The sequence below is a fragment of the Cavia porcellus genome, unplaced genomic scaffold, assembly GCF_034190915.1.
Source record: "Cavia porcellus strain 051 isolate PalLab524CR breed Dunkin Hartley unplaced genomic scaffold, mCavPor4.1 scaffold_26, whole genome shotgun sequence".
Lineage (NCBI taxonomy): Eukaryota > Metazoa > Chordata > Mammalia > Rodentia > Caviidae > Cavia > Cavia porcellus.
In genome coordinates this window covers 22175128-22307012 of record NW_026947509.1, presented here as the reverse complement: position 1 = coordinate 22307012, position 131885 = coordinate 22175128, and the positions used below count along the sequence as shown (strand labels likewise).

At 46.9% G+C, this 131885-nt stretch overlaps 8 protein-coding genes and 1 non-coding gene across 13 annotated transcripts; 2 read left to right on the top strand and 7 right to left on the bottom strand.

The window, feature by feature from the left end:
• Positions 1-4583: 4583 nt before the first annotated feature.
• Ajuba (ajuba LIM protein) lies at positions 4584-15502 on the bottom strand. 2 transcript variants are annotated; one of them, XM_003474498.5, is made up of 8 exons: positions 13402-15502; positions 10421-10522; positions 8945-9012; positions 8778-8840; positions 7480-7610; positions 7346-7397; positions 6700-6768; positions 4584-6019 (listed from the first exon to the last, which is right to left on the bottom strand). In XM_003474498.5, exons 1-8 carry the CDS (start codon positions 14432-14434, stop codon positions 5894-5896), a joined length of 1644 nt encoding a protein of 547 aa, XP_003474546.2. In that variant the 5' UTR covers positions 14435-15502; the 3' UTR covers positions 4584-5893. The 2 variants fall into 2 exon arrangements, with proteins under 2 accessions (XP_003474546.2, XP_063092963.1); XM_063236893.1 differs by lacking the exons at positions 10421-10522; positions 13402-15502 and adding an exon at positions 9483-10070.
• A 3505-nt stretch (positions 15503-19007) lies between these two features.
• CUNH14orf93 (chromosome unknown C14orf93 homolog) lies at positions 19008-41689 on the bottom strand. 4 transcript variants are annotated; one of them, XM_003474497.5, is made up of 7 exons: positions 41631-41689; positions 28650-29661; positions 26380-26700; positions 21723-21784; positions 21405-21508; positions 20353-20465; positions 19008-19994 (listed from the first exon to the last, which is right to left on the bottom strand). In XM_003474497.5, the coding sequence occupies exons 2-7, from the start codon at positions 29241-29243 to the stop codon at positions 19578-19580; spliced, it is 1611 nt and encodes a 536-aa protein (XP_003474545.1). In that variant the 5' UTR covers positions 29244-29661; positions 41631-41689; the 3' UTR covers positions 19008-19577. The 4 variants fall into 4 exon arrangements, with proteins under 4 accessions (XP_003474545.1, XP_063092966.1, XP_063092964.1 ...); XM_063236896.1 differs by having other exon boundaries at positions 41545-41676; XM_063236894.1 differs by having other exon boundaries at positions 38469-41669.
• Positions 41690-53014: 11325 nt separating this feature from the next.
• Psmb5 (proteasome 20S subunit beta 5) lies at positions 53015-60067 on the bottom strand. The gene is made up of 3 exons (XM_003474496.5): positions 59837-60067; positions 58881-59187; positions 53015-53507 (listed from the first exon to the last, which is right to left on the bottom strand). The coding sequence occupies exons 1-3, from the start codon at positions 60032-60034 to the stop codon at positions 53221-53223; spliced, it is 792 nt and encodes a 263-aa protein (XP_003474544.1). The 5' UTR covers positions 60035-60067; the 3' UTR covers positions 53015-53220.
• Positions 60068-63606: 3539 nt separating this feature from the next.
• On the top strand, positions 63607-64500 carry Psmb11 (proteasome subunit beta 11). Its single transcript, XM_003474305.1, has one exon. The coding sequence runs from the start codon at positions 63607-63609 to the stop codon at positions 64498-64500; it is 894 nt and encodes a 297-aa protein (XP_003474353.1).
• Positions 64501-67352: 2852 nt separating this feature from the next.
• Cdh24 (cadherin 24) lies at positions 67353-77097 on the bottom strand. The gene is made up of 15 exons (XM_003474304.5): positions 76825-77097; positions 75794-75877; positions 75414-75530; positions 74992-75316; positions 74512-74806; positions 74205-74324; positions 73963-74130; positions 73590-73777; positions 72998-73251; positions 72022-72158; positions 69777-69898; positions 69587-69698; positions 69148-69396; positions 67728-68675; positions 67353-67650 (listed from the first exon to the last, which is right to left on the bottom strand). Exons 4-14 carry the CDS (start codon positions 75190-75192, stop codon positions 68176-68178), a joined length of 2346 nt encoding a protein of 781 aa, XP_003474352.1. The 5' UTR covers positions 75193-75316; positions 75414-75530; positions 75794-75877; positions 76825-77097; the 3' UTR covers positions 67353-67650; positions 67728-68175.
• Positions 77098-77907: 810 nt separating this feature from the next.
• Acin1 (apoptotic chromatin condensation inducer 1) lies at positions 77908-114888 on the bottom strand. Its single transcript, XM_003474495.5, is given in 20 exon segments — positions 77908-78803; positions 79521-79621; positions 79853-80177; positions 80397-80504; positions 80641-80748; positions 81010-81155; positions 81503-81644; positions 82326-82478; positions 82576-82709; positions 83560-83602; positions 86948-87089; positions 96297-96412; positions 97340-97558; positions 98029-99270; positions 100648-100736; positions 108923-109042; positions 109455-109566; positions 113163-113228; positions 114563-114834; positions 114837-114888. Coding segments are annotated over 20 exon segments (4002 nt in total). The 5' UTR covers positions 114874-114888; the 3' UTR covers positions 77908-78476.
• Positions 90934-91040, bottom strand: LOC111758185 (U6 spliceosomal RNA). The gene has a single exon (XR_002792409.1). It is a non-coding gene; the product is annotated as a U6 spliceosomal RNA (small nuclear RNA).
• CUNH14orf119 (chromosome unknown C14orf119 homolog) lies at positions 114565-118137 on the top strand. Its single transcript, XM_023566886.2, has 3 exons — positions 114565-114747; positions 114935-115207; positions 117158-118137. Exon 3 carries the CDS (start codon positions 117159-117161, stop codon positions 117585-117587), a length of 429 nt encoding a protein of 142 aa, XP_023422654.1. The 5' UTR covers positions 114565-114747; positions 114935-115207; position 117158; the 3' UTR covers positions 117588-118137.
• Positions 118138-118397: 260 nt separating this feature from the next.
• Cirop (ciliated left-right organizer metallopeptidase) lies at positions 118398-123745 on the bottom strand. Its single transcript, XM_063236892.1, has 14 exons — positions 123457-123745; positions 123245-123338; positions 123122-123173; positions 122668-122811; positions 122267-122392; positions 122009-122093; positions 121724-121869; positions 121472-121643; positions 120611-120680; positions 120445-120541; positions 120086-120358; positions 119514-119743; positions 119203-119382; positions 118398-118705 (listed from the first exon to the last, which is right to left on the bottom strand). The coding sequence occupies exons 1-14, from the start codon at positions 123743-123745 to the stop codon at positions 118504-118506; spliced, it is 2160 nt and encodes a 719-aa protein (XP_063092962.1). The 3' UTR covers positions 118398-118503.
• Positions 123746-131885: the final 8140 nt, after the last annotated feature.

Genomic DNA, 131885 nt, shown 5'->3' with positions numbered 1-131885 from the left:
CAAAATAAACGAGTTTTAGTCCTCCATCTTGGGTTCTCTGTCCTGGAATTTAGCACACAGTTGGATGGAGGGCACTTCAACACCTCCGGATGCCATGACATCTCTGTCTCATAACTATGTTTCCCTAGTTCTGCTCACAGTGGACTGGAGGAGAAATCGCCTTCTACGCTGTCCTCATGCCAGTTCTCCTCCAGACATGTGCCTCTCCCTTTTCCTCCGAATCAGCACCACTTCTAGAACCTTCCACTGCTTTTTCTCTGACACCTCGCACCTCCAAATCAATCACACTGCAGGAAGGAACTCTCCTCTCAAGGGCTGCACTGCCACCGCTGCCACCACTGGTGCTCCCAGCCCTTTTATTTTTATTTAGCTGCTCACCAAGTTGCTTAATGGCCCAGGCCGAGCTTGAACTTGCGATCCTCCTAGCTCAGCCTACCAGAGCACTGGGATTATCAGTGTGCACCACCATGCCCAGCTGGCTCCCTTTTAATTTTTTGATGGAGACAGGCTCTGGCTAAACTGTTCCTGACTTTGGGCTTCCCATCCTCTCACCGTGGTCTCTGGAGTAGCTGGATTATAGGCACACACTGCCCGTGTCAACACCTGTTCAACACAAATTAAATCTATGCCAGAATTGATCATTTTATTAGAATTCACAAATGCTGTTTTTCCAATTCTATCATTTCTTTGGCATTTATTAGCTGGCATTTTCTTTCTCAACTAGGGTTCTCATTAACATTATAAAAAAGTCAGGCCCAGGCTGTAGCTGGGTTGTGGGGTGTGTGCTTAGCATGCACAAGGCCCTGGGTTCGACCTCCAGCACCAGGAACAACAACAATAATAATAAAGCTCAGCATATTTGGGGCAGGATTTAGCATGCTGGCTGCCTCCTTGTGATCTACGATCTAAGCCAGCCTCATCCCTCAGCACTGCACCCTACAGCATTACGTCTTTTATTTCTGACAATCAATTACTTTGCACTTGTTGACATGTGGTTGTAATCTTCTCAAGTCATTTTATGCGTGTATTCCTCTCCCTGGCTAGACTGTGACCTCCTGAAGGACAGGGATGGTCTTGCAATACATTTCCTCCTCGGCTTCTCCTAATGTTTCTAAAGGTACTTTGGTTACAGTTACAACTAATACATAAAAAAGCACTGGTAGGGCTGGGGATTTAGCTCAGCGGCATAAGAGCCTGCCTTGCAAGCAGGCAGTCATGAGTTCGATCCCCGGTACTGAGAAAGAAAAAAAAAAAAAAAACTAGTAAGAACCAAGAGTTATCATTATTGTTGGTCCTGTTCCTTGGCTTTCTCTTCATTTTCCAGTGTAATGAAGTGCTTATCTCACTGACAGTCAGCCTTTACAGGTTACTACTGTGATGAGATGGAAAGAACGAGAAGAAATAACCTTTATTCATCTTCAAAAGTTGTAAAATCATTATCCCACCATGTGACCTTGGGTGAGTAATCATCACTCAGAGTTTCTATTTCTTCAGTCATTAGAACGAGGTGACTGAAGTCGCTAAAACTATACCTCAGCCAGGAATGGTGGTGCCTGCCTGCAATTCTAGAACTCAGGAGGCTGATGCAGGAGGGTTGCTGAGTTCAAGGATGGGTTGGGGTACATAGTGAACTCAAGGCCAGCCTGAACCATACAGTGTGAGACCTTGTCAATAAATAAATAAGACTTCATTTGCTCTAATGCTTCAAACTTAACTAGCACTTTTTTTGATAGTTTTTTTGGTTGTTGTTGTTTTGTTTAGCTTTCTTTTGTTTTGAGACAGGGTCTTGCTCTGTAGTTCAGGATGACACTGAACTCATTCCGAACCCAGGCTGGCCTTCAACTCATGGCAATTCTCCTGCCTCAGCCTCCCTAGAGCCTTAGCACGTGCCACCACACTGGGCTTGTAACTGGTACTTTCAGTAGGTATTTTTCCTGACCTGACCTTCTCTGTACACACAGCATCTTGTCTCCTTCATGGCGTCAGCACTAACCTTCCCAAGTAAGACTGCAAGTGAGCAGGAGACAGAACAAGCCCCAGTGCTTGTCCTACCATGGCAGGTAGACAGGTCTAGTCCATGTGTCTCAGGAATAACTTGCTCTTATTTCTGAAGGTCAGGCCATTGCTTGTTAGTGGCACTGGGCACTGGACTCCAGGGCACCATGCATGCCAGGCAGGTGCTCGACCCCTGAGCTCTGCCCTCAGCCTAAGCCTGAGTCCCTCATGCTCAGGGCCGTGTGTGGATGTTCCAGGGCCTTTGTTTGACTAGCACAACAGAGGCCCAGTCTCTCTGCAAGGCGGAGATGATGTAGGGGACAGAGGACTGGGAGTCCAAGCCAGGCCAAAAGTACGAGTGATTATGAAATATGAACTAAATACAAATGGTTTTGCTCACCTGTGTTCTCCAATCTTTTCATTCTGTCCTATTGTTCTTTTTTTATTATATAGAGGTAGTCTGAAGAACCTCATCTAATTGGCTTTATGTGCCTGGAAATAGCTCTTTCTCCACCTCTACCTGAATGAAGGACAGTTGCCTGCCTGATTATAAACAGAGCCTTACCGTTTCACCCAGCCCTGAGATCTCCCAGCAGTGAAGGTGGAGACAGCCATATCTCAAAAGGGTGAGGCAGGAGAACCATCTTAGCCTCATTCTTCATAACCCACATTTGATTCTGTGGCAACCTGGGCTATCCAGAGTGAAGAGCTGAAATGTGCTGTCAAAGTCTGACCCTGAGACAGGAAGGTCTTCTAGGAGGTCAAAGTGAGCCTCGGAAACACAATGAGACCTGTCTCCAAAAACAAACAAAACCAAAAAAACAAACAAAAACCCCCAAACAAGTCCATGATTCTGTCTAGGGACCCAGAAGGGTTCCTAATTTTTCCATTTCCTTCCTTTTTCTATCTCAGATGACAATTTGATACCTGGGTGGCAGGTTGGCCAAACAACATCTCATTTTTTTGTGCCACTGGCACCATCTCATGATGACTCTCTCACCAGCAACTGCAAATTTTAAAGACACAGGAGGAGCAGTGTCCTAGCACGCAGGAAGACAGTGGAAGCTCCAAGTGCAGGGTCCACGTGGCAGCCTGCTGCAGGTGAAGTAGGGCACTAGATTGCTCTTGGCCACAGCCTGCCCTTTTTAAAGCATTACCACTCATTCTTCCTCTGGAAGAAGTCTAAGTAGCCCCCTGGCAAGGGCAGCATCTTGGGGAGCCCCAGGTGGTACAGATCAGCACAGACCTAGCAAGGAATCAGTGGGGTTAGGAACAGAAGGAAGCCAGAGCCAGGGTGAGAAGCAGTCAGGCAGGTGGCAGTGTGGACAGCCCGTGGGAAGAGCTCAGGGGACGGAAGCTAAAAGCACTCCTCTGCTTCCTCAAGGCTTGGAGCAGCCTGCAAGAACAATCCAGGTACAGGGTCTCTGCATTATGCTACTTCTAACAGCTCAGAAGCAGCAATCTCAGCTTGCAAACAAGCAATCTAGTCTCAGAACAGATTTCTCTCTCCAAAAACGTGCATTTCCTACGTCTGGCACCAGGTGATATGAACCTGAACTGTCCTCCTCACTCAGGCCCCTTCTGTGTAACTCCCGCGACACCTAGCATGGTCATCTTAGAATAGCCTCATCCCTACACCCTCAGGAGTCATCACTGCCTTAGGAAAACCATTAAATAATGCAGAAGTATCAGGATCAGAGATTACTAGATTAAATTGCCTGAAACTCATTTAGTCAACTGGCCTAAGGTAAATATTTATGAAATCTGTAGCAATTTGGGGTGGTGGTAGTGAAGGTCACTTTTTTTTTTTTTTTTTTTTGTCTTTTTCCTTTTTATCAGTACCGGGGATCGAACTCACGTCTGCCTGCTTGCAAGCCAGGCACTTATGGAAGGGCACTTATGTAGTTCAGGCTGCCTTAAACCCACTATGGAATCTAGCCTAGCCTTGAACTCATGACGATGCTGCTGCCTCAGCTGCCTGCGCTGGGATTACAGGGGTGCACCATACCCAGCTGTGTCATTTAAAAAAGACTTTAGCATTTTCACCTTTTTACCTATTATCTATTTAAACTTTGTTATCAACTGAATATATGCCTCATGCCTATTTGTGTTTTTTTGTGAAGAGGACTGAATATGCCTTTGCACCGAGCTACATATATCCCCAACCCACATTTCTAAAACATTTTGTTCTATTTTGAGACAGTGTCTTGCGAAATTGCTCAGGCTAGATTTAAACTTGTGATTCTCCTGCTTCAGCCTCCCAGAATGCATAGACTGTAGACATGTACCATGGCTGATATGTTGGCATCATAACACCAACACATTAAGTTAGGCCAGAGCATCAAAGTAAGTCATCTTGAGTTCCATTTTTCAAGACATCGGATTTTTTTTTTTTTTTTTTTTTTTTTTGAGACAGGATCTGGCTATGTAGTTCAGGTCGGCCTTCAACTCACTATATAGCTAGTCTTGAACTCATGGCAATCCTCCTGCCTCAGCCTTCTGAGTGCCTGGGTGACAGGCATGTGGCACCACACCCAGTCCAAAGCACCTAATTTGTAAAGAGATACTGGAATAAGAAACACAAAACATTATGTGCAAAGTGTCTGTACCAATTGTATTTATTGCTAGAATCTTTAAACTTTTTAAAAAGTGTTTGAAAAGTAGGTAACAGAAAAAAAGACATACACAAAGGTAGGAAGCAATGTTACATTTACAAAGTGCTGCAAATTTGAGAAATTTGTGTTACTGGTAACTCCTGAATGAATAGATATAAATCCTTGAAATACTCGGAGTGTGACAGAGAGGAACAGAACACCTAAATGGATATAAATAAAAGTACCCCAAGAGGGAATTTAGCTTTTGTCAAATTGCTCATGATGTGAACTGAACTTTAGGCAAGCAAGTTTTAGTGAACTGCTTTTAAGAAAGGTACACTCAGGTGAATTCAAGTTTCAGTCAAACCAACTGGAAGCAAAGGAACTTACTCCTCCTAGTGCCCCTAAACCTGAGTTTGGGGGTTACAGTGGTTATAATCTGGAACTCCACTGAAAGGTAGCTGGTCTGGAGTGGAAAACTACTACTAGGGAACCGAGTGTGAGTGACCTGAGACGAAGGGGGTGACACCGTGTGTGGGTGTGCGCAGCCACACACACCTGTACACCACACGAGCACACCCACGGAGACTGCACTGGGCACAGGGCTCCATGTACCTAAACACGCAAGTGAGCTGGCCTGAAGCTTCCTGGTCACACCACCCAGCGAGCCCACAACCACACAGGCCACTTGTCATCTTCCCAGCTAAGAAGAGCAACCAAGGACAGGGCCCCCATTCAGTGTACCTGGGCCTATGCGAGTCCCTGAGAAACAGGCAGTTTGGGTTGAGGCCCACGTAGAGCTGGCCCTCTTCCCCAGCAAAGGGATAAGGGGCTTTCCTGTCTTTAGAGAGGACAAGAAATTACTCCTGAAAAAAGCCTAGGGTTTCCACTTCCTCATCTAGGTACAGAGAGGACACTGGGGAATACCGGCTGGCCCTAGGCCTGCTGCACATACGGGTACAAGGGGATGAAGTACTCATGGCAACCGCTCCTCTTGTCATCAGGGACAGAACCTCACGGATACACACACACCCTAGAAACAGGCCAGCAACTGCTGTTCACAGAGTACTGGACCCTGCCCACTGCCCACACGCCAGGACCGGTCATCCGACTTGGACACCGCTCCCTCCTCCACAGTCCATTTGGAATGTTAGGGTCTTTGGGTCTCTGGCCTTTGGGGCTCTCCCCAGAGGGCTCTTTGGCCAGCACTGCAGAGCAAACTGCTTGCCTCAGGTACCCTTGGAAGGGCCCACTGGCCATGGGAGTTTGTCAACCTTGAGGACGGCAGCAGCAGTGACTCCAGCTCAGATATATTTGGCAGGAGGCTGTCGGGCACTGAGTCGCTGCATGTGACAGCCATGGCAGAGCAGGTGCCCGTCCAGAGGGAAACAGCAGCAGCCTTCCTCATCGCTCAGCTGCATTCGGCAGTCCTGGGGAAGAAGACACCTAGGTCAGCTCAGCCCAAGCTCCATGGACATCGAGGACCGCTTGGGAGTCAGCCTTGCTCCACTCCACCTGACTAGAAGAAAGGATAGCTAGCTAGGGCAGGTGGTCTTTCCTGGTAGAAAGGCTAGATGAGGGGGCTGGGGATTTAGCTCAGCGGCATAAGCGCCTGCCTTGCAAGCAGGCAGTCGTGAGTTCGATCCCTGGTACCGATAAAAACAACAAAAAAAAAAAAAGACAAAAAAAAAAAAAAAAAAAAAAAAAAAAAAAAGAAAGGCTAGATGAGAAAATACTTCATATGAACACCAGGTGTCGCTGCTGCAACAGAAATAATGAGCAAACCCCCATTTCCAGCAGGTAGGCAGCAGTCCCTAGTTTTAGAGTGTTTGCACTAAACTAGGACCACAGAGAATGGCTAGAGGACAGCACAGAGCATGGGTCTCACTATGTAACTCAGGCTGGCCTTGAACTCGCTGTGATCCTCCTGCCTCAGCCCCAAGTGCTGCGATTACAATTTACAAGTTTGCACCACCATGTCAGTAGCTTGCTGATTTTCTGTGCCCTAAACTTCCCATAGATGAAGGGGACTTGTAGGACTTGACTCTGCCCCTCCCTCCTCCCTTGCCATTCCAAATTACAGCCAACAGCCCTGGAGCCTGACACTCACCTCACAGTGGTAGCACTCAAAGTGGTAATCACGGTCCATGGAAATCACCCTCACAATGTCCTCACAGCCCTGAAACACGCAGACCCCCACGGGGATGAGAGAAGCATGATGTCCCAACTCCTCCTCCCTGCCAGGGACACCTCCTGACCCAGTAGAAAAATCACATAAAGGCTTCCAGACCCTCTAAGATCCAGTAAACCATCCACTGCTTTAACGTGCCTTTGCAGATCCTACTGTGGCTTATCCCCCACCTTCCTGGTGCTCCCAAGGCGTGGGGAAGCAGAGGGAGGGAAAGGGACAGGGAGTAAGAAGCGAGGCCAGGTTGGTCCAGTGGGATCCAGTTCCTCTCTACCTGCGCTCGCCCTCTACACGCTGACCTATCTGCCAGCCTTGAGCATTCTTCCTCCTTTTCCAGCCCTTGCTGGGACAGCAGATATGGAGCCTGGGCCCAGTGAGGCTATCACACACGTCCAGGCCCGGATGTGGGGGTCAGGGTGGTGGCCCCAAGAGCACGGTCACACGGGAATCTTCCAAGAGTACATTCCTGAGCACCACCACTTCCCCAGGGACACCAGGCCACAAGTCTCCACCCCTCCCCAGAGGCAGCAGCACTGGCTGCCCCACAGAAGAACCCCGACACACTGACCTCTGAGGGCAAGATGGGCTGGCCACAGGCCGCACACTTGGGGGCGTAGTTTCTGAGAGAGAGAAGGTAGCAATGAGATGAGGGTGGTGAATCCCAGGTCCCAGGCTCACACTGTGCCCCAGGGCCAGACTCACTTGTGGTAGTCAGTGACACAGTACACCTGGTTGGAGAAGTCCACGGTGAAGGGGACGCCGTCCAGGCACTTGTTGCAGACAATGCATCGGAAGCAGCCCGGGTGATAGGACTTCCCCATCGCCTGCAGGATCTGGCTCGCAAGGCGGGGAAGAGATTTCGTCTCCCTCAATCCCAGCTCCCCAGCTACACATTGTATCTCCTGCGTCTTCTACTAACCACATCCAACACCCTGCTGTCCTAGAAAATGTCATTTGAGGGGACCGTGTGTCTAAAAATAAAGGGAGAAACACTCAAAAACATATTAGAGATCATCGAGGCCAGTGGATTTTAATTCTGCCTCCAAAATTTAGAATCACCAGGAAGCTTTTTAAAAAACATTGGTGCAACCAGGCATGGTGATGCATGCTTATAACCCTAGCTACACAGAAAACTGAGGCAGGAGAATTGAAAATTCAAGACCAATCTAGACAGCTTAGCAAGACATTGCCTCAAAATAAACACAAAAAGGCTGGGACATAGCTCAGAGGGAGAGAGCTTCCCTTTATGCAAAGGGCCTGGGTTCAATCCCAATACATGGGGGGAGAAAATCAACACCTGGGTCCCACTGCAGACCTTTAATCTAAATATGACCTGCTAGTTTGCCAGCCAAATCTAATTCTTTTTTTAAAAACTTTTTCCTTTCAGTACTGGGAACTGAACCCAGGGTCTTTACACTAAGTTATACCAGCAGCCCTTTTTCACTCTTTATCCTGACATAAGGTCTTACTAAGTCACTAAGTTAAGCTTACAATGGATTTAAACCTTGGATCCTCCTGCCTCAGTTTCCCAGAGTTCTGGGTTCATAAGTGTGCCATCATGCCCAACTTTTTTTTTTTTTTTTAAAGTGTCTCATTATGTATCCCAGACCACCTTCAACTTGAGATCCTCCTGCCTCAGTCTCCCAAGTATAGGATTATAGGTCTGGGCTACTATGGCTGGTTTCAGTAATTCCTTTAAATGGAAAAGAAAACCGTTTCAACTGATGCCTAGCAGTAGTGGAAAAGGGATGACGACCTGGGACCCCACATTCCTTGCTCAGGCTGAGGGACTGGCTATGCCTGTGAAGTCCCAGAAGCCTGCGATGGACTCCTCTCCGGGCAGAGGGAAGCACTGTAAACAGCTGCTCTGGGGAAGAATGGCAAAAATGTGACTCATGTGGTGATAGGTTTCCTCCCTGACCTCTCTCAATATCCAGTTAGTCCCGGATTCTACCCTGCAGGCCTGAAGCTTCAGTCTCAGCTGATGGCACTTTTCTTACCTTCTCCAAAATCAGGTGACCACAGACGCAGCATTTCTCAGCTGCCTCCTGAAACCCTGAAAACTAGAGAGGAGACAGGAGGAGGAGGTTACCAGGCCAGGACTGCTAGATGGAGCTCCAGGGGTTCCAGCGTGGAAACTAGCTCTAGGTCCGGGGCCCTCACTCACCAGATAATCTTCCTCGCAATACACAGCGCCGTTGACACTGTAGAAGGCCTTGCAGCGCAAAGTCCGCCCTGGAAGCAGCGGAGAGGGGGCTGAAACCTGTCTGGGAGCCCAGATCCAGGATTTCTCCCCATCTGGTGCCACTGCTCCCCTAGGTGCACAGCACGTTTAAACCTGGGCTCAGTGGCTCCTCCTAAGGGTCGTGTCTCCTCCCTCCTCCAACAAGGTTTTGGCTGATGCAACTCCAATCTGCCCTGGAATCATTGCAGTCCACTCCTCTGCTTCTGTGACCTGAGCTCTTGTGTCCCCCAGACCAGTACCCACTAGGGAGCACCTGTCAGAGAGGCTGGCAAGGAGCTCAGCCCCAGGTGCTGTGCAAGACTGTCCCAGACCTGGCCCTCTGGGACATTTTAACCTGATAGTCTCTGCCTCAGCACAGCTACGCTGCTCCTTCCAGGGACAGACTCTATGGAGGCCAGGACCCTGGAGTAGCTGCTGGGCCCAAAATGCTTTGGCAAAGCCACCCCCTTTCCTGCTATACCAGGCTGCTGTTCAAGCTTGGAGGGAGGGCTCCAGAGTATCCACGGTCTGAGGTAGCCCAGGGTTTTTCACATGCAGGATGGCAGGACCATTTTCCACCTGACCCACACCCAGGGACTGCTCATCAGGGATGATGGAGAAGGGAGAACGGGTGATTTCCCCAGCTTCTACCTTCTTCCCAACCAAATCTCCACTTCTACCTCTGCACACTGACTGAGAAAAGCTAACTTAAGAGCTCCTGATACAGAGGAGGAAAGAGGCCCTGTAAAAAGGACAGACAGACAAAGGAACCTAAAGAAAACCAGGGAGAAGCTGGGAGAGTGAAAGAAAAGCTGAGTGCTGGAGTCAGACAGGCAGAGATAGGAGATTAAAGGTTTAGCAGGAGAATCAGAATGGGTAAGCAGCGGGAAGGGGTAATGAGAGAGGTGAGGGAGGGCAGGGTGGGGGAGTTAAGGCTGCCCGGCACACCCCCCCAGGACCTCCGAGCTAACAGCAGCAGTGGGCATTCCTGGAGCGTGATGTCATCAGCTTGGCACAGCCTGGTGGCCTGCACTCCAGTGAGGTGGCTGAACTCTGACCAGCCAAGAGAAAAACCCCCCTCTTGGCCCCCCATGGCTCCCTATTCCCCCAGCCCACACCCCGCCCTTCCCACATTCCAGCCTTTCATTGTCACCCCAGGCAACTCAGCTGCCCAAGACCAAACCCCACCAAGGAGAGGCCGAGGGCCAGGCAGGAGTCCAGGCTGGGCAAGCAGGGAAGCAGAAGAAAGAGGGAAGAAGGCAGGAAGGCAGGAGACGAGCAACAAGGGCTGGGGGAGCCAGGTAGAGAGGGGAAGCAAGGGAAGAGTTGGGGAATTGGGGGCTCCCACATGCTTAGTGGGGACACGGAGCGCCGAGCTGTCCTCCAGGCCCCTGGGTGTGGAGGGGCTGCCGCACTCACCGCAGGAGCAGCAGACAAAGCACTGGGTGTGGTAGAGGCTGTCGAGGGCCTGGCAGGCATTGCTCTGCCCATAGATGCCTTTGTTGCACTTGATACAGGTACCTGAAGAGAACAAGAGGTGGTCAGCTCACTCCCCACTCCCCAGCTAGGCTCCAGGATCCCAGGATTCACTGACTGCACTTTGGTGATGTGCCCAATGACACAGTCTCTCCCTCCAGAGAGGAGAGGGCAACGGAAAATGGGATACAGCAGGCTCTTGGCTGGGCAGATCCATTCCTGTTCACTCAATTACCCCGCAATTGTGCACACCACAGTCCAAGATACGGCTCTTGGTCTCTAGGTGCTTGGCGTCTGTTGAGAAAACATTCAACAGGCAGGCATGGGATGAATGGTCAGAGACGACAGTCACAGGGGCTCAGCAGCAGATTCAAAACAAGAACAACAAATAACTAACTTCCTACAGAAAGCAAGCCAAGCCCAGGAAGCACTGGGGGCTTTAGTTTCCCTGTCTGTAAAATGAGCTCTGTCCAGATACAGCAAGGTTTCTCTCCTCTGTGGCTTGCAAGAGGTGTCTCAGCAGTCCCAGGCTCGTGCACTAGCGCCTCTGGCTTAAGGCTCTGGCTCAGCAGAGGGCCCCAGGCAAGGAGTGAATGTGCTCAAGGAAAGGAGCAGGGTTGCACAGGAAGTGGAGAAAAGTGGCAGACTCCTAATGACCACGTGCCAGCCATCGCAGAGAGATGGCTGAGTTGCTCTTCAACATCTCTCTAGCTGGGTGTGATGATACATGCCCGTATTCCTAGTGCTCTGAGAAGCCGAGGCAGGGAGATCAAAAGTTTCAGCTCAGCCCAGGTAACTGAATGACTTCACAAAGTCTCAAAATAAAAACTACAGAAGGGCTGGGGAATGTAGCTCAGTGTCTAGGCCCAGTACCACACACACACACACACACACACACACACACACACATCCCCCACTAAGATATGCACCTGGGTCTAGCACCCGCCTTTCCTGGGTGTGTTCTCCCTCCCCTCCACTCCCCAATTCCAGGACCATGAGTGAGGGTTAAGGCCTGTCTCTGGGGAGCAGATCCCAATGGGCCGGCCCCACCTCTCTCCCGGCACACTGCCACACTCCCTGCCTGTCTGGGCCCATCCCAGGCTCTGCCCAGGGGCTTGGGAGCCTGTGCAGCAGCTGCAGCCACTGATGGGCCCAGGCCTGCCCTGCTCCCACCCTCTGGCAGCTGGGCAAGGCTGAAGCCAAGGAACAGGGCCCCTCCTGGGGTGGAGAGGACAGTGGAGCCGGCCTGGGGCACAGGGTTCTACAGCGGTTCCGTGACCCCTAAGGAGAGGAGGCCTCCACTTCTGAATTCACAATGTAGCCTCCTCATGGAAGAGGACACTTGCCCAAGAGTGCCTGCCAGAGAGTCGCATCAGAGTCGTTCCTGGAGAAGCCTGGGACATTACGGGCAGACTGCAGGGGAAACTGCTGGGGCGTGTTTGCCTCACCTCCTCTCACCCAGCTTGCCCACACCTAGGTTCTTCCTGCCATGTTACTGCACTTTCTCTGTGTTCCTTTCTTCTTTTTTGGCTCAGATGGTTTGGCTAAAGAGACTTCTTTCCCAGCTACCTCTCCAGGGCCTCCAAAGGAAACTGCTAAATGGGCCCTGTCACTTAGTCTCCCTTGATCAAAGTGATTTAGCATCATCTCATCCAGGCTTTCCTCTCTGGAGTGGGAGAAAAGAATGGGCAGGAGGTGGGGGGTAAATTAGGCAGCCCCTTCCCACCAGCTACCTCATAACTTCCTCCCCAGTCAGTCCTAGTCAGGCTGCCATCCTCTCCTTGTTCACATCTCTAGCCGGACTCCAATAACCCTGGGTCCCAGGCAGGGATAATGGCTTGGAAAGGTGGGGAGGAGGGAGGAAAGGTCTGGAAAACTGAAACCCTCACGTCCTGGCAGGGGTGGGCAGGCTGGAGCGCTCCTCTTTACACCCAGATTTGCACTGCTTTACCTAGGAAGTAGTGCCTGCGAATTTCGACTAAAGGATTGTTCCAATCCCCGATGGCCTCCTTAGTTGAGGCATATAATCGATGTATCCTTGAACACAGCGAGGAAGGGAAGCTGCATCCAGGTTTCCTTAACAGCAGCAGAAAGGAAGGAGCTACTGCTGGCCTGAATTTTGAGTATGTGATGGCCAGAATTCGAGACCAAATTATGTCTGGTGGTCAGGGAGGGTCGAGTTCCATCTAGGGATGGTGTCTGACTTGCAGAGGACTGGCAAAACAGAGGCTGGTACCACAGGGTCTCTGCTTAAATGCCCACGGTGAACCTCGCCAGAGGGACTGGGGCTGGGTAATACTTGAGTTCCTGGTTTCCGTTCCCGGGCGCTCCATCCTTCCTCCTAAGGTCCACTTCCCCGACAGCCAACATTGTTCCGCGCGCGCTAGGAAGCGCCCCATTCCGGGCGCGCGCACCCCACCCTTCGGCGGGCCCCGCCCGCGGGCACCTGGAGCGCCGGGGCAGGAGTCGGCACGCACGCGGCCCGCCCGCCCCGCGCATTCCCCGAATTCCTGCGGGCGGAGCCTGGCCCGGGTGGGGGCGCCGCGCGCCAGAGCCTGTAGGGGCACATTGGTGACGGGGGAGGGGGGCTAGGGGTTCGGGGAGCAAGGGAAGGGGGTGCTCTCCCTACCCGGGTCCCCTCCCCACAAGGCCTCCTATTGCTAAAACTGAGGCTCTCTAATATTTGAAACTGGGACTCATGAGATAATCGACGGGGTCAAATTTATCAAGGATGAGAAGTCCTGGTCCATTTGAAACCCGGTAGGGAAAGAAAAGCGCTCTGGGATCTGCCCATCTATCTCTCTAGCCTCTTCTCTAACCCACCGTCTCCATCACCAACCCCCGGACACCAGCAATTCGGGCCGTCGGGCACTGGGGAGTCCAAGGTGCCTCCCTCCCCCGCATCCTAGCCACCTCTGTCTCACCGAAGTAGTCCTCTCGGGCTTCCGGCTCCCGCATCCGGGCTCGGGCCGCCTCTGGAACGAATGTACTTGGTAGCTCCTCAAGACCCGAAGGCTCAATCCCCGAAGGTTCCCGGCGGGTGCCAACCTCTCGGCCCCCGGCGCCCGCCGTCAGGCGCAGCAAAGAGGAGAGCTCATCCTGGTATCGGGCGCCGGCCGCGCAGTCCCCATAGCCAGTCACCGAGTGTCGTCCGGGTTGCGCTCCACGCCTCTCCAAGGGCCCCGCTGCTGCCCCTCCGGCCCCGACTAGAGCCCCGGGGCTGCCCAGGGCCGGGGGATACGAGTGGCGGCTTTCCTGGCAGCCGAACCCGGCTGGCCGGTGAGCGCACAGTCGGTCCAGGGCGGCGTGGAGCTCCGGGTAGGCGGACGGAACCCCTCCAGGGGAATAGCCCCCCGGGGCTCCGGCCAGGGGTGGCCCAAACAGGCATGGTCCCGCGGGCAAGGGGCTCCCGTGGCGCTGGTCGTAGCCCATGCTGATGCCGCTGGTGCGGTTGCTGCAGGGCCGGCTTCCTCCGGCTCCGGCCCCCGCGCCGTCCAGCAGCAGGCTGCCCCGTGGGCTGGACGGCTTGCTCGCGTCGCTGGCTGAGCTACTGGCGAAGCTGGAGCGGGGGCTTAGGGCTGGGGCTGTGGTCTCCAGCCGGAAATCAGGGGGTAGTGACTGAGGTAGAGGCAAGGCCCGGGTGGGCGGCTGTCCCCCCGGAAAGGTGCCTTCGTAGCGCTGCGCCTCAAAGGAGCCGCGCGGATTCCGCTCCGCGTCCAGGGGCCCTTGCTCTCGGGCAGGCTCCAATGGCTCATCCCCTGAACCCCCGGTTGCTCCTCGGGGCCCTGATTTCCTGGGTCCCCCCAACCCACTCAGGCGCCCCTTGCCCGGCCCGGGGGTCCCGTCAGATCCAGACCGGGTAGCTTCACCCTTTCTGCGGCCGAACTTGGCGCTGCCGGAGTCCGAGAGTCTTAACTTCTCCAACAGGCGACTGGCTTTCTCCCCTAACCGCTCCATGCCTTTGGTCCTGGGGCCTCCAGCCACCTCCCGCCCGGCACCCTGCAGCGCCTCGGCTGCGGGACTCAGCTTCCCTCAGGGCACAAGGCAGGCACTCGGGCTTAGCGGGCGGCCCAGGTGCCTGGCGCCGGGAATCCTGCAGCATCCCCCGGCGGGAGGGGCCGCGTCCCCCAGGGCATCTGGGGCTAAGCGGGCCTGGAAGGGCTGTCCCGGCCGCAGGTCTATCTGTTCACGCGTCGACTCTCCGAGCAGCCCGACCGTTCTGGGCCCCCGCCCCCTCTTCTCACACTCGGCTCAAAAGGAACTTCTCTCCCAAACTTTTGTCTGCCTGGCCGGATCTACTTTCCTGGAAGGGCGGAGCGCAGTGCGTCCTGCAGCTCTGGGGGTGTCTGCGCACGGATCCACGGTGCGTCGCGGGGGGCGCTGGACCTGTGGTGCGTGGTGGGTGGAGATCTGCAGATTGGAGCCCAGAGGAAGGCAAAGGCCAGTTTGGGAGCGGCGACCCCAATATTCAGGAACTGGAATGAGAGAATGTAGGGGAGGGAGAAGGAGGACTCTTTGTTTGCAGTTGGAATGCGCGGAGGGGCACGGTGGAATGTCGCGAACCCAGACGGGACGACTAGAGAGGCTGGTTCTGTGCAAACACCGTGACTTTGTTTCTAGTGTCGGAACTGTGGGAGATGGAAAGAAGCTGGAGCAGGAGCGGCAAGACAGGGAGAGAAGCATAGAGAGGAAGACAGGGTAAAAGGAGAAAGGCAGATACGTAAAGAAGCTCAGTGACCTGGAGGGAAAGGTAGCCCCGAAGAGTGAAGAATCCCACATGGGGAGGAGGAAGACGGCGAAGGAGAAAGCTGGGGAAAAGGGGATTGTGGGAGGACAAAGGAAAGAACAAGTTAATCTGGAGCACTTGAGAAACACGGAGAACCTGCAATAAAAAGACAATACTTTCTGAACCCACAGTTCTGTGATGGTGAATCAGGGAGGTGAAAGATATACGTGTTTGCAGAAGCAGTGAAAAGGAGGGAGGAAAAGGTTTGGGACTGAAGCATACCTGGGGAGGACAGGTGTGGATAGATAAAAACATCTAAGAAGAGTCTTGGGACTCATCGCTACCTTTAGGGTAGGAAAGACAGAGGGCTAGACAGACACCCCCTGGTGTTGAGAAATGAGATTTTTAGCAAATATTTCAGGTGACTAGAGGGGTAGGTCTAGTTTTAGAGCTGGTGAACACCTCCCCTCTCCCCTTTGTATTTAGATAGTAAATGAATATGAAAATCACATCCAAACTATGCATACTATTTTCATCTCATACTGGACACCTTTTATATGAGTGTATGCTTAGAAAACAGGAAAATAAATACCTTTGGAGGAATTAATTTGGTGCAAGTTATTTGGCTCCTTCAGCCAAGATACATTGTTACTAGGACCTCATCTTCCCTGAGAATCACTGTTTCCCAGGCCAAGCTGACAGCTCTTCCCAGTTCCCGGGAAGTTTCCTATCAGGTGGAAGGGAGAGGACCAAAAGCACCCGTCACAGAGAGGGGCTATCAGGTTACAACTAGAACCCATTGCGAGCCACATCCTCAGAATTAACGTTGAGGGTCTCCCTCCTTTCCTGACTCCAGACAGGAAAGAACAGAGATTTTTCATCCATTTATTTACATTTGATCCTTTGAGATCCTTTCCTAGATTTTTCTAGGAAAAATTTGAGAGATCTACCCCGGAGTTGGTGGTGGCTACACTGGACACGGCTGGGATAAACAGCTTGCCTTTTCAGGGAACGATAGAAAGCTGAGATGAAGAAGTGGGGTACCCTGATATGGCATCCTCCATAGTGTGCATCACCTTGTGGTAGCCACTCCACAGTTGAAGCTGTCATTGGGAGCTCTTTAGGCCCTCTTCATCCCCAAGCCTTTAATTATTATTATTTATTTATTTATTTTGGTACTGAGAATCAAACTCAGGATCTTGCGCTTACCAGGCAGGTACTGTGCCGCTGAGCTATTTTTTGGGATTTTTTGTCTTTTTTAAAAAATTTGATACCAGGGATGGAATTCACAACCTTGCACTTGCAAAGCAGGCACTTATGCTGCTAAGCTAAATCCCTCGTGTGCTGCTGAGTTATATCCCTGCCCCCAACCTTTAATTATGATGTACATATTCAACTGACAGTCATATCTCTAGCCCAGACTTTCTTAGACTAAAAAACTCAAAGGAGCCGGGCGTGGTGGCTCATGCCTGTAATCCCAGCACTCGGGAGGCTGAGGCAGGAGGATCGTTGTGAGTTCGAGACCAGCCAAAGTTCAACCTGAACTGCATAGTGAGACCCTGTCTCAAAAAGACCAAAAAAAGAAAAAGAAAAAGAAAAAAACACCTCAAAGGACTAGTCAGGAGGCTGAGGTAGGGGGAGCACATCCTGGGTGGGCAACTTAGTGAAATCCTCTCTCAAAAAGTAAAATGCAGGGGGCTAGGGATTTAGCTCAGTGGCATAAGCTCCTGCCTTGCAAGCAGGCGGTCCTGAGTTCGATCCCCCTGGTACTGACAAAAAACCCGAAAAAGCAAAAAAAAAAAAAAAAAAAAAAAAAAAAAAAGTAAAATGGAGAGTTCCCAGTTTTCCCTATCTTGGACCTATCTCACCTCAAGGTTTTACCCTACAAAAGTCCCTAGAAAAGATCGAGTCTTTGGCAACCCACTCAGGATCCCTTTTGTCTCTCTCAATAAATATATTCTACTCTTAAAAATAAATAGGGGCTGGAGATTTAGCTCAGTGGCATAAGCGCCTGCCTTGGAAGCAGGCAGTTGTGAGTTCGATTACCGGTACCGATAAAAAGGAAAAAGACAAATAAATAAATAAATAAATAAATAAATAGGCCAAGGCTGTAGCCCAGCGGTACAGCACCTGTTTGGCAAATGCAAGGTGCTAAGTTTGATTCTTGGTACCAAAAACTAAACAAAAAGGGAAAATAAATAAATGGGAAAAAAAAAAAAAAAACAGAAATGGTGGCATACACCTGTGGTGCCAGCACTCTCAGAGTTGTATTCCAACTTCAAGCTCAGCCTGGGCAACTTACAGAGACCCTGACCGCAAAAACAAACAAAAAACAGGGTGGGGAAGATTTAAGTCAGTATGAAGGTTCTGGGTTCAATCACCGGTGTTACAAAAAGTAAAAAACAAAAGGGCCAGGCATGTAGCTCAGTAGTAGACTGCCCTGAAATCAGTCCCCGTTGTCACACACACACATCCCAAAACTTGTCCAATGACTACTAGCACTTTCACCTTCTGCAACTGGCTTCTCCAGCATTCCTGGAACAAATGGAACCGTAACCACTTAGCAACTTAAGTCAGAGACCTGAGTGTCAACCCTATGTTCTCGTCCCTTAACCTTTTTTTGTCTAAGACCGGATCTCACTCGCAGTTCAGTTCAGGTTGCAGGTTGGCCTTGAACTCACTTTGTAGCACAGGCTGGTCTCAAATTTGCAGTGGTCCTCCTGCCACTGCCTCCCACGTGCTGGGATTATAGGCCCGTCCCACCATGCCTACTAGCTTATCTTAACCTCATATCCTATAAATCACCAAGTCCTATGAATCAATTCTGCTTCCTAAATATCTTTCAGATCCATTCTGTCTCATTGGCACTATACGCTGTCAGGCTACCATCTTGTCTCCTGAACCACTATTGCAACTTCCACTGGTCTTGGTTACACTGAGTACAAGTGATTCTCCTCATGTATAAAACTGGTGATAAAAAAGAAAAAGACAAAAAAAACAAACAAACTGGTACCTCATGTTTTCTGTTTAAAATTTTAAATGATTTTCGCTGCCCTGACCTAATAGCTGTATTTTTTTTTTTTTCCTGAAACTGGGGTAACTTCTAAACAGCTGTATTCTTTAAGGTGGTTGGGGTTTTTTTTGTTGTTGTTTTTGTTTTTGTTTTGTTTTGTTTTTGCGACAGTTTTGCGAGGCAGCCCAGGCTGGCCCAAACTCATGGGAATCCTCCTGCTTCAGCTTTTCAAGGGCTGTGATTACAAGTGTGGATTAGCACACCCAGCCTCTTTAAAGTGTTTTTTAAAGGTCTCCTCTCTACTTCTCAGCCTCTTCTGTCAGCATTTTGTCCTCTCGGAACAAGTGTGCAACAAATTAAATCTTCTCTTGTACTCCCTCTCACTTTTAGACCTTTGCATCTGCTGTACCTGCTAAAAACCCTTTCTTGGCTTCCACCCTTCTCTTGGTTAAGTCCTCCTCACTTTTCAGGCATTAGGTTAAACAGCACTGCCTGTGACTTTAGGAGTAGACCAGCTGCCATCGCATGCCCCCCACCCCAACCCCACCCCTGTGACAGTTCACTTCATTGCTTACTCAAGTGTCTGGCTTCCTGACTACACAGTCAGATCTGATCCTATAACCTCATAGTACGTCACTCCTAGTAAGCAATTAGTATCTGTTGCATGATTGACTGAGTATAAAGCCATTTTACTTCTCCACCTGTATGTGTATGCATAAACCTTCCCCAAAACACAGCTTGGCTGAAAGGATTGAAAAACAGCCACAAAGCAGGAGAAAAGCTGCCAGGGAAACATGGGAATTCATTATTCTTTAATTTCCTCATCTGTAAGATGGGAATGATAAAATCTTCCTTGTATGACTCAATAAACAACAGCTATTGTATCTACAGCTCAGAATCACGTCCAGGGATGAAACTGCCCACCAGGGGGCAGTATGATGCTGGGCTGCCTGTCTTTCCACTGCAGGCAGAAAAGGCCAGCAAGTCTGGGGGAAACAAGAGCTTCAGCCAAGGCTGCTTCCCCATGAGCTTTGTGTGAGGGATGGGGGCACAGGGGACCAACTCAGTGACCTGGACTTGTGTCAGGAAGGCCTCATGCGTCTTAGACAGCCCATTTTCCCTTCCTCATCCCGGGCTCCTCCACCCAAGGCCCTGTATGCTCATGAATAGGCATTTTCTGGCTGTGCGTTTCCCCACTTTCAGAGAAGTTCTCTTATTCCATCAAAGCCTATATTAAGAACAGAGGCAAATCTGCTTTGTCAGACTGCAGAGGGCATCTTATTATTTTGAGAAGCCTTGTGGCCATCCATTTCTGGGACACAGAAGTGGTGGAAACCAGAGTTTATTCTTGGTTATAGATTTCACTCATCCTTTTCCACCTTGATTTCAATGAATGAGTTCAAGTCAGGACAGCAGGTTTTGTGGGACTGGTCAAAAGATGGGGAGACAGGTCCATTCTCATTGCCTCCTTCTTCTTCTTCTTGGAAATTAGGATTGTAAAGCTCTGGTGGCAGAAGCTGGACTTCAGCAGAAGGCAGTCTGTCTGAGGGAGGCCCGTACACACGGTTGGCTTTGGTGCCATGTTTCGAGTTAGCATCCAGGTGGTAGCAGAGCTCTGTGAGGCGCTGGGCCCGAAAACGGGGAGGACGGGCCACCCAGACCCCTGGCTCATTCAGACTATCCTCTTCATCCGACATCAGCTCTTCAGTCACGTCTTTCCACAAGCGTTGGTCCTCAGGTCCGAAATGCCTCATGATACTGGATCGGTTGGCAAAAAGCTAAGAAGGAACCCAGGATAAACAGCAGGAAGAAAAACAAACTGGGTTACAATTGGAGAAAGGATTTAGGTGGGGAAGAAGAAGGCTGAGTAAAACCTGTGCCTAGGGAAACCCAGGCCTCGGTCATGTGTTAGAATCGGCTCACCCTCCTTCTCCGTCTGCCCATGTTCCTGGTGGTCAGTCCTATTCTCAGATGCCCTTTCCACTGGGCTTGTTAAAATTTAGAGTTAAGGCTGAGGATGTTGCTAGTGATAAAGCACTTGTCTAACATGCATGAGGCCTTGGCTAGATTGCCAACACCACCACCAAAAAAAAAAAAAAAAAAAAAGCATCTTCAGAGAAAGGCCTAGAGACCTACCCGGTATCGACGACTTCGAAGTTTCTTTTCTTCTTTTTCTTTCAGACCTTTAAAGGGATTTAGAGAGTTTCGGTACTCACGCCTCTTGGTAAGGAAGTAAGCCACGCAGGCTCCTGGAGGATGGGAGAGGAGAGAAAAGGAGTAGGGTCCTCCAGAGTGGCCCTTTTTTCTGCCTTCACACTGCTGAATGGGAGGTTGGCATCACTAGACAGGGGGCCTTTTTGGCATAACCACTGGCATCTCACTAGTCCTTTTTGGGGTAGCACCCTGTGTCCACCTCTAGCACTAATTCCCTTGAGCATCTCCACCTGCTCTAGCTGGGTGGTCACAGCAGTACAGGTCTGGAATCCCCAGCTGCTTGGGAGGCTGAGGTAGCAGGAATATAAGTCTGGGCCCAGACTGGACAATTTAAAGAATTTTTTTTCAAACTGGCCTTGAACCCGTGATCCTCCTGTCTCAGGCTCCTGAACGCTGGAATTATAAGCATGTGCCACCACACTGGCTAAACTAAACCTTTGAAAGGACTGAGGAGGTAGATCAGTGTAAGAGTGTCACTGAGTTCAATCTTTATACTGGGGAAGAAAGAAAAGAAAACAGCAAAACCTCATTGCTTCTGCATCCCTTCCCACATTAAATTGATCTCTACTGCCACTCTCCCAACAGCTGTTTCCAGGACTCTTTAGCACAATTTTCATAATACTTCATGGTTAGGAACAAAAGCAAAAGTGAGCAAAAAAAGAAACCCAGGGCCTAATATTTAGGGACAAAAAGGTAAGCCTGGCCTCTGACCTCAGATTCAGGCCCCACATAAACATAATACATGGTGTATTAGCCCTTTTCCCATTTTCATTTCAGACTGAGCAGAGGAATAAAAGGGCAATTGGAGGTAACCCTATAAATGTATCGCAGTTGAGAAGCACAGCCAAAAAACCTGCAGTGTTTTTAAAATGCACCGTTTTCCATCTTGCCCGTTATGCCCCTTCTCTGACTGAGAACCAAGGAACAGGAGCCGAGCAGAGAAGGATGGACGGGGGTGAGAGCCGCTGTCTCACCTTTCAGTTCCTTGTCAGTGTAATTGTGGGGACTGGTCACCAGCTCCTGCTTGAGCTTTTCCAGAAGGAACTTTACAACTGAAATATTCCAAGAGGACTTGATGCTACACAGAGGACAGAATGGAGAAGGCAGTCAGCTCTTTAGGAGCCAGACAGAATCCCCAGCACCAGGCAGCTTTGTGGCAAAACCTCCTCCATCTAAGAGCCCATAGCCCCGGCACCAGTGAGAGCCGGGCGTTGGCCTGGTTGCACTGGCGCGTCTTCCCCACATCCTTTTCCTCAGCAAATACTCAGGGCTCTTTTTACAAGGAACCGTACCTTTCAGACCCATTGAATCTCTTCTCATTGGTGATGTGGTTATGCACATTGTGGACCAATTTCTAGAGGGGAGAAATAAAATCAAAATCAAGCCAGGAGTGGAGATAGTGAAGCTCTCTTCTGATCCCGAGATGGAAAGGCATTATCCCAGCCAGGTGTGCTGGCTCACGCCTGTAATCCCAGCACTCTTGGAGGCTGAGGCAGGAGGTTGATAAGCTGCAGCACAGCCTGGACAATCTAACAGTTTAGCAAAACCCTGTCTCAAAATAAACAATAAACAGGGCTGGGATATAGTTCAGTGTGAAGGTCCTGGGTTCAATCTCCAGCCCTCTCTGCCTCAAAAAGCTTTGTTCCTGTGGGGTTCTTTGCCTGAGTCCTTTCCACAGCCTAGATCCCATCTTTGCATCTTTTTCTTAGCCAGAGTTTAGCCAATGGGGCATTTTGTTTTCCTCCTTTCCCTTGACCCTTTTTTTTTTCTTTTTTTGTCTTTTTCCTTTTTATTGGTACCAGGGATCGAACTCATGACTGCCTGTTTGCAAGGCAGGCGCTTATGCTGCTGAGCTAAATCTCCAGCCCCCTCCTCCTTTCCCTTGAACCTTTAATTTGGGTCAAGACTCCAGAATCAAACTTGGTCTACTTCTGCTTCTGAGTAATGTATGTAATCACTACAACAGTGGGCCTCAAATATTTCCATAAAACCCCCTTAGTGGCAGGAACCAAGCAAATATATACCAGGGCTACTGCACCCCCACCCCTCTACCCCTACCTCTGCCCAGTACTCAAGAGCTGTAGCACTGAGCTACAACCCAGCCTCAGCCTCTCAGAGTGCAAGGACTACAGATGTGCACACCTGCATTGAGTGAGCATTTCTTAAAACTCTGTACTCTTGAAAATTTTAAAATCTTTTCCAGGCTATATCTGTATTTCTTTGAATATAAAAATGTCTTCTGAAATCTTCTAGTAAAATTAATGACCCAGGAAAATGCCCAGCTTTGGCCATGGCTTTATATATCCTTTGGCACATAATCACTAGTCCCTGAGGCACACACATCATAGTCTGAAAACAAAAATCTAAAATAGCAGGAATGTGAATTGGGAAGCATACTGAGGACTCTGTCACCAACTACATTTCAGGTCATTAAGCAGGCTGTTTTGTCTTTCAGTTTTGCTCATACATATCTAACAAACACTTCTCCTTTTTGAGTCAGGTTATTCTATTGAACATTTTGAGGGTGTTTTGTTTTGTTTTGGTTTTGAGAGAGGTCTAATTATGTAGCCCATGCGGGCTTCACACTTGCAATCATCCTGCCTCAGCCTCCCAAACATTGAGACTACAGATGTGTACCGCCATGCCCAGCTTACTGTTAGAAAGTTTTGCCTTACATGCTCCGAAGTCTGACTCCCATTTTGCTCATAAAATCATCAGAAATAGGAGACTCTCTGCTTTGCCTATATCTCTCTTGTAAACTGGCACCTGCAGCTGAATCTAACTTATTAGCTGAGGTCTGGCAGGGGGAGTGTTACTGCCAGGAATAGAACTCTATACTTCTATGAATAAAATCCAAGATAATGCAATTTCTCTCCTCCTTCTTGTTAAATGCAATACTTGAGATTGAACCCAGGTCTTCTGAAATCTTTTAGCTAGCCCTTTTTATATCTTATATTGAGACAAGGTTTCACTAAGTTGTTGAGTTACCCTAGTTGTATTCAAACTCAGGATACTCCTGCCTCAGCTTCCCAGTGTGTTGAGATTATAGGCACACATGCACCAGTATGCCCAAGAGGTGCTACAATTTTTAGCAACCCCATGGCCACTTATAGTATTACAGAGTTCATACTGCAACTTGTACTTTGAACATTAACGCAGAATTTTATATTTCCTCCAATTAGATTTAATTTTGTTGTTTCTGATTATATTTTCTTTCTTTTCCTCTTCTTTCCTTCCTTCCTTCCTTCCTTCCTTCCTTCCTTCCTTCCTTCCTTCCTTGCACTTGCCAGGCAAGTGTTTATGCCACCGAACTATCTCCCCAGCCCTCCGATTATATTTTCATCCCAAGATCTTCAGTTGGTAGAAGTTGCCCAGTCACAGACTGACAGATTCATATCCTCACCTAAGAGTTTGGCTCTATATCAAGAAATCCCCAATTTCTCCTCCTGCCTCCTTGGCTGGGTGACCATATCACTGTGGAAAGTACTATTATCTCTTCATAGCTAGAGTCTCCACTCTATAAGAAGGACTGTAATAATACTGACTTTCTATTTGATATAGTTAGCTTACTCTGTTACAAGTCCAAGCATAAAGACTGGCAAAAAAAAAAAAAAAAAAAGCAAGAATTTGAGAGCATTTCCCAACAACATAAAAAAAGGAAGTTATACAGCTTCTAAGCAAGTGGTTCAGAAGAGAAGAAGTGATAAAAATCAAACTAGGCTTGAAGTGGAAAGGGAAAATACTCCAGACAATAAGTGTTAAGACTGCAAAGGCTGCTGGCTCATCCACCTTCTGAGTGAGCTAAAAATACATACATTTCCTTAAGGGGTGGATGGGATCTGCAGCATTCCAAGGAATTAAGGGTTCTGGCTTGGTCTTTCTGGTTCACAGGATCCTAGCAGAAATCCACAGGAGCCCCAGGAGATGAGAGATGCCTCTCTGATTCCTTCCCAGAGCTAAAGATTCAAATAGTAAAGACTGCAACTAACCCTCCCTCTGCAAATCCACAGTCTAGCACAAGAACATTTTTTTTACAAGAATATTTTAAATCTTGCTCTGTGGTAGGCAGAAAATTCCAACTGGCCTTCTCGATACTTTTCCAGCGTGATAACAGGGAGCATGATGAGCAAGCAGCTGTCCTGCCACAAGGTCCCTCGAGCTACTGAACTCCCCAGAGGGAAGGAAGAAGCCAAGTCTCAGCACTGGGGAGTGTGGCTCAGTGGTGCAGCACCTGCTTAGCATGCCCAAGGCCTTGAGTTCGATCCCCAGTAACAGGAAACAAACAAACAAAAAAAAGCCAATTCTGATACTATACCTGGCTCTGGAGACAGATAGGAGTGGAGTGAAAAGGATGAAAGTCCTGATTTTATACAAATTATTATTACCACATATTTATTTATTATTTAAATACAATGAAGTTTCAGGAAATTCCTTGAAATACATTTCTAGGCTCATTCTTTAATTTATTTTACTGGCAACAGGAATAGTCTTCTTGGGTAACAGATCTGTGATAGAAGCTAAACTGTCCTCTGTTCTTGATAAGATGACCCTGAACATAATCAAAACTCAAAATGAAGATCAAAAACAAGTTGATGCTGATAATGAATGGTGTCTTCATCAGCGGGTATCCTCAGAGACAGGGCCAGAAAATGGAGCTGAGCTCCCACCACCTTGCACTGAGGACATGCTCATTGCTGCTGCGGTACTGGACAAGAATCTCTGATGCAAAAACAAATTGTAAGAAAGGAAGAACAAGAATAAGATCTCTCAGCCGGCCATGTAGTACATGCCTGTAACCCCAGAACTCAGGAGGCTGAAGCAGGAGGATCACTATGAGTTTGAGGCCTGCCTAGGCTACACAGTGTAAGGCCAGTGTAAAACACTCTGTCTCAAAAAAACCAAACCAAAAAAAGAGCCATCAGGAAAACAGAAAGACAAAAGCTGTACAAATAAAGAATATATAAATGATGAGACTTTCAATCTTACTCAAAACAAGTGGGCTACATAGTAGGACAGAAGTTAGGTTGGCTATGAGTGATGACATCTACTCCCAACCAGGACTCTCCAGATACTTCAAACCAGTCATTAGGTAGAGACTGGAAACACGACAGTCAACAGACATATGGCTAAAGAACATCTCTATGGTTATTAGAAAATTTGGGGTGTAGAATTAATCCAAAAGACCATGGACACCCTTGAAGAAGATTTTCCAACTGTGCACTGTGCACTACTGACACATCAGCTGGTACCTATGGGTGCTGGAAGGCCTTGTAGGATGCTCAGCAGAATACCTGGCCTCTTCCCACTAGATGTCAGTAGTATTCTGTCCTCCCCCTATCAGCCCACACATGGAAATATCTCCAGTGGTTCCAGGTGTTCCCTGGGGACAAAAGTGCCACATGTCCCTACTTCCCTGGGAGATGACTAGGAGCTCCCGATGCAGCGGAATGTTCCCAGCCACTCCAGAAGTTTCAAGCAGACCTAATTCAAGCCAATCCCTTCCCTGCCAAGAGCTCTTGGAATGACTGCATTCTCCGAATCTCTGTAATTGAGCAGGTGTATAGAGGCCTCCTGCAGCTTTGTGGTATGGGGCTACCATAGCACAGCCTGACTTTTCCACCTAAGGGACCCCTTGCCACTTACCCAACACACTGGTGATTATATGCTCAGTCCCTGAAAGATTTTCCCATCATGACTATGGGAGACATGACATAGTTCCCATGTCATGAAAGGGAAGATATCACTTTGTCTAGAAAAGCCTAAAGGTTTGATGGTACAAAATGTACTACCTGTCCAAGATCTCAAGAAGGTTCCCTCCGTGTTCCTTCCACTCCAATAGGATCTGGGACACCATTCGTTCTACATGGGAGGATTAAAATCCACCCACCGTTCACTCTTCACTTCTCACTCCAGACTATAGGGGAAAAACTGTAGAAACAGCTCACTCACAGAGAGAACCAGATCCCTCTTGCGCCTGGAGTTCTTCTGCCCGCTCACTCGGGTCCTGCAGGGGGAAGCAGTGAGCCCGAGAGAGTGTCTCAGGTCTCCGGTGCTCCCAGGGCCAGACTCTTCCAAGGCACCATCCAAAGCAGCAGCAGCACTGAGCGTGTCCTCAGGGCGCGGTGGTGGGAGCTTGGCTCCATTTTCTGGCCCTGCGTCTGAGGACGCCCGCTGGAGAGCCAGTTGTGTGGCTGGTGAAAGCTGTTTGGCATAAGCAGGGACTAGCACTCGCTGCACTGCACCCTCAGAGGCCACATAATCATCCACCAGCTAAGAATAGAAAAACAAATGGACTATTAGCCAGCTACGCACAGGGGAACCTGGTCAGTCACCATTCCTTGGCCAAGACTATAGCAGAAAGTGGAAAAGCGGGGAACAGAGCAGTGTTTGATGCTCGATGGCTTACTGCTCTGGATTCCTATGGGGTCTGCGGGCAAACAGTCTTTGTGTTTACTGTACAGGGTCTCTCCTGTCATGTTGTTAGCACAGGGCTGCTTCCAAGGACACAGCAGGTTTCTGATGCTCTGGGAGCGGTATTTATGGTTTGCTCTTGAATAGAAGAAATGTAACAAGGTAAATGTTTTGTCTAAAAGGGATTAGGGAAGGAAGTGATGACAAAAAGGGAAACCAAGCAAGAAAGGAGCAAGAAAATTAAACAGCAACAATAAAGAGGGGAAATAAAAGGAAAATGAGAGGAAAGCAGGGAGACACGAAGTCAGGAATTCCTAGTGAGGCTGGCACAGGTGCACTCCCCTCACTTACCCTTCCTTCCCTTTATGGGGCAATCTGTATCCCTGCTTTGATCCTGGCTGGCCTGGCCACCTCAGGCTGTCACGGCCCTGACATCCAGCTGATTGCCTGTACCCTCATTCAAGGACACACAGGGCGAGGAAGGAAGGAGGGAGTGAGGCAGGGAGGGAGAACAAGAGGAGGGGGGATTTCTGCAGCCAAAAAAACAAAACTGAAAGTAGGGGGGAACCACACACAGAAAGCGGGGGAGGAAGCTGAGATTTATAGACCTGTGAGCTGCTTTCTGCGCAGTGAAATCTAATTCCATCCTGCCGGCTTGGAAGCCTTCCCTGCCTGAGCAAACCCACAGCTCAGAGCACTGCCTGGCCTGGTACCTCCTGACTCCTGCCTTCCAGCCCAGACCACTGAGCGTGCTGACCAGGCACCCACCATGGGGACGAGCAGTAGTGGCAACTGCCACCCAGCTGTGGCGTTGGGAGAGCAATGACCAGTGGCCGCTTGGGCTGGAGGGGAGGGGAGATCCTCCATTCCCTGCTCAGCCTCAGCAGGTGGAATGGACATCCTCTCTCATCTGCCTCGTGTGTTCTGCTCTGTACTCCTTCCTGAGTGGAAGCCTTGTCCGAGGGAGAGGAGGTGAAGGGCAGCAGAGGATGAGGTGGCGAGCTGACAGACCTCCCACCTGCTCCCCAGTGGGGACACATCTGTCATTTTCATCTCTATGATCTCTATAGTTGCTCCATTTCTTTTTCATGCTTTCATGTGTGATATCTGCAGTTCTTACTCTGCTCAGCCAGGATTTTCCTGCTCACATGGCCCTTGAGCAGTAAAGAAACCGAAACAGCACCATGTCTTTCCTGCTCAGTGGATATGTTTGCCCACTCCTTCCTTTCGCCGTATCCCCTCCAGGCCATCCTCTTATTATTTATCCACTTTCAGGGGATCGTTTCTTTTGCTATCCCCCCCCCACCTTACTGTCTGTCTCTCATGTAAATTCTCCTCTTTCCACACAGACTCACTTTTCTTCTTTGCTTTTTATCTTTTTTCCTCAGACCCCGCATTTCTGCTCTCTTCCCCTCACCCCTGACTTCCCTTCTCTCTGCCCCTACCCCTCTCCAGCCCCATCTCACCATACCCAACTCTTCTTGGCAGGCAGAGGGCCCGTGATAAAATATGAATGAGCCGTCTGTGCACGGCAGGCATTCCCGCCAGGAGAGGCCAGCCTTGCTGCAGCTGTAAGGAGAAGGTGCCACGCTGAGCGACTGCGAGGGAGGCCTGCCAGAGCCACGCCCTCCCCAGCCACCTGGTGGTCAGGAAGCACCTGGGAGTGCCGAGGTCCCCGAAGGCAGACGAAATTTGCTGTTGTGCTGTTTTATCGCAAATAAAAGAAAGGCTTCCATATGGGATGAAAGTAGGCTAAGGAGAGAAAAGAGCGAGACAGGCAGGAGCAGCTGCACTGCGGTGGTACTCACGGGATGCAGCAGTGGGGGGCCCTCGCCAGCGGCCAGAGGGCACCCGGGGAGCCGCAGGTCTCTCTGAGGAGCAGGGAAGCCCAGAGGCCCGGGCCCAACCGCTGAGGCTGCCCCCAGCAGCTCCTCAATCACCACCTGCACGCTGCTGCCCACGCTGTCACACTCCTCCTCCACGGCAGACAGAGCCTTGCAGGCGTCGCCAGGACTTTCCTTGAGGGGCCCGGGCTCCTCGGGTGGGGGAGTATGGGCCCGACTCTCCCCATCTTCATCAGGAGTGCACACCTTCCCTTGCCTCAGTTCACCTACTTCCTCCTGGAGACGCTTCAACAGCTCATTGTTGGCTCGGGCCAGACCCAGAGCGGCCTCAGCCAGGCCCACTGCCTTATCCACACGCTGGTAGATAACATGCAGGAGCTGCTCAGAGCTCTGAACAGCCAGGCCGTGTCCAGTCACAGTGATGGGGGTGCTGGGAGGAGGATTCCTGCCCTGAGAGCCCGTACTACCCCCACTAGTTTCGCTCTTACAAGCACAGCAGCAGCATCTGGCCTCACTGCCGCTGGGAGGGGAGAAGAGGATGGTGGCGCTGAAGGACATGGCTGATGAGCTCAATGGCCACCTTGCTCACTTCCTGGACAGCTCCAAAAGGTCCTCAGATCAGATTTCAGGAGACTAAAGCACTGGCCTCTTGGGAGTCACTTTGCTTTTCCATCGAGCAAGGTTAGAGGAGCTGGGCTCTGGGCCGGGGGTTCCGGGAAGGAAGAGTAGGCTGCAGGGGTGCACTGTCCATGGCTACCTCGCCTCACCCTGCGGACGTGAGAGATGCCACCTTCTACCAGCAGACCCTGCACGCCTCCAGCACCACACCCTGGGTGTCCGCTCGCCCCCTACTGCAAGGGGACTTCTGAGGAGGGTAGCTTCAAAGGGTAGAAGGCACTCTTCCTGCACCCACACGCGGAGCTCCACACTGCTGCATCCTAAGGAATCAAGGGCACTCAAAAGGCCCCACTGGCACCTGGAAAGATGAGAAAATTGAGGGAAAAAATGAAGATCTGTCTTTTCCTCCTCCTTTACCATAATGACAACATTGCATTTTAATGCTTTAAGGCATTTAGAACACTTCACATACGTAGGTTATCCCATCTACACATCACTAGGAAACACATAGCACCCAAGATCAAGAGAAGATACATGCAGAGAAGTTACATCTTTTTCAAGGTCAGAGGAAGACAGCAGAATCTCATTACTGTTACTTTCAATCTAGAGTTGTATTTTTTAAAATAGATACCACTTTTGGTTGACATAAAGCATCATTATTGTATCCTCTCTATAATTTTCATACACATGCATTCAGAGTAAAATTCCTAAATAAGGAATGTATCATCACTGCCGCCCTCAACATGTCACCATCCTCTCACTGCTTTAGAGATGAGACTAGGGAAAGAAAAGCTGGATCAGGGATTTGGGCTGGGGTGACCCATAGCACTGTAATAACCCTGCTTTTAGAATTGTACATGTGGACTGGGCGTAATGGCACACACCTGTTATCCCAGCACCTGGGAGGTTGAGGCAGGAGGACCAGTGTAAGTTGAGGCCAGCCTGGGCTACATAGTGAACTCAGGGCCAGCCTGAACTACACATATCTTGCCTCAAAAAAAAAAAAAAGGAAAAAGAATTTTATACATGGACCACCAGCTCCAGCTATCATGTGTCCATCAGCTAGCAGAGCATGGAGATCCCTTCTCAGGCCCTCATCTCCAGGCATCCTCTGCAAAGAGAAGAGCTGAGGCTCCACAGGAATACTGAAGTAGCAAATGCTGCCTGTTTGCTCACAGGCCTCTATTCAAGGAGAAACCAGAATGGCCAGTGACGAACAGACCACCTTTCTTTGGATTTATTGTGGTTAAGCAACTAAACTACTCCAGGAGAAAAAAAGGGATTGCGGTGGGGGTTTTGATATGTAACACTGAGAACACCCCAAGGGACTTAAATATTGTCATTTTCTACACAATCCTTAATTATAGAAAAAAGAATCCTTCTTGCTTAAAGCCTCATAAGTGACAAAACCTTAAGTGTGTTTATAAATCCCTGAAATCAATTTCAATTTTATTCTGTAAATTATATCATAACATCAAAATTAAAAGCAGGTTAGGGAAATTACACACACACACACACACACACACACACACACACATATATATACTTTTTTTAAAATCAGGGATCTCACTTCCAAAATAGGCAATACCAATGCCTCTGAGATACCAACACGTAAATTTGATGATGTCTTTTAAAATAGTTTTTAATTTGCTCTTTTCACCCTTCACATTGAAGAAACAGCTTTTCTACAGCAGATATTCACTCCTTGCAAGAATTTAACTCACATCCATTTACAGCTTTCCTGTCATCTGAGTCACTGGAAGGCATAGCTAAACCTGAAACTAAAGGTTAAACCAAATTAAAACTAAAGGTTAAAGGAAAGCACTAAGCAATTCTGTGTCAATTTATGGATGAATCATTTATGTAATGTATTCTTTTCCTTCCTCCATTAGGGCCTACACTCCTCTGGCAGATTTACTTCCTGCTTTTGTTTTTACTCTAATGTTACAGAAAGAATTTAATCTTAATTCCACAGACCCCCCCCCAAATACATAAACGATCCCATTTCTAACTGTATTGTGCCTCATTTCTCACTCCACTCTTGAGTGTCCTGTAGCTACAGCTCATTGTTGGCCCTTCTCATGTCTCTTTAAACGAAAAAAAATTAGTATTAAACATGGATACTGTGAGAAAAAGAGCCTTACACTGCTGATAGAAGATGACAGTATGTATACACTGGCTAGCTGTTAATTGGGTTTTTGGCTGGTTTTGTTTTGTAGTGTTGGGGACGAACCCAGGGCCTTGCATATATTCCACCAAGTTTGTCCCCTGGCCCTGAACACTTGCCAGATGTGTTCAGCATTTACAAAGTTGGTAATTAAGGCTGGGGGGTTAGCTCAGCAGCCTACGCGCCTGGCAAGTGCGAGGTCATGAGTTCGATCCCTGGTACAAAAAAAAAGTCAGTAATTAAGATCCATCAGTTTGAGACACTTGGTGGGTTGTCCAACCCATTTATGGTACCAAAGTGACAGCTACTATGCATAGTTCTCTTGTCTTGCACCCTTAACTCCTTCCTGGGAGGCCTTCACCTCTAGCAGTGTTATGCCTACCGTTAGACCTTATACTCCTGTCAAATGACATTTCTTGGGTCATTTTTCTTTCTTTCTTTCTTTCTTTCTTCCTTCCTTCCTTTCTTTCTTGAGACAAAGATCTTACTATGTAGCACAGATTGATCTCAAACTCACAGCAATCCTCTTGCCTCAGCCTCCTGAGTGCTGGGGTTACAGGCATACATGGTCATACCTGCTGGACTTGGCCATTTTTCTGAAACAGCACCAAACTGTAGATTTTTAAAAAGAGGCAAATCAATAGCATTTGGGTGAGAGGTGAGGTAGAATTATAACAAGTCCAAGTCTAGGCTGGTCAGCTTAGCAACAGTGTGTCAGAACATTAAAAAATAAATGGTGAGTTCAAGACAAGTCTCTGTCAGAAAAAAATTAAAGTAGTAATAATATAGCCAGGTGTAGTACTGCATTGTGAAGGTCTCCCTATGCAGCTCAGGCTGGCCTTGAGCTCACTTTGTAGCCCAGGCTGGTCTTGAACTTGCAATGACCCTTCAACCTCCGCCTCCTGAATGCTGGGATTACAGGTGTGCACTGTCACACCTGACTTAACAGTGAATTTCTTTTTTTTTTTTTTTTTTTTTTTTTTTGTCTTTTTCCTTCTTATTGGTACCGGGAATCGAACTCACGACTGCCTGCTTGCAAGGCAGGTGCTTATGCCGCTGAGCTAAATCCCCAGCCCCCTTAACAGTGAATTTCTAAGAAACAATAGATTCAAGTTTATAAGACTGCATTACAGGTACAAAACCTTCCATGATGCAAGGGCCAGGTGCAAACTAGAAAAGTAATTAAGAAAACTATTTCTAATTTACTTACTATCATGATCTGGCCTTAAACTAAGGATGATATTTAACTCTGCTGGTCTTTATTTTGTTTTATTTTATTTTATTTTAGAGACAAGATCTTATAATGCAGTTAAGGCTGGCCTTAAACTCTATGTATTCCAGACTAGTCTTAAATTCTCAGCAATCCACCTGCCTCAGCCTCCCAAGTGCTAGGATTATAGGCATATACCACTATGCTGGGCTGCTGGTCTTCAATGTTAAATATATTTTCCCCTTGTGAGTTCACTTTGTTTCTCAATTCTTTTCTTCTTTCCTACTTTTGTATTGCTATCCTATGTTCATTTAAAAAGTGTCACATAAGGGCATTAAATAGTTGTTTTCTCAAATTAACCTGTATATAAAAATCTGGTACAGTGTAGTGTGCCAATATGTGCATTCAAATGACTCTTTTGGTTTCCATGGACACTGAAAGCTGACTTAATTTCCCTAATTCCTGCTATAGTGTTCTATCTGAAGTCTAAAACACAGAAAGAAATTGGGGTCAGCTAATAATAAAGGAATATTTCACATTATATTTGTTAAGCACATAACAACTTAAATGCTAGATAAATGATTATAAGCAAAACAAAATACTAATTTCATTAGCTGTCTATATCTCCACTTGAGAAGACAAGCAAATGCAAAGGGGAAAAAATGGTATTTCTAAATATTCTCTGAATATAAGGTCATGAGAAAGAACGATCCAGCCAGGAGTGGTAGTGCATGCCTATAGGTCCAGCACTCAGGAGGCAAAAAGAGTGCCACAACTTTGAGGCCAACCTGAGCTATACAGTGAGAACTTGTCTCAAAAAAGGGGTGGGGGATTTAGCTCAATGGCATAAGTGTCTGCTTGGCAAATGTGAGGTCATGAGTTTGATTCCTGGTACCAAAAAAAAGGACAATCTACCAAAATGGGTTGCTACATATTAAATAATAAGAGAACAAAGTCCTTTTATGCAAATATGTATTTCAGAATGCAAATGTCCAAGGAATGTGGGATGGCCAGACATGGTGGTAGACACCTATAGTTTCATCTACTAAAGAGGCTGAGGCAGGAGGATCAAAAGTTCAAGGCCTGCTTGAGCAACTTGATGGGATTCTCTCAAAAATGGGTAGGGATACAACTCTGTGGTAGAGCATTCCTGCCTTCAGCCTCAGTACAGGAAAAGCAAAAACAAAACACACCATGAGGTGTGTTAAATCTGAAATATCTAAAAACCTAAGCAAGTCAGACATAGTGGCACATGCCTGTAGTCCCTGTCAGAAAAAAAAAAAACTGAAATATAATTAGGGAGGCTGCGGCAGGAGGGTTGCTGTGAGCTTGAGGCCAGCCTGAACTACATAGCAAGATTCTATCTCAAAAAACCAAAGAAGAAGAAAAAAGCAAAAACAAAAACAAAGCAAAATACACAAGTGCCTAAAAATATAGTATACACTGAGAACTCCTAAGGAATAAGTTCAAAATAAAGGAAAGATTAACAGAGTGAAACTGTCTGAGAATGAGTCCTTATAGAAGCAAAACCTCCAATTACCTTGACCAATGTATAGGAGCTGGTGAGACATTCTATAGAGAAAATAACATTATAGGATTTAACAGAGTATGTGAAGAGGTCAGAGCTTTATAGGGCTTCTCTCACCTTGTAAGGAGAGGTGCCAGAGGGCTTCCAAAACAAGTTAGGGGAACTCTCAGAGCAGGACCAAAAATCGCTAAGAAAGATCAGAGAGACAACAAACTAGGATTTGTGGGCAGTGGTTTCTGCCACAACTACTGGACTATGCCACTGTGGCATAGCATTCACAGATGATATGTAAACAACTGCACATGGCTGTGTTCCATGAACTTTATTTATAGACACTGAAATGTCACAAAACATAAATGTAAAAGTGTGTCCTAGCCGACGGGCCATACAGAAACAGGTGGAAGGCTGGATTAGGCTATGGGATGCCATTTGCCAACCCCTGCCTTAGATACCTTAAGAGGAACAGTTGAACACGAGGAGGCCAATAATTTAAGTGACCTAGGAATGAGTTGATGAGAAGGGGGTTGTAGAGATGAAGTTTTGACATCCTGGAGGAAACACTAATATTTCTTTTTTTTTTAACACTAATATTTCCTTAGTTAATAAACATGAGGTACAGAGATAGTCAATAACAACAATTTCAAAATTATAAAGCTTGATGTGATGAAACACAAAAAAACTCCAGTAATCTAGAAGGTTGAGGCAGGAGCATCCCAGGTTTGAGCTCAGCCTAAGGCAACTTAGGGCCTTCATAAGACCCTGTTTCACAAATAAAAAGAAGCTGGATGTGGAGGTATATGCCTGTAATCTCAGCGCTCAGAATGCCTAGGCAGGAGAAGCACCCTGAATTTGAGGTCGATCTGGGCTACATAGTGAGTTCAAGACCAGCCTAGCCTAAACTACACAGCAAGACCCTGTCTCAAAAAACCAAAACCAAAACCAAATAACCAAAAAAAAAAAAAGCCCTCCTCAAAACCAAACAAAAACAAAAACCATCAAACTCCCAAAAAAGATAAAAAGGTTAGGGATGTAACTCAATATGAAGGCCCTGGGTTCAACCCCATGTATTGTTAAAAAAAAAAAAAAAAAAATGAAGAAAAAGAAAAAAATATATACATATATGCCTGAAGGTGACATACAGGATGGTATCACTGACAAAATAACAGAAATGAGGCAGTTGAGATGAGAGGTCCAGTATATTAGAAAAGGTATATGTTTGCTTACTACATTAAATTTCCACTCATGGCAATATCTGTCAGCACAATGTCCTAAAAACAACTGAGTAGGACTAAAAAACAAAAATGAGAGGACGGTCAGAGTCGGAATGCCGATTTGAAGCATTCAGCAGAACTACTGTTGTATCAAGTGAGCGAGTGAGCTCTCCAAGCTTAAGCGTCCCGTGAAACACAAAGGGAGCACAGCACTTGAAGCCAATCCCAGGAAGTCTCACAGAAGCTTGAGGAGGAAGAACAGTGTCACCGCGACCACAGTAGAGACACTGTCAGAGAGTGAATCTGACCATTGTGGTGAGGACAGCAAAGTGGTCAAAAGACAGAAATTATGGAATTGCATTTTTATTTTACTGTGATCATCACTAAGTTTATCGGACTAGAGAGGAAAATAGATTTTTTTTTTTTTTGTCTTTTTCCTTTTTATCGGTAGGGGTTGAGCTCATGACTGCCTGCTTACAAGGCAGGCGCTTATGCCACTAAGCTAAATCCCCAGCCTCGGAAAATAAATTCTTGGGGCTGGGGATTTAGCTCAGCGGCATAAACACCTGCCTTGCAAGTAGGTGGTCGTGAGCTCAATCCTCGGTACCGATAAAAAAAGGAAAAAGACAAAAAAAGGAAAATAGATTCTTATTTTAGAGACAGATTTTCCTCAGTATTAGTAATTTCAATTATTAATGGAACTGTATTACAGATGTTACGGATATTATTATATTATTTTTGTTAAAACACGTTAAAATTCTCCCACCCACTGTCCCCTGACTCAGACTCTCTCTCCTGGGAACTGAACCCAAGGCTTCTCATAGACTGCCACTAAGCTGCATCCAGCCCTTGTTTTATTTTGGGACAAGGGCTTGCTAAATTGCACGGGTGGTCTTGAACTTTTCATCTTCCAGCTTCAGGCTCCCAAGCAGCTGATTACAGGTGTTGGACACATCACTCAGTTTACATTCTTTTTTTTTTTTTTTTTTTTTTTAATTTTTTTTTTGTCTTTTTCGTTTTTATCGGTACCAGGGATCGAACTCACGACTGCCTGCTTCCAAGGCAGGCGCTTATGCCGCTGAGCTAAATCCCCAGCCCCTACATTCTTTTCTAACACTCTACACCTAATGTAATTATTTGTTTTTCCTAGTACAGACCACTTAACCCTCCCAACATTATTGACATACCTATACTTGATTCCATTTTTAAAATATAGCCTCCCCCAACACCTGCCTGTGCTAGGGATGAAACCGAGAGCCCTGTATATGCTAGATAAGCACTACTGAGCTATATCCCTGGTCCTCAAAATATGTAACCATTTAATTCAGTAATCCAGAATCAATCCAAAGAATGCTTGGTAAAGCAGAGTTAACACCAGTAAACTATCATAGCAATGTCTATATCATTATTGTTAAATATTAATACTGTCAACTTTTAAAATTTCAGATTCCTAGGTAACTTATTTCATTTATTAATCTTTTAGATGTAAGGTCTCATTGTGTTGCCCTGCCTAGCCTCTAGTATTTGGGTTTAAAAGGTTCACCTGTAGAGCTGGGGATTTAGCTCTGCCTTGCAAGCAGGCAGTCGTGAGTTCAATCCCCGGTACTCGGATAAAAGGAAAAAAAAAAAAGATCCACCTACTTGAGCCTCCCAGGTGCTCATTATTGCCCCCCTCCCCCAGGCTCAAACCTAGGGCTTTAGGAGGATCTGCCACTGAATTACACTGCAACCCTGGTAATTTATTTTATAAGCCAAGAGTTCGTATTTTTGTTCAAGAAAGGAAAAAATACAATAAACTAAGGTGGCCACTACAGAACAATATACATTCATGTTGTAAAATGCTATCAACCTCCATCTGGTGGAGGGGTCTGTGATAGAGTACTTGCCTTGCATGTAAGAGGCCAGTTCCTGGGACTGCAAGAATATAGCCTCTAAAACAATCTTTCTATATGAAGATTTTCTGGAGGTAAAAACACAAAATAAACAAACGAAAGACAATTCAAATTCAAAATAAACTTTAAGTGCTAACAACTTGTCTAATCGAGTACTAAAAAAAAGATCTTCAGTTTGACAAGATGTTAAACTGAAATTTGCATAAAATATATTTGGGGTTCATTTCAGCAAGGTCTAATTTTAATACATGTGAAATGAGCCTAGAAAATGTACTTCTCGATAATTTTGATATTTTTTCATAAATATTTAGATAAAAAAGAAAGAAAACTCATCTCCTTTAGACAGTTCAGGGTGAGACAGTTCATAATCTTTATCGTCCCACTCCTCTTGAGTCTCGCATATTTTTTAGGACTGAATATATCATACTCTTGGCAGTTCTCTTGCTTGCTTTCTCCCCATTCTGGGTTTGAATTTTCTGCTTGACTGAGTTCACCTCCAAACTATGAAAAATAAGTTTTCTCACTACTTAATAAATGTGTGTGATACGGTATCCCTCTGATGATAGATGGTCTTATAGTGGGCCTCTGGCTCACTCAGGGTCAGGTTAGAAATGGACTTTCTTAAACGAGATTACTTAAAAGTCTGGCAATTCATATCATAATCTTCATTTTAAGAAATAAAAAAGGAAAATGGTCACTTAAAGATTCAAGAATAAAAGCTCTTCTGTGCTGCTCAGCTCTGCTCCTCTACTTCAAGGTTCCAAACAGTTCACCTGTTTGAAGGTTCTCTCAAAACCTATTTTTCTGTCAAAAATGAGGTTCTATCACACAAAACGCAGGTAGTCAGGTATCATAAAATACAATTTCCCTACATTTTAAAAGACTGACCCATCTAATGATCTGCAAAAGAAAATATGTTAAGACCTCATTATTAGGTGTACAAAACAGAATTGCAGACCGAGGGCTGAAGGGTTTTTAAACAATAAGATTTCTTGTAATCCCCAAGATACAAGTTTAGTTGTGGAGCAGGACATGAGTTTTTTACCCCGGGCAAGCACAATCCTCCTTTATTTACATTTGCTAAAGTGCAACTTGGTAAAACCAGAATTTCCGCTCAAATTTTCATACAAACGTGCCGGAGAGAAAAGTACTCTTACTGTATTTCTGGAGAAACTGAGAAAGGGCAAGTTACCGCCCAGAACTCTGTCATGCGCCCATCAAGTCCTCGGAAAATGTTAATAATTAGTCAAAGACGACAAGGTGGGCACCAGGGACAGCACAATCATTCCCGACAGACGGTGTGACTCGGCTACAAGCAGAGAGCCAGCGACGCCAAGCGCAGCCGCCAGGAACAGGGACCAGGAACCCCGTGGCGCGCCCGGGACCCCGGGGAAAGGGACGATCCGCGCCGGCAGCAGAAGGCCCAATGGCCGAAGCGCGGTCGGGGATCTTGCTGGGTCAGTGTGGGTACATTATGTAGCCGCGACAGCCGAGGGCGAGGGCGAGGCGGGGGCAGATGATCGCCGCGGAAACCCACGCAGAATCCCACTCCAGTTAGCCCTACGGGTGCTCTACCACGTGTGCTCTGCTCCACAGCTCCCGCTCACCCTACAAGGGTCTGGCGGCGGCAAAGTCAACTGCGCCGGCTCGTGTACTCAGCCAGGGCGCGCACGCGAGGAAGCACCGCCCCACTTGCCTTCTGGCTCTCGATGATTGGCGCTTGAGCGATGGGGGCGTGCAGGAGCAAGGTTGCTATTGGAGAATATGATCAGTCACTCAACGAGATAGAGAGGGGAGAGGCCGCCTCAGGGAGGGACACGATTGAGGCGCTTTTTCAAGGCCGTTAGACGCCATCTTTGGGGTTTTTTTTTTGTTTACTTGCTTCTGTTGTTCACAAAGCTACGTGTACACGACTATAAATTCAGTGACCTCAGATTGGTTTCATACAGTCTGGTGGTGGCTGATTTTTAGTTCCTGCAGCCCTTGGTTTCAGGTAACTTGCAAAAGCAGTTCCACTTAGTTCACAGTTTTCATCTCTAAGGGACCCTCGGATTCCCAGAAGGAAAAAAAAAAAAAAAAATTACTGGGCTCAGATTTGCTTTTCTTTTTTCTCTTTCTCTCTCTTTTTTTTGTACTGGGAATCGAACTCAAGACCTTGTGCTTGCCAGGAAGGCACTTTATGCCACTGAGCTAAATCGCCAACCTAGACTTGCTTTTCTTTGCTAAGAAAGCCAAGCCAATGCAAGAGGGATTTGCTTTCTTACAAAGAAATTGAAAGCGAGGACGTCGAATATGAGCCCTGGTCCCAAGATGTGTAAATTGAGTAGCCTAGAAAGTGGAGCTGTGTACTGTTCCTGAATAACTAAGTGTACGTGGTAACCTGTACTAAAAGCAGAGAATTAAAGCAAAACGCCATAAAAATGCCCCTCACTGCTGAGGTAACAAAAGTCAATAGACTGAGTAGGTTTAGAAAGCAATACAGGCCTAAACTTGTGAAATGATCCACTTTTGAGCCAGTATTTATTAAGCGCTGATCTGACTCCAGTTGTTAGGAGGTAAAAGTATATTTAGTACAAGTTAGAAACCCAGAGAGCCCACACAGGTTCATTTTCCTTATAATGAATTCAATACCTTGTTCACGATTTTATTGCAGTTGTTACTTAGGTGTCTTAAATACATGAAATGGAGTAGGTCACAGCTGAGGGGTGGGAATATATGATTATCATACAGAGGTTTTGTAATTACGTTTAAATCCTATAGTAGATCCTTTCTTAATCAATTAGTTGCTACAACACTTGCAACACTCCAGTTTCTCCCTTATCACCCCATATACTTCTGTGCTTTCATTCCAATCTGCAAATACAGATCTGAATACGGATATTATCTGTATGACACTGGTCCTCTAAACGCAGGAAGTGACAGTGGGCCTTCTTTCTACAGCAGGAGGCTCTGCTTTGAGCCTGTTGTCCTCTAATTCACTTTCCACCCAGACTTAGACCAAGGGAGGATTCTTCATTCCAAAAATGCAACATGACAACAAAATGCATTTTTTATCCCTGTTATTTGCCTTTGCCTCTGCTTGGAGGCATAAACACCACTGTGCACAGTTTTTAAGAATGGACTTGACAGAATTTTTCCTGATACTTTACCAGCTGTGGAGCTTTTTAAACAAATCCCAACCAATAAACGACCATTTTGTCAAAAAGCCAAGAGAACTTCCCTTCGGACCACATCAACCAAACCACACATAAAGGCCAAAATATACACAGCTGTACATTTAAAAACGTAAGACAATAAAAAGCAAAACCACTTAGGCAAAACAATCACTGAGGGTGGCTTGGAACCATAGATTCAATAAATTGCCTATCCTCATTTGCAACATATACACTCTATGACAATTATTTAATTATTCACTAATCTGATCCTTTAAAAGAGGAGAAAAACACTGTAAATGCAATTAGAATGAAGGTAAGCTTAAATTTAGGATTTCCTTTTAGCTTTACTTTGCACATGAAATTCTGTTTCGACCACATTTGGGAGCATAACAGAAAAACTTCACATTCTAAGGTCTATTTTGCACACATAAAACCAACGGCAATCACTTTTAAAAATAAAATCTGATATGCCACATATACACATATTGTACATATAATACACAAAAAATAAACCCCAAGATAAATATTTTATGAAAACATTTGCTCTAAGAAATAGTACACATACACACACACACACACACACACACACACACAGAAATGTCATGAAAATGTGTGTGCAAGACACACTGTCCTCTTCCCTGGGGAAAAAGTGTCCCAATTATCCCAATATTTTAAATCTATAAGCCACTTGGTTTGGGTTCTGGGGAAGGGTGTGTAAAATGCACGCCAAAGGGCTTTTGAAGGAGCCTCTAATCTGTTTCCTGTGATGTTGCCCATGGCAGGAATTTACATTACCCCTTCAGCCCTTTTTTTAAAAAAAGAAATCTGTACTTCCCAAGCGGCTAAAATTTTAAACCCCTCAAACCACAAAAATGTACCAGTTCTTAAAATGTGATAGGAAAAACGAAAAAGGAAAAAAAAAAAAACTATAAATTTGGCTGGAAACAGTTGTACACGGCCATCCCGCTTCTCAACTTCTTGGTATATTTAAAACCTTGATCAGGAAAAAGAAAGAGGAAGAAAGACAGGAAAAGAAATGGGGAAAAGAGAAAATTCCCCTTAGCAACAGTTTCCTCACCCCAATACTGCTACAGATCTCTACTTTTAAAAAATTTGAAAACACACACAAGATTAAGGAGGGGGGTAAAAATGGAAAAAGGATACCCGAAGGTCGTATGGCTCTTTGTATTCGTGTGTGTGCAAAAAGGAGGACTCGCGGAGCCAGAGCCGGAAAGCCCCGCCCCTCCCCGGACGCCCGCCCCGATTGGCCGCCGCCGGCTGCCGGGCGCCCCGCCCGCGAGCACACGCGCCGCTCCCGGAGCGCCTGCCCCGGGGGGAGGGGGGGTCGTGAGGGCTGCTCGACCCCCGACCTTCGCTGCCGGCCCGCAGCCCCCTGCGCGCGCCCGTCGCCTGCCCCACCTGCGGCCGCTGGCTTTCACTTTCTCAGTCCCCAGTCTCCCTCTCTTAGCCTTTTCACCGAGCGAAACTAGGCCTGGCCCCAGAGCAACACTGTAGTCGGTGAGGGAGCTGACACTTTTGTAAACTTGATGTCGGTAATTTGCACAGTGACTGGGCTTAAACCCCGCGACGAGCTGTGTGCGCCTGGCCCTCAGGTGGATCTCCTGACTCTTTGCCGCCTAGCACCCCGGTCTCCCTACAAACAGGCAAGTCGATGAGGTTTTCCAGGTGAAAGACGAAGTACTCTTACCTTATGATCAGACCTGGAGCAGTGATGCATGCCTGTAGTCCCAGCATCAAGGAGTCTGATGCAACAGGATCACCACGAGTATGAGAACGGCCTGGACAATAATAAAAAGCCCCTAAATGTTCATGGGGGTGCACATCTGTAATCTCAATATTGGAGGCTGGGGAGAGAAGATCACTTTGAGTTCAAGGGCACTCTGGGCTATATCTAGAGTGAGTTCAAGGCCAGCATGGGCTACACAGTTGAGACCCTCTCTCAAAAAACAAACAAAAAGGGCTGGGGATTTAGCTCAGCGGCATAAGCGCCTGCCTTGCAAGCAGGCAGTCGTGAGTTCGATCCCAGGTACTGATAAAAAGGAAAAAGACCAAAAAAAAAAAGTTAAAAAAAAAATCTAAACAATAGCAAGACCCTGTCTCAAAAAAATCAGTTATTATTAAATGAAATTTCCTCCTAGCAAAAAAAAAAAAAAAAAAAAAAGAAAAGAAAAAGAAATTTCTTCCTAAACAGTTTGCCCTAAGCCAGTTTATCCCCACCATCCCACACACATTTGTCACACCTTTGTCAGCTTGATGCTCTTGGTTCCCAGGAGGGGCTTGTTACTGCCCCTGGTGTGCACTTTAGTTTACATGTAACCTAAGAGGTAGCTTTGCCTTTCAAAGGAGTATAGACTTCCTGGGGTTTTGGCTCTGATTTCATACAACTGAGAATTAAACACAAATCTTTGCCCATGCTAGGCAAGTGCTCTAGCACTGAGCTAAACCCTCAGCCCTGGTTTTTTATTTGTTTTCCATCGTACATACCCCTGTAATGCCAGCACTGTGGGAGGCTGAGGCAGGAGTTGCTATTACACTTCTTTTATCTTTTTTTTTTTTTTTTTTGTCTTTTTCCTTTTTTTTTTAATCGGTACCGGGGATCGAACTCAGGACTGCCTGCTTGCAAGGCAGGCGCTTATGCCGCTGAGCTAAATCCCCAGCCCCCACTTCTTTTATCATTGATGAGAACATTGAGATTGTGGGCTGGGGGGACTGGTCACTTCTCTTAACGCCCTTGAGCTCATTAACTCCGTGACAGTCATGGGTGAGGTAAGAGCTTGGGTCCAGCTTGAACCACTATAGGCCTGTGCTTGGGGCTGTTTGTTAGCTACCTGCACGGAAACCCACTCCATCTGGCTCTTACTCTCTGTCTTGTTCTTTTGTTTCTTTTTCTTTTTCTTTTTGGAACAGGTCTCAGTATGTCTTCCAAACTGGCCTTGAACTCACTTCTGAGCCTAGGCTGGCCTAGAACTCATGGCAGTCCTCCTGCCCCTGCCTTCCAGGTGCTGGGATTAGAGGCTTGCCCTACCACTTCCAGCCTACTGTCATGTTCTGAACCCACCAAAAGGCAAACTGTCTTTATGCTGATGTCAATTTCCAGAACACCTATAGTCTCCTGGGATATACTTTTAATCATGAGTCCATTCCCATGAAGGTCATAGTTAAGTTAGAAAAGTCATTTCTTTTTAAATCTCCCCCACACCTAGTCTTGGGAACAGTTTGAACAAAAAGTTCAAGTAGGGGCTGAGGATTTAGCTCAACAGCATAAGTGCTTAAAAAAGTCAAAAGTTCAAATAAGGTACTTTTGTGAAATTAAATAATATAATAGAGATAACATATCTTTTTCACCTAAAAATTACAATTTTCAACTCTTAAAATGTGAGGGGGTTTTTGTTTTGTTTTGTTTTTTGCCTTTTTGAGACAGGGTCTCACTATGCAGTTCATACTGGCTTTGAGCTCACTTTGTAGCACAGACTGCTCTCGAACTCACAGTGATCCTCCTGCCTCAGCCTCCCAGTGCTGGAATTACAAGCGTGCGTCACCATGCCCAGCACAACGTGAGATTTTAAATGTTAGACTTTACAGATGACTTGCTGGTGGAGGAAAAGCTACTGGCACTGAATCCAGCAGATCTTCCTTTATTCTAAGCCAGTTCTGTTTTCCAGCTCTCAGAGGGGCTTCGATACCTGCCCAAGAGGTCAAACCCAAGAGCATTTTAGAACAGAACTAAAGGAATTCTAGAGCCTGCTGAGAGTGCATCCTCAAGTGTCAGAGTGTTGGATTTGGAGAGGAGAGAAGTTAAGAGAGGTGGAAGATGAGGAAATGGTAAGGGTGGAAAGGACAGAAAAGCAAGATGAGCAAGAAACAGAGAGCTGGACTCAGGGAAGGGTGGAGGAGTTGGTGTTCCCGTAGGAACAGGGGTAACTTGATTGTTAAGGGAAAACATTCTGAATGTGACTATTTATGAAGTACAAAAGAATTACATAGAGGGCTAGGGATTTAGCTCAGTGGCTCAAGTGCTTCCCTGGTAAGTACAAGATTATGAGTTTGATCCCTGGTACCAAAAAAAGGGAAAAAGAGAAAGAAAAAAAAATTACCTAGAAGTGTTTCTTAAAGTTTAATTTAAAAATGCCGGCTGGGGATTTAGATCAGGCATAAGCGCCTGCCCCGCAAGCGTGCAGTCCTGAGTTCAATCCCCAGTACCAAAAAAATAAAAATAAAAATGCCAAAAATGCTGGGCATGTAGCTCAGTGGCATAGTGACTGCCTGTCCTGAGTTTGAGTCACAGTACAAAAAAAAAAAAAAAAAAAAGCCAAAAATAGCCTACATGGTGGTGCATGTCTATAATCCCACCACTTAGGAGGCCAAGGCAAGAAGATCACCGGTTTTTTTTTTTTTTTTTTAAATTATTTTTTGTCTTTTGCTGGTACCAGGGATCGATCTCACGACTGCCTGCTTGCAAGGCAGGCACTTACGCCACTGAGCTAAATCCCCAGCCCCGATCACTGTGAGTTTAAGGCCACTACGTAGTGAGACCACTACATAGTGAGACCCTCTCCCTCTCTCAAAACACAGCCAAAAATAAAATAAGCCAGGGATATAGCTCAGCAATCAAGTTCCTGTCTGGCAAGTGCAATGTCCTGGGTTCAATTACTGGAACCCCCCCCCCAAAAAAAGTAAAAAAATTAAAGATTAAATACACCAGTTTTTGTTTTTGGTTTTTTTGGGGGGTGCTGGGGATCAAACTCATGACCTCACACTTTCTGGCAGATACTTGTGCTGCTGAGCTAAATCTCTGGCCCTGAAACATAAATACAAAGAATAGGAAAAGGAATATGTAGAAGTGACTGAATTTTTTAAAAACAGCAATGCAAAAAACTGAGAGACCAGGATAGCCCCATAGTCTCAAATAATCACTGTATTAGTCTGTAAGTCCTGCCATAACAAAATACTTCCAAATCTGTGTGGTTTCTCGTATTTATTTATTTTTTGGACAGGATAGTGCTGTGTATGTAGTTTAGGCTGGCCTTGAACTCCCAGTCTTCCTTCCTCAGCCTCAGAAGAGCTGGGTTTACAGGTGTGCACCACATGTTTGACTAGAGGTGCCAAAAACCCTTTAAATAAGATACACAATACAGCTGAGCCTAGCTGAGAAACACCCGGGGGCTTTTTTTTTTTTTTTTTCTCTCTTCAGTACTGGGCCTTGAACCCAGGCCCTTGTGCATGCTATGCAACCACTCTGTTTTTTTAAAGTCCATTTTATTCAAGGATAAAAAGAAAGAGAAAAGAAGACAAGGAAAAGGAGATGGAGAAGAAGAGGAGGAGGAGGAAGAAGAAACCACAACAAAATTTCAAAACACATCAATCGGGGCAACAATGGTATATACATTGTGCACTATCATCCCCAATCATTCATCCAGAGCCCAAGACATCTGCATTCAATTGTCCAAACAATATCATCACAAATCTTTCTCTTTAGTGAACTCCAAGAAATCAGTAGTATAAATATCTTGACTTTTTTTATATACATATACATGTTTTTTCTTTCAGCTTGTCACACTAATGAAACAATACAATATTTACATGGGCTGGGGATTTAGCTCAGTTGTATAAGCACCTGCCTGGCAAGTGTGATGTGAGTTTCATCTACAGTACCTAAAAAAAAAAATACAATGTTTACATGTGTATGTCTTTTTTTTTTTTGTAGCAGGGATCCAACTCATGACTTCATGCTTGCCAGGCAGGCGCTTATGCTGTTGAGATAAATCCCTGGCTCCCTGTGTGTCTTATTTATTTCACTAATGAGTATGTTCTCAAGTTGCATCCATTTACCTATAGAAGTGTCCAGTTTATCCTTCTTTATGGCTGAGTAGTACTCCAGTGCATTAAAAATACCACATCTTTTTTTTTTTTTTTTTTTTTTTTTTTTTTTTTTTTTGGTACTGGGGATTGAACTCACAACCTCATGCTTGCCAGGCAGACATTTATGCCACTGAGCTAAATCCCCAACCCCTACCACATCTTTTTTTATCTGTTCCTCAATCAATGGACATTTAGGTTGTTTCCAAGATCTGGCTATTATAAACTGTGCTTTTATAGGCATAGGTACACATATATCACTGTGGTATGATGTTTTTATTCTTTTGGGAAGATATCCAGAAGAGGAATAACTGGGTTGAATGGGACCTCCAATCGTAGTTTTTTGAGGAATCTTCACACTGATTTCCACAGTAGTTGCATCAGTCTACATTCCCACCAACAGTGAAGAAGGGTTCTTTTTTCTCTATAGCTCCTCTGGCATTTGTTATTGTTTGCAAGCACCTTTTTTTTTTTTTTTTTTCCTTTTTCCTTTTTTCCGGTACCGGGGATCGAACTCACGACCGCCTGCTTGGAAGGCAGGTGCTTATGCCGCTGAGCTAAATCCCCAGCTCCTGTTTGCAAGCACTCTTAACACCAAATTGCATCCCCAGGCTAGGTGTGTGATGCACACCTGTAATCCTGAGCACTTAGTTCAAGTAGCATTTAGGAGGCTGAGCCAGGAGGATTACCTCAAGCTCAAGGCCAGCCTGGGGTACACAGTGAGTTCAAAACCAGCCTGAACTACATTTTAAGACCTTATCTCAGAAAACAAAAATTGAATAAATACTGCATCCCTAATCCTATGAAAATTATTTAATCTTGATACAGGGTCTTGCTATCATTGAATTTACACTCCTCCGGCTGCAGCCTTTCATGTAGCTGAATGTTAGGCATGCATCATGCCCCATCGAGTGTGACCCACACTTACTTTTCCTCTTAAGAGATCCTGGGAATTGTGGGACTAGGCTGACTCTGTCCTGTTGATTCAAAGCTCTCCATTGCTTTCTTTTTTAAAGATTAAGCTGTGAGCACAAACTCAAGATTCGGGAGATGGCGATTAGGAGCCTTCTCTCCTGCCTTGGTACTCACAAGACCTTCTCTAAGCAGACAGCAGTGCACATCACCCATGTGCAGATTAAGCTGCTGTGTAAAGAAGGACTCAGAGTAGTGTGAAATAGCATGCAAGGGGAAGTCTAGTGTGCACAGGTGTATCTCAGACAGTGATGTGGTGCAGGCTGTGTTGGTGGTTGCAGATGCATCCCTTGACCTTGATCCCCTGTGGACTGCATACATGTCTACCTGGACCCACTTCTTTCCCCTCCAACCCTGAAGCAATGCTATTCAGTCTTCCTGGAAGACCCTGGCTCCTCTGTCCCTACTTGAGCAGCCTTTGCCCTAATCTGTGGGCAGGTACAGAGAAAAAGGGATGAATTACATATGTATGTTGCGTGTGGCCAGGGATACGGAGTCATTGGGAGAGAAAGACTCTTCCTGGTCCTAAAAATAAAAATTTCAAAGATATAGAATCTGAGCCCAGCATGCTGAGTATATCCCAACATTCCAGGAGGCTGAGGCAGGAGGATCACAATTTCAAATGCAGCCTGGGCAATTTAGGGACTTAGCAGGACATTCCCCTCCACCACACACACCAGTACAGTAGCTCAGTGTGAAGGACATGGGTTCAATCCCCGATACAGCAAAACCACCACAACCAAAGGTGTCTATCTCTGAGCCTGTCTCATTGCCCTGTTGCTGTTCTGTGAGCTGTCTGCTTTTCCCTCCTCAGCCTGACTGTGTTGGGAAGGGGGCTGTGAGGAAGCTGAAACCTCCTTTCCAGCCTTGCATAAGTAGTGTAGACAGGGCGAGATCCTCGCAGAACGTAAGTGACTGTGACAGTCCTGGCAGCACGCAGAGAGGCACGTGCTCATTATGCATGGCTGGAGAAATTATCTGTCTCCAGGGGACGTGTTTCACTGTGCATTAGCTCCGAGCCACTTCCTTCCTGTCTCTGCCCACTCCTCAGTCTCCTTTCCCACCCGGTCCCCTCAGCCAGCCCCTGCTCACTCGGAGCCCCGCGCTGCTGTCAACATCTCCATCCATCTTTCCTGCCGCAGCCGCGGCTCCCTGCACTTTGCTCAGTCTCCTGCCTGCTGTCCGGGAGCTGCTTTTCTGTCCCTGCCGCTCATTTGTCTCCTGTTCTCTCTATTCCCTGCCTCTCGTCCCCATCTGTGTTTTCCTCGATAATACCAGCTTTCTGGGTCCCCTACAGCTAGTGATAACCTTTTCTTGTTCCATTAATGTCCGTAAGCAGTGCTCCATTTGATTGATTGATTGGTTTTTATTTAAATTCTGCAGAAGAAAGAGAAACAGATTTTTATTTTTTTATTTTACTCTTTGGACCCACAGCCTTTCACATGGTAAGCATGAACTCTGGCTCTGAGCTACACCCCAGTCCAAAAATGGGCGTTGTTTTTTTTATAAAGTGACAGCAAAAAGAGTTGAGTAGTAGGAGGCATCAGAAAAGGTTGAAATCATGGTATCTTATTCTCTCTCTCTCTCTCTCTCTCTCTCTCTCTCTCTGAGACAGCCTCACTACACTGTCTAGCCTAGTCTTGAACTCACCATGTAGCCCAGGTTGGCCTCAAACTTTCGGCCCTCCTCCTGCCTCTGCCTCCTGCTTTATTGTCTTTACATAAACCTGGTCAACTATCCGTGGCCAATGACAGTTTAACTTGGACTATAAAAGGTTAGTTAAGCTTGGCACCTAACTCAGAGGCAAAAGCTTCTGGGAGAAATTAGTTAAGTTAAACTCAAGAAGCTGATGTGCGTAGAATTTCTTCTGCCTGACCCACTCACAACTGTGAAAGGGACATTTGAGGAATCGTTGTTATTGAAATGTTTCAGGGGGGCATAGCCTTTGGAAGCCAGAACTTGGCTTGGAGACCAGGCCTGGGACACTCTGAAGGTGCGGACAGTTGCCTGCTGGGAAAAGGGGGCTGCTGAGGGGAGGACTGGGCAGAAGCACTTGATCAGAGCAGTTCTGATCACTGTGTTTGCTCTCTCCTCTTGCCCACTGTAATTAAAGCCTTTCCAACATGATTCTGGCTTCCTGAGGAAGCTACAATTTACAAAAACAGGCAAGAAACAGACACAAAACAGCAGAGATGGTTGGTTGCAATGTATATATGTTTTAAATCACAAAGCCATTAATTGTCTTGAGGTTACTGGTGCTGGTCAGTTTTAAAGTGCCTAATCTCCCAATACAGCCCTGGCAGGGGGTGCACTTGTTTTGGTAGCAAAACAAGCAAAATAAGAGAAAATAAAGAAACCTAAGTGTGCTCCCACAGTGGATGCACCATTTTGATTCTCCACGGGCCCAGCCTCCTTCTTACTCCCATTAAAGGGAGGTGTTCCCCAGAAGTGCCCCCTGCCTTCTTCTCCACTTTACTCCCTCTCCTCTCGCCTCTGGATCCCTTCTCCTAACAGACCTTGAGGAATCCAAGGACCAGAATACATCAGGTATCTTATTCCTTGCAAAGGATGTGACCTTCCACTCCCCAAATGACTTTGACTGTGTTCTCTTTTGCTAGCCGAGGATATCAAGAGACACTGACCTTTCTAGTTTTGCCTAAGGAGTCAGCGACTATGACTATTATGTTCCAGTCTCTGATCTGATTCTGCCCCCTCCTCCCTGTCCCCTGCCTACCTTCCCTTCTTCCCAAGCATCTTGCTTGCCAGCAGCACACCAGCAGCACACCCGCAGCCCTCCCTTGCCTGGCACGTGAGGCCCATTTATCTGCCTTCAGCCCCGTGTCCGTGTCCTCTGCTAGCAAAAGAACACTTGGGGCCTCTAGGAGTGTTCACTCTCTTTTTAATCTGATTAGTCCCATCACCTACACGGAGGAGCCAGATTTTGGTATTACTGAGCTGTCTGTGGAGGGAGGAGAAATTGTCAGATATCACTTAAAGGGCTCCGTCCCTTGGGCGCCTGGGAACTGCCATGAGAAATTAATCTTCTAGCTATTTAAGGTAATTTCTTTTCTATCATCCTTTGTCAAGGCGACTGTACTGGGAAATGAATCTGAAGAGAGCCCATAACTGGTATCCACTCAACACGGCTCTCCAGCACTGTGTAGCATCCATCATCCCCACACGAGCAAAGGTGACAGCACTGCAAAGCCAACTCCCCCACAAGTGCCCAGTGGCGCGAAATCAGAGGTGCACAGGGTGGAGAGCCCTGGACTAGGGCCTGGCAGTTTTTCCTCGCCTCTGCTGTATTCTTTCCAGAAAACCTACCACAAATTGATCTCTTCTGTTAAATGAGTTTCACTGAGTGCCAGAAGACAGAACAAGGATGTGGCAGAAAGAACACAGGCCCTGGGGTTACGCCTGTTCTCTCCTGAACAATGAATCTGGTGACACAGAGGAGGCGTCTATGCTAAGCAGTGAGACCGCTGCCAGAGCGAGGTGTGAGACAGAAGCAGGTAAGCTCTTCTCGCCAGCTGAACTGCTGCTCACAGACCGAGGTTCTCTGGGATCATCTCTGGCTTTAGTGCTCTTCCATCCTGAAGGCTGCTTCCTAGGGCACAGGTTTTCAGGTGCTCCTTGGAGTTCCAAGAAGCAATGGGTGTCCAGCGGAGGGAGTGCAGGGGAGCTGATGGGTGAAGCTGGAGGCGGTTCAGTGGCTGAGGTTCTGGACTCCTCAATTCTAATTCCAGGGCTATTTTAGATATTGGGAATTTTCCTAAGAGTTCATCTAAGAAAAAAGTGTCTAAGCAAAGTCTCGTGGCACACACCTTAATCCCAGTCATTCAGGAGGCTGAAGCAGAAGGATTTGAGACACAGTTGGACAATTTAGTGATACCCTGTCTCAAAAAATAGAAGGGTTGGGACTGTAGCTCAGTGGTTAGTTGTCTCTGGGTTCAATCTCCAGTACCACCAGGAAAAAAAAAAAAATATTAAGTTTTTGTTTATTTGTTTGAGAACTGGGAATACAGCTCAGTGGTACAAGCGCCTGCCTGCCTAGCAAGTACAAGGTCCCGAGTTCAATTTCTGGTACCAAACAAACAAAAACAAAACAGCACATACACACAAAAACAAAAGACTATTTGAGACAGGGAATCACTATGTAGTTCAGACAGGCCTTGAACTATGTACCTTTGAGACTGGCTGCAGTTATATGCTTCTCCATCCTCAGACTCCTACAGATCACAGGTGTGCACCACCATGGTTGGCAAAGCTTTTGTTGTTGTTTTGTTAAGACAGGGTCTATTTAGTTGAGGCTTTAACTAATGACAATCCTCCTGCCTCAGCCCTGTGCTAGGATTACAGATGTACATCACCACACCTTGCTAAAAAGTACAGTACTAATTTTTTAAAGGATATGCAAGCCAGTGTTCTAAGTGTGGTGACTGTACCCGCACCTGCCACACATCACCCTAACCATTTGCTAATGGTCCACCCAGCAGGAAGAGGTGTCACAGGTCCTTTCAGCTGAAGAATCCTCATAGGTCTGCACTAGAAGCTCCCAGACTCCAGGGGCCTCCAACATACTTTTCAGCAAAATGAATCTCCTAAGGCACAAGAGTCATTTGTTTTCTAAACTCCCTTCTCCAATCTCACTAATTCCCAATTTCCCTGCATTTGACAAATGCAATTAACAAACCTCGATCAGCTCCTGGCGATAGCCCTCACCAATCAATACAAGAGCTGCATAAGGTGGAAGAGGAAGGGAAGGTGGCTGCATAGAGGGAAGAGGAGGCCTGACACATGTCTATGAATGCCCTCTCACAACTTCTTAGCCTCAAAACACAACACGGGGTTGTCCCCCCAGCCACAGCTTTCTTCTTTCTGGCTAAATAAAAGCTGGTCTTACTGTGTCCTTCTCTTTGGGTTTGCAATATCTTCTCCTGCCCATCTCATCTGCCCTTTTTTTCTTTTTTTTTTTTTGCGGTACTGGGGGTTGAACTCATGATCTTGCGCTTGTCAGGCAGTCGCTTATGCCACTGAGCTAAATCCCCAGCCCCCGCTTTTTCTCTTTAACAGAAGCCCTTGCCATCTGCTGGACCACAGCCTGGGAACCCCCAGCATCTCTCTGGTCCTCGAGGGACCTCTTCCCTCCCACATATTCCAGGGCTAGTGCAGTGCTGCTTCTTGCCTAGGAGGCTGCAAGCTCACTCCCCCTGCTCCACTGCACAGCGACACACACCCCAGAAGGCTAAAGGACATGATCACCAACCTCGTGATCACTACTGTGTCCAGTTCCCTTCTTTGTTCTCTGCAGCAGAGGCCCAGCCTTTTTTCCCCCCATTGGTTTAGGATCCCAGCTTTACCTCCTCATGCTCTGCTGCATATAATATTCACCTCCCCACTGCCAGCCCAGGGTGAGAGCTTTTTCCTCTGCAGCCCTGCCTATACAGCTCCGTGCATCTTTTCCACCTCATCAACTTTCCATCTCTTTGTGAACTGAATTGGGAAGTCTCTGCCTTCCCCCACCCTCCTTCTCTTTTGTTATCAGCTTCACGAGTGGGGACATTAATGTATTTACTACACAATGTCTTCACGCCACTGTTTCCCTTAATTACAGCCTCTTCCCTCCCCCTGTTCTGGCTTATTTGACTATAAAGTGCTTGGAGGGATAGCATGGACAAAAGACACAATGCACGCTGCAGTCGGACAGTAACTAGTGTAATGTTGACATCCAAGAAAGTACAAATGGGCACCTCTGCAGCAGGTCACTAGCAGTTGGTACCATGTAGAGGCCAGTGTCCCAGAGTGTTAAAGAAGGTAATGATACATCTGAGGTTACTTCCAGGGGTGCTGTATTATTACCAATAATGGTCACCCCAAGAAACACAGCAGCTACATCCAGCCTTCTTCAGGGGACAGACCCACTGTACTTGTCATGGAGATCAGCTACATTGTCACTGGAGACCCGGATCCAGCCATCCTCCCGCACGTGGTAGAGGTTGACTGACCCTCCTGAGTAGGCGTCTCTGTAGGTGGCTTGGTAGATGGCTCGACGGGCCAGGTCGTAGGCCTCCTCCACTTGCAGGTCATAGGAGTAACCTCGGTCCATGACTCCATAAGCATACACAGAGCCAGAACCCACAGAGAACGCAGCCCCAGAGATCCGGTTCCCTTCACTGTCCACATAGTAGAGGCCTGGAAAAGGAGACAAGATGAACAAGAAAAAAATGAAATCGCTTTTGACATCTAATTCATCTTGAAAGGCAGTTCTCCAGCTCTCCTGAACTGAGGGGGAAATCAACATAAACACTACAAAATAGGACTTCTCTAAAATTACTTGGGAGGCAGAGAAAGGGATGGAAATAAGATGTGCTCTGTGCATGCACAACTCCCCCGAAGGAATGCGATCATCAGGTACTGCAACGTGCATTAAAAAACATAAAACTTGAAAGAAAAGTGAAAAAATAATTTGGAAAAAAATTGCTGAATCAAATACAAAAAATGCTGAATCAATTTAATATTAAGGTTCACATGATCATGTGCCTGTCTTGGCAGAAAAGAAGCAGAACATTAAGTTTCAAGCACAGGACTTCAGGCAGTATGGAAGACAGTGTTAAAACTTAATTAACACTGCCAGCCTGGTATGGTGGGGAATGCCTATAAACCTAGCCCTTGGGAGGCCAAAGCAGGAGGATCACTGAGGCCAGCCTGGACTATACAGTGAGTTCAAGGCCAGCTTGAACTGCACAGTGAAACCCTTTTGAAGACAAAAAAAAAAAAAAAAAAAATGACCTGGCAGTTATCTCAGTGGTAAAGTTTCCCTAACATAGCTGAAACCCTAGGTTCAATTACCAGAATGATAGGGAGTAAAAATTATGGCTCATGTTTTCTTTTCTTTTCTTTTTTTTTTTTTTTTTTGATACTGGGTGTCAAACTTACGACCTTGCACTTGCCAGGTGAGCACTTACACCGTTGAGCTAAATCCCCAGCCCCTCATGCTTTCTACTGATACTGTAGAACAGATGGTACACCTATAATTCTAGCATCTGGGAGGCTAATGCAGGAGGATCCCAAATTTGAGCCCATCCTGGGCAACTGGGGAACTCAACGAGACCCTGTTTCAGGGAGAAAGACAAAAGATAGTATAGGGCAGGAATTGCCCAGGCCAGTTACCCATTTTGTAAAGCAAGTTTTACTAGAACATAGCCATACCCATTTGTTCATATATTGTCTATATGCTATACCAGGTAAGTTAAGCAGTACCTGCATTGTTTGATAACCAGGCAATGCTCCATGAACTTCATCTTAGCAAATTCTGTCTTAGCGTGAACATCACAGACTGTTCTTATGTAAACCTAAAATTCTCCCACATTACTATGTGATGTAATCTCATAGGATATGACTGTCATTTTGTGGTACATGGCTATAGCTGAGACAAAGATCCTATGGTCGACACGCTTAAAATACTATTTGGCCCATTATTAAAAAGTCAGCTGATTGCTGGTGTAGATGAAAATTCAGACAGAGTCTCAGAAAATCTATACTAAGGCTAGGAGTGTAGTTAAATGGTATGGTCCTGTTTAACAGGCACCAGGCACTGAGTTCAACCCTCCAGCATCCGATTAAAAAATGTTACCAATCTCATCAGCCCCTGGCATCCTTCCATGGCAAAGATCAGATTCAAATTTCTTGTCCTCAAACACCTTCAGGGATTCTTCAGGACCCACCAAACTCTGCTCTCCTGTCTCACCTGTCACACTTCCTGTTGTCTTCTCCAAGTCTACAATGACACTAGTCTTGTATGTGTGCGTGTACAAGTGTATGTTTTCCAAGTGGTACTAGAGATTGAAGCCTGTGCCTTCACAATGAGCAACATTCTGTGTCCTTTTCTAATTTTGTGACAAGACTCACTGCCAAGCTGGGTGGAACTTGTGATCCTCTTGCTTTAGTGTCCACAGTGCTGGAACTGTTTTTTGTTGTTTCTGAGACAGTCTTGCTAAGTAGCCCTGGCTGTTTTTGAACTTGTGATCCTCCTGCCTGTGCCTCCTAGATAGCTGGGAGTACCTGTGCCTGGTCAGCACCACTAATCTTTTTCCTATTTTAGGTAACTTTCCTAGTGTGCCAAAATCATCAAAGGTTTCTTCTTCCCAGTACTTGGAATTGCACCCAGGGCTTCCGTACTGGTGTAACCTCCAACCCCCAAGGCCTTTTTAAATTTTGAGAATGTCTCATAAATTGTTCATGCTGGGCTCACACCAGCAGCTTCCAGGCCCACTGATTCTAGTCTACCTGTCCAGCCAGTGGTGGTGAACGGATAGCACCCATGCAGAAGCCGTCTGTTAGTTATCACTGTAGACCCTCCTCAATCCCGGTACCACCACCTGGCCTCAAGGCTCACCACCTGGTTCCAATTTACCTCTCCAGCTTTCTGCCTCACTATTTCCTTTCATACGCCTTAGCTGGACTGGACTTCACCAAAGCTTTGTGCTTATTTCCTCACTTCCTTCGCTTTACCCCTCTTTTTTTGGAGGGGGGGAGGTTGAGAAAGGGTCTTGCTATGTAGTCATGCTGGCCATAAATCCACTATGTAGGTCAGGATGGCCTTGAACTCATGGCGATCCTCCCATCTCAGCCTCCCAAGTGCTGGGATCACAGACTTATACCACCAAGCCCAGCCAGCCTCACTTGACTTCTTGAGGGAAGGAACTGCTGCTTCACACTGAATGGGATGGGTTGTCAAGAAGGCTTTAAAAAAACATCCAGCTACCCAGAGCTGAGTCACTCTTCCCCTCCTCCACACCAAGAAGGCTTCTTGAAGAGGTACAGTTTAGGTTACAGCTTCTAAGATTTGCATGCTAGCTGGTCCTGAACTATCTTATAATGATGCTACCACCTGGAACAGATCCACCAGCAAGGTATTTATTTATTTATTTTTTGGTACAGGGGATTGAACTCACAACCTTGCACTTGCCAGGCAGGCACTTAGGCCACTAAGCTAAATCGCTTGTCCTCAATAGCTAAAAGTTTAAAGCAACATTTTAAAATGTTTCCCTGGATCAGAAAAAGTACACGGAACTGTTCTTTCACACCTTGCAGAGAAAGGTGTCTCAATTCCCAAAGTAACAGACTGAACTGCTTTTTCACACTCACTTTTTAATTCTTTCATTCATCCTCCTTGGGTAGAAAACTGATATTCCCTATACTCCTTTCTTTTTTTTTTAATCACTTATACTCTTTTCTAACTTCCTCCAAAGCAAATAAAAAAGCGATAGGTATTGCATAACCATTCTATAGGATAACTAGGAAAGGCAGGAAAGTAAATGAATGAAATAAAACAATAGAAGAAAAGAGTATCTTCAGGCATACAGGAGGGAAAATTACACAGAAAGTGACTAACACTGCTCCGCCTTTACTGAAAGACTGATTCAAAATTCACTGGACTGGAGGCTGGGGATTTAGCTCACCAGCATTCTAAGCGCCTGCCTTGCAAGCAGGCAGTCCTGAGTTCGATCCCCGGGACCAATAAAAAGGAAAAAGACAAAAAAAAAAAAAAAAAAAAAAAATCACTGGACTGGGGTGTAGCTCAGTGTACAGCACTTGCCCAGTAAGTGCTGAAGCTCTGGGTTCAGTTCAAGTCTTAGTACTGAAACAAACAAACCAAAGCCAGGTCACCTAGCAATTTAGTGAGACTTTGTCTCAAAAAATATAAAAAGGGCTGGAAATGTAGCTTAGTGCTAAAGCCCTGGTTTAGTTGCCAGTACCATGAAAAACAACCAAGGATGAACTTCTTGGTAAGGTTTTTATACACTTAGAAAGACAGGGTCGCTGGGCATGGTGGCAAACACACCTGTAATCCCAGGACTTAGGAAACTGAGGCAGGAGGATCACAAATTCCAGGCCATTCTGGGTCATATAGTGAGCTCAAGCTCAGGATGAACCACATAGTAAGACACTGTCTCAAAAACAAAATAAAACAACAACAAAAATAGGCTAAGGAATTTCTTTTTAGAGAAAAAAAGAACAGGACTTTAGATGATGGTAAGCGAGACTCTATCAGGCAAGACAAGAAAGGAGATGGCTTAAAAGTCTCCTTCTAGGCCAAAGACTCTCTAAAGGAAAAAGGAAAGAAAATTAAGTTTTGGGCAGCACTCAGGACCCTCTTATCTCTCAGAAGCTACTCGTAGTCCCCCTGAAACCTTTCTTACTCTTAATATCCTTAAAAAAAAAAAAGAGGGGCTAGGGATTTAGCTCAGTGGCATAAGCGCCTGCCTTGCAAGCAGGCAGTCATGAGTTCGATCCCTGGTACCGATAAAAACGAAAAAGACAAAAAATAAAATAAAATAAAGAACTTTTTTTTGGTGGTACTGAGGATTGAACCCAGGCAGCAGTAAACTATATTCCCGAGTCCTTTTTATTTATTTATTTATTTTTTTTATTTTTTGTCTTTTTCGTTTTTATCGGTACCAGGGATCGAACTCACGACTGCCTGCTTGCAAGGCAGGCGCTTATGCCGCTGAGCTAAATCCCCAGCCCCTAGTCCTTTTTATTTTAAAACAGGGTCATGGTAAGTTGCTCAGCTAGCCTCCATTTTTTATCTTCTTGCCTGAGCCTCTTGAGTAGTTGGGATTAAGGGTGTGCACCACATACTTGGCAAGAAATGACTTAACTTTTGAGAGGCTACTACATATTCAAGCTTCACTATATGATACATAGCTGCTAACCACATGTGGCTAGTGAGTATTTAAAATGCAACTACTGGCTTTGGGCATTAGGACATTAGGTCTTGTTATGGTAATTCAGACCTCCAACTCAAAGTGATTCTCCTGCCTCAGCCTCCAAAGTGCCACACACAGGTGTGTGCCACCACAGCCAGGCAAATGGACCATTAAACCTGATTTCACTTGTTTCTTTTTACTCTCACATCCATGCGAAAAATTTAAATTACATATGTGACTCACGTTATTTTTTATAACACCAGCTAGAGTTTTATGTCTATCACCCAATTCTCAAATACAACTTATTGTAAGTCTTTCTAGGACTTATTTTATGGGGCAGAAGGGAAAGCATTATATGCCAGATATTTTTTTTTTTGTCTTTTTCTTTTTTTATCGGTACCGGGGATTGAACTCACGACCACACACTTGCAAGGCAGGCACTTTTGCCGCTGAGCTAAATCCCCAGCCCCGTATGTTCCAGACATTTGACAAGTTACTTTATATGTATTAACTCACTTAGCCAGGGTTCCAGAAAAAAGCAAGATAAGAAAGAAAAAGCAACCTGCCTGCGGTCACACAGGTTACCAACGACACAGCAGGACTGATTCCATGTCCATTCCTACACTCCAGTGCCTTCCTTAGACAAAGAAAAGGGCTGTAACCTAATCAGCCAGCCAGGTGTGCATGTCTATAACAGGCCAATGCAGGAGGATAGACAAGGGGCTGAACAGTGAGATCGGTCTCAAAACAAGCCTAATCAATATCAAAAAACCTAATCAATATCTCCTCAGATAGGGCATGAAACCCCTCTGTAGCGACAGCCCGAGGATCATGTGATTGTAGCTCAACTCACCAGGGCCTCTCTTATCCCAGCCACAAATCATGGTGCCCATGGACAGCCCCATGCCTTTGTACTGATAGACCATGTTGGCTAGCAGCTTGGAGGCTGCTGCTACTGAGATGCGTTCCTTATTTCGTAGCTCGTAGATTCGACACTGCCGAGCCAACAGCCGCTCCCAGAAGCTGCAATCTGCTGCACCCCCGGCCATGGTGCCCAGAAGGTACGGGTTGATCTCTATCACCTTCTTCACCGTCTGGGAGGCGATGTAAGCCCCGGCAGTGGCCCGGGAGTCAGCAGCAACAATGACTCCATGGCGAAACTGAAGATTAGAACACAAAACAAACCACATCAGACCACTAAATATTTTCTTTCCATTTCTTTTTTCACCATTGCAAACCCAGCACATCTCCTTTCACAACGAACTTCTCCACATACTGACGTCAACTAAGCTTCACTGCAATCCCTCAACGGGGACACAGCCAGTATTATATTCGCTTTGTGGATGAAGAAAGGAAACAGGTCCAACGAGACAGAACGACCTGCCCAAGATTCAGGGCTTGTTGCAGAACTTGACCAGGGACCTCACCAAGCTTCCTGCTCAGGCCTCGGAGCTTCACTTACCCAGCAAGGGACGCTCAGTTTACAAAACCTTTGGTGAACGGCGACAAAGCCCTCCCTGAGCGGGCCTGGCCTTTTCCACCCAGGAGCGCCTAGACAGGAGCAGCCTGGGGTCGTCTAGGAGCCAACCCAAGCTGCTTCGGGTTCCTCCCCACCGCCCCGCTCCGCGGGCAGCGCGAGGACCGAGGCTTCCCGGGACAATGAGACAGCGAAACCGCGGGGGTCGGGACGAGGTCTAAGCGTCCGCTTGGGCTTGGTGGGCGCGGGGACTGAGGGCTACGGTGAGGCTGAGAGGTGAGGAAGCGTGCGGGCTTTCGAGAACCCGCCGGGGAAGGCCGTTGGATCCGTACCTTGAAGGCCAGAGTGGTGGTTCCATGAAGCATTTCGATTCGCGGTTCCTCTGGGGCACCCCAGCCGGGCGCGGCCAGGCTCAGCCCATCGCTGGAACTCCCTGGACTCAGGTCCAGTAGATCCGCCCGACCCCCAAGTCCGAAAAACCCGCGCCGGTTCACCGGTAGCGGCCTCTCCAATACGCTGGCCAGCGCCATGTCTAATAAGGGCAAAGGGAACTAACTCCGAGAACGCCTAGCAAGGAACGGCCGGGCAACGCCTCGCCGTCACGGCTTCACTTCCTATTATATCTAGCCCCAGAAGAGCCATTTTAACTCCTGGCAGCCACGCCTCCAAAAAAAAAAAAAAAAAAAAAAAACCGAGAGCCAGATGCCGGCGATCATTTTCACCACAGAGGGGCGGGGAAGTAGCCTCACTATCCTTAAGAACTCTAAAGCCGTTGTGGGTGCCGTCTTGACTTTGGTCATAGGAAGTGATTGAAAACCACCATATTGAGTGATGAAGGCGAAGTCAGCCATTTTTGAGAAGGGCGTGACTGGTTGAAAATAGGTTCTGGACTCAACTGTAAGTCGTCCCGGAGTCCAACTTGCAAGTTACAACTCTTGCTTCAGCACTTGCCGCTTGTTTAAGGAGACTCTCCCCATACACACCTAGTACGGTGTAATTATCTATATTGAAGCCATTTCCCTGTGGCATTAAACCCCAGTTTATAATAAAAAGCTCAATGAAATAAAGTGCTCTTGTTCATAGCGTTACTTGCTACAGTACAAGTCTTTAACAGGAACCAACTTTTTTTTTTTTTTTCTTTTTCATTTTTATCGGTACCGGGGATCAAACTCACGACCGCCTGCTTGCAAAGCAGGTACTTATGCCGCTGAGCTAAATCTCCAGCCCCCACCAACTTTTAAGATTCAGTATTTTCTCCTATCTTCTACTAGAAATTGTAATGAATTGCCTATAAGGCAAGTAAGAATAAAGAAGGGTAAGCAAAAATCTCAGCTAATCCACCAACTAGATTCTTAACTCAGCACCTGAATAATGGAGGGAATAGTACTTTATCTTTTCAGAACATAGAGGAGAGTTGAGACCCCATAAAGATGTACCAAGAAATTCTCTTCCTTCAGCTTACCGAGATGAAGCTCTTTTTCGGAATGGGGTATCTTTATTGTCTCGTCTTCCCTCCACCCATCTTCATTTCTCCACTCTTGGGAATGGTGACAAGTCAGGAAGTGGGCATATGTATGAAATGTTGCCTCCTGCTTTATGGTTTTGTGAAGTTGGTGTCTGGCCTTCTTTGTAGGAGTCCGGCAGCAACAGCTACATTCCACTTTCTTCTGATTCTCAATGCCTGCCCCTCCTCTCCTTTAGCTGGCTCTGTGTGTGCTGTATTTTTAATGCTGAAATTTGACAACCCTAACCCAGCTCCACCAGAATGTGATGAAACAGGAGATCTTTGTGTCTCACACTTGGATGGTGTGGAAAATGCAGTGTCTTTTTTTTTTGTACCAGAAATTGAACTCAGGAACTTGTGCTTGCCAGCCAGGTGCTGTGCCAGGGAGCTATATCTCCATCCCAAAGTGCCTCTTTTTATTGAACATACGTTATTCAGCCATCACCTCTGTAATGTAATTAATCCTCCTGACTTCTTTCATTTATTCTTTCACCTTTGACCAACAGTTTCCACCTACCTTTGTAAAAGCACCTTTACATTATACCTGGCCAGAACTCATCTTCAGGATGGATTATGAGTATGTATTTATTTTTGAATATGAAGTATCAGTTTAGAGACAGCATCTCTCAGCCTGATGTTGAACTCACTATGTAGCCCAGGCTGGCTATGAACTCACAGTGATCCTCCTGCCTCAGCCTCTGGAGTGTGGAGATTACAGGTGTGTACCATCACACCTAGCTGGATTGTGAGGTTTTAAAGACGTATTTCTCAGGGCTGGGGACTTAGCTCAGCGGCATAAGTATCTGCCCTGCAAGTAGGCTGTCGTGAGTTTGATCCCCAGTACTGATTAAAAAAAAAAAAAAAAAGACATGTATTTCTCTACTGTTCATCTCTGTCCCCACAACTCAGTATACATTTACCACATAAACACAGGGAAGAATGACAATAATATTCCTCCCAGAGCTTGAAAACTGCTCGTCCAGGACCCCACCCCTTTCTCCCACATATGGCGAATTTCCAGGTCTGACTGATTCTCCCTCTACAATATTTCTTGCATTCTTTTTCATGCAACTGATAATCACCTTTGTCTTTTCATTTCCTCACTCCTGAATTACTGAAAAATTTTTCCTACACCATTTTTCTGGACCTAAACTGTCACTTTCTAGTTCACTGGGCACAGTGGCAAATGGTTTTCCTAAAATGCCATCCTGATCTTATCACTCACCTCCCTAAAAGTGTCCTCTAAAGTTCAAGCTCTACAAGATGGCACATGAGACCTCCCATGATCTGATCCTGACTTCCTCACCTCATCCTGTGGTTTCAAGTGCTGTCATGCAGAGGCTGGGAGGAGGTCAGTATAGAGTAGTACAGGCTTGGGGGTCTCAGGTGGCTTTGTCAAGGAGGTCTGCATTGCTTTTTTCTTTTCCTTCATTTTCTCTTCTACCCACCCCTGCCCCCACCTTCTTTGGAGATAGTCTTACTATATAGTTCATGCTGGCCTTGAATTCACTATGTAGCTGATATTGGCCTCAAACTCATAGCAATCCTCCTGTCTCAGCCTCCCAAGTACTGGGAACAAAGACATGTGCCACCATGCCCAGCTATTAATTCTTTTCTTTTTCTCCTTTTTTTTTTTTTTTTTTTTTTTGTCTTTTTCATTTTTACCGGTACTGGGGATCGAACTCAAGGCAGGCGCTTATGCCACTGAGCTAAATCCCCAGCCCCTTTTTTTATCTTTTTGAGACAAGGTCTCACTATGCAGTTCAGGCTGGCCTTGGGCTCACTTTGTAGCCCAGGCTGGTTTGGAATTTGCAATGATTCTCCTACCTCAGCTTCCTAAGTGCTGAAATTACAGGACTGTGCCACCACATCCAGCTGGATTTATTTTAAGTAGCAGTTGGGTCTGCTTTCTGCTCAAACCCATAGCCTCAGTGGGTCCGAAGCTCTCTGTCAAAGCACTGAGTTGTCTTTTCCTTTTCTCTCGATTTTCATTGTAGCATGTTCACTGTACATGATGGTCATACTGCTTGTGGGGAGGTGGTACATGTGCCTAGCGTGTCTTCCTTCTTTATTCAAATCTCTTCCCCTGCGCCCTCTCCTCCTACTGAGTTGTTGTTACTCTCCCAGGCCAGCTGCCCTCTCAGGCCTTATTTCTCTTTCACCGCCCAATGTCCCACACAGGAAAAACAAGAGACCTATCTCTCTTCCTTCCTGGTGTGTGCCTTTTCTTTGCAGTTATTTCACCCTCCTACCCACTCCCAGTCACAGAATGACAGGCAGGAGACTCTGTGAGTGACTCGCAGATGTGTCTCGGGCCACGGAAGGTGAAGGCCTGACTGATGGGCAGCGTTTGTCTTTCCACGGTTGGAGACTCTGCTGGCCTTATCCTGTTTGCCCTCAGCAGCCCTCCAGGAAGGAGGGTCCCATTGGTCGGTCCCCAAACCTGGCTGGGGTGGGGAGAGGTGAAGCAGCAGCTCATACGCTTCACTTGCTGTTTCTGGCAGCTGCCCAGCTTCTCTGAAGCGTCCCTCTCCCTCGACTTGACCCCAGCCCACAAATCCCTGTCCTGCTCCTTCCGTCCTTCACTCGACCTCAGGGATGGCTCTGCAGGATGTATGCAAGCAGCAGGCCCTGGACATCGAAGGACTGTCCCCTCACTTGTCTCAGGCTGGCAGCTGGACCGTGCCCCGGGGCTGTGATCCTGAGTCCTTCCTGCGGATCCATGGCCCCAGGCTGGCCCACGGCACCACCACCCTGGCCTTCCGCTTCCGTCATGGAGTCATTGCCGCAGCCGACACTCGTTCCTCCTGTGGCAGCTACGTGGCCTGTCCAGCTTCACTCAAGGTCATCCCTGTGCACCAGCACCTCTTGGGTACCACTTCGGGCACCTCGGCTGATTGTGTTACCTGGTACCGGGTGCTGCGGCGGGAGCTGCGGCTTCGGGCTCTAAGGGAGGGTCAGATGCCCAGTGTGGCGGGTGCGGCCAAGCTCTTGTCAACCATGATGTCCCGCTACCGGGGGCTGGATCTGTGTGTGGCCACTGCCCTGTGTGGCTGGGACTGCTCTGGCCCTGCTCTCTTCTATGTCTACAGCGACGGCACCTGCTTCCAGGGGGACATATTCTCTGTAGGCTCGGGATCTCCCTATGCCTATGGCGTGCTAGACCACGGCTACCGCTATGACATGACCACACAGGAAGCCTATACCCTGGCCCGCCGTGCTGTGGCCCATGCCACCCATCGTGATGCCTACTCAGGGGGCTCAGTGGACCTGTTCCATGTGCGGGAGAGTGGATGGGAGTATGTATCACGCAGTGATGCCTGTGTGCTGTACACAGAGCTGCAGATGCTCCCGGTGCCAGAGCTGGAGAGTGAGGACACCCAGGCCCAGCCTGAGCCTGTCATTCCTCATGGAGCTTCGGAAGGCAGAGAACTCCCTGTGGGCCCAGAGGAGTTGGCACTAGAAGACTCCCAAGACACCAGCAAAAACTGAGAGACTGTGAGAAGGGGCAGGACTTGGAAACCCAGGCTGAGGGAGGAAGTGGGCAGTGGGGAGGCTCTGCTGGGAGCAGCCTCAAGCACCTGGCTCCAGGCCTTCTGGGTTGCCTGCTTCATTTGTTCCAAGTTCCCACCCTTTCTGCCTCCAAAACCCATTGCCAGTTCTGTCCAGCATGTGTGTATCCATGCCTGGTGCATTGATCCTCTCGGCTCCAAGCTGACTTTGAGCACACACTTGCCATGTGCCTGCTGCTCGCTGGGTGCCATGCTAGGTGCTCTTTTTCTTGCTGTCCTCTCCCAAGCTCTCTTCTCTTGCGATGACCTTCTATTGATGGCAGCACGAGTCTGTCTCTTTTTCCTGGTCACCTTCTCAGCTTGGAGGTGCAGCTCCTCCTGGAATCATGTGGGGAGAGTGGCCCCAATAGGTGTGAGCCCAGTGCAGGGCAGGAGGCCTCTCAGCTGCCCTGTACCCTGCCTTCACTGAAATGACTGTAATGAGCACTCCTGCACTGAGTGCAGCCCTTGCAGGGAAAACGTTCCTCAGTTCATGGAAGAGGAATCAGACTCACAGGGTCATGGGACTTGCCCGGGTTACATAGTAGGTGGCAGCCAGGGGCCTTGGATCCAGGCCTCCCACTGCAGAGTCTGGGCTTTAGGGCCAGCTTCCCTAGATTCTGGGGAGTGATGTGGAAGGAGCGCAGATGGGCCAAGACCCTGCCCAGCAGCTGGGATGAATGAACCCTGAAGAGCCAGAGGCCCTGAGGGATAGCTCAGAGAAGTGCCCCTGCTGTCTCGCGTGGCCATGTCTGCCATGGCCTGTGCCTGCTCTCTACCCTTCTGGGCCTCTGTCATGCTAGACATTTTCTTTCTTCTCCCAGACTCCTCCCTGATGCTCCCTCTGGAGAATGAAGAAAAGAGGTGGCTGTGCCAGAGTGGGTTTTCCTACCCCTCCTGTCACCCCCACCCCTGTGATCCCCAACTTGGAGACTCAGGCTGACAGCTCTGGGAGGACTATTGCCCTCTTTTCATGGCAGGGGGTGGGAAGGAAAGCAGGATTGGCCTAGGAGATGAGGCCTGAAGAAGATTTCTGAAACTTCTTTCCCCTCATCCCAGTTCCAAGAACAAGGCTGCTTTTCCCCTCCTTGGCCACCCCATGCCTCAGGTTAACAATTCTTCTGGGCAGGAGGTGACCAGACCACAGACCTCTGATCAAGTGCCTGGGGAGGAGAAAGGAAAGCTTTCAGGGAGGCCCAGAGAGGAAAGCGGTGGCAAGGGGGACGGGTGGTGGTGGTAGGGAAGCAGAGCTGCGGAAGGGGACAGAGGTTTCCTCTGCTGTGGATTAGCTTCCGAGCCGGAGTCAAAGAATCTGGCCAGCAGCCTCCACAGCAGCCTCCTGCAGCCCTCGCCCGTGCCCCGGTGTCAGGGGTGAAGTGGGGGAGATGCTCTGTGCCTGTCCCTTTCCCAAGGCACACCAGGGGGCTGAACCCAGAGGGCAGAACTCTTTTTCTTTTCAGTACTGGGAATCAGACCCAGGCCCTTGTGCTTGTCAGGCAGGCCCTGTGCCGCTGAGCTCTGTCTCTGGCACTAAGCCCCATCTTGCATCTCCTTCTCCTACCCTGCTTCTTCCTACTTTTTTCCATAGCCCTATCCCACCTTCACTACCTTTGACAGGTTCTGTCCATTCAAATGATGAGGTATTTGAGGGCAGAGACAAGCCTGGGCTATTTTCCTATGTTCAGTAAAAATTTAAAAGGAAAAATTGGTAAGGTTTGTTTGTTTGGACAAAGTCCTGCTACACAGCCCAGGCTGGCCTTGAACTTGCAATGCTTGAGTGCTAGGATTCTAGGCATCCTTTAAGTTTGTAGTGAGTTGGTGGAAGTGGGCTCAGGAGGATGAGAGGGAGGGCTCTGAAAGCACCCCTCCCTACGAGTGGCCAGAGTCATTTCCTTCATTGCTCCAGTAACTCCTGAAGGTTGATGCAGCTTTCAGGGTGAGAGCAGAGGCAGAAATCTTGCCTTTCCTGACCTAAAGAGGAAGCCCTTGTTCTGTGATGCCCTGCTTGGAATGCCGCCTATCTCCTGTGGCTGGCAGGATAGACAACCAGCTCTTGTACAGGCCCGTAGCTGTCAGGGGTGCAGGTTTCCAGATTCACCAGAGTAAGTGATGGCCAGCACTGGAGTGAGGATCCTTGTCCTCTTGCCACCTGGCAGGTATGCAAGGTGTGAGAAGGTGTGTTCTCATCAAAGTAGCACCCCACATAGGGGAAGGTCACAAGGGCTCCTGCCCCATGTGGAGAGTGGGCACTGGTGATGCTGGCTACTCCCCCTCAGTTGCTATGTCAGGTGACTGGATTCTGCCCTCAGTAAGACTCCCAGCTCCCTCTGCCTCCTTGTGAGCTGGGGGAGAATCAGCAGCAGGCCCGGTTTCAGAGACTGGCCCTGGCCCGCCCTCTCCAGTTGACACTGCAGTCTTGCCTGCCACTGCTGCCACCTGCCCACTCATTCCCCAGCCTTAACCTCTTCTCTTGCTTCTCCCTTCCTCTCTCCTCTGTGGCTCTACCCGGTGTTCCTCTGTCAGCCTTCTCTCTGGTCAATCCCCACATCTCATTTCCTCAGAAGTTTGAGACCAGCAGGGCAGGGAATCTGGAGGGGTGCTGGTGGGAGTAGGGGCACACGTGCGGCCCAAAGGGAGGGTGCAAAGCCTCCTCTGCCGTGGTGGCTCTGGGAGGAATGTGCTGGGTGGGGGAGGGGAAGAGGATGGGGTACCCCTTGGGCCTGTCCTCCATCCCTCAGTGTAAATGAAGCACTGTTCAGAAGTCTTCCTGCAGGAACTGAAGCGAGTTCAGGCTTTTACAAAATAAAGTGTTTGTTTATTATGAAATTAGAGATGGAGGCCCCTCCTCTTCCTCCCTCTTTCCCCTTCCCCAGCCGCCTCCCTCTTTCCTTCTCTCCCTGGGGCCTGGGAAACACACAAGACAATGCCCAGAGCTGGGTCACCAAGGGCAGGCTGACAGCTGGGCAGAGCTCCAGGGAGGTGGCCAACTGGGGACTGAAGCTCTTGCCCTGGGAGGCGGCGGCTCACTCCTGCTGGACGTGGCAGAGCCAGGATGAGGCCATGAGTGATGGAAGGAACCATGCGGGCAGGTCTGCAGGACAGACAGTGGTGAGGGCAGGGCTGGGGAGGGGCCTCCGCCCACCCCGGCCCTCTGTCTAGGGCACTGACCTGGGGCAGAGCATCCCCTGCAGGAGGGCGGGCAGCAGTGGCTGGAAGTTTCTTTTGCTTTTGGGATAGACAGCAACAACAACCAAAAAAACCCAAGAACCAGTTATAGGGACCCAGGGAAGAGGGGTGAGGCGGGCTGGAGAGAGACAGGGCATGTGTGTAAGGAAGACAGCGAGAGACTCGGACGCTGAGACAATAGCCACAGATAAAGGAGTCACAGTGTGAGTGCAGAGGTGCAGGGTCAGGGCCACAAAACCCAGACCTGGACAAGGTGCCACAGACAGACAGAGATCCCTGGAGAGACACACAGACGACCTAGGAGTGGGAGGGCAGAGCAAGGATGCTCTGGAGGGAAGGAGGGCCATGGGCGGGGAGGAGGCCGGGCTGCTGCCGCCTGCCTGGACCCTGGGGTTCACTCAGAGGGCCTGGAAAGGCTGCCTGGCGGCGCTCAGGGGCCCGGGGGCTCCCTGGCCCCGTACAACTCAGCCAGGGTGCGGAAGAGAGGGCCCCAGTCATCCAGCGGCTCTGTGGGGCCGGGGGCACCACCTGCCTCACTGCCAGAGCCCAGAGAGCTGAGCGAGCCGCAAGAGGAGCCGCGGCCCTCGTAGCCATACACTTGCACCGAGTCGTAGGGGGGTACCCCGAGGTCCTCATCCGCCTCACGCAGCCGCAGTGCTAGCAGCTGCGCCACATCGGCCGGGCCTGGGGGCCGGGGCTGGCGCGGGGCCCGTGCCCGGGGCAGCACATCGCGGCGGGCAGGAGGCCCTGGTGCAGATGTGGCTGCACCATCGGGGTTCTGCAGGGCCGTGATGTCGAAGGCCTCGGTGTCCTCTTCACCGCCACCCTCGTCGTCGTAGGTGATGATGTTCTCCCGGACGTCCTCCTCCTCCAGAACCATCAGCGCCTCCTGCTTCTGTCGCCGCAGGGCCACGAACAGCACCACAAGGGCTGTGGGAGAACAGGCCTGAGCCAGCGTGGCACTGGGCAGACTGAGGCTGGCAGAGGCCTGACACCCGGACAGCTTTGCTTTGAATACTAACTCCAAGCTTTACTTGCTGGCTGACCATGGGAAGTTGCTTAACTTCTCTGAAACTTTTTGATCCTTAGTTTACATAGTGGAAATTAAAGAGAATATATTTACCTCTTAGGGTTTTTGAAAGGATGAATGGAATACCACAAGTGATGTGCCTAACACCACACTTGGCACAGGACAAGGGTCCAATAAATATAATCTTTATGCCAGTACTGTGGAGTGGCAGATCAAAGACAGGAAGCAGAGCCTTTTTTGCTGAACACAGCAAGTGGTGGGGAAACCCAGGCATAAGGGGTCATTTGAGCCCTATGTCCAGGAACAGGGTTCTTCTCTACAACCCTGGCAATCTCCAACCCTATCGCTGTATCCTACTGTGGCCTGACTCACCAAGCAGGGTGCCCACACAGGTGATGATGGCGAGCAGGGCACCAGTGCTGAGGCCAGTGGGTGAGAGCTGAGCTTCAGCCCGGCAGGACGCCACAGAGCCATCAGGCCGGCAGCGGCACACGCTGACAGTCACTGTGGCAGTGCTGCTCAGTGCTGGCTGCCCCCAGTCCCACAGTTCTATGGGAACCAGGTATGGAGCCTGGCGGGGTAGGGCAGGGCGAGAGGGCAGCAGCAGGCTGGCGGAGCCATCTGTGGGAGAGGAGAGGTATTGGGGCATCTCTGGGAGGCCCTCCTGGCAGGGCTGTTTTAGTTAGAGGGAAGGTTTAGAGGGAGCAGACATGTGAGTGTGTACGAACACATGCCTCCAGGCTGGATGGCCAGTAGGTGGGGCAGGGGGCTGGGTGTGGAGGAGGGGACACAGTTGCAGGATGCTGCCCACCTCGGTTGTCTTGGACAGTAAAGTTGGTATCAGGGCCCAGAGGACCCTGAAGGGAGACTCGGCTACTGTTGCCAACTTCATCTCTGTCCAGGGCCCGGATGACCTGGATCAACTGGGAAGAAGAAAGGCCCAGAATAGAGTGGGCTGCTGGAGGCCTTGAAATCCCAACCCATCGGCCTCAGCTGCTTACCTGGCCAGGGGCTGCAGAATCACATACAAAGGTGTCATAAGGCTCAGCCAGTTGAGGAGCATTGTCATTTTCATCCAGGGTTTGGATGGCCACTTGGACACGGGAGGCCTGTGCGGAGCTGTCTGAAGCCAGAACACCAACACGTACACACCACACAGGGCACACAGCGCAGTTTGGATACAAAATATGTGATGCATCGGCATGAACGTCAGACGCAAACATAATGTGCACATACAATACGTGAAATAAGCATGTAATATGCAGACAGCAAATCACAGGGTAAAGTGAATGAAACAACACCGAGTATATATGATGTTCACGTAGCATGCAAGATGTGTAGCATGTATGAAATACATGCAGTGGAACACAGTATGGGCCACATAGCCATACGCAGTGACCCACATGCAGGGCACATGCAGCATAAATGAAAGAGTGCGAACAGGTTGAGTGTGGGTAACAGCCATACCCACACATTCATGCCACACAGCCAATATGAGTGTTGAAGACAAATACAGCATATATGAAGCAGATGTTTGGTACACGGCAAAAGCAGCGCCACATGCCCCAGATCGCAGGCCCAGAGAATGCATTTTCACACACGGTGACCATGCACAGCACCAGGGGTTGGAAGGGGACACACACACACACACACACACACACACACACACATCTCATCAGAGGGCAAGGAGGCTGCAGTGCAGCAATGAGATCCCTCAGTGTTGACCTTGGGAAGCAGGAACTTTACAGTCGGCACTGCAGGGTGCAGGGCCTGGGCACCACAGCCAGACACGGGCCCTTCACCCACCTCCTTCAGCAGCAGGAGGCTCGCCAGCAGTGGCCTACCTTGCTGCTCATTGCATGCCACTCACAAGAGGATGCCTTGTCTTCTAGGCTGAGCCTTCAATTCCTTTAGTCTCTTTCCTAAGTAGGGAGCACTGCCGGCCTGCTAGGAGGGGCTGAGGGTGTGGCCCAGGCAGGGGAGGCTAAATGGACTGCCTGGCTCTGGGGTCTGCAATAACTTAAGACACAGAATGGGGGCAGGGTCCACTCCTTCTCTGCAGCAAGGGCCCAGGGCTGCTAGCCAGTGTTAGGGTGGGGTAAGGGCAGGTTTTGACATGAGGGTGAAAAGACTGCTAGGGGACACACACACGGGTTAGCTAAGCAGACATCTTTACGACTACAGACACACAGCTGCATATTTAACAACATGCTCAGACACACACAGTTAAACATGCATGGAAGGCAGGGTGACAAAGGAGTTCACAGCTTAGGCCATGGACTGACTGGGTCAGACGGCTTCATCACTTCATCTCTGCGTGACCTTGGAAGTCACTTAACTTCTCTACACCTAAGATTCCTCATTTAAAAATGGGGAAATAATCATGTCTCCCTCATAAAATTTTGGTGACAATTAAATGAGTTAATCCATTATTGACACTTAAAATAGTATTGATATACAAGAAAGAATTATTATTATTTGTTGACAGACACCCACATGTACCACATAACAGGTACAAACAACTACTTATGTACGGCTCTGTGCACATTTGATCACAGGTATAGACAGACAATTCTATACAAACACTTGATTGTAAACATACATGTACCCATTTATACACACATACAACTATGTGGGCCTGTATGTGTGCATTTCACACACATGGAATTATACTCATACTTGACTATATCCTCACATCCACCCAGCTCTCCACTCACACGCGCATGACCACAGCTTTGACATTCAGCATGAAGACAGCAGGGGAAGGTACACAGGGATACATGGCTTGTCACAGAAGGGTGCCCTGTCTCCCAGGTTGCTGGCAACTGAGGATGGGGCATGAGAGCCACACACGAGACAGCAGGCCCCACTCCCCCACCTCAGAGGGACTTCCAGGGCTTCCACCAGAGCTGCACTGGGCACAGCTGATGGTGGACCTGGCTTGGCCCTCAGAGAAGAATCCCCACCTGAAGCACAGACAGGGCAGGGTCTGCCAGTGTCCAGGCAAGGCCCAGTGCTTCCAGGTTTGTTTAATGCAAGTCCTGTATTCAGGGCAGTGCTCAGGCAAACCCACAGCATCTAGACCAGCACTCACTCCTAGGAGACAGGACAGGGCTGGTTGGGGAGGAGCCAGGCTCAGGACCCAGGAACAGGACACTGGTGAGTGTGATGGCCTCCCAGCTCCCTTGCCAGGCACATCCCCTCTCCCGGGAGCACACTGCCTCCTCGGGGCCCAGCGCTCCTCACCAAGCTCTGTGGCCAGCACAGTGAGGTTGTGCCAGATGCGAGCCTCTCGGTCCAGGGACACTGCTGTTCTGATGGTGCCATCTTCGGGCTCAATGGAGAAGCAATACTCTGGATCCGAGTGGGGGAGGATGGAGTATCTGGGGAAGATGGGGTTAGGCTAGGACAATCTGAGGGCGGTTGCCCCTCTCTTCCACCCCATCTTCTGTTTATCTTGCTGGGCCTCATGACTCATGTGGGCAGAGGGTCCATGCTCCAGAGCCCCAGGCACCCCAGACTCAGGGGATTGGGGAGAAATAAAGACATGGAAGGAGAGAAATATTACCTATTTTTCAGACTTTGGGGCTTTGTCCTGGGCACCCACTGACCTGTGTTTCAGCCCTGCTCTGATCAAGACCTGCTGTGTGACCTTAGGCCAACTGTTTGATCTCTTTTTACTCAACTCAAAAGAGAAATATTCCAGCACCTCCCTCAAGAAGAGGGACAGGATAGTGCCTGGGAGGCATGAAGAGTGGCGGGACAAGGCCATATTTGACCCCAGCTCTGCTACTCATTATGGGCAAATTTGGTAACATTCACAGAGGGCCTTTAACACAACTGACACCCTGAGCAACAACTTTAAAGGTAACAACATGTGATGTATTAACTGTTGTTATCCTCCTATTATTTTGCTATGAATATCTTTTTTCATAAAACCAAAAACAACTGGCAACAATAACACCTACTTCTCAGGGGTACTGGGAGAATGAAATATTACCCAGTGGGTAAATCATGTAACTTTTAGGGTGTGATCAAGAGATTCACTTATCAAATACGGTTACATCTGCTTCCACTGCCGCTGGGAGGTGCCACTGAGGGACACCTTTGCAGGGAGGTGTGGTTTGCAGCAAGGGAAGGGAAGTGGCCTTAGGTGGGAACAGCCTGCCTCTGGGCTCCTTCCTGGAGGTCTGGCCCCTCCCCAGCCCACCTCCTCTCTTACCTGATAGGGCTGGCTGGAGAGTCTAGGTCCATGGCAGAGATCTGGCCCACCAGGGTCCCAGGAGCCTTGTTCTCCAGCACTGCCAGGTGATAGGTGGCTTGGCTGAAGGCAGGTGGCTCTGGGGCATCCTGCACAGCCACTCGTACTGAGGCCACATCTTTGAAGGGCCCTCGCCGCAGGTAGGCTGGGTCAATGAGTGTGTTGGTGGCTTCCACACGGAAGGAGTAGGAGCGGCGGGCCTCAAAGTCTAAGGGCTATGGTCAGGGGAAATGACAAGTGAGTTGAGCAGAAGCCAGACCAGGCCCAGTTCACTGGTGAGGTCTGTGTGCATCTGTGTAGAGCATCGGTGGCATTGGAGTGGCCATGGCCTCAGGGGTATGGTGGGCAGCTTGTGATGCAGTCTAATTCCAGGACTCATCTGCAAAGTCCAGCATAGGGGTTCCCTGCGTGGTTTGAAATGTCCCCACAGGAGGAAGACAGAAGTGACCCTGGAGCTGGGGATTTAGCTGAGGCTTGTGCATTCTGTTAATGCTAATGCTCTACCACTGAGCTTAACTCCCACCCCATCTGCAGGAGGCTGCAGGAGGCTGACCTTGCGGACAGTGAGGAGCCCATCTCGACCCTGGGAGTCGGTGCTGATGCTGAAGGCCTCCGACCCTTCCCCATCCAGGATGCTGTACGCCATGAGAGCGTTGTCTCCTAGGTCTGGGTCCTGGGCCTGCAGCCGGCCCACCAAAGTGCCAGGCTCAGCCGTCTCCACCACAGAAAACTGGTACAGGCCTTGGCGGGCATGGAGGGGGAACAAGCTTTTAGAGAGGCCCTCAGGCTTCCTCCCTACCCCAGCACTTCCTTCTCCCAAGATCAGGGTGGGTAAGGGTTGCGGGTGGGGGGGGTGGGGGGAGGCAGCTTCTCTTAAGGTTGTGGGGATCAAGCATCATAGCTTAGGCACAACACCACCCTCTTACTCTGAGGAAACTTGGGGGGGTTGTCGTTGACATCGCTGAGGGTGACAGTCACCGTAGTGCTACCCGACAGCCCCCCCATGTGGCCGCCCATGTCCTTGGCTTGGATCACCACCAAGAACTCCTCCTGTGTCTCTCGATCCATGTTGGGGATGGCTGTTCGCACCACTCCTAGGTAGACACACTGAGTCAGGGAGTGTTTGTGTCCCTGGCTGCCCCATCAGGCTCCTGAGCTCCATCCTCACCAGTCTGGGGGTCCACAGAGAAGAAAGGCAGTCCATCCAGCACAGTGTACACCAGCTTGGCACTGTTCCCATAGCTGGGGTCATCAGCATCATGAGCAGTCACTTGGATCACTGATGTCCCTGTGGGGGATCCCAGCACCTCACTCAGCAGCAGCAGGGGGGAAAAGGGGGAAGAACAGCAGATGAGGGAGACCCAGATGAGGGAGGTTGAATTAAAGGAGTGGGTTCTGGGGCAAATGGTGCAGAGGGGAGAGGTGAAGCAATTCCAGGAGGCAGGAACTGGGGCATTTAGAGTTGGGGTGCTTACCCACGTTGGACATCTCAGGCACTGTGGCATGGTAGGGCCCCAGGGGAAACACAGGGGGGTTGTCATTGATGTCTTGCACTTTGATGATGAACTCTGAGGGAGGCTCCAGGGGCCTGTTAGAGGCCCGGTCCACGGCTTGGGCAAGCAGCACATACTGTGCCTTTTCTTCCCGGTCCAAGCTCTTGGTGACATGGATATTGCCTGTAGCTTCGTCAATCACAAATACAGTACCTGCTCCCTCCCCGGTCAGCAGGTACTTGGTGCGGCCCTCACCCCGGTCAACATCTGAGTGCAGCTGTAGGAGTCAGGGAAGAAGGGCAGAGAGCTCCAGGCCCAGGGACAGAGAGCTGGAGAGTCTAGGGTTGGGTGGTGTTGACAGCCCTAAAGGACTGAGGTCACCAGAGAAGTAGAGAAGCTGCACAGCAGGGCTTAGGGACTGACAGAACAGTTGGAGTACACACAGGACAGGTTGATCCTTACCTTGCCAATAAGGACAGGCTCTGGACCAGCATATTCCTCAATGACAAAGAACTGGTTCCAGACCCAGCTCCTTCTGGTCCGCAGCAGTGCAGGCCCTGGGCGTCCCCGGGACCCTGCCCAGGCCCGGACTGGGGCTGCCAGATGCCCCATGCAGCCCCAGCCACCCAGCCAAGCCAGCAGGAGCCTTACCAGGCCCCACATATTGGGACTCCAGCCAGGGTTCTGTTCACTGGCCTGGGGTGCTGAGGCTGGGCAGGGCTAGGTGGCCCATGAGCTGGCTGGGGCAGAGGGGCGGATGTGTTGGGGCTACCCCATGGATCCACACCTGTAGGACAAGTAGCTGCTTAGGGTCAAGGAAACCCTCCACCCCAATCCTCCCCCAAATCAGCTGCTGAAGACCAGATCTTCAAGGAGCTACATACCCCACTGCCCAGAACCAGATCAGGCGAAGAGCAGACAGTTTGATCCTTTCCTCCAGGCAGGCTCTCTCTGTATTCACCTCCAGCCCTCCAAATGGATAAATCTCTGACCTGTCAGCTCTGAGAAGGTAGGGTGGAAGCTAAAAAAGGGAGTAAGGGGGAGCTTGGACTCCTAACCCCTGTACCTGTCCTCCCACCTTGGCGTATAGCCAGGGGTGTATAGAGTGGGGTTTACCAGAGAAAGGATTTAAAATAAAGGGGCTGGGGTCCACAGAGGTGTGGTGTTCAGGAGTCTAGGGTTAGGTTGAGAGGACAAGGAATATAGTTGAAGATAAGTTATGAGGAGCCTAGGAAAATTCTTTCCCCTGGGGGCTGCCCCTCACCTCTCCAGATCCTGCCCCTGCCCACACTGTCAACTGCAGCCCTTGAAGGTGGATTGATCTCATGAGGCAGAGTAGGGGCCGGAGCTGGAAAGAGAGGGGACAGGGTCGTGGGCAGAGCGAGGAGAGGGAGTCCGAGGAATTGGGGGCACACCCAGAAGCTACACAGTGTGGCAGAGGGCTGGACTGAGACTCAGAGAAGCCCAGGTGAGAGACAGAGGGCAAGGCAAGCAGAGACCCCGGCGGCAGGCGGCAGGAGGAGAGCGAGCTCAGGGAAGCATCCTGGTGTCTGAAAGGCAGAGAGCAGTCAGGGGTGCCAGGCTTGGGGACCGGTAGGGACACAGATGGCTTTCGGCATGTGTGTGTAGCGGGGGTCCATCAGGCCTCCGAACTTCATTTTGGGAGAGGGAGCAGCCGGGAGAAGCGGAGACAGGGAGGGGCTGCGGGAGGGGAGCTGGAGAGGGGACCTTTCCCACTGGCCCCCTCCCTCCCCTCAGGAGGGGACCCTGCAGGTAGCTGTCGCTTCGCCCCTCCTCCCCCGGAGCAGACACACACCTGACAGTCCGTTTGCTCCCCAGGGAGGAGAAGCTTGAGGGAAGCTGGGGACCGGAGAGGGAGGCGGGACGAGAGAAGGAAGGGGACAGAGGAGTGGGAACCAGGTTAGCGGGCAGGGAAGAGGAAGGGAAAGAGGCAACGGCGGAAGGAAAGGAGAGCTAGAGAGGGGAGAGAGGTTACGGGAAGAAAGGGAGAGGAAGGAAAGGCAGAGGGGGAAGAAGAGATGGGAGAGACAGGACCGGAGGGGGAGAGAAGGGGCAGAGAAGGCAAACGCCAGAGAGAAGGACGGGGAAGAGAAACTGAGAGCGGAGGAAAGAGGCGGAGAGGTGCGAGGGAAGAGGGACGGCGGCAGAGCGCGGGAGAAGGGGGCCGGCGGCGGGCTCGCAGCCTCGGAGCGCACGGCTCGGAAGACACCCGCAGGCTGAGGCCCCCGCTGCCCTTCTGAGGTTCCGGCCCCAGGCTCTGGGCAGGCGCCTTACCTGGCTCTGCTGAGGCGCCCACGACGGCGGGGAGCGCCCCCGCCACCGGCTCCCAGGGCGCACCCGGAGCGGATCCGAGCGGGCGCCGCGGCTCCGCTGCAGGTCTGAGCGGCCCCGGCGAGAACAAGGGAGCGAGACGGAGGGGGCGGGGGAAGGAGGCTCCGCCTGCGGAGGAGCGAGGCGGCTCCGCGCCGCGCGGCAGAGGAGAGCCCAGCCTCCGACCCTCCCCGGCCCGGCCCGCCAAGCTCGCGCGGGGGCGGGGCGGCGCCTGGCGCCCAACCTCTCGGCGCTCCCGGGCCGCCCGGCGCATACAGATGCGGCGCCGCTCCCGGCCCGCGGCCTGCGGCGCACAGTAAGGCACCGCGCAGTGGAACGTCCAGGCCCCGCGCCAGGCGTCTCCTAGAGCTGGCGGGGAGGATGCGCCCATGAGCGCGAAGCAGCCTGCACTTCGCCCTTCGCCCGCGGCGGGGCAAAGGGGAGCGTGCAGGCCGGCGGGGACGCAGAAGCCCACTGCGGAGACCTGACCCCCTGCTCCCCGACCGGCTTTGGGGATCGGCCTGGCTGCAGCGACCATCCCGGAAGCCTGTGCAGGGAACGGGGCGGGACGGCTGGGGTGCACTTGGGATGGCAGATGGTGCAGAACAGCGGCGGGCCGGGCCGAGGGAATGTCAGGGACCAAGGCAAGACGTTAGCGGGAGGGTGGAGGCAGCAGTAAAAAAAACCTTTTTTGGGAAGCTGGTTTACCCGAACCCACGAAGCGATGGCCTACCGCCCTCTGGTGGCACTTGTGGGGAGCACCTGGAAGGCGGAGGGCAGGTGACCAGCGGCCTGATGGAGCACCTCACCTGGAAGCAGAAGCCAATCCCGGTTACCCGCTGGGGATAAGACGGCCTGTTTCCCTGGGGTTCCTATGTGAGGTGGGTTAGAGCCAAGCTAGTGATGTTGCAAGACCTGGGAAACCTTGGCGTTGGGAAAGGCAGTCAGCCAGGCACCCGCAGATTTCCACTTCCCACACAGACTTTCTCTCCCTGCAGCTTGTCACCGAGGAAAGTCACCCTTCCCAAGGAAAACCACTCCACGTGGTAGGTAAAACTAAGTCAGATTTTATTTTTTTTATTTTTTCCATAGACCACATCATTTAATAATAAAAAAAATAAAAATAAAAATTGAACAAAAGGAAAAGGTGGATATAAAGTGGAACCAGTGGGCAGGAGACAAAGGCTGCAGGACTGGGTGGGAACTGCAGGGGCCCTGGGACTCAGGAGAAGACGCTGATTCAGCTCATAGGTGACCCAGTCCTGGCCCCAGCGGTTCCCATGGGAGGTGAAGAACAGAATGCCAGGTTTAGGGCTCTTGGCCGTTCCCTGGCTCTGGCCTGCCACCTCCCTCTGTAACCCAGCTCTTTCCTCCCACAGATGTAATGAGAAGTGAGAGGGAGGGGAGGCTAAGCCCCAGGGCGCAGGTGGAGAAGCACATGTGGGCAAGGGCGGTTTCTGCTCCATGTGGGGTGTGGGACAGAAGGCAGCCATACTTCGGCACTGGGCGAATGGTGTGAAAGACCCCTGGTCAGGATGGTGGTGACTACCTGCCCCTCTGCGGCCTTTAACCCCGGGGCGGTGCTGGTACCTGCAGCTCTCCTAGCAGTGCCCTAGCTAGCGGCGGCCACCCCGGTCCCGCACAGGTGTGCTCCGACTTCGGCTTCTGCTGTGGCGCTTGGTGTCTCTGCGATCCCTCTCCCTACCCCGGTCCCGGTCCCTTTCCCTGTCACGATCTCGGTCCCCCCTGTCTCGTTCCCTGTCCCTCTCTCTCTCCCTGTCCCTCTCTCGGCTGTGCTCTCGTCGTTTCTCTCGCTCCAGCTGTCGGTTCCGTTCCCGCTCAGCTTCCTTCTCACGTTCCTTCTGCTCTTCTTCTTCCTGTTCCTTTCGCCGCTTCTCCCGCTCCTTGGCCCGCTCAGCCCGCTCAGCCTCCTTCTGGACAATCTGTAGCCAAAGGAGGAAGGGTAGAAAGACGTTTGCAAGCCTGCTCTGTCTTGTTTGGACCATGCACCCCAAGCTCAGGGTTGCTGCTGGCTTTGCTGTTAAGCAGGAAAGGGGCAGGGACTGGCTCCACCCCTGGCCAGCTTCATGTTTCCCTAGACGTAAACAGGTTTCTTCTCATTAATTAGTAGGGTAGCATAAGCCTCAAACTCTCAAAAAGCTCACTGCTAAGAAACAAAAATTTAAAAAGCATAAAATTTTGGTTTGGGCAATCTAGCACTAGGGAAAGACGGCCGGCCAAAAAAAGGCGGAGGGAGGTGCTAGGGACATATGTAGCTCACTGTGAAGGTGTCAGATTCAATCTTCAATACTATAGGGGGGGAAAAAAAAACTAACAAAACCCAAAACCACCACAAATTAAACTCTACAAATTAAAACAAAGAAACATGAGTTTATAAAACATGTTTTTCTCAGCTAATTAAGAAGAAACCTGGTTAACACAGCTAACTTCCCTTCCCAGATACCCACAAACCTCAGTTCCTGCCTTTGACCACTTCACCCTCTTGGGTTTGGTTTGTCCATGGTACCTCTTCAACTCTTTCTTAAAATATCCTCTCTGTGATGCCTGGTCTTTCCTCTTGAGAAGCTAAGCCAGTATCTGGACCTCCTCACCCTCACTATCCACTGCCCGCAGCCTTAGGCTGACCTTTGAGTACTCACTTGGCTGTCTGTCAGCGGGAGCCAGTAGATGCAGGGAGCGGCCTTGGTCTTCCGGAAGAGGTCGTCCAGCAGCTTGGCAGGTGGCTCCTCTTGGGCTTTCTCTGAGGTGGAAGGAAGTGAATCAAACTTGATGCACATGACCCTCTGACCCATTTCATTTGGGTCCTGACCCCTGACTCAGGGGACACATACATTCCATGGCTAAGTACCTTTCTTTTCTTTTTTTTTTTTTGTCTTTTTCCTTTTTATCAGTACGGGGGATCGAACTCACGACTGCCTGCTTGCAAGGCAGGCGCTTATGCCGCTGAGCTAAATCCCCAGCCCCTAAGTACCTTTCTTCTCACTCTTCTTTTCTTTAGACTTTGCACGTTCTTTGCGGCGGCGGTCACGGGACCGTGAGCGGGATCGTGGCCCTTCTCGAACTTTGTCTCGATCCCATTCTCGCTCAGCTCGAGTTCGCTCCCGCCGCTCCATCTCCCGTTCCCGTTCTGCCCACTGCTCACGCACTGTCCTCTCCTGTTCCCGCTGCTCTGTCCGAGTGTGCTGTGGTGGCTGGACTGGGGGCGGGGGCGGGGGGTGCAGGGGCCGTGGTATTCCCTGCTCCTCTGTCTTAGTTTCAGAGGGGCGGTCCACCAAGAGGCCACGATGATAGTCCAGCTGTGGGCAGGGGAGGGACATGGGCAGTGAGAAGATGACATCAATCTCACTGAAGGAGTCCAGGCATTTAAGGTATGAGGTATTTTGAGGCCCCACAGTTAAAGAGAAGATGAAAGGATAGATTATAAGACTCACCTTTGGCCAGAATCTCAGTGGGCCTCTAGCAGGAGATGGCCTCCCCTACCCTCCTCCCTCCCTTCTTTTCTTTTGGTTTCTTACCTCATCTTGCTCAGCATAGTCGGCACAAAGGAATTTGGGGTTGGATTGGGGCCATTTGACCCCGTGCAGAGCTGTGCGGGTGGCAACAGCTTCCTCTACTGTTGAGTACTGGTGGAGGGAGAAGGCGGAGAGTCATGGTATATCTTCAGTCCTTGCCTTTTGCCCAATGCCCTTAAACTTGCCCACAGTGGTCCAAGAAGAGAAGTACACGCCCCAAGCTACAGAATTAGCTTCTTTCTCTCACCGTTACAAAGCAGTGAGATTTGATCTTATCAATCCAGAAGGCCTCTTCCACCAACGTTCCTGTACGCCCCAGCAACTCCTTGAGTTGGCCTAAAGTGAAGGGACGAACCTGCCAACAAAAATGGATTTTTAGGATCTTACAGTCAGCAAGAATACCAACATATCCAGTCTTTTTTGTTCATGACAGGGCCTCACTATGTAGTCCAGGCTGGCCTTGAACTCGATTATGTAGTCTAGGCTGGCTTCAAACTCACAGCGATTTTCTTGCCTCAACCTCCCAAGTGTTGGGATGGTAGGCATGTGCCACCCTGCCCGGCCACATCCAGTCTTAAGACTTTAAGTAAGACTGGAATTTGGAAGACTGACTTACCAAATTGGAGATATGAACAATGTTACTGATCTTGCCCCGGGGTGGGGAGGGAACCTGGGAAATTCGGACTGGGTCATCAATTGTAATGGAAACTCCAGACTTCTGCTGGCTAATGGACCGACGAGTTAAGGTATCTCCTAATGTCACTATCAAAACAAACAGAGTATAAGAGCAACTTTCATTAGGAAGCAATTCTGGCTTACCGCTTATCGCCAACTTGACTCTCATGGTTCTCTCTTTATTCTCTACCAAGCAGCCAGTCTTCCCTCTAGAAGTGCTGCACACCACTGATAATGTGCAAAATACAATGCTAGGCTAATCTCTTCCATAGATTCAAAGATTAAAAAGATTCAAACTCAGCTCTTAAGTAGCTTAGTATCTAGGAGATGACAGATACAGACAAATATGGAAAAACAAAGTACGAAACATAATTGTCTAAAGGTCTAAATGAAGTGTGCTGGAAAACCAGGAGGCCGTGTTACACTTCACTCACCTTTCTTTACTTCGTGTTCCACAGGTGGGGGCAATGCCACTTCCACTGACACCTGGGGAGGTACAGCAGATTCCGCTTCAGGCTCCTTTTCTTCTTCCTCTTCCTCCCTCTGCCCATTCTCCTGGCCCTCTGCAGGTACCACCTATAAAGGCAGCAGGTAAAGAGTCTGTGAAACATCACACTGGTACAGTCTTTAGTTTCTCCTTCAGAGACAGGGGTAAAGTTGGGTCAACCTAGCAGATGCTTTCCACTGGAGGAAGATTTTATCATTTAGTTCACCTCTACTAGATCCTAACATTACTAGTACCTCAACTTTGTCTTAAGGAAAACTAAGGCAGGACTTGACATTTTTTTTTTTTAAAGACAGGGTCTCTATGCAGGTCAGTTGGCCTTGAACTGTGTGGTCCAGGCTGGCCTCAAATTCACAGTGATCCTCCTGCCTCAGGCTCCCAGTGCTGGGGTTACAGCCATGTGTGCCACCAAGCCTAGCTTGGCAAATTTTTAAAAATAAAATACTCAGGGGCTGGGGATTTAGCTCAGCGGCATAAACACCTGTCTTGCAAGCAGGCAGTCATGAGTTCGATCCCTGGTACCCATAAAAACGAAAAAGACAAAAAAAACAAAACAAAACAAAACAAAAAAACCTCAGGGCTTTGTAAGCCACACAGTCTGCTGCAACTTCTCAATTCTGCTACTGTAACATAATAGTTGCCAGAGAAGAGTAATGAGGTAGGGTGGCTGTGTTCCAATAAAAGGTTTTATTTACAATAAGCAGCCGGATTGATTTGGCAGCCTGATTTTGGGATGTGCCAATGAACCTCACCTGAGTGACTGTCCGGCATATTTTCAGCCCTTTGTCATGGGTCCCGTCGTCGCCATTACGCTCTGTCTCATCCTCAGAGATGCGGGAGTCATCAGCATGCAGATCCACAACAGCCTCCTGCCCCGCCAGGGGTTTGATGTCGGGGATGAGGCTCTGGGACACAGATACCCCCCACCCCGTTACACTGGGCCCATGTCTAGTCCCACCTCAACATCTCTTATCCTCCCTTCCCTGGCTCCTCCTGCCTCACCTTGAGTGATTCAGTGGTGATACTGATGGAGGGTTTCTTCTGTGTGGTGGCTGTGCTGGCTCCCCAACGTCGCTTCCGACCAGGCTGGCCCCCCTCTGTGTCACTGTTTCCGGCTGGCACCCCCTTGGTAGCTGCTGCCCCCAAAAGATAAGACCCAACAGTTAGATGGGTCTCAGGTACTCTGCTGGCTCATACAGTAACTTTAACTCAGATTGTTGGAGTTTCAGTAAAAGGTTAACTTAAGGAAATCATATCTGGGGTGCTAGGAACTCATGACTTCAGAATGAACAACAGAGGGGCTAGAGGCCCTTTCTGACAGAAACTATTTGTCTCTAAAAGCAGGAATACTACTTTGGCAAGCAGTTCAAGCAATAAGCGGAATATCCAAATTGGTGGGAAAGACAGACCGAGGACATGGAAATGTATAAGGAGGTAAGATCATGGTATGATCTTACCCTGTAATTCATAGTAGACTGGTATTATAGTAAACATCTATTTTGCTTTTGTAATCTGGAGTTCCTCATTGGAAAAACGCTACTTTTTGAGGTGAGGGTACTTTTAACTCTTCAGCTCTCAGAATAAAGTGATTGGCATTATGTAGCAATCTAATTCATTTATACTTTAAAGGATAAAATGTTTCTAAATGTCAGGTGTAGTGGCAAACGCCAGGAATGCTAGCTACTCCCAAAGTGCAAAGCTGAGGTGGGAGAACAGCCCAGGCAATTTAGATGGACCTCATCTCAAAAAAAGACCTAAGACCTGATTTGCTTTTAAGGCAGTGGATCTCATTGAAATGTGACTAGAAAGAACCACTGATATGGACTGTTATGAATTTTAAAATGGAACCCTGTATGTGGTAGGAGGATGCAGATCTGCTGGGCAGAGGAAACCAACAATGACACTGACAGAATGGGCCTGACTGCCCTATGAATATTATTTTTATGGCATTCTTAACACCTACTGGGGATTCAGGGCTGAACTTACAGACAACGGAGATCTTCCTCTTGAATGATTTGGGCAGCGAGCTCTGTATACAGAAGGTAAGGGAAAAAAGAGAAAGAGAGACACCCCACAGAGAGGGGGGAAGGAGGTTAAATGGGGCAGTCTTAGCATAGGCTCCAAAGACACACAGAGACAGAGGAAGATAGAGGAGGAGAGACATAGAGACCAAAACAGAAGCAGCAAACAGCAAAAATGAAGCAGAATTGATGCAAGTTAGAGAAAAAAATAAAACCAAAGATCTTAGCAGGGACTGTCAACTACTGTACTGCATACCACATCTGACCATTAGCTTGACCAGAAATAAGCTGAAAAAAGGAATTCAGCCGTGCCCAGGCCTTAAAAGATGGTGGTGATCACTCTTTCCACTGTCTATGCACCGAAGATACCAAGCCCGAAAAGAGTATCCCAGGTCCATCCTTGCTAACCCAGGGAAAATACCACTTTGAGATGGCAGCTTCAATAAGACAGCCCTCCTTTTTAGTGCCTGTCCAGCCTGACAACGTCAATGTGGGACACATGGACAGCAGATTGTCAGGGCAAACCTACCACACTGTGGAAAGGGCCATATCAGACTCACTGAAGAGGAAACTCCTGAGCTGAAGCCACACAAGACATTTACTGGTAAAGTTAAGTTTTTATGAAGAATTGGCTGACCCCAGTAAGGTTCTCAGACTTTCTAAACACTGTAGCTCTAGCAGAGGCCTACTGTTCCTCTACACCTGGGCTCCAGCCTTAGGGACTCTGCTGAGGACCACTTTCTCTCTTACACATTCAAAGGGACAAAGACTATGGACAGAGAGAGAGAAAAAAGGGGAATGGAACACTTTGAGATTCAGGTGCTTATTTCTGGAAAAACTAAGACCACCCTTCTAAAGGGTAGGATAGAACCCTCTTGATGAAATCCCTTTCCCCCATCCACCCCCAGCCCCATTTCTGTTGTCTAACCAAGTCTCCTTGGTCTCTGTTAAGGGCCAGCCTGACCCCTAACTGGGCCATTCTTGATGGGTAAGTTAGTGAGGAAAAAAAAAAAAAAAAAAGAAAAAAGGAAAAAGAAAAAAAAGTTAATCAAAACAGGAAAAACATGAACCAAATAAATAAACCCAACAAAGAAACCAGAAAAATAAAGAAAAATATTAAAACAAAAGATTAAAAAAAGAAGAAGAAGAAAATAAAGAAGAAAATAAACTAGGAATATGACAAATTTTCCAGGTACCATCTCACACCTGGGATCTTCAGTTCAGCCAATCGCACCTCACTGTGTACTGTATCTAGTCAACCGCCGATCCAATCAGAATGAGCCCTCCCTGCTAGGCGCTGTGCAATTGGTGGGGGGTTGGGTTGGCAAAAAAGGTGGGCGCACGGCGTGGTAGTCAGCACGGCACTGCCAGTCCTCCCAGGGGCGCAGGGGGGGCGGGAGGGTAACGTGTGGGGGGACGCTGCCCAGTTTCCATGATGTCAAGACAGTTCACTGGTGGTGACCAGGCTCAGCAAGGGATAGTAGAGGGGGGAAAGGGGACAGAAACATCAGTCCTGGCCCTTGTAGGGGCACCATCTTGCAGTCCCTGATGAGATGGCCTGTGAGCAGCAGGAAGGGTTCTCGCCTTCTGTCATGAGAGGCAGGCAGAACCCTATGTCCACCAGTGGCAAGCTGCAGCAATGATGCCATCCAATACTTGGAATCCAGGTGATGACTCCAGAGTCCCTTTCTCTTCTGCCTGTTAACTGGGGAGGGGGTCCCCTCTCCGAGTGGGATCATGGAGCCTCTGATGAAGGTAGCTTGGGGGACAGCAGGTGAACCCCCAGAAGCTGGCACACATTCAGCAGCAAGGTCAGAATGCTTTTCTTCTGAGTTGTGGGTAGCATCTCCTCAGGGACGCCAGGTGAGGCAATGGTTCCAGTCAGGTAGATGAATGAGCCCCTGCCTCCAGGGATGGAGGAGAAGCTGGAGCAAACAACGTGCTGCCCTTCACCATGGACAACAGGGACCAAAGGAAAGTCCATCTGATGAGCAAGAGGTGATACTTGGGCTGGGATGTCATCAGCATTAAATCCCTGGGGCACAGACCCTAGACTCCTGTGTAGGGTTCCTAGTCGCCACAGCGTAAGCCGAGGGCCCCAATCAAGTGTTTCCCAGCATGGCACTGTGATCACAAACATTGACTCTTTAGGTTGTCTTGGTGCCCCAGATGAGGATCCCAACAGTCTGTAGCAAACAAGGCAACCCACAGTCCTTGATAGGGCCAGGGGACATGGGCAGGCACCCCAGCACTGATATAAGCTCTTCTCGGGGTGTCCCAAGTTAGGGAGATGATGTAAGTCCACCCCTTTCCAAATGCTTTTTGGTTTCTCAATAAGTCTCTCCACAACAGTGCTCTTCTTGGCCCCCTGATGTAAGCAAGACAGGGAGGCAAAAGGGGGCCCATCACAGGAGCCCATAAACATGCCCCCCTCTGGCCAAGACACCTGGATAGCAGACTTGGCTCTGATTGGGCAGCTCAGTAGCAGCGAGTGGGTCCAGAGGAAGAGGCGGCATCAGCGATTGGCCAGTTGGGCAGGGTTATATTTTACGGGCGGATTACCGTACATGAGGTACTTGGACAAAGTTTTACGGGGAAGAAGGACCTTGTAATAAATAATATTCTGCACATCAAATCACTTTCACCGGTCCCCACCCCCGCAACACACACCAGAGAACAGCTACACACACAACAGTCCCTCCCACCCTGTTATCCTACTCCCAAGCCCAGCTATTTCTATTAAGAGCTAAGAAGATTTCGCTGGCTCTGATGGGGGAGAGCCCCCTGAATTGGGTGCAGAAAACAATATAGTACAATTACCAAAAAAGGAGGTCAGAGGTGTCATAGATATGGAAATTGAGCCTTCTGGATCACTCCAAGTGCAGCCTTCTAAGGAACTACATCTTTGTTATGAAACCACTGGGGGGCAGCGGAGAACAAATTCCTCAGCATTGCTGGTCTGGTGAGAACCACCACAGTCCACTAGGTGGCGCTGAGTTCCACCAGGTTTTTAAAAAGGAGGGAAAGCTCAAGTTATTATGGGAAGAAGCTTGGGAAGATAACAGAGCCTGGGTCTTGGAAAAGGGGCCATTAGTGGCCGTTCCAGCTAGCAACAAATTTCAAGGAATCTGGACTGCTGCAACATGGAGAAAGGACAATCAAGAGCCTTGCCCCCATCACAAGGGTCTCCCTTGCTAAACCAGCGAATTCTCCCTTGATTCTCTCCTGATCCAAGGCCCTGTTTCATCCCCTTTCAGTTATCCCGCTGTGTAAGAGGGATCACCAAAATAGTCTACTCCTTCCCCCATGTCCACTTCTGCCCACCCACCCCAACAGGTGGCTTGGATATTTACCTCTTTCTTCTCCTCATCTTCAGCATTGCCCTCTGGACGGTCATCATTGCTGACTTGGTCGGCAACAGGCATAGGAGGCTCTGGAACCTCATTTTCAGGTCTGTTTTCACTTGTGTCCATAGTCACTTCCTCCTTCTCCTCACTGACAGTATTTGGAGAGGTTGAGAGGGAAGGGCAGGAAAGAACCAAGTGGAAGAGAGAGTAAGACATTATTAGGTTTTGGGTCATGAAATCTTCCATGCCTTATCACTTGGGTGGGACTGGAATGGCTGCTTTTCAGATCAGACTAGAAACTTTGCTACCCCCGGCAAAGTGGAAAGGTATTTTCCTTAGGGGAAAAGCATGGATAGCAATCACCCACTGTCCAGATGGGAAAACCTTGGTGTGGGAATAGTATTCCAACTGTTCCTAAGTAATAACTCCCCAGAGTACTCTTAGGTAGAAGGAGAAACACCCTCCTCTGAAAGTAGTCCCTCAAAAGCAACTGTGATGTGCCCTCAACCTGTGGCCTCCCTCTCCCAATGACACAGGCCCTTTTACTAGGATATATGAGAAACTAAGGGAGGGAAGTGTGATTCCTTAAAAAGACAAGAATGGCCATAGTTGTGGCAATGATCCTGACCTTGTTTAATCAACTGCTTAATAAGTAAAGGCCTGCTAACAGGATCTGCAGATACAGGCACAGAGAAAATGGATGGGGTAGGGATTGCAGGAAGTAGGGCTGAATTAAGTTCAAGCCTCAACAAGGACCTTCTGTCCTCCAAAGGAAAAACTAAAGCTGCTGAACAGAGTATGAAAGCTCAGAGAGAGACCAGACCACTTTTACCTGCTCAGAGGTGTAGGAACTGTTCTTAGACTTTCACCTAGTTTCTCCCACTCCCTCATTCCAACTTCCAAGAGATAAAGACAGCAGGCCTTCCAGTCAAGACACACCCTCCTTCACACCAGGCAACCCCCCAAGACAAATAACGAACCCCCAGCTCTCAATCACACAAGTTAACACCTACTTCAGGCCCAAAACCTCAAGAGATTCACTTCAGATAAACCTTTTTCTCTTTTCATCTCTTAACTTCTAATCTCTTATCTCCTTCCCTCTAGCACCCTATACTGGGCAAAAAAAGAAAATAAATAAAAAAAATTAAGATGATCAAAGGCCTAGTCTCCAGAAAAGGGAAACCAAGCTTCCCTAGGTTGCTAACTAACCACCACCAGAAAACTCAGCGTTCCCAACTGACCACCTGACACAGAGGTCAGAACAGCTTCCCTAGGGCAGTCAGTGAGGGATGAACGGGTTGGGGGGGAGGGGAAAGTCAAGGCTGTGCCCCCAGCTATCGAGCCCCCACGGAAACATGCAATTCAACTTCTTAAATACAGAAAAAACAGTTACTTTAAAATTAAAAAGCCTATTTCCCACACAGAGAGAGGAAGTAGGGCCAATTAGAAATCGGGCAGGAAGGACAAAGGGGGAAAGCAGAATGATTGAAAACAAACCAAACGAAAGCAAGAATGAAAGCCATGGGAAGAGAAGATGAGGTAAGTAAGAGTTGGGAAAAAGGGGTACAGGGAAATGTGAATCTCTCACCCTTCTTTGCTTTCTGATAACATGATTTTTTTTCTCCCCCTGGAAGTGCTGTTTATCCCTTTCTGGAATGGAAGAAATAACAAAAACCAAACAAAAAAATCCTAAAAACAAAAACAAAAACAAAAAAACCACCTTTCTTGTCCCGAAATCCCACCACCTCCTCCCCAGCCACCCGATCCAGAGAGAGAAAATCGAGATGCAGCAACTGGGGATCCAAAAAATGGTAAATGGAAGGGGAGGTGGTGGTGGTGGTGGTGCGGGGAGGCTAAAATAGATCTGGCTTTTAAGAGATAAGCGTTAAGTCCTCACGGCAAACCCCGAGTTCGGCTGGATTGGTCTCTGAAGAAGGAGGAGGAACAGGGCCAGGCTGCTGGTAGTGGCTGGCTCTATTGTACTGGCGGAGCGGCAGCGATCAGCCGGAGACATGCAGGGGAGCCATCTTGCCACTTACCCAGCAGCCCGTGTGTGCGGATGGGGGAGGGCCCTGCTGCAGCAGGGGAGGGGAAAGAAAAGAGGGAGGGAGCTGAGTGAGCAAGGCTCTCATCCTCTGGCAGGCACAGGGAGGGAGCAGGCAGACGCTGGCTCAAGAGGCCTGGCCTTTCTCCTTTTCTCAGATTACAACAGTTACTGAGGCCAAGCCCCACTGGCCCCCAAGGGTGCTCCCTCCAGTCTTCCCTAGGGATGGGGAAGGTGGCTAGGTGGCAAAGACATACAAAATTATGGAAGACTCTAGAGAGTAACAAGGGAAACAGCAGAGCTGGGAGTAAAAAATAATTTGAGAAAGATAAAGCCAAAGTTGAAATATGATTAAAGATAAATTAACTCCATCATTCCCACAGAATGGAGAACTATTAATTTTTTTAGGTACCTCTGCCCTCTACCCAGGAAGCAAGGCATAGACACTGAAACCCCATCAGTCAGACAAATGCTCACAGTGGGAAAGTGGGATAAGAAGGTTTACTATTTCACTATCTCTCACTATCTAACTGGCTGCGCACACTTCTGGCAATGGCCACCAGTAACTACTTAAAGTAGTCTGTTTCCAACTGGTGGTGACTCCCACCAGTAATCCCAGTACTGGAGAAGCTGAGGCAGGACTGCTGTGAGTTTGAGGCCAGCCTGGGCCTTAGTGAGTTCACGGCAGCCTGAACTGCAGAGTGAGATCCTGTCTCAAAAAAAAAAAGGAAAAAGAAAAAGTCAAAGTAAAACTAAGGGAGGGTGGAAGACACGCATATGCAGGGAGAATTCTCCAAATTATGAACAGAAAGAAAAGTATCTCTCTGAAGAGATGACAGACAACTTTGCTTTTGAGTTTTTAATAAGGTCATTCTGCCCCAGAGTCCCTGGGAGCCAGAAAGGATAAGGATAAACAGGAAAGGATACCTAGCATCGCTGAAGTTTGAGGGCCACTGGAGAAAAAGCTCCAAGGTGAGGCCTCTGAAGTAGACCAGAAATTCCAAGTCATAGAGCTCTCCTACTTACAACTCAGTACAAAGTATTAATCATGAGCATTTCCCCCACACTACCTGTGAAACATTCTCAGAGTTCAACAGGGCACTCAGTAAATACTTGAAACGCTTCTTTGTTGATGAAGGTATCCTTTTGTACCTAATAGCAGCTCTAAGACAAGTTTATTTGGTGGTGGTGGTGGTGGGGTACCAAGAATTGAACTCAGGACCTCATGCTTGCCAGGTATATGCTGTGCTACTGAGCTATATCCCCAGCCCTAGGACAAGTTTATGAGAAAAAAAAGCTTCTGGCAATTTAACCAAAAGCTCAGTATTTCAGGGGCCAAACTTATGGATGCTGAGCAAGTGCTTAACTACTGAGCCATACCCTTAGCCCCGAGGAGTATTTTTAATAACGGATCTTTTATCCAGGAATGAAATGTTCTCCCTGCTCCTGAAAATCCACGCCAATTGCAAGCTGAAGTGGTCATATTTATATATTACTTAAAATTCCTCTTTCACATAGTAGTCCCTTTTGCTTAGAATATTAACAGTACAAGGTGGGTGTGGCAACACACGCCCGTAATCCCAGCACTCAGGAGGTTGAGAGACAGAGGAGGATCTTTGTGACTCTAAGGACAGCCTGGGCTGTACAGTGAGTTTGAAGTCAGCCTGAACTTCACAGATGAGACCTTGTCTAAAAACAAATAAAGAAATAGGCTAGGATCCATCTTGGTCCTGTTCCAACCATTACAAACTGCGTGATAATAGTCAAATTCTTGATCCTCTCAGAGTATCTACTTCTTAATCAGTAATGTGTGACTAACAGCAATGGCTACTTCATGGAAGAGTGCAGAAGTGTTAGCTTGTAACTGTCTGACTTGAATGACATCCCAAAACAAGATACAAATATGCATAAAACACTTTAGTAGTCTACTGTGCCATTTTTAAAATTTGAAAATATGGAACGCTTCATAAACTTGTGTCTCATCCTTGCGCAGGGCCCATGCTAATCTTCTCTGTATTGCTCCAATTTTAGTATATGTGCTGCCAAAGTGAGCACCACTGTGCCATTTGAAGTCACCTCTTTCTCTGATGCCAAATGATTCAGTGACTGGCTTGACAGATTTGTGGCAATGCCCTTATTACTTTGTGTAATGACTAATTTACCTCCCTCCTTTCTCTATCTGCAGAATACTACGACGGTAAGGATTACCTTCCTTGCCCTGTACAGCACTAAGAAAGACACTGTATTTTTTTTTTTTCATATATATTTCTGTATTAGGGTACTGTGGTGGGTACTAAGTGGATACTTACAAATGCTTGCTGACTCAAAACTTTTGATGTTTTTTGGGGTAAAATTCCCACAGAGAGTATTATCTCATAAAATGTTACCTTTGAACATCCTCACATAAATGTTCCATCCAAGGTTCTAAAATACTTTTGGCTACTCTAATGCCCCTCCCAGGAGCTTACTTAGAAGAACTTTTTTATTAGAAATGTCTTTTATTCTTTTTTTTTGTCATTTTGAGACAGGGTCTTGCCATGCAGTTCAGGCTGGCCTTGAGCTCACTTTGTAGCCCAGGCTAGTCTTGAACTTGCAACGATCCTCCTGCCTCAACCTCCCAAGTGCTGGGATTACAGGCGTGAGCTACCACGCCTAGCTCTATGTCTTCTATTCTTAAGGATGTGAATTTTACCACTGGCTTTCTTAAGATACAGGAGGATTATACCTTTTATTTCCCTATGACCAAATTTTTAAAACCTTTTTTAATTTTTTTTGTCTTTTTGAGACAGGGTCTCACTATACATTTCAGGCTATCCTTGAGCTCACTTTGTAACCTAGGCTGGCCTCAAACTTGCCATGATCCTCCTGCCTCAGCCTCTCAAGTGCTGGGATTACAGGTGTATGCCATCACGCCCAGCCCTGTAATTAATTCTGTGAGATACCAAGACTTTTTTCAAAAGATATAAGGAATCCTCGAAACTGTCCCATCCTTTTTTAAACAAAGGCAATTCCCTGTTTCCCCTCCCTTAAATTCTTGCACAAATGTTTCTGAAATCTTTGACAAATATGAAATCATACTAGGAACAGCACAGGGTGGGACCAATTTTCCACTATTGAACAGCATAAAAAGCACTGGTAGCCCACAAGAAACAGATAGAACAACTTGGAATGAAACAGTAGTGCACTACTGTTCACATATGAATGAGATTTTTAAAAATTAAGGGAAAAGGAAATTCCTATAAAAATGTATGTTTCAATTTTAGTTATTATAGAAAATTCATGAGACACAGAGGACAAGATGTGAAACTTTAGTAAGAAATACGGGACCTGATACTTTGAGGAGCTTACTAGTTCCAGATAACCTATGTCTTTTTTTTTTGGTACCGGGGATTGAACTCACGACCGCTGCTTGCAAGGCAGGTACTTATGCCGCTGAGCTAAATCCCCAGCCCTACTTCCAGATAACCAACAGTATAATTTTAGATGTTACACCCGTAGACATAAATTTTTCAGTGAGCAAACTCCACTGATGATGACTGTGTGTGTCATAATACTGTGTATGTGCGCATGTGTATGGTACTGGCAGCTGAAGCAGGGAGTAGTGAGTTACATATTGAGCCCCTTTATTTTTTAAAATTTTGAGATAGGGTCTCACTAAATTGCCTAAACTGGCCTTGAACTTGTGATCCTCTTGCCTCAGCCTTCCAAACAGCTAAGATTATAGCCACCATGCTCTTCTTGAATTATGCTTTTTAAAAACTAATGCAACATTTGGATACTGGTAGTGTAGGTCCCCTGGGGAGTATCAGTTGTCCTGTTATACTGGAAACTTTTCCTTCTGACTACAAGAACAAATAAGCAGAGAACCAAAAGTATGAAGTTACTACTGCCTACTTGGTTCATGCACACAAGACTGTATTTCAAAAAACTCAGTATTTTTTTTGTTTTTTTGAGACAAAAAACAAACCTTGAGATGTGGCTCAGGCTGGCCTTGAACCTGCAGTGATCTCAGCCTCCCAATTACAGGTGTGGGCTACCACATTTGGCCAAAAAATTCAGGTTTGAATGAACTATTGCCAAATGATACAGCTGCCCACACCTGCCTTTTAACTCCTTGTTGTTTTTTAATGTAAAAAGAGAGTATCATTATATTTTCTGCTGATGAGCACATTTTGGTCTTTTTTTTTTTTTGTCTTTTTTGTTTTTATCGGAACCAGGGATCGAACTCACGACTGCCTGCTTGCAAGGCAGGCGCTTATGCCGCTGAGCTAAATCCCCAGCCCCTGATGAGCACATTTTTGTGATATTCACAGTGGGGTAAAGACTAGATTTTGGAAGTGGGCTTGGTTGAAGTAAAACTAATAATCACAAATTTCTGCTCCAAGCAAACAAAAAAGATACCTTACCTCATAAATTTAGAATTCCTCAGGCACAATCCGAATCAGAACAGGTTTAACCAAACACAGCAAAAAAGTTTAGCCAATCTCTTCCAAGTGGTGAGAGGTCCTTGAGGTAGTCTAATTTTTAAAAAACCTTTTACTGCTATTTTTTTAGTCATGTGACTTCTTGTTGAGACACACAGGAAAACCAAGATTAAGCCACAAATGATCTTTTCCTTTAATACAGTTGATCCCGTTTTTAAAATTGGCCAGGGTTCTAGGGGACTGTCATACTGTGAATCCTAGCACTCTGGAGGGGTAAAACCAGAAGGTATGTTGCAAATCAGGAGAAATGTAGGGAAATTTCTCAAACATTCATTTACTAAATCTAGTGCTAGAACAAACTACAGGCTAAGTGTTGAGGGTCATTTTACATAATTTGGACATTCTGTCTTTTTTGAGAGCGGGTCCTGCTATATACGTCAGGCTGGCCTTAAATTCACTATGTAACCTAAGATGGCCTAAAACTCATGGTGATTCTCTTGCCTCAGCCTCTTTAGTGCTGGGACTACAGAAGTGTACCACCATACATGGTGACTTTTTTTTTTTTTAAGACAGGGTTTCACTATGTAGTCCAGGCTGGGCCAAACTCACTATGTAACCCAGGTTGGCCTCTGGCCTCAAACTCACAGCAATCTTCCTGCCTACCCAGTGATGAGGTTATAGGCATACATCACCACATCTGGCTGTATATTTTTTTTGTTAGGCTGTTGAACAGATTATCTGGCAAGGAAGGAAAGCAGGTAAGAGGGATGTATATGAGATGTTTCTGAGTGTAGGTTCCACTTCTAAACTATAGATTCTATGAAGCGTAGCTAGGCAACAAAGACCAACCCCCTTATGTGCCAAGGGTGCAACCTGGTTATTATGGTACCTGGTTGTAATCCAAGTGGCTGGAATAATCTCAGTCCTAAAATGAAGATCAAAGTCCCCAAACCCTGAGGAGAAAAACTCTATATATGACTGTAAGCTTCACTTGCCCTGGACTTAAATGGAAAAGCCCAGAAATAGAGGTGACTCAAAACAATGTAAATTGCTGTTCTGTTGCTAGGATCTTAAACTCACAGAATTTCTTTTCTTTTCTTTGTCTTTTTCTTTTTTTATCGGTACCAGGGATCAAACTCACAACCGCCTGCTTGCAAGGCAGGTGCTTATGCCACTGAGCTAAATCCCCAGCCCCTAAACACAGAATTTTAAGGATAGCAAAGAACTTTTCAGATAACTGTTTCTCAAGGTTCGTTGGGAGCAGTTCTTCAGGCCCAATAAGCAGCAGGTTATCAATATGTACTCTCTGTTTCACAGAATGAGGGGAGTGCAGAGTTTATGCCTAAGTTATAAAGATGGGAAAATGTCACTCCATTTTCTTATCGATGATATAGCTGGGGGATTCTGAATACTTTCCACAATCTGCTGAATTCATTTTATGGTCCTAGAATAAAAACTCTTTTTCCAAAGAAAAAGGGAAAACAAAAACTTTTTTCAAAAGGAGAGTGAACTTTTGGCTTCCAAAATCAAAAATATTAACAGCCATGAGATGATACCAGAACCAAGAACACAACAGACTAGCAAGGGTCTATCCCAAAGCAAAAGATATGTTAAGGAGTAAAAAAAACTATCACAACCATCTCAACTGCCCAGCACCCTCCGAAACTCAGTGTTAAAAGACAGCCTGAAGAAGAGTATACACTATCAGACCACTAAACAAAGGGAAAAAGAATACTGATAGTAGTAGTGTTAAAATGACATTATAACAAATATGTAACAACTTAAAACCAACTCCAAAGGGGTTCAGAATTCCAGATATCTAAAGCTAAGTAATTTTATTTCCTTAATGCTTTAAATTTTCATTTTTTAAGAAAGTTCGAAGCTAGGAGTTTTGGTTCATTGGCTTACTTTTAATACCAAGTTCAGAATAATGAATGACACACAGTACCTACCTACAAAATTAGAAACTTTACCTGATATGAGTATTTCCTTAGGACTTAAAAACTCACATTATTATAAGATCAATCAAAGGTCTAAAGGGCCCAGAATAAGTTTGTGACTTGATAGGAACTTCGTATTTCGCTGCACTATGTGATGAAAGAGCATAGTGTGTGTTTAATAACATGACATGGTAATCAGGAAAAATGTACAAAGTAACAGCATACCCTTTGGAACTATTCATTACACACTCTCAGTATCCTTTATTAAACTATTCCTGGGCTCAGATGCAGCTGGTAAATTTGAGTTAAAGACTAAATTAGGATTCTCTGCATCAATTTTCTTTTTTTTTGTTTTTTTGTTTTTTTTATCGGTACCAGGGATCGAACTCACGACTGCCTGCTTGCAAGGCAGGCGCTTATGCCGCTAAGCTAAATCCCCAGCCCCCTGCATCAATTTTCTTACAATGGATTGAGTGGGAAAGCAGAAGCCTCTGCTGCCTGCTGCTTAAAGGTGTTATTTGAGGGTGGTGATTACAGATGTTTTCCGCATCTCCCTCACCATCACTTGTCAGACTTCCATAAATGTTCTTAGCTAGAGTTGGTGGTACACACTTGTAATCCCAGCACTCTGGGAGGTTGATACAGGAAGATTCTAAGTTTGAGTCCAGCTGAGGCAATTCAGTGAGACTATCTTCACAAAAAATAATATAGCTTAGTATGAAGGCTCTGGGCTCAATCAACAAGAATGGAGGGGAAAAAATAAAAAGCATTCAGTGGCAGTTTCCACTATGGTAAATGAAGTCTAACCTTTGCTCAGACAATCTGCCTTTGTATTTTAGAAGAAAAAAAGAAAACTAGGACTGCTTGGTCAAAAAATCTGAGGGAGCAAAGACCTGTCTTATACTCATAAATGCTTATTTATAGACCAGTCAAGATTTATCACTTACACAGTGTGATGAATCCTTTCTGATTCTGGTAGATGGGAAGTCTGAGTGTCTGAGGTTTGAGGCTGTGTGGCAGCTGGTGGCTCTGCCTCTTCAGCTTCACACTTCTTTGGGCTTCCCTGTGAGAACACAGCAAACCAAAGATAAAAAGGATTTAAATCTGCTTGGTTCTTTTTTTTCAACCTAGAGCTGCTAAAAGTTAGAGCAGGACATACACAGTCCCCGTTCCACACAAACACCCTCTTGTATCTTCGTCGTTTCATTTTACAATGTGGACTGGACTATAGCTTAAAGGTAAGTATTTAGTGCCTTCCTGGAAGTGCAAACTCTTAAGTTTGATTCCTGGTACCCCCCGCCAAAACAAAAACAGAAACAAAAATGGAGCTGGGGTTATAGCTCAGTGGCATGTGCCTGCCTGGTAAACACAAGGTCCCAATACCAAAAAACCACCCCCCACCACCAAAAAAAACCCACAAAAAAACTCAAAAATTTCCATTCCATTTCTAATCAGGCATCACGCATGCTAGCTAGGTGCATGGTCTATCATTAACCTAGATCCCTAGGCCCTAGCTTTTTTTATTTTTTAAAAAAGGACCTCACTATGTAGTTCAGGCTAGCCTCAAACTCACTACATCCCCCCTGGCCTCAAGCCTGTGCTGTTTCACCCATCTCAGCCTCCCAAGTTCTAGGGTTACAGGCATGTAGTGCCACACCTGGCTAGAATTCTTTTTTTGGGACAACCAAAAAAATGTTTTCTTTCGGGCATATTAGAGAGACCTAGCCTGGGGATATAGCTCAGTGGCATAAGCTCCTATCTGGCAAGCACAAGGTCCTGAGTTTAATTCCTATTAAAAAACAGAGATCTGAGGATGAAATGATGCTAAGAGGTGTGGACTGAGACTCCTATTACATATATTTGTAAAAAGGGAGCTGGAAATGAGTTAAGCAGGATTAGTACATATCCCAATATTTCTCTTGAGCCTTGTCCAGGACTCTCTTCAGGACAAAAGGGAAAGTCATGTCTCTAAGGAGGCATCATAGCCTACCCGCTCGGGTTGCACCCTCTGGGTCACATGTTTTTCGGCTGGCTCAGGCTGGTTCAGATGCCTCCCTTCGATAGAGGATGAGGAGGTTGGTGTCCTTTGCTGTGGCTCAAAGACCTGCAGCTGTGGCACTGGTGGACCTGCAACCTCTTGACCAGAAATGGGATCTTTGGTTTCAGTGTAGCTGGTGTTGCTGTCCCTGGAGACTCCAGGGCTCAGAGACTAAAGAAATGAGATGAACACATGAGTAAAGCTAATTATTTTATATTTCACATATGCATTTACATGGGTGTTATACATTCAGTGGATCACGGAGTGTTCTACCTCTGTTGACCCAATTCGTGCCCTAGATCTTTCTTTGTGTTTATTACCATTTGAGTTCATAATCTCTTATTCAACAGATTTACTGAGTTCTAACTGGGTGCTAGGTACTGGGATACACACACAAAGGCATACCTATATCATCAAGAAGATTATGTTTGCAGAAGAAATGAGTAAAATGGCTTTAACAGTCTTGGAATCAAAGGGACTCATAATAAAAAGGACCTCAGTTGGAAACAATAAACTGAAAATTAAATTCTGAAAATAATCAATGAATTTGGGACTAAATGAGTACTTTCTTATTGCTGTTTGAAAAAGCACTGGCCTATATAGACAGAACACCAACTCATGCAAGACTGTTTCATACTCACTTTCCTGCTACTGCTAGATGCAGAACGGGACCGGGACCGGGACCGGGACCTGGACTCTGATGTGGACCTAGAGTCTGGCTGAGGTCTAGCATGAGGGTTAGTGTGGACATGTGTCTGGGACACTGCTCTCTGCTTGGATCTTGGAGGTGAATAAGACTGAGAACCCGAACTGTCAGGAGAGCGAGATCTGGATCTAGAACTGGAGGATGAAGATGAGGAGGACCGGCTGGAGAATGAGTCAGCTGACTGTTTTAACTTGTGGCTTGGAAAAAGAGAATGTGAGGCCCTTCGGCCTTCCTTCTGTTCCAAACACTGCTGTTTCAGAGATTCATCAGTGATCCCTTTGGCTGGTGTTAGTTCTTCCATTTTTAGAGGGAATGGCTGAGTGGATTTTTCTGACTCAGTTGCATGACCTTTTGGGGTTGAATATTCCCCCGATGTGTTTTTCTCAACCAGGGGCAGGACACTCTCCTCTGACACTTTCTCTGCTGGAGACTCTGCTTTGGTGTCTACAGGACTGGACAAAGGAGACAGGCCTCCCACCAACTGGACGTTGTGCTCCTTAGTTTCAGCATTAGCACTTGGTGGCGATAACTGCATGAGGACAGGAGGAGCCGGACCTTCTGTGGGCTCTATTTCTTCCTCACTCTGTAGCTGTGTATGAGGTGGTGGAGAGGATGCTTCCTTGGTAAGCAATGGTGGGGGAGTCTCCTCTTCGCTGGCAGCTTGCTCTGGCTGTGGCACAAGAGCAGCCTTTCCTAGATCTTCAGTCAATCGAGGGGGGGAAGGGGACTGTGATTTTTTCACCAAGCCTTGTGAAAATTTTATTTCTCTTTCTTTCTCCTCAAGGGCAGAAACTGTTTGCAAATCTTTCTCTTGCTGCTGTCTGGCCAGTTGACTTCTTCTGGCCTCTTCCTGGGATCTTGTGACTCGCCCTCCTCTTTCTAACCTCTCCTGTTCCTGGGATACTATGGCTTTGGGTCTCTCATCCATCACCTCCTCTGGTTTTGTTCTGGACATTTCTTCCCCCTGTTCTTTAAACTGTTTTAGAACTGGAGCCTCCCTAGATTTTTGTCCTTCATCTTCTTCCTCCTCTTCTTCTTCTTCGTCTTCTTCTTCTTCCTCTTCCTCTTCTGTTTTCAGATTTCGATCTGCTCTAACCCTCAGATTTCTGGAAGGTGTTTCTTGATCCTCTTCCTCTTCAGCAGCCTGACTGTACTCAGATAGCTTAGCTGCCCTTGCCTGAAACAAAAGATATACAATGACTCCAAATATATTTGTTCACAATCAACAGAGAGAAAAGTGTATCACAGGATAATCCTAGGAAGGAGAAATTCAGCAATACATGCCATTTCCTGTCACACACAGAGAGGTGTGACAATAAACAATTATGAATAATCAAGGTTCCTCAGAGGAATCAAAAGAGTGAATCAAATAACACAACAATGAAGCTACTTTTTAAAAAAATTTCTTTCAGTACTAGGGATCAAACCAAGGGTGCTCTACCATTCAGCCACATTCTCATCCCTTTTTATTTATTTTTTAAAGACAAGGTTTACACTAAGAGCTGCCCAGAAGGGGTGGAACTTGTGATCCTCCTCTCAGCCTCCCTCACTGAGATTACAGGAGTACATCACCACAACTGGTTACTGGTTCATTTCACAGCTTCAAGCTTTTAAAATAAACAAGAACTTAGTATGTAGAAAGCAGGGGTGGGGGTGCAGAACTATCACCATCAATACAATTTCATATATATATGTTTGTTTTTGTGTTTTTTTTTGAGACAGGGTCTCGTTATATAGTTTAGGCTGGGCTTGAATTTATATCATTTTGGTATTTTTCTTTTGTGGTACTAGGATCGAAAGCTCAGGGCCTCATATTAGGCAGATATTCTACCAGTGAGCTGTATCTCTAATCTGCTTTTGAGACAGTCTTGCTGAGTTGCCCAACCTGGCCTTAAACCTGAAACCTTCCTGAGTCAATCTCCAGAATAGCTGGGATTACAAGCATGAGCCACTATATCCAGCTTGCAGTCCTAATCATACTACTGTATACTTTTGTATTCAGCTCACTTCACATTGTTTCATATAGCTTTTAAGTTTTAATCAAATAATTATGCCATACCTTATCTAATTTCGATGACCTCTCACTACACAGAACCACCCCCTCCACAGAAAAATGAGATAGATGAGTCTGTTAAATGTTCCCATTTAAATTTTTTTAAAACCTAGATACTTGCTTAGAAATATGAAGGCTAGAGCAGGTCGAAACAAAACAACCCCTCCCAAGCAAATAAAATAACATGAAAAAAATGAAAAACCAGATGTTATGGTGTATGCCTATAATTCCAGACAACTGGGAGACCAAGTCAGGAAAATTCTGGTTCAAGTCCAGTCTGGGCAACTCAGTGAGACCCTGTCTAAAAATACAGTAAAAAGGCGATGGGGCTGCAGCTCAATGTACAATGCTTATCTACTATGCAGGAGCCCCTTGTATCTTCCCCCCAAAAAGAAAATGAATACATACAGAAATATAGAGGTGCTAAAAAAGAAAGGGGAGGAAATAGCCAGAACACTACTTAAAGTGGTGGCTGAATGCTTTATGAACTCTACTGGTTACCTGTCTGACCCTGGATGATCGTCTTTCTCCTTTCCTTGGCTTTTCATCATCAGATTCACCTTTTTCTTCAGAAACAGAGGAGCCTTTTCCTATGAAATGAGAATATCAAGTCAGACTTATGATACAAGTATTTATTTGTAACTTTCTGAGATGCAACCAATCATAGCATATATGCTCCAGTGTATAACATTATCAACCTCTGGCTTCTAAACTCAAGAAAGACCATATAAAGCCCTGAGGTCAGGGTCTTACTATAACTGCTGCCATGCATGTCTAGAATATTTTCAACATCTCAAAGCCCAATTCTTGTATTATAGATAAAATAAATGAAAAGAAAAATTCTAGAAGCTTTGTTTAAGCAGGGGTATATACTTTAAATATGCTTTTTTTTCTACAGGGTTTCACTGCAGTTCAGGCTGGTCTTGAATTCACTTTATATCCCAGGCTAGCCTCAAACCCACAGCAATCCTCCTGCCTCAGCCTCCCGAGTGCTGGGATTATAGGCACAGGCATATACCACACCACACCACACCCAAAAAAAAAGTGCTTTGTTTTTCTCTCAGCTCAAGACTTCACTACTCTGCCCTATGTCCATTTTCTTTTTCCTCTCGCCTCAGCCTCTTGAATGATGGGATGACAGGCATGTACCAAAAGGCCCAGTGTGTATCCATTTTTTTTTTTTTTTGAAAAGCCTATTTGTACTGCTAGTTTTGACCAAAATATTATGATTAAACATACCAGTTTGTATAACAATAAACTTGAGAAGTAATTACTTCGTTTTCAGGGCCCTAAAGTTCTTAGAAATTACTCCAAGAGGTCAGATGTGGAGGCACATGCTTGTAACCCCAGTACTTGGAAGACTGAGGCAGGAGGATTGTTGCAAGTTCAAGGCCAGCCTGAACTACAAAGCAAAACCCTGTCAAGAAAAAAATAAAACAACTTCCAATTAACCAGACAGGGCTCCAGAACTGAGTCCTATTCAGTTATTACTTATACACTATAGCTCAAGACTTTTTTTTTTTTTAGGGAAAAAAAGTGATGTTAAAGGAAAGTGTGATAGAAGAAAGCAGGGCAAGGAAGATGATGAGGGATGAAACTGACCCAAGTATGTTATATATGTGTACAAATCTCCAGTGTGAAACCCATTACTCTTTATGCCCAATTTTAAAGTTTTAAAAAAAGGAGCCAGGTGTGGTGGCACATGCAGCACTTAGGAGGCTGAGGTAGGAAGATCGCTGTGAGTTTGAGGCTAGCCTGGGCTACAAAGTGAGGGCAAGGCCAGCTTGAACTGCATAGTGAAACCCTGTCTCAAAAAGACCAAAAAACAAACAAAAAAAGCAGAGTGGGGACCAGGGATATAGCTTAGTGGCACAGTGCCTGCCTGCCAAGCACAAGGTCCTGAGTTTGATTCCTGGTACCAAAATAAAGTTAAAAACAAACCGGGGCCTGCCTGGCAAGTATGAGGTCATAAGTTTGATCCCTGGTACCAAAAAAACAAAAACACTAAAACCAAACCAGAAAAGAAGCTTGAAAACCCCTAATCTAGGTTGCCCTGAATGATAATTTCATGTAAATATGAAAAAAAAGTTTCAGTAACATTGCACAAAGAAAGGCGACTTTGGGTAAAACATTTTAGTAATTTGAATATTTAAGTCTTGACTTAGAAAAAAGAGGGTTGAACTGGATTTTCTTTTGGTACAGGGGATCAAACTCATGACCTTATGCTTGTCATGCAGGCGCCTGTGCTGCTGAGTTATATCCTTGGCTCTGAAATGGCAGGTGCCTGGGAGCATAACTCAGTGATGCAGCACATGCTTAGTATAAGCATGAAGTTCTGGGTTCAGTCCCCAGCAAACACACACACACACACACACACAAGCACGCACGCAGCACGCACACGCACAGACACACAGTTCGATCCCCAGCAAATGCACATACACATATACATGCACTCCTACATACACACGTAGAGTAGCAATGTAGACTGATGAGAAACAACTTAGAAGGCTGGGAAGCTCTAGGGTGTGAGTTCAATCCCCAGTACCAAAAAACCAAGCAAACAAAAACTCCCCAAACCCCCAGAGAAACAGGTTAGAAAACAGCACAACGCTGACAATGTAGCTCAATGGTAGAATACTTGCCTCGTATTCATGAAACTCTGGGTTCAGTTCTCAGCACCACAACATAATACAGCAGTCAGAGCCTGCAACCCTAGCACTTGGGAAACTGAGATAGGAGGATCATTGTGATTTTGAGGCCAGCCTGGGATACAGTGAGAATTCAAGACTGGCCTGAACCATATGGCAAGACTGTTTCAAAAAACAAATAAAAAACCAAAACACTCTATAATAAACAAACAAAGAGGGATAACTATGTTACAGATACTTTTTTTTTTTTTTTTTTTTTTTTTTTTTGATTGTGGTGGATTTTTGAGACAGGGTCTCACTATGCAGTTTGGGCTTGCCTTGACCTCACTTTGTAGCCCAGGCTGGTCTTGAACTCGCAACGAACTTCCTTCAGCCTCCTGAGTGCTGGGATTACAGGTGTGAGCCACCATGCCCTGCTTATGTTACAGATACTCAATCAGCCACATCAGGCTTAACTTTTTGTGGTGGTACCAGGGATCGAACTTATGACCCTGCGCTTCCCAAGCAGACACTGTGCTTCAGAGCTGTATCTCTGATCCCCAGGCTTAACGTTAAACACAAAAGGTTTACCTGATCCACAAAACCATCTTCTATATAAAATACTAAATATTTAAGTTTTTATTTTTTACTTAAAAAAAAATTTTTTTTAATCGGTACCGGGGATCGAACTCATGACTGCCTGCTTGCAAGGCAGGTTCTTATGCCACTGAGCTATATCCTCGGCCCAAATTGAGCTCTTTTTGAACTAAGAAACTAAAGAAATAAGAATTTTTATACATACAGTGAAGGAACTCAGGCAACTTCTGACTACAGGGGTAGATATCAACACCAAACACTTTAGAAAAATTTCAAAGTGGAATAGGAGATTAGGAAGTCAAGAGAGACCAGGTGTGATGGCATACATTTGTAATCCCAGTACTTGGGAGGCTGAGGCATGAAGACTGGTATGAGATCAAGGCCAGCTTGGGCTAGACTGAGAGACCCTGTCTCAACTGTCCTCTCTTGCCCCGGGGGAGGGGGGGGAAATCAAGCCAGGCATGGTGGCTCACACCTGTAATCCCAGCACTCAGGAGGCTGAGGCAGGAGGATTGTTTCGAGAGTCCAGCCTGGGCTACAAAGTGAGCTCAAGCTCTGCCTGAACTGCAGAGAGACCCTGTCTCAAAAAAGACCAAAAAAAAAGTCACAGGGAATTGGGTGTAGGGATGTATACTTGTTATTTTCGCGCGCGTGCGCAGCTTGTGTGTGTGTGTGTGTGTGTGTGTGTGTGTGTGCGCGCGCGCACGCGCAAGGATCACATGTTAAAGGGAATGTCAGGAAGGATTTCATATTTTCATACGTGGGATTCTGCCTACATCACATAAAATAAGAGACTACTGTAATATAAGCCAAAGATCCTAATAAAAGTTAATATTGAAAAACTATTTCTTCAGGGGCTGGGGATTTAGCTCAGCGGCATAAGAACCTGCCTTGCAAGCAGGCAGTCGTGAGTTCGATCCCTGGTACCGTTAATAAAAAAAAAAAAGAAAAACTATTTCTTCAGTCAGTCATTCATAAACTGAATTATTCAACAAAACTACTTGGGGATTTTTTTTTAAATGTAAAGTCTTAGGACTCATATTTCTTAAGAGTAGGACCCAAGAGTCCATACTCTTTATTAAATACTAAAAAACACAAAAATAAAAATTCTTAGTAAAATATGTTACTAGAAACTTTAATCATAATCTTATTTTTGAGTAAGATTTTTTTTTTGGTACTGGAGATTGAACTCCCAACCTTGCGCTTGCCAGGTAGGCGCTTATGCTGCTGAGCTAAATCTAGTTGTTTTTTTTGAGACAGGACTTATGTAGTTCAGGCTGGCTTTGGACTTGTGTTGGTCCTCCTTCCACAGCCTCCAGAGTGCTGGGATTACAGATGTGTGTCACCATCAGCTTTTCAAGGAAGGACCTTGCTGTGTTATCCAGGCTGGCCTCAAACTTATAGCAATTCTGTCTCAGCCTCCTGAGTGCAGAGATTACAGGAATGTACCACCATACCTGGCATGATCTTGTTATTGACTAGTGAACCAAGGATGGGAATTTAGTTCAATAATAGAAGGTTTGTCCTGCAGGTTTGAGACCTCAGGTTCAATTCCCAGAACTGCAAAACAAAAACACCCCCCTCCTAGACAAAACCACCAGACATCTAAAGATAAGAAGTGAGCTGCTACTGACCTACGGCACAAATATTCTACATTTTTAGGAATACAGTTTCTGAGTAAACACCAAAAGTGTTTGCTGCTCCAACCACACACTTCTAGAACTTCACACTTTTACTACATTTAGCAAAGGGATCGAATCCTAAACTACATCTTTAATGGCATTCATAATGCAGCCAAGATCAAAAGTAGGAAAGGTTATGGCATAAATGCTCTGAAGAGTACTTAGAGCAATCGTTAGCCGATCTCTACAACTTACCACATTCATGTTTTCTAATGTATGTCCCATCTCTCTTTCCTTTTATATATTTTCCTCTTATTGGTTGTAGCTACAGGCATAGTCCTGCTGATGACCTAAAGCACTGAGGAGATGGGTTACCCTCACTCTAAATCCTTGCTTTTAAAACCTTATTTCAATGTTTATTTTTGATTTTCATTTCAAATTACATTTAAAACTGAAAAAGGGGGAAGGGGGAGTGGGGAAGGTGAAGTAAAAAGAACAAAGATTCATTATATACATGTACCAATGCCCCAGGAAGAATGTAATTATGTAATGCAAATATGTATGTAAAAAAGAAAAAAGGACATTTTCCTCTTATTTTTTGGGCTACAGGAGCCTGACCCCAAAATCACTGTTCAGTCACATCCCTAGCCTTTTTTGTTATTTTGAAATAGTACTGAAGTCATTAAGTTGCCCTAGCTGAGGTCAAACTTGAGATGCATTGGCCTCAGGCTGCCCGAGTGCTGGAATTCTACCACCATACCTCCATAAGGTCTTTCCTTTTTTAGAGAGGTCTTATCAAACAATGGTTCTGTTCTTGGGAGACTAAAGGAGGACTACCCTCAGGTCAATGCCAGGGTGAGCTACCTAGGAGTTCAGGGCCATAATAGACTACAGTGACAATATAAGACAAGAAAAAAAGCCAGGATCTCATTAAGAAATTACAATGGTTTCCTTACTACCTAGGAATTTAAAACAAGTTCATACTTTTTTTTGGTACTGGGAATTCAACTTACAACCTTATGTTGCTTGGCAGGTGCTGTGCAACTGAGCTATATCCCCAGCCCCGTACTTATTGATTGGCATTTAAAATCACTATAATATTATCTCACACTATCTTTTAAATTGTTTCTCTAACTAGCCTGGTGTAGTGGCACATGCCTATATAATCCCAGCACTGGGGAAGCTAAGTAAAGCAGGAGGACACCACAAATCTGAAATTAGTCTGGATTATATAGACCTTGTCTCAAAAAAGAGTGTTTCCTTATTTTCAAAAGTAAAATAACTTCTCTCTGGTGAGATTCGTCTACTGTTTTATTATTATTTATTTGTGCATGGTACTAGAAATTGAACATAGGGCCTTTGCAATGAACTATATTCTAAGCCCTGCCCTCTTAGGGATTGAACTCATGACTTGCGCTTGCCAGGCAGACACTTATGCCACTGAGCTAAATCCCCGGCTCTCAGCCCTTTTTAAAATTTGAGACAGGGTCTTACTAAGTGGGCTCAAACTTGTGATCTTTCTGCCTCAGTCTCCCAAAGTACTGGCATTACAGATGTATACCACTACACTTGAAAGTCTGGTGACTTAAGACTCTAAAATGAAAAATAGGGGCTGGCGATTTAGCTCAGCGGCATAAGCGCCTGCCTTGCAAGCAGGCAGTCGTTGAGTTCGATCCCCAGTACCGATAAAAAGGAAAAAGACAAAAAAAAAAAAAAAAAAAAAAAAGAAAAAGAAAAAGAAAAATAAAGAGTGGCTGGGGATGTATCTCAGTGCAAAGATATACTGCATTCAAAGTTATACTCTCTGAATTCAATCCTTACCACTGCAATGAACAAATACCATATTCATTCCTATCTCTATGCCTCTGTTCTCTCCTAAAATATAATCTCTTCTCTGACAACTTTTTTTTTTTTTTTTGGTGACAGGGTCTCACTATATAGTTCAGACTGAACTTGAACTCACTATGTCATCCAGCCTGGCATCCAACTCATAGTGATAATCCTGCCTCAGCCTCTGCACGCTGGGATTATAGGTATGCACACTACACTTGGCTTTTTACCTGCAGGGTGGTTGAAACAGGATCTTATTATGTAGTTCGGGCTGGTGTTAAATTCATAATGTAGTCTAGCCTGGCCTCAAACTTATGGTGATCTTCCTGCCTAAGCCTCCCAAGTATTGGGATTATAGACTTGTACTACACCTGGCAAATCTTACCCAGTAATGAGGCTCACCTCAAATCCTATACTTCCATCAAGAGACTTGCTATAATCATTCTGATTCTGCGATCTTTCACTCTTGAGTTCCCATGGTATATGTGTACCATTCCTGCCATGTACTTCTATTATTATTTTTATGTGTAATTATTCTCTCCGCACTTTACAGTTGCTCACTCCCCATATATTCTAGCACAGAAATATGTCCATAGCAGGAATTCAGTATTTTCTTGGCTGACTTCTGAGAAAAAAATGAATTTGACAATCAGTCAGTCAGTCATTTATTTATTTGTACTGAGGATCGAACTCAAGACCTCATGCTTGCCAAGCAGGAGCTTATGCCACTGAGCTAAACCCCTGGCTTGACAATCATTTATATCTTTTTTTTTCCTCTTAGCTTTATAATCAGGGAAAAGAATACTAAGAACAAAGTAGACCAAGAGTTCTACAGTTTCATATCTGAGGGAAAAAGAGGTCCCTGAAGGAACTTAATAATAATAATAATTCCAAAGAGGTGGCATTGTTAAAGGTTGAAGCACCAAGAACTGTTTTTTTTTTTTTTTGGTAACAGGAATGGAACTCATAACCTCACACTTGGCAGACACGTCTTGTGCTGCTGAGCTATATCCCAGCATTGTTAATTTATTAAAAAATTTCTGAAGTTTTTCCTCAGGGTCTAAGACTATGATCAAGAAGTACTGAGCAAACTATGATCTCAATGGTCCTCCATTTTTCTTAGCCTTTCAGGAAATTTCTCTCCCACCATCAAATATCTCCAAAAAAACTATTTTCATCAAGGAATGCTATAGTAATCACAAGAGCAGAAAACTTCCATACATTCTAAAAGTATCAAATATGAAGGAATTGTGAGCACCAGTGAAAACTAGTAAGTTTAATATTACAGATTCAAAAATACTTGTTAATTTCTACAATGACTTAATACATCTACCTACTGCTCAAATGCCTTATATATACATTCTCCTGAATGTACAATTTCAGACAAGTAGCTTCCAAAAGACAGAGCTTGTATTTACAGATTGTTGCATGAGACAATATAAAGAGGTATGTGATACTTTCTAAATGTAGAAAAGTTAATATATATGAATGTAACCTACATACTAGGTTAGAGTCTCCTATATATTAACTTGTTCATGTAATACTATTTCACAGTACCTTTCACAGACAGCACTTGGCACAACTGTAAGCATGTAATTAAAATATTTTTTGACTGTCCGTCTCTTCACTAGACTGTCTGTTTCCTTAGAGAAGCTTTCTCTTTCTTTCTAGTGTATTCCTATTGCCTACTGCACGGGCTGGTATACAACAAACACTCAATAAAAAATCTGTTGATTAAATTAATCAACTGCAGCAGATGATCAATTTAGGGGGATGGCTGGATATACTGTATTACATAGTATATACGATTGGCAAAGTGATAAAATTGTGATTGTCACTAAAGTCAGAAATAGAAGAGGCTGCAGAAGAATGGTCAAGCAGAAAATCACACTGCCTTATAAAACAGTGGGACGTTATTAAAATATAGGTGAAAGCAGACTTTAAAAAGGACAGAATTTTCCTGAAAAACATGTCAAATATCAATGTCACAAAATTTCCCTGAGACTTTCATGGAGACTTATCATGAAAGGAGGCATAATTACCTCCCCCCACCAACTACGCAGGATTGACCAACAGCGCAGTGGGGAGGGAGATACGTACTGGGCGAATGTCTGCTGAGCTCCAGCTCTGGTCTCTCCAGGCTACTCTGAAAGTCAGGAGGCAGCAGGGAAGCCACTCCCTCTGGATGGATCATCTCGTCCTCCGACTCAGCTGAAGCTTCTGCAAGGTACAGATTGGGTCGGGCAGGGAGGGAGTGAAGGGCTCAGCATATGGGAATATGTAGAGGAGTGAAGGATATCAGGCAGTCATAGACACAGAGATACATACCAAACGCAGCACCACCGTACATAAAGAAAAAACACCCTAGGATTAAACTCTACCTCATCTAAATCGTAGTTTAATTTATAAACTCTTCCTGTTGGCAGGTACCCTTTTCTAACAAGACAGTCAAATTAAACTTCTCTTTCTCTGACAAGGGAAAGAGTAATTCATTTGGCTCCCTAAAATACCAAAGCAAACGAGTGCAGGCTCAGCTTAACTTACTTCTGAAATCGCCTAGTTAGACAGGCCTATCTCCTTAATGACAAGGATAGGAACGAAAAACTTATTAGAATTGACAACCTGGGTTTACCTTCAAGTTCTGCAGCTTCTCGAGCTTCCCGTTCCAGACGCTGCCGAAGTAGCTCCTGTTGCTTTTCCAGATACTGCTTTATGAAACTGTTGTTGCTCATTTCCTCACCAATCTGTGTAGAAGAAATAGAAAATGAAGTTGTAGGAAAGCAAACCAAAAAAATGCAAGGAGTAAAATTCCATAGAGCAAAATCTCCCCATATAACTGGACTGAGGAAAAATAACTGTTGGAAGGTCCTTTTCTAAACTACTCCTATATTAAGGAAAAGAATAAATAGTCCTGTGAGCTGGCATTGTGATACAGACCTATAATCCCAGATACTCAGTAGGCTGACAGTAGGGGATAGCAATGTTGAGGTCAGCCTAGGTAATTTAGCAAGGCCCTTTTATAACATAAAATAGCTAGCATAGTGCTGCATGCCTATAACTCCAGCACTCAAGAGGCTGAGGCAGGAGGACTGCTCTGAGTTCCAAGCTAGCCTGGGTGATACAGTGAGTCCAGTGCCAGCCTAAACTACATAGTGAGACCTTATCTCTAAAAACAAAAACCAAATTAAAAAAAAAAAAAGGCCAAGGGTGTAGCTCAGTGGTGTTATGTTCACCTGTATGTGCGAGGCCCTTAATACTGCAAAAAATTTAAAAAGTAAATAGCACTACGAGAGTGATTAAAAAATGGCAAAAAGGAGGAACTATACATAATTTTTAAATACTCAGTTCCCAACCAGAGTGCTACTGGTACACAAATAACTTTAAAAAAGTTCAAATTTCTGAGAATGCCTTTTCTTTCTGTGGTGCCGAGGACTGAACATAGGGCTTTTTAAACTAGTGAGCTATATTGCCAGTCAAAATTATGCCTTTAAAACTTTTGGCTAATGCAAGACATTATCTAGAAATAATCTTTAAAAAAAAATCCTTGGTAAGGTTGAGCATGGTAACACATGCCTATAATCCCAGCACTCAGGAGGCCGAGGCAGGAGGATCATTGTGAGTTGAGGTCCAGTGAGATCTTAACTCAAAAAAAAAAAAAAAAAAAAAAAAAAAAAAAAATCCTTGGTATTTTTTTGTCTTTTTGAGACAGGAACTTGCTATGCAGTTCAGGCTGGCCTTGAGCTCACTTTGTAGCCCAGGCTGGTTTTGAATTTGCAGTGATCCTCCTGCCTCTACTTCCCAAGTGCTGGGACTTCAGGGGTGCACCACCACTTCCAGCTGGCAACATAATTTTAAATTCAGAGGGTTTTTTTTTAAACCCTTTTCTCATGTTTCCTGTAACAGATTCCTACATCACTCTTCCTTCAGTTTTCTCCTCTCAACGCCTTATTCCCTATTGCTTAGTAAGTCCAACCAGAATTTCAGAAAAAATTTAGAAACCTGAATAGATACTTCCTGTACCCAGGTATGTTGGCAATGCGTATAATCCCAGTACCTGGGAGGCTGAGGCTACAAACAGGAGTTCAAAGCCAGCCTGCACTACACAGTGAGACCCTGTCTCAAACAACGACAAAACAAAAAACACTTCCTGTGGTATCACATTTCCTAAGTACAGTAAATGTTTCAGCTAAAGTAGAAATGAGTCTTATTATTCAATGGACACTGACAATGTTTGGGTTGAATGTATTAAAGAATAGCATGTTTCCTGCTAAAATAAAAAGTAAAACTCCAAAAATTAAAATGCAATTAGCAACTGTAGATCAAACTATTTTGAGATTAATATTCCTTAGAAATGTTTTCTATAGTATACAATTGTACAATTTATACATTTAAATAAAATTGTAGTTTAACAAGTTAAAAAATGCAATTAGCAAAAGGAAAGTAATTGTGAGCTGATTAGTTTATGTAGTTTTTTATGCTTGTTAAAGTACTTAATGAAGCCTCTGAAGTTGGCTAGGTTACAATACTTACAACCTATTGAGTTGATAACAAGGGAATAGGAAAGCTTTGTTTTCCACAGTACCCTGGGACTTCAGTTAGTATGCGCCTGTACACCATTATAGGAACAACGACTTGGGTTTTTCCTTATATCACATTATTATGAAGAGATTTCAAAAGCTAAAAGGATCCTCAAAAGACAGTGCAGTCTAACCTAGGCATGCCGATAATCCAAGCACTCTGAAACGCTGAGGCTGAAGCAGGAAGATCACAAATTTGAGCCTGGCCTGGCATGACCACTTTGGTGAGATCATGTCTCAAAGATATTTGAAAAAGGGATGAGGATGAGCTCAGTGTAATAGTCCCAGTTCAACCTACAGTATGGGGTGTGTGTGTGTGCGCAGTCTAAAAACAATTTTTTTTAATTTTTGTTTTTGAGAGAGTATCTTGCTATGTAGTTCAGACAGGCCTGAATTCACTATGTGGCCTAGGCTGGCCTCCAACTCACAACAAATCTCCTGCCTCAGCCTCCTGAGTGCTGGGATTACAGGCATGTGCCACTATGCCCAGCTCAGTCTAAAAATTGTTATTTTTCTTTTTAATTGCAGAATAATTCCTTCAAAAGAAACACACGGAAGCTCAATACATAAAGCAGATAAAAGTAGATCTAGTAATTTGAGAGAAACATGAACCTTACCTACTTCAGAAGAATTTATCTTCCCTAAGAAGCCCTTTAAAGCAGCTTTAAAAAACCGCAGAGGATTTATAAACTATAGATCTAATCCAATTCTTTCTTATATTACAGATAAGGAAACCAAGGCCTCCAAAGCGTAAGTGTCTTATTCTATGTAACAGAGCTTTTAGAGATGTTTAACGATGGCACATGCCTGTAATCTCAGCAGTCTTGAGAGGCTGAGGCAAAAGGATGGCAAATTAAGGCTCATTGAAACTGTCTTAAAATTAAAAACTAGTGCCGGGTGTGGTGGTGCATGCCTGTAATCCCAGCATTTGGGAGGTTGAGGCAGGAAAATCATTGCTACAAAGTGAGATCAAGGCCAGCTGGAACTGCATAGTGAGACCCTGTCTCAAAAAGACAAAAAAATAAAATAAAAATAAAAACTAAAACTAAAGGCAGGGGATGTACAAGCCCAATTTAATGCAGTTAAAAAAAAAAAAAAGAGTAACTGCAAATAAGCCTGGTATGAAGGTACATGCAATCATATCTACATGAGAGGCTGAGGCAGGAGGAGCACCACAATTCTTGTATTTAAAAAGAACTGAATTCAGGCTGATATATACTTCAGTGGTAGAGCACTTGCATATGTGAGGCCCTGGGTCAATCTTGGAAAATCTATGTCAACAATTGAGCTCTTAATCAGCAACTATTTTCCTACACTGTACTACCATAGCCTACTTCATATTCAGATACTTATATTCGAAGATGTCAATTACTTTCCCCAAATCAACAGCAAATAACTTCAGATTCTCATACTACACTTGATCAGTCATATCTTTGGGTGTGTACCAATTCAAGAAGCATCCAAAATTACTAGCTCCTCTGATATGCTTTCTACCTCACACTGTTATGTAAAATGGGACCTGATTAGAATTCAGTTGTCCTAGCATAAGAACATTTCCAACCAAAAGAATGCAGGAAAACATCAGTGAAGAATTTAGCATCAAATATACAACACCATGTCATTCTATCTAACAAGAATTACTTCTTTTTTTTTGTTTTTTTTCATTTTTATCGGTACCGGGGATCGAACTCACGACCGCTTGCTTGCAAGGCAGGTGCTTATGCCGCTGAGCTAAACCCTCAACCCCAAGAATTGCTTCTTACCTGGGAATTTGGCTGGAATGCAGCATGGGGTGTTGAGTGTTTCTGTAAATTTTCTAGCATTAGAGCCTGGTATAGAGAAAGGCAAAAGTCAAAAACCTGGTGAAAAAGAAGAAACCAAACTTCCAACCCTCCCATCACGTCTTCACTATATTCAGCCTCTTAAATACACACTTAAATTGTACTTCTCTTCCTGAGCCCTAAAAGTCCTTCACTATTCTCATTCATTCTCCACTAGCTTAAAGGTAGCTATGGTTACCCCTCCTAAAGGTACACATGAAAATACAGGCACACAGACAATCAGTGACCTGGCTATGTCATAAAATAAGTGGTGGCAGAACCAATACTACTACTACTATCTGTTTGTTTTCTACTTTTAACTAGAACTCTTCCACACCTGGTCACACAGATAAAATCACTTCTAATGCTTGAACTTCAAATATATGAAACTATGAAACCAACGTAGGGCTCATGAGATTACTTGTTCAGTTATCCAGGAACAGAACTACGTAAGTGAATCTGTATAACTCAAAATGACAGATTTATCAATTTTTAAAAATTTTGAAGTGCTACATAAAACAACCATAGATTCTGTAAAGTGTGGTCTGACCTAATCCACACACCCACAAAATCGTCAGTTTATGTATAAGCAACGGTCTGCCAACTCTTGAACCAACCTAGCTTTCTAATCGTGGTACCAAGATATCCTCATACTTCTTCCATTTTCACCAAACCTATACACACCAGTCCACAAACCCAATCCCATCTACTTAAACGGATTCAAAAATCCCTAACGAACACCAACGAGCTTCAACTCGCACCAATAGTCATTAAATTTTTATCCATCCAAATTGCTTCTGCATTCTCTACAGCAACCCCTATCTCACCAAGTCCCGTCAAACAAAGTCTCTTGGTCTCACCTCCTAATCTAATCTAGTAGACATTTTTACTCTACCTCAATGTATTCTTGCAGACATAGACACCAACCCAATCCACCCTCCGCCCAATCGCGACCCTAACTCGGACCCAGCCCAACTCGCCCCCCTCAGGTCAGCAACGCTAGTGGTTGTAGTGGGATTTAATTCCTTCTGCAGCGCATGCGCCGGAACCACAGACACAAACAAGGAGGGGGTGGGGGGAAGGAGGAAGGAGCTTAAGACACTCTGGGAGAGTAGCGCGCACCCTCCCATTTTGGGCTTGCGCTGCTGCCGTTAAGGCGGGAACCGGCGTGATCTCTACTCCGGCCCGAGCCTCACCAACCACCGTCCGCGCGGGACCGCAGGCTCGCGCTGGCGGCCTGAAGGAGCTCGCGCCAAGCCTAGACACTGCGCCTGCGCCGCGGTGGAGACTCGTCTCTACCGGGTCCGCTCCCCTCCGATAACCCGGCAACGCCGACTCCTCACCCCTTTGAGCCGCTTGACCAGGGTGCTCTTCTGCCCGCTCTTGGCTAGGCCTCGCTGCTCCAGTGCAGCCTTCAGGTCGGTCACCCTTAGCGCCTGAAGAGGCTTCCCGTCCAGAGTCACCTCCTCCAGCTCCGCCATCTTGCGTGAGGTACTCGGGTCCGTCCCGACGGCTTCGGGCATCTTCGGTAATTTCCGCCAACGCCCTTCGAACGTACTGAGGTGACCCCGCCCACTGCTATAGTCTACCCCTCGATTACCAGTCAGAACTCCCGGGTTCCCCCGGAATTGTTCGGGTATTTCCGTCCCCACATCGGCACCAATCCGTGATTTTCATTTGCCCTGCCATTTCCCCCTTCTTCATCCTGTTTTCAGACTCGGTTATTTTCGTCTGGCCGAGGCTTTGAATCGAACCTCTTCGGAAGCCCTCGTCTCTGGCATAACTGTAATCGGAGCTATTCGGCTATCTCCGGACCTGGAGTTGAAGCGCTGGGGCACCCGGGTGATTGAGACTGGTCGGAACCGGAAGTGCGTGGGCTGCTGGTTGGCTCTGGTTGGGGTTTTCAGGAAATATGGAAGCAGCTGTAGTAGTTGGAGTGGAAGGACTCTTGTGAAGATTTCCGAGGGCTCCCAGAGAGGAAAAAGGAGGTAAGAAGGGAAATGTTTCCTTGGGTCGGATCGTGTTTGCTAGTTACCTTTGTAGGGCAAGCCTCCTGCTCTCTTAATGGAAAGAGCTGCGGTCTCCTATCTTGTGAGTACAAGAATACTTTATTAGGGGCAAGAGAATATGAGCCTTGTGGCCCTCAAAGGGGACAAGAGGGAGTAGCCTTGAGCTTGCTGTGGAAGCCACGTGGCAAAACTGGAAAACTTTCTTCGAACAAAATAATAAACTTTTTTAGGGAGAAGGAGCAGCCTCCTATAGAGCCATTTTGAAAACCGCGGCCACACTGAACTGTTTTGGTTCTTAAAATATTAAGGGTTCCTTTCTTTGTCACCACAAGTCTTTAAACTTTCAGCGGAAGAAATACAGTAATGTGCTATGGAAAAGTATTTTAATGCCAGTCATGGTGGCACACACCTGTAATCCCAGCACTCGGAGGCTGAAGCAGGAGGATTGTTGCGAGTTTGAGACCAGCCTGGGTTACAGAGTGAGCTCAAGGCAAGCCTGAACTGCGTAATGAGACCCTATCCCAAAAAGACAAATAATAATAATGATGATAGTATTTTCACTGTTAGACATTAAAACTATAGGGCTGAAAACACTTCAAGCTAAAGTAGCTGGACTTTTGGTCTTAGATTCATGATGCAGAATCAATGGGAGGACATCAGTAGATAAAAAACATTAAGGAGAATTATTAAAAAGAAACAAAAGGTCACATCACTAACACTTGTTAGACCTTTTTGGCAACAAACCAGCTGGACTTTTCAGAGCTCTGAAAATTTGACTTCTCATTTCGTTGTTAGCATTTTTGGAGCAAAACCCTCATCCTGCCCTTCAGTGTTTACTTGTTTTGCAGGAAATGTTAAGTGGGCCTAAGCCCACATGCACATTGCAAAGAAGGCTGTTTCATCATATATATGGTGTTTTTTCTTTTTATAGTATTGAGGATTGAACCCAAGGTCTTTGCACTGAGCTACATCCCCACCTCTTTTTAATTTACTATGATTATGATTATTTTTATTTTCAGAAAGATCTTTCTGAGTTGCCTAAGATGGGCTTCAACTTTGATCCTCCTGTTACAGCTTTCCAGAGTACTGGATTAGAGGCATGTGAAACCATGTTGAGCTATACTTTCTTCTCCTCCTCTTCCGTTTTTTCACAGTTGATAGCTTTGGGACAATTAGCATTTAGGCCCTGATGTGCTGCATGTAAGATTTTTTTAAAAGTTCACTTTTTCATTTTAGAGAAGAGAATGTGAATCATTAATTACTGTTTTGTTTTTTTCCTCAAGTTGGAAAACAGAAGTAGAAGGGAGAGAGAAAGCAAGACATATGTTAGGCATCGTCCTTCTGTGTTTCCCAGGCTGGCTTGATTGGTTATTATTATTTTTTTTGGTACTAAGACCTAAACCTAAGGTCTTGCGCTTGCCAGGCAGGTGCTGTGCTGCTGAGCTACATCCTCAGCTCTGATTGGCTATTTTTAGATTCCTTGTTAAAAAAAAAAAAAAAAAGTGAGATGAAGAGCTGGGGATGTAGCTCAATGGCATAAGTGCCTTGCAATCAAACGGTCGAATGGTCGTGAGGGTCGTGGGTTCGATCCCCGTACCAAAGAAAAAGGGGTGGGGAATGTGGTTGGAGAAGATAAAGGGTTTGAAAAAGAAAAGGGACAAGTATGAAATTCTTCTTGGATGGGGCTGGGGATTTAGCTCAGCAGCATAAGCACCTGCCTTGCAAGTGTGTGGTCGTGAGTTTGATCCCTGGTACCGATAAAAGAAAAAGACAAAAAAAAAAATTCTTCTTGGGTGACGTCTCTTTAAGATAATTGGATAATGATGGAAGTAAAGGATTTTCTTGCATTTATATAAAAAGTTGGTGAAAAATTATGTTGACTGAATGCAGTATGCTTGAAGAGAGTATAACAATACCTTTATATTTCAGGATGCCACTGGAATCACCTTCCTCTTCAGTTTCACTGCCCTTCCCTTCTCTGTTACCCACGGTACCAGACACTATTACCAGTTCTTCCATTCCTCCAATGTCTTACATCACCTCCCAGGAGATGAAGTGTATTCTTCACTGGTTTGCCAGTTGGTCAGATCCTCAACGTGAACGTTTTCTACAGGACTTGGTAGCCAAGGCAGTGCCAGGAAAATTACAGCCACTGCTAGATAGTCTGGAGCAGCTTAGTGTGTCTGGAACAAACCGACCACCTTGTATCTTTGAGTGTCAGCTCCGTCTTTGGGATCAGTGGTTTCGAGGTTGGGCTGAGCAGGAGCGTAATGAATTTGTCAGACAGCTGGAGGTCAGTGACCCAGACTTCGTGGCAAAATTTTACCAAGCAGTGGCTGCTACAGCTGGTAAAGATTGATAGGCATTCAGATTAAAGAATAAACCACAACTGATGGAGCCAAGGCTGTCACTGTAGTGAGAACTCAATCATACACATCAGATATTTGGGTGTGATATCCCAGTGAGTTGACTGAACTTGCTGATGAACAGACTTATTTATTTCAACTTTATCAGTGTGTCAGATGGACTCAGTATAAAGATTATCCATCAGTGCAAATGCAGATCATATCAGTCTCCTAGTGTGGTTTCCAAGAGCTGTCAAAACCTCAAGAACTTAATAACTCCTTTGGAACTATAACCAAAAAGAAACTACGTGTTATAACTCAAGCCTACTGCTGGCCTGTGACAGATAAAGAACTGTCCCCCAGAAACAGGAAAAAACAATAAAAGGCATTTTTACTATTTAGCTGGATTCTGGTTTGGTTTTACTAGCCTTAGCCAGTCATAATTATGTTACAGTCTCACTCCAGTGATTTAATAAAATTATGGAAAACTAGGAGGAGATAGTTATTTCCTTCTTCATACTGTTTGACTCCAACTGTAGTGAAAAATAAAAATACCAAACTGTAGTATCTTCTTTTTGTTACTGTTATACTAAGGATTGAACTCAGGGCCTTGCATGTTGTAAGCAAGCACAGTGCTTTTGTACTGTTTGTGTTGGAAAACAGTACAAGAATAAGTGACACTTTACAAGGTAAGAGTTTATTGTTTGTACCAAAATAACATCTTCATAACCAAAATATATGATGATATCTTAGTCATAATGTTATATTTTAGCCATAAGAGCATAACCAGTTTTTTTCAATGCAAGGCTAGAATAGAGTTGGTATCCTGGGAAGGAGGCATTCTAGAAAACAAGAGCTTACATATACACATTACATGTTCCATTCAGTTGTCTCAAGAAATAATCCTTCCCCATGTCGTTTTTGGTAACATCAAACTTCCCTTATTCCAGTTGAGCCCCTTGTGCCATGTGTCTGGTGATGGTGAGGGGTAGATGGTCCCACTCGAAGAGTAGCTTGTTTTTGATAGGCCACAATTCCCAGTGTACCCACTAGAATTAGCAGCAGTAGACAGAGTCCCACAGACACAAAGAGGCGGGTCATGGAGGAATTACGGTTTGAGGTAACCAGTAACCTAGGAGCATAGAAGGCACTATTGGGCCTGGCATAGTACCTAGCCAGAGGAGGCAAAGGTATAGGTATGTATATAACTATATACTGTGTATTATGAAACCCTGTTTCATCAAAACATTAAACCTTAAATCGGGAATGTCCTGAAAGTAGGAATAAGACCAAGATCCAAATTCGCTAGGAATTTAAATTGTTGAAAGGAGTTATTTTGGTAATGAAATTACTTGAGGGTTGTCACTGGTGCTGAGGTAACTAGACATGATCTCAGTACTGATGAAGGAAGGAAGGAGCACTGGGGTGCTTAAGAGATGGAGGAGCTCCATTACTGTGTTTGAGGAGGATACCACAGTTATGGGCCCAAGGTGATGATATTAGGGATATTTTCTGAAATGCATGGCCCTATCTAGGACACTATATACATGAATATGTGCTTAATAAGTGCAAATTTAAACATCTGGACTGTGGGGATTCAGAAGAAAATTGCTCAGGATATTTTCTTACTTGCTGTATTCTGTGGTGAAGCTGGCTTCGCCATGATACACTTCTAGAGGTTTCTCCTGGAGAGTCAGGATCAGGGTCCTGTACAGCACGGTGACCGAAGGCCCTTGGCAGCCAGGGGACTTCAACATATGCACAGTGAACACCAAATCAGTGGTAATAGATGGGCTGTGGAAATAGCACCTAAGTAGATATTTGAATCTGTTAATGGAAGGATAATCCCAGGAAGTGTGCATTTCATGAAAGAGATCCAGGCTAAGGAGAGGGGACAGATGGCCCATTTTATAATTACTCAACCTGAGCTGTCCTTTTACCTGCCAGTGCCACTTCTGTTCACCAGAACCTGCAGGACTGCTTCAGCCAGCTCTTCTCTCTGTCCCTTGCCCAGTAAGTAGCCTGAGGGCCCAGCTAATCCTAAAGAAAGCTGGAAGAGCAGGTCTTGTGTGGAAAGACTCACAGATGGAGAAGTAACTGCCTTTGTACCTTCATTAGTCTGACATAACCGACCTTGGGGACAGTAGAGGAGACCAAAGTACCCAGGTATCTGCAAGGAAATACATACACAAGCAGAATTTAGCTGCAGCCTCCCATTACCGGCTCAAGCCTTTTTCCTTTGGGGAAAATGTACGTTCTAAATCAAAGTTATGGGCCCAGTAGGTACTTAGTAAAACAGGAGCATTACAATAGGTCGAATAATAGTATGGTGCAAGCATTTCCCAATTTCCTTTTTTTTTTTTTTTTGTCTCTTTCCTTTTAATCGATACTGGGGACTGAACTCACGACTGTCTGCTTGCAAGGCAGGCGCTTATGCCGCTGAGCTAAATTCCCAGCCCCTCCCAATTTCCTTTTGCCAGTGCAGCACAACTGTTACCCTTACAATACCCGCCTTAATATGCTTTCCTGGAAGGCATGGAACCCAAGGTGATCCATCCACTCGCACCATATATGCTTCCTTCTGTGTACATTGATGTAGGTAGCAGCGGCCAGTAAGCTCTGCTTCCTTGACATGTGGGATCTGGGAAGAATGGCTAGCTTTGATCTCAGGGGGTGGTTGTGAACTAAGGTTGGCAAGGAAGCAGCGACTCTGGGAATGATAGATTTCCCCATGAGGATTTTCTGCACCATCAGGGAGTCCATTTTCCTTCTTCCAGCATTCACTCTGAAAGGTGGGACAGAAGAATAGTGTTCGTTTGATGCCTTAGAAGTTGACTCCCAGTTCTATTCTCTGCTCCCTAGTCTACTCACCCCATTGGCTAAGGGTTTGTACATGCGGCAGCCTTCCAGCATGGGGTCTGAGGAGCAGTTTCCCTTGTCCAGGTGCAGGTAATGGCATCCCAGCCCACTGTGTGAAAGGGATGGTAGGGTGACACTAGGATCATTGTGCAGTCTCCCAACCACTCAGCACACACACCTGCCAGTACAGAAGAAGTCTGAGGAGTCATTTCCACATGTAGTCACCAAGCCAAATTCTATGCCAGCTCCTGCTTGAGAAAGAAAAAGAAAGGGCGCCCTCAAGAAATAAGCCCCAACTGGGTGTGCCAGCCCATCCCTCTCATCCCAGGACTGTGGGAGACTAATGCAGTAGGAACACCAATGCAAGCTCAGCCTGGGCAGTTTGGTGATTTTGAGCGACTTTAGTTTTAAAAGTAAAAGAAAAGCCAGGTGTGGTGGCACATGCAGAACTCAAGCAACTGAGGCAGGAAGATCGCTGTGAGTTTCAGGCCAGCCTGGGCTACATAGTTCAAGGCAGTCTGAACTACATAGCAAAACCCTGTGTCAAAGCAAAACAAAACAAACAACATACCACAACCTAAAAAAGGTTTGGAAATGTAGCCTAGTGTGAAGGCCCTGGGTTCAAAAATCCCTAGTACAGCCCAAAAGAAAAAGGAAAAGAAAGCCCTAGGCCAGAAGTTGTGCACATCTACAACCCTAGCACTTGGGAGACTGAGGTAGGAGGATTACAAATTTGAAATTTTAGGCCACCTTGAGCTACAAAGTGTGTTCAGCCTAGAATACATAGACTGGAAAAATAAATAAATAAATAAAATGCAGCCAGTCAGGCATGATGGCTCAGGCCTGTAATAACCACACTGCACTCTAGGTGGCTGACTGAGGCTGGAGGACTCAAAGTTGAGCCCTGCTGCTTATGCTTTCTGCTTGGATTTCACCAGAATACCCGATACAGGAATCCCTTCCAACCTACTGCATCATACTTGCCCCCAGAGCTGACTTGGGTCATGAGGCTGCTCTGTAGATCTCCCTTATTCCTCACCCTGGCCCCACAACAGCTCCTCTGAAGCACTGTGGTTGACCTGATACCACCCTGAATCTTTGAAGGCAGCAAGAGTGATTGGGTCAAGTCGAGTTCGCTGGGCACCATCAAAAGTAGCTGTCATTATTGAGCCCTGGAGCAGTCTGGCTTCCCAATGTGAGGACAGAGGGCCCTGTTGGAGGAGGCAGCAAATAGATGATTGCTCTCTGGCTACTCCCTTTTTCTTCCATCACCCCAAGATACCATTCTTACCTCTTCTTCCAAAGGAACACCCAGAGAAACCCCTGACACCCCCAAGTGTTTGGCCAGGCTGTGGCTAACATTTGGGGTGGTGAGAAGCAGCTGTCCCCACTTATCTCGTCTTGTCACTTGTTGCCTGGTAGAACAATTTTCTCTAGCTGAGTAGATAAAGAGAAGACAAAGCAATGTCAGGAGAGGAAACCTAGGAAGGGTGAAATAGAACTGGAAAGAGGGAGGTCATGAGATATTAAGTCCCCCTGGCTGACTTGGTGGGACTTTCTCTCCTGTTCCTCTCACCACTGAATCCTGAGGGGCAATCCTGCCACTTCTTGAAGAGCTGTCCAGAGAAACCCAGGGCATGGAACAGTTCATGTAGCGTGACCTAAGGACAAATGACTGCTGAGTGAGGAGGATGAATTTGCCGCAGGATGGGCTGACTGGTCCCTCGGCCCCTTCAACATTTCTCAGAGTTTGAGGCGCCTCTTCCACTTCCTGGAAGTGGAGCGGCCCCGCCCCTACTTGCTTGCTTGACCCTATTCATCATGCAGCAGTCACCATGACAAGGTCATTGTGGCTGAAGCTGGGGCTGGTGAGATGTTGGGCACAGTAGACAATGGCACCAGCAACCGGCCTGTCTTCTAAATCCAGCTGGCAATAGGCGGCATAGGCTATGACGGAGGGCTGTGGACAGAAAGCCAGGAGAGATTAGGGTACAAAGAACAGTGAGGTGATGTACATAGAAGGGCTCTCCCTAAAAATAGAAGACTTGAGGACTCCGAAGGGGTGGTACTAAGACATGGCGTGAGGGGTTCCTGGCCCCTACCTAAGCTTTGTCAGCATACTTGAAGTTTCCCCAAAAAAGCACAACTTAAGAACTGATGTTCTCTTTCCTACCTCACTAACAAGATTTAAGATTAAAGAACTAAGAAGGAAAAGGGATTTGGTTTGAACATCACCTCTTGGTGGCACTTGGAGGTGTGGGCAATCCGCACATACAGAAGGAAATCAGCATTTTGAACCCCAGGACCATCTGGTTGCACCACCTGTGGGGGACCCTGCTCTGGCCACAAGGCATATCCACGGAGATGGGCATCAGGCACCTGGAAGAGAGTGAAATGTGTCTAGCTGAGTGTTGGTGGGACAGGGATCGTGGGGAGCTCAGTGCTAGGAGGAAGGGAGAGTGAGTACCCTTGGTCTGTCAGTGTCCTCCAGGTAGCAGCTGGATGCAGCATCCAGCCCCCACCACCTAGTGTTTGTTTTAATATATTTTAGGAGGTAGAGAGGGGAGACCAAAGAATCCACACAATACAACCTTCCAGTGTATTGAGTAATTCTGATAGGGGAAGTTTTAGGGCAGATCTAAGCAGGCTAGACATTTTCAGATTCCTAAGTCTGGGAAGTTGCTCTCACCTTCGCTCCCAGGCAACTCTCTCCTGTGTAACCTGGGTTCAGAAGGCTACACCTGCCAAAAATGAGTATCTGTAGGAGAACTGGAGAAATTTCTTGTATCCCCAAAGAAGGATGTAAACTCACCTGTGGTAGTTTGGGGTATCAGGGTCTCCCCAGACAGCATGGCAGTACTGTGCAGAGTCTCGGCTCAGAAGCAGGGGTCCTTGTACTGGAGGAACTTGACAAGAGGACAGTTTCACCCTGACACCTCTAAGTTGTTTTTTTCAGGCTGGTCTTCATCTCCGAGACCTCTCTAGCCTGCAACCATTCCTGGTGCCTCCCGTTCCCTCACTCACCTGCCAGGACACCCTGGATTCGCTGAGTGGCCTCTCTCACTGCAGCCAGAGCGCGGGATACCCCTCTCAGCCCATCTCCAGAGGCATCCCAAGCAGCGGATACAGGGTCTCCCTCATAGTAGGCTTGGATTCGGAGGGGTCGAGGATCATGAGAACCAGGGAGGGGGAGAGAAGAACGGGAATCTGGGTGCAGTTTGGAGAAAGAGGGCCTGAGGAGGCTCACTGACCTCTGAGTCTCATCATGGAGACACCTGCTTGTGGCTACCTCAAGGAGGAAGAGCAGCAGCATCTCTCGTCCTGACCTGAACCCTGTTGACTCTTCTGACGCTTCTTCGTTGGCTTGTTTCTGCCTTTTCTCACTTCTCGCTTTTCACCCACCCACACCACTCTTGCTTGTGTTTCTAAGATTTGAGTGTTGTTGACTTAATCTACAATTCTCTGCCAAGGAAGTCGGATATGAACCACAAGGGCCAGAGTCATCTTCTTCCAGGGTTGCAAGAGGTGGAGCACTGTGGGAGGGGAGTGTCCAATGACCTTTGCAGCCTTCTCACTGCCACAGGGTATCAGATCGAGGGCCTCATGCACTGTCGCAGAATCCCCAGCCCCTGCAACTGACTTTTCCAGAGAGAAACCTGCCTTTTCCACAGTGGAACATTTTCCTGATCTTTTTCTACCTCTGCATCCTAATGCCCTGCCTTTCTGATAGAAAGCCTTGGAAGCACTCCAGAAATTAAAATTTGGTGTGAACATAAGAGGTGAGGTATGGGCCATTCTTTGGTTCACCGATAACAGCAAACAGGTGGGCAAACAGGCCACTGCAGGGGACTAGCCCCACTATCAGAGCTGGCTGGCCTCTAACCAAACTGAAAGACTTTCAGGTATCTTCTACGTCTGTGTAGGTCTGTTAGTAGGTACACAACAGATGCGTGCTAGTTGACTGACAACTCCTATGAGAAACTGCTGTGTTAGGTCTGTGAGACGTCACAGAACCTCCTTCCAGGTGTGCAGGGAGGGAAAGAACTCTTAAAGTGAACACTAATAGATATTCTGATCTGTTTGTAGGGGCTAGAACACCACTGTAATCCCAGCACTTGGGAGAATGAGGCTGGAGAATTATATGATCAAGTCTAGCCTGGGAAATTTAGTGAAACTTTATCTCAAAATTAAAAAAAATAAACGGGGCTGGAGATCTAGCTTCGTAGTATAGCACTCCCTGGATCCAGTCCTTGTAACACACACACACTCTCTCTCTCTCACTAAATTCTTGGAGCTCTCTTTTCCTTTATTTTGTGTTTTCTCATTATATGCTTTCTGTTTCTGATGCTCCACCTGCCCTGCCTGACTAATTCCCATCTTTCCTCTAATTACTCCAGGGCAACTGTCTTTACACCTCCAACCCAAATTCCACACGCCTCATTCCTCATATACCCTAAACTTCTTGAAGGGAGCTGGCTTCCTTGTACAATGTGGGACCTTTACATCACTGTGTGTACAAAAGTGCAAATTTGATCCCATTACTGAACTTTTTTTTTTTCTTTTTGTCTTTTTCATTTTTATCGGTACCGGGGATTGAACTCAGGACCGCCTGCTTGCAAGGCAGGTGCTTATGCCGCTGAGCTAAATCCCCAGCCCCCATTACTGCACTTTTGAAGAAGCGAGTCAAAGGTGAAATGACATGACAGAAGCCAGCATAGCTAATTAGTGATAGAACTAAGAATTAAAGGACCTCCAAGGCCTGGGAATATATCTCAGGGGCAAAGGACCTACCTGTAAGCATGAGGTTGTGAGTTTGAGCCCCAGCACTAAATAAATAAATAAGTAAATTTAATTTAATTTAATAGAGGATTCCTGACTTACGGGAGAGGCTAGATTCCATGCTTTTCAACATCAAAACAGTGGCTGGAACTACTGACTACAAGCAAGATGTCTAAACTCTGGGGTAGAAGCAACTCTGCCACTTGCTATGTGTAAAATTTTAGCTAACTGCCTCAGTTTTCTCATCTGTAATATGGGGATGTTTGTATTTATAAGGTTTTGAGGAATAAGTAATGAATATTCATAAAATACAGTGGACAGTATCTAGATCATAGTAAAAACTAAGTCAAATAAAGAATACTCATTAGACATACTTTCAACTCAGAGGAAAAAAAATTTAAATCAGTTTATATACAAATCTTTAGAGGTTTAATCCCCAGTACCATAAAAACAAATGTTTAGGAGATTCTTGTTCTTTCTCTAAGACAAACCTAGGCTCCTCCAAGTGTCTGAAACTTTTCTCCCTTCAAGATTCTAGGGGAAAGCTGGTTAGTGTTTGTGGGCTGGATTGAAGGGCTGTGTGGCTGTCCAGGTTTGTGGCCCTTCATCTGCAGCCACTTTTAATGCTTTGCTGCTCCCTTGTGGCCAGGCTGAAAGAAGGTGTGCCCTTTAAGGGCTGTGGTGGATCCTACTTCAGATATATGGGCGGAGCTTCCCACACCAGCAGGAGAGACTTAGGAACACCTTCCCTCACCCACATGCCTGTGAGCAGCTGCATGAAGCCCCACAGACCTAATACAGTAGCCTCCCACAGCAAGTGCCAGTCAGCTAACACATACTTGTTGAGGACCTGTTGTCAGCCCTGTCCAGATGGAGGAGGCTCCTGAAAGAAACACCTGTGCTCTTCCCTGGAGCCTCTTTCCTGCCTTGGCCCTGTAGGTTCTTCCTCATATTTCAACATCCAGCTTATCTGTTTTTGTTTTGTTTTTTATTTTTTGGTGCTAAGGACCGAACCCAGGGCCTCCAGCTTGCTAGACAAGTGTTCTACCACTGAGCCAAATCCTCAGCCCCTATCCAGTTCATCTGACCACCAAGACTTCTCTTTTGCTCTCCTAAGCAGAATTAGTTTGCATATCCTTGACTTTCCAAATAGGATTTCTGTCATGTCTTTGATGAAATATTTATTATAGTATTCTGACTTTGTGTGTTTCCCTAGTGGATTGCTGGGCTGGCAGGGGCTAGTTTTCTTGTTCTGTTTTTTTTTTTTTTTTTTTTTTTTTTTTTTTGGTGTGTGTGTGTGTGTGTGTGTGTGTGTGTGGTACTGGGAATTAAACCCAGGGGCATTCTACCACTGAACTACATTATTTTTTACTTTGAGACCCAATCTTGTTAAATCGTCCAAACTGGTACTCAAACTTTTGATCCTTCTCCCTCAGCCTCCCAAGTGCTACAATTATAGGCATCTCTCACAGGGGCTGAGTCTTCTGCACTTCTGCCTCTCTGAAGATGTATGAAGTAGCTGCAGAGGGGTGGTGGAGATGATGAGATCAAGACAGAGAAAGCTGTCTGGTGTGGTGGCACATGCCTATAATCCCAGCACTCTGGGAAGCTGAGGCAGAAGGGCTGCAAATTCAGGCATAGCCTGGGCAATTTAATAACTTACCGAGACTCTGTCTTTAAATAAAAAACAAAAAAGGTGTTGGGGATATATCTTAGTATAAAGGAAGGCTCTGGGTTCACTCTCCAGTACTGAAAAAAAGTAAATAAATAATAAATAAATTATAAGGAGATAAGAAGTCACTCCATTGAGCACTGCTTTGTGCCCGCACATTGCTCCAAGTGCTTTGTCCTCAGGGAATTCTTCCAGGTATTACTATTATTTTACAACAGAGGCACAGTAAAGTCAGGCAGTGTGCATAGGTGGTAAATGGTAGAGTGGCATTTGAACCCATGCCCTGCTTCTTGAGGGGACGTGACACTGTGAGGAGAGAAAGGACAAAGGGAGAAGAGGAGGGTGGTGATGAGGAGGGGAGAGTTTAGACAAAGGAACAGAAGGGAGAGAGCTGGGTGTGAAGGGGAGGAAGACTGTGTGGAGATAGAAAATGAGGGACAAAAAGTGAGCAGGTGGACCGGGACCAGGGGGTGAGAGCAGTCACGGCTGAGGTACTGTCCTGCAGACGATGCTCCCTGCAGCACGCTGAGCCTCCTCTCTGACCTTCTCCATTCCTGTGCCAAGTCACGGCCACCTCAGAGCCGGAGCCTTATCATCACCAGAAACTGCAGCACCTACGAAATAACTGAATCAAACCTCCTCTTCCCTGATATGATCTCCTTTCCTCGTGGCTCATTTACTAAGTTGGTTTACTGCAGCTGTTCTCAAGTTCCCTGGGGAGCTGACCCTTCCCATCTTTCCCTCTCCCCTTCTCTGCCTCATTCAGTTCCAGATTTGTAGCAGGAACCCTCTTCTAAATGCCCTCAACCCCTCCTAATCTGTCCTCTTCATCCCACCTCCCTGGTTAATCCTCACCCCCAGCTTTTGTCTGCACTTGCTGTGGAGCAGCTAAGGACCAATGGAGAGACAATCAGCCCAGAGGACAAACTGTCGTCATGGTAAAATGCCCATCAACTTCAACTACTTGTTCCCACGTCAGAAATCTCCGCAGTTAGCTCCCTCTTTCATCCTCATCGATGGGGGTTTGTGCCTTCAAGACTCTCCTCCAGCTCAGCTACTTTTATTTATTTTGGTTTTTGTTTTTTGAGACAGCTTTTCACTATGTAGTCCAGGCTGACCGTGAACTCACCGTGTAGACCAGCCTGGCCTTGAATTTTTGGCGATCTTGCCTCAGCCTCCCTAAGTGCTGGAATACAGGCGTGCACCATCACGCCTACCTCAGCCACTTTTAGTTACCTCTTCTTTCTCAGTGAAAATAAAAACCATTAGACAAGAGCAGGCTCTACCTGCTGTAAACCCGTCTGTGCTGACAGCCATTGCTATTTTTTCCCTTTCTCATTAAAAGAGAATGAGTGTCCTCTTCCCTCAGAAGATCAATCCTCCCATGATGCTCTGAGTGCCTCCTGAGGGAGCCTGGCCTCAGCCTCCCTTCTGCCTCATCCTGGGCATTGCTCCCTGCCTCAGCCTCCATCCTGGCCTCTGCAGTGAGGGGAAGAACCTGCTTAGAGATCTCTGCACACACCTCTCTGTTTTACCAGGCACATTCATACTCACTTCGCGGCTATCTGCTTATATGCTCCTCCCATAAGAAATTACTCCTGCCCTAGTTCTCCCGTTTAAAGCAGATGTCCTGATTAATGTCTGTCACTAATCGTCCTTTACCATACAGCAATTCCCATCCTTTAGAATTATGTATTGGCTTGTTTGTCACTCTCACTGATCCGTGAACTCCACAGGGGCAGGGACTATCTTCCTTATTCACTGCATGGTGAATCCAGAGCGCCTGACTGGCTGGGAGTTCACGAGGTGAAACCCGGGGTGAAGTGAAGTAGGCCTGGCCCTCTGTGGGTGAGCTTCCAGGAGCTCTGTCCGGTTTGGCTGAGCTGCTCTAGAGGTTTGAAGGCAGGGCCGTGGGTGGGGCTAGCCTTTATCTTGGAGTGCAGCCCTAACCTCAAATGGTGACAGAGCTGGAGCCGGCAGGGGTTTTGCAAACCATCCCGATTGCAGCAGACCAGCAGTCTGTGGGACTGGCGGGTGGGGCCCCAGCTTATCTCCCAAGTACAGTCCTAACCTCAGATGGTGACAAAGAGGGAGCTAGCAAGCATTTTGCAAACCGTCCCAATTGCAGCAGAGTTGGATGGCCCAGCCACAGGTGACAGGACACTAGGTGTGGGGATAACAGGGGTGTGGACAATTTGGGCTGTCAGGGCAAAGCTTAGCTTCCAGGTGTGGACCTGGCCACTGTTCCCAGAGCTTGCCTCTACCTCAGAGCTCTGTTTCATCCTAAAGAGAAGTGGTAGGCTATAGCCACACACGTGGGAGAGTCTCTTTGAGTTGCCAGGTCCTAGGGCTCTTCCACTGCTCCTGGAAGTCACAGTTGATGGGCATTTGGATAAAGACAGTTTGCAGCCTTTTCCTTTGAAAACATCCACCCTTCCTTCCCACGAGGAGAATTTGTCATGTGCTATTGAGGTCTTTTGAGACTAGGCCAGGCCTGCTTCTGGTAGCAGCTGACAGGGGCCGCCGGAAGTCCTGTCCAGGTTAGACCACTCTCACCTTGATCAGCCTAGGCAGTGTCTAGCAAGGAGGTGTCTGCTGCTGGGGACTGCTGAGAACTCAAGAGGCATGCACAGGTTCTCAGCTTTGGCATTGCCCACACCTCCATCCCAGAGTCCCCTCACCAGCCTGGCACAGGGCAGGCAGTGGAGGTGAAGAGGCCCCCTTCCACCCACAGCTCTGACCGATCTTGCAACATTGGGATGGGGGCCCTGGGGGCCCGGGTGTGTGGCAACGTGGTGGGAGGTGGGAGGTGTACACTGAGGGCAGGAGCTTGTGAAAGCCGTGCTGGCAGCCTGTGACTGACCTTGGTAGACTCACCTTGGACAGCTTCCTCCCTCTCCTCCTGTGTCCCCGCCACCTTCCTCCTTGCAGCCTTCCTGAGGTTTTGTTTTAGCTCAAGCCTGTCACCTGGTTTCCAGTTGGGCTCAAGAAGGAAAAGTGGGCCTGACTGTGTTCTAAAACAGCAGCCATTTGAATATGCTGCCGGGGGCCTTGATTTGCTGGTTTTCGAAGCTTCTCAATCCCTAGTCTTGGCTCTCTTCTCTGGACAGGAGCCTGGGCTACCTATCCCCACCTGGGCTCTTTTTCTATCATCTGCTTTCCCCAGGGATAACTCCAGGAAACCAGTTCCGGGACAGAGATGAGCCTGTTCTGTACCCTGCCCCAGCTTCTTGGGGTCAGTCCTCCTAGGAAGAGGTGACAGAAATAAGCCATTTGCCATGCCTTTCTGCAGCTGGAGGTCCTTTTCTTGCCTCCTCTTTCCTTCTTCCATTCATGCTTCCCCTTGACCACTGGACACTTTTCATACTTGCTATTTCTTCTGCTTGCTTTTCCTCCGTCAGTGTATCTGCCTCATTCTTGAGAATTTTTAGCTTTTAAGTTAAATGTCACTTCCTCTGACAGAGGCCTTCCTTAACTTCCCCAGTTAAATAGCTTTCCCAGCGAGGCTTGAATAGAATACCTTATCATTTATTTATTGCTTGAATCTTGATTTATTTATTTTTGAGACAAGATCTTGTTACGTAGCTCAGGCTGGCCTTGAATTTGTGAGGATCTTCTTGCCTCAGCATCCCACGTGCTGGAATAAAGGTGTGAAGAACAGGATCTAAGGGAAGTTGCTGGGGTAGGGAAGCGGCAGAGGTGCCCACTGGGGCTGGATAGGGTAAGAAGGGGTAGTGGAGACCTGGAGGGGCTGAAGAAGACATCAAACACATTTATTACCTTTTCTCTTCTTACTCCTTCAGCTAAGAACTTGTCTCACTCACAAAAGACATGCTTGACAAAGACTTGCTTAATAAATTTGCCCCAAGCTAGCTAAGGTGAGTCTGAAAGCCCCCTGAAGGATGCAGGCCTTTCTGGTGAAGTCATCTCCCTGGGGTATGGTCTGACAGGGAAGGGTGGAGACGCCATTGCTGTACCCTGCCTTCTGTAGAGATCTTGCAGGGGAAGTGGGGATGCAACTCATTAGATCTGGTGCCCTGAGGAGGTGCAGGTGGGTGACGAGGCTGGGAGGAGACACGGTTCTGAGCTGTGGGAAAGAAACTTGGGGTCAGTGCTGGAGCAACCCAGGTCCCACCATCCAGGACCTTGAAAAGATGTCTGGGGACAGTGGTCGAGCTGAGAGGAGGAAATCCGGAGGTTGAGTCACTTACCGAGTTGTTGTACAAACCCCCCTTATGCAATGCATCCCCCTAGGCCAAAGAGAAGGTGAGAGGATTCTCCCAGGCACCGGTGAAATGTCTCCCCACCCAGACTCAGGCTGCTGCCATCAGTCTCAATTTCTCCACTCACACTTCCAATCTTTAAGTTTCTTTGCCCAAGCCAGACCTGGCGCAGGGATCTCAGGACCCAAAAGTGGGAGAGCTGGTGCCTGAGAATGGAGATAGAGGCCGGAAAGGGACTGAGTCCTGGCTGAGGTAGATCTGGTACACAGGGATATGAGGCCTCTGCCAATAAGGTTTGGGAGGAAGTGGAGGACAAGAGAGAAAGGAGAGATAGAGGAGTAAGGTAGAGAAAGAGAGAGAACCAGGATGATCCAGATACCAATCTTTCTCCTGGATGTGCATGGTGGTGCACTCTTGTAATCCCAGCACTTGGGAGGCTGAGGAAAGAGGATCACTAAGCATTCGAGGCTAGCCTGGGTTACACGGTGAGACGGTCTCAAAAAACCAAAACCAACCAACCAAAGTCTCTCTCTCTCTTTCTTTCTCTCTCTGAGAAAGTAATTCCTTGTTCAACTCAGGGTTTTCAGCAGTGACCGAGGAGGAACTGGGTCCCTGTTCTGTCCTGAGTCTGATCTGTCAGACAATGCATGCTTGCTTCAGGAATCCTGTGCTCTACCTGCAACTCTGAGGGAAGTTGTGAGCACAAAATGGGACTTGGAACCAGGTGTTGAGGCCACGAAGGCACTGAGGGCACTTCTCTTCACCTCTGGCCCTCACCG

What these genes read in the sequence shown, in the direction of transcription:
- Psmb5 (XM_003474496.5), bottom strand. Translation starts at nt 60,034, where the DNA reads ATGGCGCTGGCCAGCGTATTGGAGAGGCCGCTACCGGTGAACCGGCGC. An exon ending in CCACCACTCTGGCCTTCAAG is followed by an intron (nt 59,188 to 59,836) that starts GTACGGATCCAA and finishes TCTAATCTTCAG; the next exon opens with TTTCGCCATGGAGTCATTGT. An exon ending in CTGGGATAAGAGAGGCCCTG is followed by an intron (nt 53,508 to 58,880) that starts GTGAGTTGAGCT and finishes CTCCTTTTCCAG; the next exon opens with GCCTCTACTATGTGGACAGT.
- Ajuba (XM_003474498.5), bottom strand. Translation starts at nt 14,434, where the DNA reads ATGGAGCGGTTAGGGGAGAAAGCCAGTCGCCTGTTGGAGAAGTTAAGA. An exon ending in ATTGCGAGGAAGATTATCTG is followed by an intron (nt 8,841 to 8,944) that starts GTGAGTGAGGGC and finishes TCTCCTCTCTAG; the next exon opens with TTTTCAGGGTTTCAGGAGGC. An exon ending in GTCACCTGATTTTGGAGAAG is followed by an intron (nt 7,611 to 8,777) that starts GTAAGAAAAGTG and finishes CTTGCGAGCCAG; the next exon opens with ATCCTGCAGGCGATGGGGAA.
- Psmb11 (XM_003474305.1), top strand. Translation starts at nt 63,607, where the DNA reads ATGGCTCTGCAGGATGTATGCAAGCAGCAGGCCCTGGACATCGAAGGA.
- Cirop (XM_063236892.1), bottom strand. Translation starts at nt 123,745, where the DNA reads ATGCTGCTGCTCTTCCTCCTTGAGGTAGCCACAAGCAGGTGTCTCCAT. An exon ending in GATACCCCAAACTACCACAG is followed by an intron (nt 123,174 to 123,244) that starts GTGAGTTTACAT and finishes CATTTTTGGCAG; the next exon opens with GTGTAGCCTTCTGAACCCAG. An exon ending in GGAGCTGTTGTGGGGCCAGG is followed by an intron (nt 120,681 to 121,471) that starts GTGAGGAATAAG and finishes TTTCTCAAGCAG; the next exon opens with GAGCTGGCATAGAATTTGGC.
- CUNH14orf119 (XM_023566886.2), top strand. Translation starts at nt 117,159, where the DNA reads ATGCCACTGGAATCACCTTCCTCTTCAGTTTCACTGCCCTTCCCTTCT.
- CUNH14orf93 (XM_003474497.5), bottom strand. Translation starts at nt 29,243, where the DNA reads ATGTCCTTCAGCGCCACCATCCTCTTCTCCCCTCCCAGCGGCAGTGAG. An exon ending in GCCCCCCACTGCTGCATCCC is followed by an intron (nt 26,701 to 28,649) that starts GTGAGTACCACC and finishes TTCTATTCTTAG; the next exon opens with CTGGTGGATGATTATGTGGC. An exon ending in AGAGGGATCTGGTTCTCTCT is followed by an intron (nt 21,785 to 26,379) that starts GTGAGTGAGCTG and finishes TCTCCCCTCTAG; the next exon opens with AAATTGGTCCACAATGTGCA.
- Cdh24 (XM_003474304.5), bottom strand. Translation starts at nt 75,192, where the DNA reads ATGTGGGGCCTGGTAAGGCTCCTGCTGGCTTGGCTGGGTGGCTGGGGC. An exon ending in GCCTGAGATGTCCAACGTGG is followed by an intron (nt 74,325 to 74,511) that starts GTAAGCACCCCA and finishes GATCCCCCACAG; the next exon opens with GGACATCAGTGATCCAAGTG. An exon ending in CTCTGTGGACCCCCAGACTG is followed by an intron (nt 74,131 to 74,204) that starts GTGAGGATGGAG and finishes GTGTCTACCTAG; the next exon opens with GAGTGGTGCGAACAGCCATC.